Here is a 144179-nt window from a genome sequence, read left to right as displayed (position 1 = left end):
ATGATGGTTTGTATATGCTTGGCCCAGGGAGTGGCCTTGTTGGAGGAAGTATGTCACTGTGGGCGTGAGCTTTAAGACCTTCATCCTAGCTGCCTGGAAGCCAGTCTTCTAGTGGCCTTCAGATGAAGATGTAGAACTCTCAGCTCATCCTGCACCATGCCTGCCTGGATGCTGCCCTGCTCCCACCTTGATGATAATGGACTGGACCTCTGAACCTGAAAGCCAGCCCCAATTAAATGTTGTCTTTTATAAGAGTTGCCTTGGTCATGGTGTCTGATCACAACAGTAAAACCCTAAGACAGAAGGGCTTGGAAGCCTCCCAATTGACAGTTTAGGAGCTTTTGATAGTCAATGGCTTCTGGGAGGAAGTCAGATTGCTTTAAGGGTTGGCCTTTGCTGGTCTCACCCAGCATGGGCAGACACAAGTTGGACTTGGTAGTTTATAAAAGAAAAAAGAAGAGGAAGAAGAGGAAGAGGAAGAGGAAGAGGAAGAGGAAGAGGAAGAAGAAGAAGAAGAAGAAGAAGAAGAAGAAGAAGAAGAAGAAGAAGAAGAAGAAGAAGAAGAAGGAGGAGGAGGCGACGACACGGGATTGGGAGTGGCTGGGGTGGATCAAGGAGGCACTCTTGGAGGTATGTGTGATTATGATCAAAATGTATTACATGCATGTATGAAACTTTCAAATAGTTAATAAAATACCATATTTAAATTGTATGCATGTGAAAGACAATAAGAAACTGCTGTTCAATTAACACAAACTTTTATATTCAGTTCAAAATGTATTATATGCATGTATGAAAACTTAATTAATAAAAATATCATATTTAAATTGTGTGCATACGAAAGACAGCAAGAAACTGCTGTTTAATGATGCACAAACTTCTACATCCAGTCATTTTAACTGAACAAGTTCTTGCATGTTTGCTCCCTTATCAGAGTGTTTTAAAATCACAGCTAACACATTATTTTCCCAAGACACAGTAAGTCTAGTCCGGCTTAATCTAGTACCTGTACTTTTACCAAGCCTATTTCACATCACCTTCTTGGCCTTACTGTCCAGTCAGCCTCAGAGAGACAACCCAGGACGGTGGCAGATCAGCAGTTCAACTGGAATGGTATAGTTCTGCATTCTGGACTCTGCTTTTCTTTTAGTGCGGTATGGTTTCAAATAATACTACCCAGAGCCTGGAACCAGTTCAAAAGCTACAGATCACAAGACTGTAACCTTGGGTAAGGCCACTCGCTCTTCTTACATCTTTAAGAGCATCCAGTGCTAAGTATAGGTTCAGTGATAATGACTGCAGCCATATTGCATCACCTTCTAACCATAGAACCTATCTTTCAAACCCAAAACTCTGCCCAACAACTAAGCCCCCAGGACCTCATCATCCGCACCCTGGGTGGCTGCCGACTGACTTTCCATCTCTATGAATCCCACTGCCCTGGGAACTTCCAGTGAGTGGAGTCATATGCACTTGCTCTCTGCGACGGCTTATTTCACTTACATAAAACAGTAAAACAGTGCGGAGAGGTGGCTCAGAGGTTAGGAGCACATTACTGCTCTTCCAGAGGACCTGGGTTTGGCTTTCCAACAGCCATATCAATTGGCTCACAACTTGTAGCTCCAGGTGACCTCGTGGAAGCACGAACTCACAAGCACACGTGCACAGAGATACACCTGTCCATATACATCATATAAAATAAAAATTCTCATGATGTAACACACACCAACAGATTCTACTTCCTTTAATGTGAATCTAGATTCCATGGCAGGTGTGTACCATGTAGTACTGACCATCTTTCTTGGGCAATGTGTGTATTGTTGCCACCTTCTGGGTGTGAACAGTGCTACCGAAAATGTAGGCGTTTAACAATCTCTCCACATGCCTGCTTCTGGTTTCTCTCGTTTCAATTATAGAACCCGGAATAGAATAGCTGGTTCTTGAGGTAGTTCTATTTTTAATTTTTTTTGAGGAACTGTCAGACAGGTTTCCATAGCATTTGAGATTCCTAAGAGCAGTGCACAGGATTCTAGTTTTTCTACTTCCTCACCAAACACATCCTTCTTGGATTTTAAGTTGTTTGGTTTGTTAGGTCTCTATTCTCTCAGTGCATGACGTGATACAGTGGACGACAATACAGATTCTGCCCTCAAGAAGCCTGGAGTCCACGTGGAACAGGGACAGAGAGTGATCGGTTAAGGGGAGCGGGGATGATCAAAAGGGGTGGGAAGCTGAAAGCCAGAGTGGTAAGCGGCTGTGTCTCAGAGCTCTCCCTACAGTCTGTGTGTTCTGTGGCCACACAGAGGCAGCAAGGGAAACCACTGGGTGGACGTTGATGTGTAACATAGTTCACAAGTTTAAAAATACATTTAGGGGTTGGAGAAATGACTTGGTGGTTAGAAGCATTTTCTGCTCTTGCAGAGGACAGGATTTGGTTCCCAGCACCCACCTGATGACCTATAACCCTCTCTAACTACAGTCCCAGGGGATCTGGCGCCCTCCTCTGGTCTCTGCAGGAACTGAATGCACATGGCACCATACAACATTCCCAAATATATTTTTATTTTTGAGAAATGGGCTCTCTGCTGTCCTTGGCCAAACATGATGTAACATGTTGGATGGGTGAAGGCCCTCACATAGACTAACACATGAATGGCTGGGAATAGAGGACTAACTGGCAGCCGGTGGGCCAGCCCAGTGTGATGTTTTAAAAGTTTTAGTTAGTTTGATTGCTGAGCTGCAAGTAGTGCTTGCTTGAGAGCTATACAGTGCAATGCAATGGCCACCAGCCATGTACGACTAACACACAAGAAACCTGGCTGCTCTGAACTGAGTTCTCACTATGTACAGAGCCTTAATTGTCTTGGAACTCACTATGTAGACAGGGCTGTTCTCAGATTGGAGATCACTTATCTCTGCCCCCTGAGTGCTAGGATGAAAAGTGTGCACCACTATGCCCAGCTTGGACATACATTTTTATTTACTGTCATAAGTAATTTACATCCAGGCTTGTGGCCCAGGCCTATAACCCCAGCACTTGGGAGACCGAGGCAAGAGAATCTTGAATTCCAGCCCCGTCTATACTGTGTAACATGGTGAGACTGTCAGAAATGAAAATAGTGGAGTTGGTTTTTTTTTGCCTTATAATACACCTCCAGGAAGATGTAAGATGACTTACAAGGCTTACACTCTGATTCAACTGGGCAATGCCTCTCCAAGCTCCCACCAGCATACCACATCTGACACTTTCCTCACACATGCCCCATGCCATTTATAAACACGTAACTTTTGTGTTGTACAGGAATGCACTTGAAAAACAGAGCAAGCAGGCTGGGTGTGGCCGCACATACCTGTAATCCCAACATTTGGGAGTTGGAGGCAGGGAGATTGGCAACTCTAGATCATTCTCAGTTACACAGAAGGTCAGTCTGGGCTTCATAAGGTCTTGCCTCAATAATACACACACACATACATACATACATACATACATACATACCTGCAATAAGGCACAGATGAACAACTTGATAATAATTTTCAGCAACTGAGACTTACTTTCTATGTTTTAAAAATCTAAACACACACACACACACACACACACACACACACACACACACACATCTATAGGTACACACCTATCCATAAATTAAACTCACAGACAGGCACATATGCTCTGTGCAAACATTCATACTACTCATGGCCTGTGATCTATTTAGCTCTTAGGGAGTAAGTAAGAAAGAATCCTATTAGCACAGAGATACTCAAAAGCTATGCTCACCCACGGTGAGGACTCATCACGGGATGGGGAGGGGGCATTAAGTTTCAGGGCTCGATATCGCACAGAGATCCCAGATTCCTCTCCTGCTCTGGTGGAGCTGCAGGGTAAGGCTAGTTCTCATTATCTAACTTAGCTTCAGGTTTCTGCCGCATCTCAATTCCATTTGTTACTTAATCTGCAGTCAATTAAACCACACTTAAGCTAAAGACCTGGCTATATTTGTAAATATGCGCAGCTGTCAATTTTGGCCACGATTAGAGACATGGTTCTCTGCAAACAGCATCTTCCCCAGATCGACACTGTATTTAGCACAGATAAAGACACCAACAGGCATTACCACAGGGATTCTAGAGGCCTCTCTAAGACATCTGAAATACAAGAGAAAGTGTTTACCATCACTTAAGATAAAAGGCTAGTGCCCTGCAAAAAGTGGTCTGAGATGCTGTAAAACACCAGAGGATTTTAAACCCGGAATTTGAGCAGAGTTTGTTGACATTTCACTTACGGCTAGGATTTTTGTTTACTCCTCAAAGCAGTAGAGCGGAGATTCATGCCTCTGATTCAGAAATGGCTGAAAACTATTTAAAAATAGTCAGGGCTGCTTCCTAAAATAGATTTTTTTTCCATCTGACTGGAAACAGAGGGTCCCTGTAGATTTGTCCGTACTAGCAAGGGAAAATAAAAAAATGAGTCTATCTCAGAGTTAAAAATTCAAATGAGCCTTCATTTTGCTAGCATGCAGAATTTCCTATTACAGGATTAACAGACAAAAATGTTAAACTCACTCAACAATGTATTTGTGGACAAAGAGGGGGGAAGACTTAGAGTCCCATTTTAAACGCAGCAACTGGGACAGAGTCAGCCTAGGGACATCAGCCTGGGGACTTACGGACACTAAGCATGCATCCTGCCACTGAGCATCCGATCCCATCACAGATGGTGTGATGCCACCATGTAGTTGCTGGGAATCGAACTCAGGACCTCTGGAAGAGCAGCCGGTGCTTCTAATCCCTGAGCCATCTCTCCAGCCCCACACCAAGACCTTTTAATGTGTTCTTTTGTTTTGTTTTTGTTTTGTGAGACGGGCTTTCTATGTGCAATAGAGCCTTAGCTGTCCTGGACTTACTCTGTAGACCAGGCTGGCCTTGAACTCAGAGATCCACCTACTTCTGCCTCCCGAGTGCTGGGGTTAAAGGTGTGCACCACTATTGCCTGGCCTCTTTTAATGCATCTTTAGTCTTATCAATGAGAGCTACTCAGGAGTTAAGAATCTCCCAGGTGATTTAGATGCCTCAAGCTTTTCTTTATTCTATAAAATAATGCAGTGACTCTCCTCTATCTATCATCTGTCTATCTATCACCTATTTCATGCTTATGGTATGCAACTGGAGAGAACTGATGTTGCAAATTCTTTGATGCCCTGACATCAGTCAGAGGATGGCTCATAATTAAATAAAAAGGATAGAGTGCAGACAATATTGTACAACTCTCTGAAGCATCAATTAGGAATGTCAGTATCTCAAACTAATTGTCATTTTAAAACAAACAAACAAACAAACAAACAAAACAAAGACCCCTTTTGGCTCCCACGGTCATTTCTGGTAACATCCTCGCCCCACTTCCATAACCAAGACCTGAGATATTTTCTGTGCTCACTGCCATTTTCTGCCATTTTCTTCCTTGTATTTTACTGAATTGTCAAGGGAGAGCTTCCCCCGCTCTCTATTTGTTAGCATTTGGCTCTTGGCAAACAGTTTTACTTTCATTCCCACTAAACAAGGGGTGAGGGTTTTCAAGATATTAAGGTATCTACCCTGGAACTGTTCTAAAAGGCAAGGCCTAACCTGGGGTTTCCCAGACATCCCTAGCTGCATGCTATAGGCAAGCTTTTTACATAGTAATGCCACCCGAGGGCTCATATCTCAGAACCCAAAGCAGCCCAACTGCCCTCCGGTGGGTTACCAGGACAGAGCATCAACAGACTCTCCTACCTGGAATGCAGACGGAGCATGCGCTTCAAAAATTTCTTGGGTAACTCCAGGTTGCAGGATTGCTGTGAGCACCAAAAGATATCCTGGACCCTCTGACTTCGCTTGCAAGGTTGATGCAGACATAGCCTTCAAGACTACTTTTCCTGCTGGTGTTACTGTTTGAAAAATACTGGATCCCACTATTGGCTGACAATCTGCCTTCTTCGTGATCAGCTCTAGTTAAGTTCTCCAGCCCGCCCAAGGTGCCCACCGGTCCTGTCTCTTCATCCGGTGGAATCTGCCTCCTTGGTCTCTGAGTTCTCTATTCAGAGTAGCTCATCAGCAATTCAAATGTAACCTGACCAAGATTGTTGTCTAAGACTCACCTGGACTTTCCTGGGAGGCTGCTCGGCCCTGTCACCTGACTCCTACCCACTCTCTTAGATTTGCCCTTCTGGCCACAGAACCTCAATCTCACTGAAGGAATTTCTACGGAACGCTCAATAGTGCTCTTAAATAAGTCACCATTCTTCTGGAGGCCATATAAGAGCAGTTCCAGGTTTCTGATTCCTTAGCTCTGCCCTAGAACCATGGAGACACAGAGGCAGCGCAGATAGTCCCACAGTTAAGAGGTGGAAGTGACCCCTCCCTCACTTCACTTTCCGGCTCAGCTGCCATGTAGTTACTCAGTAAGAATAAGAGCATTTGATCGGGCTTTACCTTTGACAGTGTATGAATATAGCCAAGTCTGGGCTTTATGGCTTGCTCCTATTATCCCAGCTTGGGAGGCTGAGGCAGGGGGATGGCTATGAGTTTGAGGCTAGTCTGGGCTATTCCTAGCCACCCTGGACTACAGACTGTCAAAAGCAAAATTAAATAAATACAACCAATACTATGGAATATGACCTACTTACTGCACAGTATTTAAATGTTGGGTGAATAGGTTCTTTTAAAAAGTGACGGTCCCAGAGGCTCCCAGTGCCTCATGAAATTGAGATTGCTCTGACACGCTTAAAGAGAGCACAATCGGTATAAGAATCTACACACGATGACCTGCATGCCTGGATGTACCTCTTGTGTGTCACACAGATGAGAGTTCTGTAAGGAGGGTCCGGGGAAGGGGGGAGGGAGGCTCGCTGTTTGCAAACCTAGGTCAGAAGTGACTAGATGCAGCTGACGCTAAATGATAGGAGACAGATGGATCCTTATTTCCTATGGGCAACTCCACTTCGAACCCACCGTTAGAGCCAAGGTGGGTTTACTTTTATTTTATTTTTTTTGTGTGTGTGTGCCTCTATTCTTTATGTCCTTACAGGGATTTTTAAAATTATAGCAAGGCTCATAGGCTTCGTGGATTCCAGTGCCTTTGTCTCACAGGTAAGAACACAGACGCACGTCACCTGGCCAGTCTCTCCCCAAGAGCAGAGCCAGGCAGGAGCTACAAGCTCTGAGTTCAGAGGTCAGCTGCACCTCCCAGACTTTTCTGTTATTGAAAAGTTGTCCTGTTCTGAGAAGTTCCTCATCTCAACAGACATTTTCACCCTCTCTTGTTCAAATTGGCAAGGCCCTCCTCTTCGATTTTTTTTTTTTTTGCATTCTTGATTTATTTTTTATTTTTATTTTGTGTCTGCATGGATATACGTGCACTTATTCGTTTTATGTGTGCAATGCCCAGTGTGGTCTGAAGAATAGTGCAGATTTCCCGGACCTGGAGTTACAGACAGTTGTCAGCTGCCATGTGGGTGCTGGGAACTGACTCTGCATTCTCTGTAAGTCCAGTAGCAGCAAGCAAGTCCTCTAGTAGCCAGCGAACTCTCTCTCCAGCCCAGTAGCCTTTAGTACCATGTTTCATGTCACACACACACACACACACACACACACACCAACACCCCCATGAGCCAGGCTCACACCTTCTGTACTCTGCACACCTCCTACCCTGTGGATATGCAAATTCCACACAGGGTAGAGTTTAAGAAGTTGGGTAGGCCTTACGTTTGAGAAAGCCGGTTGCTCAGTTCCTTGTCCTGTTTTATACACAGTGTTCTGGGCTGATTCAATCAGCTTAGTTTCTTCAGTTCAACCTGGAACTGTCAATTCTGTGCATAATTAAATGGCTCTGGTTTCCCTTCAACACGATCTGGCTGGACTGGTTTCCTGCTTCCCCAGAGGGTGCAGCGCAGCCTCCTGCTGTATCTCCTTCACCCAATAATGCAACTGTTTCAATCCTTCACTTCAGTTCTGTATGGAGATGCTTTCCAGTTCACATCTTGTGACCTCCTACCTTGGATTTCCAAAGAGTTTCACTTCTCTTTCCCTCTGGGCTCACTTCTCTTTTGGCTCAATGTCATTCCTAAAGTTTCTCTCTTGAATCTCTCTACTGTTCCCATTGTATGGCTCACAGTGTTTGCTTCACAGGGTACTTTAGACATTTGGATAGTGGTCCATCCTGCACTTGCTTGCTTCGACACATTCTATGGAGAAAGAGAATAATCTCAGCTGGACATGGGAGTATACAACTGCAGTCTTAGCATTAAGAATTCAGAAGCAGGAAGATAACTGTCTGAGGCTATCCTGGGCTACGTGGTAAGACCATCTGAAAATGCAAAAGGCTGGCAGTGTAGGTCAGTGGTAGGTGGCTTGCATGACATGCTCAGGTCCCTGGTTTCCATCTCTAGAACAGAAGAGAATAAAAAAAAAAAAGGCTGAAAACTGGGAAATACTCTCAAACACAGAAATCTAAGACCTACACCTCTCCACAGAACAGAAATGATGTCACTGTAGGTACTGATAGCTGGGACATGGCCTCAGTTCAGGTGGGCACTGAACAAGAAGGAGCTAGACTTCAGCTTCCTGGTCTAGTTTCCTGCCAGTCCACCTCAGTGGATGACGCAGTCCCAGATGCTGTAGCTCACTTCATGGCAGATTCTCCCATCTAATGGAAATCTTTCACTCTATCTTCTCACCCTGTGGAAGTCTGAATAGGGATGGCATATTTGAGTGTTTACCCCATAGGGAGTGTCACTATTAGGAGATGTGGCCTTGTTGGAGTAGGTGTGGCCTTGTTGGAGGAAGTATGTCACTATGTTGGGATGGGCTTTGAGATCTTCTATGTTCAAGCTACACCCAGAGTGGCACGCAGTCTCCTTCTGCTGCCTGTGGATCATGCTGTAGAACTCTCAGCTCCTTCTCCAGCACCATGTCTGCCTGGACACTGCCATGCTCCCACCATGATGACAATGGACTAAACCTCTGAAACTCTGAGCCAGTCCCATTAAATGTTTTCCTTTGTAAGAGTTGCCACGGCCATGGTGTCTCTTCACAGCAGTTAAGCCCTAACTAAGACACACGCCAAGTGTTCCCTCCGACCACTTATTCAGAGACACAACTGAGATTCTGCCCGACATTTGGAACCAACATATTTCCACGGTTCCTTGAGTGGTTCTCACTCAGCATGGGGCTCATCAAGTAATTGAAAAAAGAGGATTGCACCACTCCCCTGAAAGGGCTCCTTGAATCCCATCGGTTGGCCTCAATGAGTGTCCCCCATATTTAAATATTACCGTTATTAATAAACACACAGCATAGCACATGATTGGGAAATCAAAATGGCCTAGGAATTTCATGTTCTTAGGCAAGGTGATTTCAGATCATTTGCACCAGGTATCCAGTGTGTTCGGAAACCTTCCAAAGCACCGTATTAAATACTGAGGAGAAGAGCAAAGAGGACACCTGCCAACTAAAGCAGGAGCCTCTTGTTCTGTCTCCAACTGTCAGACTTATTAACTGTGGGTATATGACTGACAGGCACATAGCATACATCAGTCCTGAGAGTTATACCTGCCGCTGGAGGCTTGTGTCATCAGCTATACCTCTGTTATACTGGCCCTCCCATGACTCCATTAAAGCTGCAGTGAGAAATGAATGTTGTGACATGCGTCACTTATATCTAAAATGTAGTTGGAGAAATATTAGTATCATTATTACCAGACTTCAAAAAATAACAAAGCAACCGTGGCAAGATTTCTATTTTCTGTGTGTGCATGTAGACATGTATGCATGTTAATGGGAGGGAGGCTGAAGGAGGGGGGAGAGAGAACACAAGTGAGCATGGTATGTATATATTTGTGGAATAACCTAGGCTGGCTGGCCACTAAGCTCCAGGAATCTTTCTGTTTCTGCCTCTCCAGCACCTGGGCTACAGCACAAGCCACCATGCCTACTTCAAGTGACTTCTGGGAATCAAATTGACAGCCTCATGCATTTTTTTTTTTTTGAACAAGATTCACAGTGAAGAACAACTCCAGTTATTAGAACCCACACAGGCATCATCTATGTGCATAAAATGATACTTTTAAATTAATTTTTTATGTTGTCATGCAAAGTAATGGGTTTCATTATGCCATTCTGTACACAGGAACATTTGTTTTTGCAAACTATCTCACTGACTCAGTGAACACTTTTTCTACTCCAGTCTACTTCATTGTTTTAACTACCCTTGACTTACAGAACTAATTTTCTGATCTTTCAGTGAGTTAACTCTGTAGTTTCTCATGAATGAAATTTGGGGCTGGAGAGGTGGCTCAGTGGTTAGGAGCACTGGTAGCTTTCCCAAGGGACCTGGGTTCTTTCTGTTCAGTACCCATATGGTGGCTCACAAACGGCTCTAACTCCAGTCCTAAGGATCTGCGCCCTCTTCTGGCCTTTACGGGCACTGCACACATGTGGTGTGCAGACATGCCTGCAGGCAAAACACTCATATACATTAGATGGATGGATGGGTGGGTGGGTGGATAGATAGACAGACAGACATAATAAAATTTTAAAAAGGATGAAATTTGAACTTTGGAGCACACAACTTTTTTAATTCGGGAAGTGGCGAGTAATTCAGAGACATTTACTAGACTTGAAGAGTATCGGCCCCTGAGCAGCTGGGGCCTCTGGCAGCCAGAAGAGGAACCACAGCATTGTGGGCTACACTTCACCCATCTTTCTAGGAACAATGGCTTCCTGATTAATGGCACTGCAAGCTACTCATTGAAACTTGGCTTTTCAAAGTCCGCCCTTGTTCTGGTTATTGCCGTCAGATTGCCTGTTTACACTGGACTCGGTGTGCTAGCTTATTGTCCCCACTGAAAAAAATACTTTGTAAAGAGAAAATAGATGAATTGAAGCACAAACCCAGACTCTCAGCATCAGTTAAAAGTACACTCCGGCAAAGACACCAGACATGGTGGCAGCAGGTGAAGAAAGACAGCCTCCTGCATTTTACAGCCGGTGGCTGAGAGTAAATCACGAGGAAATTAATTTTAAAACAATCCTTTGGTACACAAAGAACTTTATCACTTTTTAAATAGTGAAAGCGTATTTGCACACTAACGAGCTGGATTTGCTTGTACGTCTAACATAATATAATTATATCAAAGTCATATCAATCTGATATTTACAGGCTGATTGACAAAACAAAATCTCTCTCTCTATATATATATATAGATTTAAAAGTCTCTGCCTTCAGTAATGAAACCACTGTTCCTATAAGGGCAGAGATCTTTGCCCATGCAGTAGAAACAGGTGATTAATAACACACGGCAGCCTCAAATCCAAGCTGGGGTGTTTCAGGCATTGTCTCTGGGCACTGCATGTCATGATGCCACAGCCAGTGCCCCGTGTTCTGAACCAAGGCTGTGATGAAGTCACCAGAAGCAACACCAGCCAGCTCTGTTCAAAATACCAGACTCACTCTGCATTTGGTTTGGAATTAAATTTTGGCCATTGTATATTCAGATATCTTTTACTGTTGGACAATCTTTTGCAACATGCACATTCATTTCTGTGACACTGCCCCCTGTCCCCTTGTGGGGTTGTGACCCACAGGGTGAGAAGCTTGTATTAGCAGAGAAGTGAGTGGGCCTGTGGTCAGAGCATAGTTGAAGAGTGAAGTCCTTGAGGAGCTCACGTTCTCCTAGAACTACCAATCAGCATGCAGGTTATCTTTGAAGGCAGTTGTCCACAATATTGGGATAGTATGACAAACCCACGGTCTGTTTGTAGGAACATAACCAATATAGATTGTTTGGAAAAGGGGCTGACGGGGGCTGGAGAGATGGCTCAGTGGTTAACAGCACTGCCTGCTCTTCAAGAGGTCTTCATTTCAATTCCCAGCAACCACATGGTGGCTCAGAGCCATCTGTAATGGGATCCAATGCCCTCTTCTGGTGTGTCTGAAGACACTACAGTGTTACTTATATAAATAAAATGAATAAATACATCTTTTAAAAAAAAGAAAAGGGGCTGTCAAAATGGCCCGGTGGTGAAGAGTGCATGCTGCTCTTCTGGAGGACCCACGGAACCCGGAACCCACCCATGTCAGGAGATTTACAATCACCTGTAATTCCTCCTCCTGGATGCCTGATAGCCTCCGCGAGTGTCCTGAACTCCCTCCCCCCAAAATAAAGAGAAATCTTAAATAATCAGTCAGTCAAACAACAACAAGTCAAACAGGTTATTTAAAAGTGAAATGACTAAGCTGTGGGCTTTACAAGTCAGTTTTTGTAAACAATAGGTGTTTTTCAGGCGACAGTTTTAAGTTCCTTCAGATGCGCAAAGCTATGGTTAACCTAACATGCAGCTTCAGCTTTTCGAGCTAAGAGTTTATGGTGCCCTGGGGCACATCCTCGGTGCCCAGGGAATCCCATTGCCATCCTCCCGGGCACTCACGGGAGAGATACTTAATAACAAACTCTTGTGGACTAGAATGCTATTATACCACAAGATATTCCTTCTGTGTTTTCTGTCCCCAAACATAACAACTAGGCTAAAAGACCCAAGCGCTGAGTTCTGTGAGTCTTTCCGTTTCTTTTTCTAACATACATATTTAATAAATTTTCTACATCAAGCAAGAAGATAACAAACCAAATAAATGTAGTTCATGTGGGGGAGAGGGCAGAAAATGAGCCTGACGTTTTTTCCTAGCTTCTGGATGCGAATATTATATTTCTAATTATGGAGCCACAGCGGGGCCATTCTGATCTGAGGCTGAAATGTAAAATGAGCGAGGAGACGTTGTTTCCTGCTTGAAGCCGCGTTGGACCGTTTCCTGAAGGGAAGTATTGCTGGCTTTTCTTTCGTTCCCTATCAAGATACAAAACATGATGCCTTTCCTCTTAATGATTTGGGTTTCCAGGTAGTCACATTAGAAATGCAGAAACAGAATACATGGCCCGGTGCAGATAAGTCAGCATAGCCTGGCTGATTAGAGAGTCTTCCTGGGGTAATTGCCAGAGTCATCAAGATGTCACCGACACACGCGAGAGCACCTCTAAACATCTTTCTGAGTCTGACTTGTCTTCCCCACTGGTCTCATTGAGACATTATAATAAAAACTTGTGTGCGGTGATAGAGATGAACTCAGCGGACAAGTGGCATGGTCTATGTAGATTCACGTTCCTGACTGTCAAGAATGGCACCCGGAGCCAGGTGGTGGTGGCACACGCCTTTAATTCCAGCACTTGGCAGGTGGATTTCTGAGTTTGAGGCCAGACTGGTCTACAAAGTGAGTTCCAGGACAGCCAGGGCTACACAGAGAAACTCTGTCTAGGTGGGGGGGAGGCACCGGGAGATGGGCACGACTCTCACGACTCTCACTCAGGCCTTGGTCTTTGCTGGCCTAGGATTTTCACTTCACCTAAATGGCTCACTCACCCAGGGCACTGCCCACAGACTCTCATTTGCTCCTTACAACAAACCTATGAAGGAGACACTATAATCTCTATTTTTTAAAGGACCAAACAAAACCCATTACATGTGCCAGGTTTGGCTGAAGGAGCTGGGGGTGAGATTAGTCAGTGAGCAGAGGTAGAGACTTAGCATGGTCTGTTTAGGTTCTACTATTGGCCAATGTGACTCTTCTGTGCTGGCCTCTTCATTCCACAGACCAAGGGCCACACTTGTCCTGGTCAGTTTTCTTGTCAATGTCATACAAGCCGGAGTCATCTGGGATGAGGGGACCTCAGTTAAGAAAATGCCTCCAGCTTATCAGCATGTAGGCAGGTCTGTGGGGGCATTCTCTTGATTAGTGATTGATGTCAGAGGGCCCACATGTGAGTGGAGCCACTCCTGGGCAAGTGGGTGGTGTAAGAAAGTAAAACTGGGCAAGCTGAGAAGAGCAGGCCAGTAGGCGGCTCTTCTCCATGGTCTCTGCATCAGCTCCTGCCTCCAAGATCCTGCCCTGACTTCCCTCATTGATAGATTGTTATCAGGACCTGTAAGCCGAGATGAACCATTTCTTTCCCAAGTTGCTCTGGGTCATGGTGTTTCCTCACAACTACAGAAACAGAACTGACACTGAACCCTGGAGAAGAGTGGGTGGCCGGGAACGCATCTCAGTTAGTCTGCAATAACACTTGCACTGGTGACCGTGACAGAGGGGGCTGCCTCCCCTCACCGCTCTCAGAGTCGAGTCCCACTGGGGAGAGATTTCTATACTGTAAATCCCAGGGCAGCTTCACTGAGACATTTGGCAAATCTCAAGAAAATCAAAGTCACCGATGGTCACATTTGCTCCGGATGGGACAGAATAGACTGAGCTGAATAGGAACATAAAACTCTGTACCGTAAACAAACCTAAGAAGGGAAAGAAATGGCTTGTAATTATCCTGAGCACATGTGTGAGCCAGAAAGAAAAGCACCTAGAGCCCCCGGTTCAGAACGGTTCAGGGACCTAAATTACTTGGTTTGAGTTTGCCAATCAATAAGATTTATTTATTTATTTATTTATTTATTTATTTATTTATTTATTTAATGTATGTGAGTACACTGCAGCTGTCTTCAGACATACCCAGAAGAGGTGGTCGTGAGCCACCATGTGGTTGCTGGGGATTGAACTCAGGACCTCTGGAAGAGCAGTCAGTGCTCTTAACCGCTGAGCCATCTCTCCAGCCCCAGCAATCTGTTTTATAAAACAACAGTCCAGACTCTGGGTGACTGGCAGGCACAGTGGAAGAAAGAAAAACGAAGACTGAGTGACTCTAGTCTAGAACTGAGCAGTGGTGCAAATTTTCAATGCCACCCAAGGACCAGAGCGAAAGCTGCTATCACAAACACGTCTGCCTCTTCATGTGGCCGAAAGGGTTTTCACAGAACAGCATCTCAGTATGCACCCCAAGCCACTGCTGCAGGACCGTATTGGAATGTTAACCGAGTGAGCCACGGATGTCTAATGTCTTATATTCTAAACTACATCTGCTCATAATACTGAAAAAGCATGAGACAAAATAAGCAATTTAAGAGGCATAAGAAAAATATGGACAGACTGTCCCTATTCCATCAAAGTATTAATCAACTGGAAAGAAACAAAGATGACTCATTCCATTGTCAACTATGTACTGGGAAAGGCAAGTTCTTTGGGGACGCATGCATACACCAAGCCTCAAGTAGTTTAATTCATGGCCAGGACCTTATATCTGAGAGACACACAACTCTACATAGACCCAACACTCCCTCTGCTCATGAGAATTGCCGAATTGTCCTAATGATGATGTGAGCGCTCCAGCTCTGCTGATTACCTGCTGCATGGGTTCAGTTCCCACCTTTGGTTCTTGCTTTGCTTTCCTGTTAGCTAACCCATAAGCTAAAATAAACCTCCCCCACCCTGCAATCTGCTTTTGGTCGGCGTCGTTTCACGGTAACAGAATCAAAGGAAGAGAGAGGGTGTGCGTTTGAGCCAAATGGAGCTCCCTTCTCACAGAGCCTTTGCAAAAACCCAGAAACCTCACTCAAGTTCCCAGATAAGATGCACGAGCAGATCCAAGAGTTCAAAAGCTCGGCAGAACTCAGCCAACTAACACCAAGGGGAAACCAAGTCTCCAAGGATTTCCCTCTAAAAGATAAGAGTCTTAGCTACAGCAGTGTCATTGGATGAATAGAATAGTCTCCAAACTGAGTGCTGCTTGATTTTATTTCCCTTCCCTGGAACATGATACCGGCTCAGGTCTTCATTGGCAGGTGTGTGATCTAATAAAGAACAATACTCAGGCTCTCACTCGAGGTCTGATTGGATGGGAAATGGGCATGTTCATGACTTCACTTGGTTTTGATACACACTATTTCAGACAAAGTCACTTAAAAAATCCATTGCTTTATTTTTATGTAGATGTATGGGCTTATGTGTCTGTGCCCTGTGTGTGTGTGTGTGTGTGTGTGTGTGTGTGTGTGCTGGTGCCTTGGAGGCCAGAGGAGGGCATCACATACCCCTGGAGCTAGAGTTACAAGCAACTGTGAGTCACCTGGAACTCAACCCCCATCCAGACCCCTGAGCCATCTCTCTAGTCCCCAGACTCAACATTTCCTAAATGGAGGCTCCATTGTATTTGTTTGTTTGTGTCATTCAATGTCATCTAACATCAATGCTCATATGGAGCTCAGAGCCCAAATAAACATGAAATAAATGTGATCAGGTCTCACCTAGGATCCAGAAGAAAACGTGCTTCGAGAGAACTGTACCTGCAAGGTGTGTTTTAGAGTTTTAGAACTCTGAGGTGTACCTTGACTAACGATCCAGAGTCGTAGCTAACGTTGTGGGGATGTGTGTCCTCCGGAGCTACAGCAATAGAGCTGACACAAAGGTGGGTGGCAGCCAGTTTGGCCATTCATAAGCAGCTCAGTATATTCCCCAACCTTCAGCCCATGTTGGGAATAGAGCCTGAGCCTCCCTGGAATCCATGATGTCTTGGGTTCACTCTATGTTAGGAAGTTAATGGATGTGATTTAAAAACCCTTTCTTTTGTCCCCTCCCCACTGCAGAACTTAGGGGCAGATGAGGCCACTTCAAACTTCTTCTCTTCCAGAATTTGAGTAAATTTTGATCAGATTCAATGAAAGAGACCAAAGAGGAGGAGGAGGAAGAGGAGGAGAGAAGAGAAGGTGGTGGTGGTGGTGGAGGAGGAGGAGGAAGAGGAGGAGAGAAGAGAAGGTGGTGGTGGTGGTGGAGGAGGAGGAGGAGGAGGAGGAGGAGGAGGAGGAGGAGGAGGAGGCGGCGGCGGCGGCGGCAGCGGAGTTGTAGTTCTTACATTTTAGAGTTCTTTGAGCCCCTAGTCAAGATACTGGACAGGGAGGGATGCCAGCTGGTACTGGCCACCACTCTGAACTGTTTGGGCCTGAGGCGCTGTGCTGGTGTGAGGTGGGAGTGGGCTTCAGATGGGGCTCTTGGTCTGGCTGCTTCCTGATCTACAGTCTTGATCTCATAGCCCCAGCTGGAAGCTCAAAAGGCTGTGCCAGCCCCGACCATATTAAACACACATATAATATTTCTTCAACACAGCTAGTACTCATTTGTGGACTGAAGGGCATAATGCAATGAAGAATGAAGTTCTTCATTTCAGTTAAAAAGTCCAAGGAAAAGCACATTATTATAACACATTTGTGTGTCGTTGGCATCCCTGATAAATGCCCGGCTTAACAAACACTCGGGAGAAGCTAAAACATGAGGGAGGTGCTCATCCAGTTTGCAGTTGCTGGTAAGTGGTGGCAAGCATCAGTCTTGGAAAGCTTCCAAGGTTATTGATAGCTTATTTAAATCAGCTGCGGAAGACTCCAGGGCTCATAACCACTTCTGCTGATGAATCAGGCACTTAAAAGCCAACATGGGGAAGCCATGTCGGTAGATAAGTGTTTTGCGGTACCTAAACCGTAATGGCCTGGATCAGCATCCATGATGTAAGAGGGCAGTGACCCTTCTTTATGGCTTCCATCCAATTAGCAACAAAGAACCTTGCCTGGTCAATGGCTAATGACATCCTTTAAGGAAAAATCCTTTTACATTAGTTACACAATCTCAGGGGACCTTCCTTGTGATGGCCACAGGAAACATGGTAAACTTTGTTCTTGGAGAGGCATTCACGTCTTTGCTGAGAGGAAAAAAAAGAAAAGTGCAGGATATGAAAACGTTCAGAGACAAGAGGCTGACAAGTAGAATTGGTGGTCTAGGCTTCACTTTGGAGGAGGTGTGGCAGAGAGAGTCTTGTTGGCCAGGAGACAGACCGTAATGGCTGGATGCGTAATACGTAATGGATGCGTGAAGGTGAGTGAATTCATGGCTACTCAGTTGAAGGTGCTTGGCCAAGGGGTAACTAAGAAAGCAAAGCTATTTGTAGCTACAGAAGGATGAGTCTCATTCATTTAAAAATGTGTGCAGCTGTATATTATATTGATAGTGTGTACATATACACGTGTTACATTTATGTCTTTTGATTTGTTTGTGGTTTTGGCAGGAGTTTTGGAGGCAAGGTGGAGACAGACTCAAATAAAAAAAAAACAACAAAAGAATACCAATTAGTTAGAACATGGCTTTAGAGCTATGATCTGCTTTTGTGTGTTTGTTCCCGGGCACCCTATCTAGTGAGAAGCAGCAGTGTGAAGTAACTCTCACCCGTCACACACTCAGCTGGCTCAGAGGGGCGTCAGTGAGGACACGCAGCTTCTGTGTGTCTCTTCGGCAGTCGAAGTTTGCCTACCCAGTTGCTTATTAGACTCTGAATCCAGGAAAAGTCAATAGAGGAGAAGCTGGAAGCCGTCCATTTGTGAGCAGCTACCAAGACTGAAGGAGGGTGTGTGTGTGTGTGTGTGTGTGTGTGTGTGTGTGTGCGTGCACACACAATTTAAATGGCCATGCAGCTTGGGTAGCATCCATGGGCTTCAATTACCTTTGGTAGCTTTGCTCCCAAGAGAAGCAAATCCTTGAGAGCCAGCTGTAGAAATGTTAATTATAAGATGGGGGTGGAGGTGGGGGAGGCTTCTTAATGGCACAGTTTTTATGGGCAGATGGACTTGGTTTAAAGAGGCAGTGAATGGGGCTGTGTGTCTCATGACATTCATCCATCACTGATACTAGGCAGGAAAAGTCCATCAAAGCCACCAGGAACTCTGGGACCCCATGTAGTCCATACAAACAGTGGAAGACTAATGGCTGGGGTAGAGGGAGCCACCAATGCAGAGGTCTCACTCATTTTAAAATTTTTATTATTATTGTATTGTGTGTGTCTGTGAGTGTGTGTGTGTGTGTGTGTGTGTGTGTGTGTGTGTCTGGGGGCAGTTCCTGAGTAGATGTATGTGCTGCCCCCATGTTCAGGAGCCCACATAGGTTGGAAGAGGAGTGACAAAGGATTGTGAGCTACCATGTGGGTGCTGGGTAATGAACCCAGGTCCTCTGGAAGAGAAGTAAGCATATTTAACCACGGGGCCATCTTGTTAGCTCCAAGATGTGATTATTATAGCATTTTAGACACAGGAATGGCAGCCTGATGGCTTCAGTCTGCCCAAAATAATTTATGTAATTTTGCTATTGTGGAGAGATATCTGGGATATTTTTTTTTCCTGGGAAAAATCAGCTTATAAGACAGAATATTGAATGGGTCTATTTTTGTAAATACTACATAAAAACTTGGAAAAACTGTCTGGAAAGAAATAAAAATTCAAATATCAGTTATGTTTGTGGGGGGTAGGTTTACGGGTGGTTTCTACTTTCTCCTGTTTTTTTTTTTTTTTTTTACCTAAGGACTCAAATGGTTACTCACTGAGTGCACATTCCTTACATATGAGAATATTCTACAAGTGTTTTGGCACTGACAGCTGGAGGGACAGCTCTGTGGATAAAGCACTTAGTAGGCAAGAATGGAGACCAGAGTTTGGATCCTCTGAACCCACGTTAAAACTGGATGGATGTTGTAGCCAGGTATTCCAGCCCTTGGAGGGTAGAGATGAGATCCCAGAGCAAGTTGATGAGCTAAGTTAACCACATTAGCAAACTGTGAGCCCATCTGAGACATCCCGCCTAAATGAATAAATAAGGTAGAGAGTGACTGAAGAGTGTTCCTGACTCCACCTCTGGGCCTCTACGTGCATGCAAGCACACACACACATACGTGCACACACATGTGCACATACACATGCATGAACACATATATGTATGCACACACACACACACACACACACACACACACACACACACACTTGGGGCACTGTGATGACTTTGCTGGCTCCAGTATATTTGCAAGAATGTTTAAGATCTGCTAGCTACCTGGAGCTGTGGACTCTGTGGTAGGGATACACTGTTTAGTCAGTGCTTAGACAGATACTGCAAGGTGCCTATGGTCTGAAGAAGAAAACAAATCTAGAATTTAAAAGCCAGCAAGTAAAGATGACAGCTCCTAATCTCAGCACACAAGCCTTGAATGGAAACAGTCCTCTTGTTCTACTTTCAGGGGATTTAATTCTACGGCTGTATGAGCGGGGGAAGTCTCCTAGGGGGGATACAGAACATTCTGCTCCGCTCCATTTTAAAGTGCCTCGTTTCCCATCTGCCTCCCACATTCATCTGATTGTTCGTGTGAGAGGACGTAAGTTTCTGCGGAAGTTGGATTTGAAGAGATCGGTAAGGGAGTCATGTATGTGTGTGATGGTGAAGGGTGAGGCTGAGTCTTGTCCTGACTGTGGACATGGCTGGGCTGAATCTGAAAGAGGAAATGCTTATAGCATCCACAAAACCCTCACACAAGAGTGAGTCCCCCAAATCAGCAGTAGCAACGGAAGGATCCACACACTGGATACCCGATGCAAATGACCCTACAGACTTAGAACCAACCAGCCAGGAAGAGACCCATAGCCCCACATAATGGACAAGGATGCCCATATGCAGGAGCCTAGTGCTGAAGTGACAGTTCTTAGGACATGCCAGGCTCTTGCTCCAAATCTATCATTGGCTGTCTGGGTGACTTTGGGAAGAGACCTAACCTGCTCACTCTTCAGCTCCCAGCATCAGTATCTGGCTGTGCCACACAGGGTGATTAAATGACCTGAACAGAAAATATAAAGCCCTTAGGACAATGCCAACCACACAGTGTTCAACAGACATTGATTGCTTCTGGTGCACGAAGGGACAAATAGTCCAGATCTGTTTGAGTCACAGCCCTTTCTATGCCCCAAACATTCAATATCATTGCTCTCCATATCTGTGGGGAACTGGACCCTCGAGGATACCAAAATCCACAGACGCTTAAGCCTCTTAAATAAAATAGTGCAGGTTGTACAGACTTACATACCTTGTGCCATGTATAGCTAGAGATTTACAGTACCCAGTACGACGTAAACACTAGTAAATACATATCAGTAGCTGCTATATATCACTGTTCGGGTCCCAGTTTCTTAAACTACGAGTCACAAAAGAGTTGACAACAGTGAAAAGGCTCCTGAACACACAATGAGCAAACCGGAGGTAACAAATTGGAGGTTTTTCTAGCAGCGTTAGCCTGTATTGCACGACGTGATTCCACTGTGGTGTTGGTAGTGAGCACACAACACATGCCAAGGGACAAAGCCTGAAACTCGGCTCCAATTGCAGACCACATCACAACTGTCGTGCTCTTACTGTAATGCAAAGCCTCTTTGTTTGTTTTGAAATATAACAGTTTAATTATAGAAATCAGAGACTTAATATTTCCCTACCGTTATCCCCCCCACCAGCAGCTATTCCATTAGTGCGCCTTCGGACGGCGTCCTTAGAATGACTGAGTTTAAACACTGCAGCTTGTGCTGCTGACATGAATTTCATACAAGAAAGAAATCCTTAAAGAATTTTGGTTCAGGATTAGAACTAGAATTTCCAACCATTTTTGAAAATGGTTGTAAACACACGTCTACCATTTTATAATACCGTGTTATTTATAGGAGCAGTATTGTCAGTATTGATCGGTCAAAATATTGACCAACTCTGAAAAACACTGAGGCTGTGTGATGCCCTGGAGTATCTAATATTTAGTCATAATTTCTTTGTGTCAAAACAAACAAGCAGATCCATTTCATTAGTATGCACATTTGCTGTAGTCTTTAATAAACAGCAAAATTATGTGTACACCAAAGAGCTGTTTTAAAATAAATTTACTTATTAGTAGCAAATGTTTGATTTTCATACCTATTTCCTATTTTACCTACCTAATGTGGGGCTTTGAGTAAGAATGGCTCCCATTAGGCTCATTAATTTGAATGCTTAGATGCCAGGCAGTGGCACTATTAAGAGGTGTGACCTTTTTGGTGTAAGTATGACCTTGTTGGAAGAAGTGTGTGTGTGTGTGTGTGTGTGTGTGTGTGTGTATGTGCGTGCACGCACGCACGTGTGTGCCTATAGGTGGAGTGAGATTTTAAAACCCCATACTAGGCCCAGGCGTGCACTCTCTGCCTGCCTTCCTGTTTGTCTGTCTGTCTCTCCCCTCCCTTCCTTTCTCTCTCAGCCTGCACATGAGCTCTCAGATCCTGTGCTATGCATGCCACCGTGTTCCCTGCCACAATAATGGACCAAACCTCAGAAACCACAAACAAGCCCTCAGTTGCTTGGAAAGACGTGCCTGGGCCATGGCTGTCTCTTCACTGCAATAGAATTAAGACATCTGCATACCCAGGATCAAGTAAACGTTTCTTGGCTGACTAGAGGCTACAAGTGGAAAGTGCTTACATATTCCATATTCACACAGGGGAGGGGGTCATCCGCTGGATCCACAGACAACCTTCCAGGGACTACAACTCCCAGGAAAAATGACTCTGTCTCTGCAACCAACCAACTGCCAAATCTCCATGCTAGAATTCCGAGAGTCTTGATCTTCCACAGATCTTGTATAGGAAACCACAACAGCTGCGAGCAGAGGTTCGTCAGTGTCTAATCAACTTATGTGGTATGTCCTTTTCATTATGGTGGCTCACCCAAGGGGAGCTTTACTATGCAATACAGGCTTTCTGGCTTTCTCAGGATCAACACCGCATACCTGACTACTGTGGCCATTAAGGACCGAGTGCAGCGTGGCTGGGCCATCTGGCACGATGACTCAGACATAACTAATGTTTACTGGATAAGTACCTCCATTAGAGCCCAAGGTAGGCGTTTCTGCTCCTTTTATAGAACATTCTATGTATCTATGGGACTAATTCATTAGTTAACCATCAAAATACTTCCTGCCCCACCTCCACGTATTAACTACAAGTTTTAGTCTCTGTATCATGATATTCTGACATCTCAGGGTCTTGCTAACCAATTAGACCCTACCCTACCTCTTTCAATAACAAATATTGTGGACCTTTCTAGCCACAGGGGCCGGTACTGACCCATCAGGGACCTCTCCAGACTGCCTGCTGAAGTGGTTCCCACTATCTCCCAGGCCCCTATCCTGCCTCTCCTGCCCACACTACCCCTCATTTCTTCTCCCTCCTGGCCTAGCATTTGTGCATGTGGGAACTCTGGTAACTATGCCAAACTAGCCTTCTAGGAGAATGTGGGTATATAAAATAAAAACATCTTGCTTAATGACAATCATTTCTGTTTCTTACACCAGATTAAGCAAGGTATCAGAACATCCTCCACACTGTGCAATTAGTTTTCTGTCATCCCAATCTCTGCACCCAGCAAGCACGTATTAAACTTTTTTTTCTTATAATTTCCATTACTTTGCCTCATGTTAACAATACTTAACAAAAGCAAGTATGTTTAAGGTTTATCGGTGTATATAGCTAAAAATTTTCAATTAAAATTATTTCCTACTAGATAAAAGACCTAGCCTTGGTCGGCTATCATAGTGCTACAGTTGAACTGCAACACCTCTAGCCAGGCATGCTCCGTGGTAACCTTCAGCCCACGCCATTTAGTCTCCTCTCAGCGGTAGCCTGAATAGCGGTAGCGGTAGCTTAGAACCCCACAAGCGAGCTGTGTGTTCAGACCCCACTGTCACTGTGAAGGAAGCAGGTGTATCTTTGCAGGATCAGCTGTGACAAACACAGACTGGGGTTCTCTGGGGGGTGTGCATTTGTTACAGGTCCCTGGGACTGCTTCTGAGCTATGGCAGAGCTCGTGTGCTCACAGCGCTTCCTGTTGACATAACTGTCCACCTTCCTGTTGACGTGATTGTCCACCTTCCCTCGATTGGTTTATAAGTGCGTTCTGTTTGAGCAGGAAGGAGTGAGGAGGCTAAGCCATGGACAGATGAGGGTCTACATCGTTCTGCAAGGCCGGCCTTCTCTCTCTTTCCTGCCTTCTCTTTCCTTCCACTCCATGCCTTCATCCCTTTTTTTTCTACTTTCCTTCTCTCGTCTTCTTCCTCCTTTTTCTCTGCCAAGTGTCAAACTCTATACATAGCCCTTTCTGGCATTAAAACTCAAGGTGGGTGCAGGTTCTCAGTGTTGTGCATCCAGGGAAGGCCGCAGCTCTGACTCCGGTTTCAGTGGCCGAACTGGAGAAAGGAGACATTTTCCTGTTCATTACACAACATGCTGACTGCATAAGAAGAAAACACTGAGTTCCATCCAATAGCTGACTGTGAGCATCCACTTTTGTGTTTGCCAGGCACCGGCATAGCCTCACAAGAGACAGCTATATCAGGGTCCTTTCAGCAAAATCTTGCTGGCGTATGCAATGGTGTCTGCATTTGGAGGCTGATTATGGGATGGATCCCTGGGTGCGGCAGTCTCTAGATGGTCCATCCTTTTGTCTCTTTAGTCTCTAGATGGTCCATCCTTTTGTCTCAAGGAGCTGAAGGGGTCTGCAACCCTATAGGTGGAACAACAATATGAACTAACCAGTATCCCCAGAACTCGTGTCTCTAGCTGCATATGTAGCAGAAGATGGCCTAGTCGGCCATCATTGGGAAGAGAGGCCTCTTGGTCTTGCAAACTTTATTTGCCCCAGTACAGGGGAATGCCAGGGCCAAGAAGTGGGAGTGGGTGGGTAGGGGAGCAGGGGTGGGGGGGAGGGGATGGGAGACTTTTGGGATAGCATTTGAAATGTAAATGAAGAAAATACCTAATAAAAAATTGGAAAAAAAAAAGAAGAAAACACTGAGATAGAGTTCAAGGGAGCAGTGAGTTTAGGTCATATAAAAGGGCCCGGATATGAAACATAAATCCCTTCCATGAGAAATAATAAAAGCCCTGAAATTTAATCTACCATTAACTAGCTTTGTAATGCCATCAAATATTTTTAAAGAGGGCCTCTAGATCAGAGGCCAGATTCACTGCTGACGTGCGCTTGGCATTTTTATAGACGTCAAAATTTGAAGACACCTTGAAGTGTTTTCATGCCTTCTGTGGAGCGTCTTCAGACTCATTCTAGACATGATTATCATGTGTCACTGTCCCAAGTGGTTGCCCCCTTTTGCAGAACAGGACACAGATGGTCTGTGCCTTCCCAGAGCCTACAGTCCAATAAGCAGACCAGCATAAGCCATTGCTGTTTTATCCACATCTAAACAGCCAGGAAAGCAGTGTGTTTAAGACTGATGACCTATTGACATTGGTGGCAATTTGACAACAGTGGGGACACGCACAGGTCATTAGCTATAAGCCACGGATGTCCGTTTTCTTCTCGCTTTTACAGAGCCTGCATGTCATGGGAGTCCATCCTCTGGGCATAACATGCCAGGACTATCTTGAAATGAGAGACTCTGTTATTACCCACAGTAGACCAGCACAAGATTGAACCCAGGAGCATTCCCTTCCAGAGGGGTGGGGTCTACACCACGGCAGCATGAGACCCACCCCTCATAAGCAGATAGCTGCTGGGAGTGGATAGTCCTTTTCAGTGAAGGAGGCGCTTGTAAATTACACTCCTGCAAGTGACCCCAGTTGAACCCAATGGTTCATCCAAGCTGGGCTTGGACTGAATGGCTTCTTGGGTTTGCCCTTAGTGCCCTATCTGGGGGGGAGCAACCATTTGTTCACATTTCCCCAGGGAAAGTTAATGCAACAATGTACCATTTAAGTTGTTTTCACAAAGAACATGTATGACTTTCACTGCAAGATGTATCTACTTTGGCACCAAGGCAGGAGGGAGAGCAGTGGGGCATAAAGAGCAAATTACTAAAGAAAATGTTTCTCTTTGGTGGACATCTCCACAGAGCTTTGCAAAGCAAGATGCAAATGCTTCACCAGACAGAAGAAAGACACTCAGGGATGAAGCTACCTGACAGTCTGTTGCTAGGTTCATGCACACGCATTGTCTTTCCATCACTGGCCAGGGAAAGCTGAGAAGAGGGAACCTCACCTCCCTTCAGGAATAGCCTTTGCCACAATGGCCTGTGGGCATGTCTGTGGGTGCATTTTCTCCATTGCTAATTGTTACAGAAGGGTCCACCCACTGTGGGAAGTACCAATCCTGGGCTTGTGGAACTGGGTTTTGTAAGAAAGCTGGCTGAGCAGGAGGCAGAGGCAGCAAGCCAGCAAGCAATGTTCTGTGTAGTCTTTGCTTCAATTCCTGCCTCCAGATGCACGCCTAGGCTTTCCCCCAATCACAGAGCATAACCTGTGTCCTAGTTTGGTTTCTGTTGCTCAGATAACTAAACATCATAACCAAAAGCAACCCGGAGAGAATAGGGCTTGTTTACAGTCCACCATCAGGTGCTCAAGGCTGGAACCTGGCAGCAGGAACTAATGCAGAGTTGAGGAAGAATGCCTCTTATTGGCTTGCGCTCCATAGATGCTTTCCTATGACCATCCTGGGGCCTGCCTGAGGGTAGCACAGCAGACAAGGAGCTGGGTCCTCCCACATCAATCAGCATCAATCATTAGCGGAGAAAATACCCCCACAGATGTGCCCATGGGCCAATCTGATGGAGACACTTCCTCAATTGCCGTTTCCCTCTTTCCAGCTGACTCTAGCTTGGGTCTAGTTGACAAAAAACTAGCACACCCCAATAAGCCAAATAAACTGTTTCTTTCTTAAGTTACTATTAGTCAGAATGTTCTATCACAGCAATAGGAAAGCAAGCTAGGGCACTAGGGAAGGAAACTCCAAAACATAGTGAACTGGTGTGACTATACACGCAGTGTTCCAAGTGACAAGCTCTAAAACTAACTGCCCAGGTTCTCACTTTCCTTTATGACATTAAAAAAACAAAAAAACAAAAAACAAAACCCCACACGCATATCTTCTAGCTGAGACGTTTTAGAGTTAGTGAAATATGACTTAAAAAAGCAAGATGGGTTGTTGTTTCGTGATAAGTGTTAGGAACACAGTGGAAGACTTGGTGTGGATGGTTGTAATTCAGGGTATCTTTGCGCGTGATGCTTTTGTGGTATGTGTAGGAAACTGGAGAATGTCACTAATTCCACATAGTTTCCCAGATCACGGCCCTTTAAAGAAGTATAGGGACTCTTAGTCCAAACATGTGTTTGGTTCACCTTCCATTCTGGGGCACGAACACAACCACCACCCAATGTCAGGTTCTACTTTCTCTGGCATTTGGCGCTGTAGTTTAGAAGCAAGAGATGGGAAGTAACAGAGCTAGCTGTCTCAGACACGCAAACCTTACTGCTGTTGGAGAGGACGGGGTGAAACCATTGCACAGGAGGCTTTATTTGAAACTCCAAAGTATGCGCACAGACTCCGAGGCTGTAAGCACTTAGGGTAATAGCAGCCAAATGCCAGGAATAGGGGTTTATTTTCAGGTAGCAGGTCATAGCCCCAAACATATTTGTTTCCTTTTAAGCTTAGCACTGTGAAACCATCCTGAACCAAAGAGAGTTGAAAACCATACCGAGCAAACACACACACACACACACACACACCACCACCACCACCACCACCACCACCACCACCACCACCACCACCACCACCACCGGGAAAAGAAAATCCGTAGCAATGGCTGTAAATTATAACAGAATTAATTTTCTTAGGGACAGCTTCAAAACTTACTGGGTTACAATTTCAATATGACTTTTAATGCTGTCCAGTCAAACAACAAGTTCTTCAGTCAAATATCAAATGAGAAACAGGTGTGCTACCATGTCCACCACAGCAATGAGGCATTTCCCAGTGTGAAGAAGGCTTGCTTCTCATCCCTAGAACATTGAATTCACTCCTTTTGGTTAGTACTAGGGAATTTGGGGGATTCCCGGATTAATATCTCTTTCCCCCGAAATTCATGTTAGTCTTTCCTTTAAAGTAGGCCGGCCTCTGTCAGGAATTCTCTGACAGTTGGGATGGAAGGACACGTGAGTCACCGTGAACACTGCAGGGAATGTGTTGTTGCCAATCAGCAAGGTGTGCTCCTGTGCAGAGCTAAAATAGCTCAGATGACACAGAGAGTAGATTACTCCTAAAGCACCAAGTGGGGGATGCGGGAGCTTGAAAGGTTCAGGGCTTCACAGATCTAAGCATCCAAACTCAGACCTATGGGATGGAGCACCGGGGAGACTTGGGGTTGCCCCTCCATACACAGGGCATACAGTGGCCCGGAGAGAAGAAATATTCTATGAATAAGTCTGATATGTCAGGTCACAAGATGACATACATTTCAATTCCCTATTATATTACAGCAGGGCAATGCTCAAAAACCTTGGAGATGCCACAGAGCAGTGTCCCGGGAGTCAAGCGGACTCAGGTCCAAACCCTACTGTAGGCACTCACTTCCCGTGTGGTCTTTAAGAAATTATCTAAAATAAAATCAAGTCAGCTTGATATGGTGACTTGTGATTGTAATTCAAACCCTTGGGGGGGTGGGAAGAGGAGACAGGGAGACCATAGGGAGTTCAAGGGCCACTGGAACTATGTGGGAAGTCAGACAACTCAGGAAAGGCAATAATGCTACATTAGAGTGATAATAAACAAGTCTAAATCTCCCCTAGAGAGTTCCCGATGCAGAGTCAACGCTGCACACGATGGAAATTTTCTTAAATGAGTTTTTGTAAGGCATAATATGGTGTGTGTGGGTGTGTGTGTGTAGGTAAATTATAAGGACCTGAACAATATGTCCCTAGATAAGGAGACTGTAAAGTTGTTTTACAGTATGAAGGTGTGATTATAGGAAGAGTCTAAATGTGAAAATCTATGTGTGATCAGGAAAGTATTAGAATTGGATAGAATTCAACATATTTGTTAAAATCTGCCAATTGCGAGATCAAGCAGTAGCTCAATGTTACTACTGCTACTAAGATATCTTATCGTAGACCTATTTCTACATTCTTGGCTAAGCCAAGGGTTTTTTTTTTTAAATGTACTTTAAAAAAACAGATCTATTTATTTTTATTTTATGCGTATGGACGTTTTTGCCTACATACATATGTACCACGTACATGCAGTACTTGTGGAGGTCAGAAGAGGGTGTTGGATCCCCTGGAACGGGAGCTACAGATGTTTGTGAGCTCTGTGTGCTGGGAATCAAACCCAGGTCCTCGCCAAGAGCAGCTGGTGGTGCTTTTAACCACGGAGTCATCTCTCCATCTCTCTTAACCAGCATGGGGTTGAGTCTAATTGTAATAATTAGTCTACATTTCAGAAAGTCTTGTAAATAGTGCTTGCTCATCCAATCCGTCTTACTTTGATAGCTGAAACTTTTGGCTATGTTCTGCATTCTTTTCCCCTTTCTCACTCTGAGAAGTGGGTCAAAACTTCACCAATCTCCCCCATTCCCCCGCTTCACAGCATCTGCCCCAGTATTAAAGGCAAGCCAATATGAACCACAAAGCAATAAGATATTAAACTCAATACACGTAGCTGGCCCGTTGTGCGCAGTGTATCTGAGATCTTTGGTTAGAAGGTAAGGTAGGCTTAAAATGTGAAGGCTTTAAAGCACAGCTCTTGATGGACTGACTATTCTACAGTACACCACTAGTTAAACCAGGTTTATCCTGGGCACTGTGGCCAAGCAAAAGCCACCAAGTTGAAGTGTAGATGCGACTGCAGAAAGCCTCCTTCCCCTGGGAGAGTCCCACAGAGCCATTTCCTCTTGCAGCGTTCCAAGAGCGCAGGGCTGCTCCTGTGGGAAAGTGCACGGGTCCGCTGCGCTCCAGTTCAGCGCATAGTGTAGGTGTGCAGGGCAGTGTGCCACCGGTCCTTCCATGGCCTCGGGGACCAGGGATCCATCAAACTCTCCGCGCCTAACTTTGTCCCGGAACAAACCCCCTTTGAAAACACAACGGGGTTGGAGGAGCACGTAGCGTGGGGATGCCGTCAGCTGCTGCCGAGACGGTCCTCCTCCCCCACCTCTTCCCGGGAGGGAAGCGACCCGACGGCGCGGCCCCGCCCAGCCCCACCCACCGGCTCCACAAAGCCACTGCCCAGGCGCGCGGGTCTCCCGGGGCGAAGGAGGGGTGAGCAGAGCTGGTACCTTAGGAAGAGGGCGCGATGCCAGAGCCCGGGGACACCCGCAGCATCGCACCGCTGCCGCCAGCTGTTTCACCCAGGGCCGCCGAATTGCGCCCTCCCCGTTGCCCGCGCCGCACCGCGCCGCGCTGCGCTCCGCCGCTGCGCCCGCTCGGCTGCCGGGCGACCGCCACTGTCAAGTGCAGCCCCGCCCCCGGCGCCGGCCCCAGCCGCTCGCTCATTGGCTGCTGGAGTGTCTGGCTCCGCCCCTCGGGGCAGGCCCTCTCCAGGGGCGCGCTAGAGGGTGGGGACCCAAGCTGGGCGAGGCTTCCTGTGGGCACCCAGAGCTTCTGCTTTGCCAACCCAGAAATAGACAGCTCCAAAGAAAGGCAAGAGAGGAAGCGTCTTCTTCAGGGCGAGGGCCGTGGCTCGGCGGGACGGGTTCCCTAGGGTGGAATATTGAAATCAGCTAGAGGGCTGGGGGTTGGGTGGTTTGTTGGCTTGCTTAAGAAAAAAAAAAAAAAAACAAAACAAACAAACAAACTTGAAATTGCCCTTACACAGCTCACTTCATCCTATGGAGAAGCTAAACCAATTTCAACAACCTGCCTGTCCAAGGTCACCGAGCTGGTACGCAGCTGTTTGAGTTTTACACTTAGGCTCACAGAGAGATTGTTCTAATGTATTGTGTATGTACTGTCTAACAAGCACTTAATTGAAACTCCGCAGCGATCAGGTAAATCAGAGGTTGCAGGGGGTGGGTGGAGCGGCACAGGACTGGAAAGTGCTTGCTAGAGAATTGGCTTCATTGCGGGAGATATGAGCTCACTGCACTTTTTTCGGTGGCGCTGGACACCTGACTCTTGACTATGTTATAAGCCCCTGGACTGTATATTTTTAAGTAGTGAACTTTATGATAGGTGAGTTATCTCTCATAAAAACAGTTATAAAGTGTACTGAGTAGATAGCGTTCAATAAAAACCATATGGGTCCATAGACCGTGCAACAACTTGGTCCATCATGAGCAGAAATCAGGATCTGTTGGCATTCACCCAAGCATCAGTAACTCACGGCCATCTTCACCAACCTACCTCAACAGGGCAAAGATTCAAATGTGTCCCACTCTCCAGAGTGCCCAGTCCCTGGGGTGGGGGGATGTCCTTAATGAAAGGTGACAGTTACTGTAAAGAAGCTAAGTGCTAGAGAACCAAAGCCAAAGAAAGGCATTGGGCCCCGTCATGACGGGCCTGGAATACCCTCATTGTTAAGCAGTGACTGTAGCCAAGCATGAGGGCAACTGAGGGAACCCCAGCAGAACAGCCATTGGAGAGAGCAGAGATGGCCTGGTGCTCAGCTCAATACAGGTAGCATATGAAGGAGTACATTTGCCATTCCTTCTCGGTTGCCCTGGCCCTGTACAGTATGTGATGTTGGTAATAGGCCTCATTTAAATCTATTTCATCACCTATATCAGATCAAAGGAAGCACTCGCCAACCTGGGTTCCAAACCTCATGGAATATTGGCTTAGGATTCTGAATTGGAGCAGAGTGGACAGATCTCAAGGCCTTAACTTCTGCGTGCTGGGGCTGGAGGCCTGTGTCTCCTGACCACGTGTCCCTGTTCTCCAGTTTGTCATCCTATAGAGTCGTGAAGCTTCCTCAGCTGAGTAATGCACTCGAGCTGAGGAAGCGTTCAGTGTAATGACCTGGGTTCAGTTCCCAGCACCCACGTGGCTACTCACAACCATCTGTGACTCCAGGTCCAGGGGATATGGCGCCCTCTTCTGGCCCCTTCAGGCATTGCATGCATGTGGTTCACAGACATTCAGGCAGGAAATAAGGTGCGTGCCCACATCAACTCCCATTGCTTCCACTCACCCCCCCTTTAAAAGCAGGCCCTGTGCCATGTTTTGATAATCTCATTTGTCTGCCTCTGCTTGTCATTCCATCACCTCTGGGGGTTAGGGTGAGCGGCCAATTCAGTTATATCATAAGACAGGAAGTCCGTTTCTCCACACTGACAGACTACAGTGCTGACATGCATTAAGAAATTTAGAAACTAATTGGCCCATATCGCATGCCTGCTCCCGTGCTTTGGGACAACTGCAAAGACACGAGAGAATTACATCAACACTCTCCGTGCCTTAACAAGCTGTGGACTGAATACTAAGTCTAAATGCCTGAAATCTAATGGAGTCTTGGTCTAAGAAGTCACAATGTTAATGTGTTAGCCACAAGTAATCTAAATATTTGAGAGAGAAAATTTTGATATATAAATGTGTGATCTTTGATCTATGAGATTAAATTCCCACTTGATAATTTACTATCTTTAAAGACTTTTGAAATGCCTTGAAATTTGTTCTTGTTTACTTTCTTTTTCGGGCATCATAGATATTAGGCAAGCACTCTACAGTGAGCCACACCCCCAAACTACGTTTCAATACCTCTTCTTAGGCATACACACACACACACACACACACACACACACACACACGAGAATTCCTTTCACAAGAATCTTACATCTAACACAACAGCTTTACAATGGTCTGTAGCTAAGTTTCTGTGCAAAAATCTGGGATTCCAAAAGAATGGAGGTGTATTAATCTCCCCAGAGTCCAAAGCCCAGGAAAAACAAGGGGGAAGCTGCAGTAATTTCTCTTTCAGGAGCAGATGCTGTCTCACCCCAGGGAGTTATGGGATGGAAGAAATGAGACAATAAAACTATACACGCTACTTTGAACTGTATCAGAGCCAGCCCCGTCGATCTGTAAATGATACATAGTTTCATTCCTTGAACCAAGAGCACTAACTACAGTTTTCTGTCTCATGGGAGGAAAGTTAGCAAGAACACTGACCTAACTGAGCCCCACATGGTAGCCTGTGGGAACCAGAAAGTGTGCTGCTGGGTTGGCTCAGCTGGCTGTCAGCTGTCAGCTCTGCCCCACAGCCACGCTGTGCAGCCCTCTCCAGCAGCCTGGTCCCTCCCCGTCCTCCCCGCCCCCAATCCAAGGTCATAGCCCAGAGTTATGGGCACAAGCATCTGTTGCCCCTTGCTCTGCTCATGGGATTTGTGTCTGTAGATGAAAAGCCAATAACAACAGAACCTACAGAGTAACCAAACCACTTGCTTCCTGACACGCCGTTTGCCTCCTGGCACCCTCAGCCCTCTAGCCGGGCTTCCTTATCGCTCTAGGGAAACCAGTCCACCTTGCAGACAGGAAACTCACCAAGACATAGGGGTGATCTGATGGAAAAGCGTGTGTTCAGGTGTGTAAAGCTGAACCTGTGAAGTTTTAAAATTAAAAATACCAGCAACAGCACACACTCTCTGTACACAGTGAGTGGTAGACGACTCTCTCCTAGCTGAAACAGGAACACGTGGTTCTGTCAGGATCACTCGGAGAGCACCCTGATGTAGGGGCATGCAGAGCTGACAGAGAAACATGGAGGAGTACAAAAGGCTGAGAAACCGAGAAGAATGGTCCATGCTGAAAAAAGGGCACCAGAAAAGTCCCAGTGTGTAAAGATGCACACGGGCCTCAGGGAAGGGCAGAGTCGAAGAGGGATCGTGCCTGAAACACACGCTTCTGTCAACCTAAACTGCTTATCTCTGCTTTTTCAATATTTCCAGATTTGCCCCTTGGGAAACTGGATACAGACTTAAGAGAGAACAGGCAGGGGCTTGAAATACCCCAGCAGTTACCATAGAGAAAAAGGAAAATTAACAATTTTCATATTATGTGGAGGGAAAGAAGCATAGTGTATAATTACTCAGACTCTCCAATAAAGAGCCTCTTCTGTGAACAAAAAGAAGAGATATCCCAAAGGCAGCTACTGTTGTGACATTTAACTGGGAACGCAGCCAAAAACATAGGCTAGGATCACAGCCCTTGCCTTTCTTGTGGAAAACTTTGGGGTAGCTAACTCACCCAAACAGATGGCTGTAGTTCTGGCTACCTTAGATCAGTGGTTCTCAACCTGTGGGTCGCAACCCCCACGGGGCGTTGTCTATCAGGTGTTTACCTTATGATTCATAGCAGCAGCAAATGTACAGTTCTAAAATAGTAGTGAAATAGTTTTATGGTTGGGGCCACCATGTCACAAGGGACTGTATTAAAGGGTCGCAGCATTAGGAAGGTTGAGAACCACTAGACCAGAGGATGAGAAACGACACCCATAAATGTGTATTGATAAAGGTTAACGCGATGCCATCTTTCAGATGAATGGTTTGAAGGTGTTTCTTGTTGTATCTAAATATCTCTCAAAAAAGAATTTTAGCTATCGTTTGTATCCGCTCCTTCTGCTTACTTACATGACTAATGTATGTCAGTTTTTGTCAAACTGACAAATATTTGGGAAGAAAGGGTCACAACTGAGGAATCACCTCCATCAGACTGGCCTGTGGATACCTGTGTGGTGTTTTCTTGGTTGCTGATCAAATATAGGAGGGCCCAGCCCACTGTGGGTGGCGACCAACCCAACTCTGGGAAGGTGGACTGTACAAGAAAGGGAGCGGGGCAGCTAAGGGGCTGACTCAGAGGTTAAGAGCACCGTTTGATCGTTCAGAAGACCCAAGTTTAATTCTCAGACCATGCATGGGGGCTCACAATGTCTGTTAACTCCAACATCAAGGGATCTGATGCCCTCTTCTGGACTCCAGAGGTACTGCACATACGTGGCACACAGACATACTCGCAGACACAACCACTACACATCACCTAGAAATAAACAAAATCTCAAAAGTTTGTTTGGACATAAAAAAATATAAGTAAAGGTGGCCGAGAAAGCTAGGGAAAGCAATCCAGTAAGCCTCCTTCCCCCATGGTACCTGCTCCAGCTTTCCCGAAGATGGACTGTAATTGAATCTTGTAAGCCAAATCAACCCTTTCCTTCCCAAGTCGCTTTTGGTCATGGTGTCTTTGACAGCAAGAAAAAGCCATCTAGACCAACCAGCTAAAATGATTTTTTTCTATCTCTTAGTCTGAATGAATTCTATTTCACTGCGCTAGAAGTTCCTGGGAAGGAAACCTCCAGCATACTAATCTCTGAGGAGTGGATGATCTCAGGAGATGGTCAAAGGATAAGATTAAAATCCATTTGTTCCAAAGGAAACTAAGGGTTGTTACTGTAACGCTGACCCTAGTGATGATCCAGGCCAGTCGCTCTGAGTCTACACACAAGTTTTTACACACACAGGGGTCTCCAGATTCAAGCAGAGACCGCAGAGAAGCAAATGTCCCACCATTACTCGGCCTTCCCCCATGTAGGACCGGGATGGATCAGAAATACATGAGCGTAGTGCGGACGTGGTAGACATCGCTGATTGCATCCTAACAAATATCCCCATCAACTTCTTTCTATTACAGGTTTTAGCTGAATGTCAAGTGGTTGAGGTGAGAACCTGCTCCCTAGACTCCACTGTGGCTAGGTGTGTCTATTATGCCCAGGCCTAGATCTGGATGCTGGGAAATCTCAGGGTATGACTTTACTGGCTCCTTGTTTCCGGGATGCCTTGTTGCTTCTTCCTGACTTAGTAGAGGAACAAAAAAAAAAAAAAAAAAAAAAGGCAATGGGGGAGTGGGGAGGAGGATGGGAAGGAGGGGGAAGGAGAGTGGGAGGGAGGAGAAGAGGGGAGAAGGGGAGAGAGGGAGGAGAGGGAGGAGAGGGAGAGAGCGCTCGTGAACTGAGGAAGCCACCCGCTCATGCTTTGTGGAAGCGGAAGCACACTGGTGAAAATGGTCTTGCTTCCTTAGGACGGGACTGATTCGTTCTAAGGGGCCTTTAGATTCCACATCTCAATTCTGTGACACTAGGAATTCTCATTGTCAACGTTTGAATATGTAAAGCCATCTTCCCCCTCCACCCCACTCCCCTGCAGAAGGCCAGCCTTTGGGGGTATATGTCTCTGTCCCCTACCTGTCTCCTCTGGTATGGGGTGAGATGAAATGCTCTCCTCTGCCCTACACTTCTACTGCCAAGACATTCTGATCAAATACGGGGAGCAGAAAACCATGGGCTGGGTCATTTGAAAGCAGGACCCCAAATAAATCATCCCTCTAGTTAGTTGTTTCTGTGTGTGTGTGGGGGGGGGGGGTGTGCACACGCAAGACACCTGCATTCCCATTTAGCAGGCCCATCTCCTGCAGGCAGTCATACAGAGGCATGTGTTCCCCTCAACAGGTTGTTCCTTCATCTTCAGGGCTTGATGTATGGAAGTGAGAATGAGCCAGAGTGGCTCTCAGCCGTGAGTTGCAGCAGCGAGCGCACATTACTGTTACTTCCTGTGGGTTGGGCCCTGGCATCTGATGCTCAATGCTCGCCCAGACTCAGGTTTAGATTCTAGGAAAAGCACTGCTGTATTCCATCGTTGGGAAGGATGTGCTAGCTGCTCGCTCCTTTCTGTGTACTTAGCCCAGGTCTATCAACTCATGAAGGCTTGCAACGTGTCCACATTCTATTTCTGCCCTTTCACTTTCTTCTTTGAATTACATGTAAATTGGTACACTGGCTCTAACCCAGTATTTGCTTTCCTGGTCATATGGTTTATAGTTAAGGCAAAATAAATACCTATATCACCCTTTATTTACCAGTCACAAAGATAGTTATTGTCCTAATTATTCCAGGAAGCTTACACAGGGTTACCACTTTCATTAACAGCACCCTGTATCCTGAACCTAAAGGTGCTAAGAGCTCAGGGCTAGGAAGGCTCCTTCACAGTGAACATACAACACGAAAAGCTTCCATGTCATCCTAATTTCTGACTACAATTTCCAAGTCTTGGGAGTCCACAAACGACCCTCAGGATTTCCAGACAACTTGCTGGAAGGATCCACACAACTGAATGAAACCGGGTATACTGATGCTGACATCTTTTTTTGTTTGTTTGTTTTTGTTTTTCTGAGACAGGGTTTCTCTGGATAGCCCTTGCTGTCCTGGAACTCACTCTGTAGACCAGGCTGGCCTTGAACTCGGAAATCCAATCTGCTTGTCTCTGCCTCCCAAGTGCTGGGGATTAAAGGCGTGTGCCACCACTGCCCGGCTTGATGGCTACATCTTAAGGCAGTGGTGATCGAGCTAGCCCCTGCCTACTTTCCCGGAGGAGCCCTGCTCCCAGACATTGCTATTTCTGTTTCTGTGTTAAAATATACATTTTTATTAGAACACAAACATCCCATTCACTACACAAACTTCAAAGACAGGAAACGCGATTATCAAGCCCCCCAAGAACGCAGACTTGAAAATTTATATGCATGTATTTGTTTTTCCTAGCCCGAGTTTTATTCTCATTAAAATTCAAAAGGGATCAGTGGCCCAAATTTTTAGAACCACTGTCACAAACCCTGGGCTCCTCCAGAAACAGCAAGAGTCTTGTTTCCCCTTTTGATATGTAAAAAAGATGTGGGTGGGGTGGGGACCGAATGTTTTCTGTTCTTGGTAAATATGAGAACGAAGGTGACTTTGAAAAGACATGGGATTTCTTTCCCCTCCTCTCTTTTTGTTCGATTTTCACGGAAATTTGAACTTGAGAAACAACTCTGGGTATGTTTGTGATGTGACTATTGGGCCACTTACAGACATAGGAGTCTGATGGGAGCAAGGAGTGGTCGCAGAAACAGTACTTTGCCAAATGGAAATCTTGCATCAAGACAGGACAGATATGCCTGCCATTTTTCCATCTTTAGCCTCTCTAGTGGGTGCTGGGGAAAAGGCTCAGGGCTTAAGGGCATTTGTCACTTGCATTTCTCCCAGAGGACCTGAGTTAGGTCCCCAGCATCTTCAACAGGATGGTCACATCTATCTATAACTCCAGCTCCAAGGGATCTGATGCCTCTGGTCTCTGTGGGTACCTACACAAACACAAACACACAAACACAAACACACAAACACACACACACACACACACACACACACGCACACGGGGTGGGGAACATTTTTTTAAAGTCCCCAATAGCCATAAAGTTTTAGACTATCTAATATATTAACAATTTCTTTTAAAAGTTGTCATTCCAGGGATATAATAGAAGTAGATGCCCCAATACAATTAACCCGACGGGTGACAGATTGACCCAGGACAGGTGTGCAACTGGTGAAGTAGTCCTGACTGCCTCTCATCTTGTTAGCCAGCTTTGAAGGTGCAGTTTTCATTACTATCTCTCACTCTCCAGCTCACACACAGAGACTGCTGGAAGACAGACCCGTGCTTTTCCACATTCTTGAAAGCAACCATAGTATTTTTAAGTCTAGGATGTTTTTGAAGCATTGAGCACTCACGACTCTCCTCACAAAGCAGAGCTCGGCTTCACGGAGCAGCAAGACGCGTAGGAAATTAATCCCTAGGAACATTAGAAACCAGGCCGGCCAACCTCTGGAATTCTGATGATAATGAAAAATTACAGTTGTATTTATTGACCAGCATGCCTACTGACCACTGCAGAGAGACACATGTGGGCGGTGGGTAGCCTTTTCTATGCATGTCTACATAATGTGGAAAGCTCTAGTACCTTGATTATCAACATGCAATCAGGCTAGGCTAAATCCAGTCTCTTTGAAGACAGAACCATGTGCTGCTCCTTATATGCTCAGAGGGAGAATTTCCAACCTGGTTAGGTTTTAGGAGTTGGAAGTGTATAGAGTCCAGGTCTTTACAAATATCTCTGGGCAGAGTTGTTTCTGGCTTTTCTCTTGCACACAGCCCCTCTTTGCCACCCAGTGGTCTAGGAATGGTCTTTGGTTAGCTTTATGAGCCTCAAAGGTTACTCTAAGGAAGTAGTGCCTGTGAGTGAGTTGGCCTTCATCTATAGGATCTTATGTATTTCTTGAGATATCATCAATTTCCACCCTTTATGGACTCTGTAGTACTATTTCTGTGGTTCTATTTTCAAAACATCACCTTCCAAGTTCTGTAGCTGCAAGTACTGAGTATTTAATAGATACAGTGTTGTGGTTTGAATGAGAGTGGCCCATAGGCCCATATGTTTGAATGTTTGGTTCCCAGTTAGCGGAACTGTTTGGGAAGGATTAGGAGGTGTGGCCTTATTTGAGGAGGTGTGCCTCTGGGGGAGGGATTTGAGGTTTCAAAAGACTCCCACTATTTCCAGTGTCTCCTTCTGTTGTAGGCATAATGCTTTTGTGCACTGTGTAAAGGTTACCCTTGTGTTATTGGAATGCTGATTTCTCTGTCCTCACATCTTGTACTGTTGCTGGAATTTCCAACCCCAATAAGCCCACATAAAAACCACAGAATCCAGTCATTATAATTATAAGCTATGTTCCTAGATTGGGCAGATCTAACACTAAACTATAAGACCCTTTGCTACTTGCAGTTTCTCCTGGCCACATAGTTCTGGTCCATCCCGGCTTCCTTCTTCTCTTCCTCTATCCTCTCTTCTTCTCCTCTCATCCTTCTCTGCCCCCATTCTCAAACCTCCAGCCCCATCTTTCCCCTCCACTGCCCAATCACAGGCTCTAGCCTTTATTGACTAGTTAAAATGGGAAGAAGGTTCACATTAGATCATCTGAGTACTGGTGGACTGAGCAACCACTCTTGAGGAAGCAGAGTTAAGGTCAGAATACAAACAGCATTACGCCAACCCACAACACATTGTAATGCTAAGGTCAAAAATCTCCTGTATCAAGTTTGCAGGAACAATTCTTACCATTTGTTCTCTGCCTTGACAATAAAAGCTGATCCCAGTGGCTGAGCAGAAGAGAGAATAGGGCAGGACTTCTAACAGCCAGGGGAGGAGGAGATTCAGATCAGCCTTGAGGAGGAGAGGATACAAGAAGGCACCATGGGAAGATACATCCGAAGCCCAAAGAGCCATATTAATAATAATATGCAAGCATCATGGGATCATGGGTGGGAAGCAGCCAGATTAGCACAGGGTGTTAAGATAGATCATTTAACTGCCCAGATACTACAGAGCAGCTTGAAATAAACCTTGGTTCCTCTGTGTGGTTATCTCAGACTAGTGAAGGTAAAGAAATACAGTGGGTGGATTAATCTACTGATTACACTTATATTAAAATAATTAATTTTATACCCCGCCTTCTACTTGCAGATCACGATGTGAGCTCATAGCTTCTGCTTCAGTGCCATGCCCGCCTGCCTGCTGCCATGAGCCCCACCATGATGGTCATGGACTCTAACCCCTGGGGAATATAAGCCCCCATTAAATGTTTACTTTTATAAGTTCTCTTTGTCATCGTGTTTTATCATGGCAAAACTAGGCAGTACAGTTTCTGATTTGAAGTTGTGGCTTAAAAACCCTCTTAGTCTGGTCTACAAAGTGAGTTCCAGGAGAGCCAGGGCTATACAGAGAAACCCTGTCTCAAAAAACAAAAACAAAAACAAAACAAAACAACACAACAACAACAACAACAACAAAAAAACCAACCTCTTAGCCACACGATAATTGTAAATGTGAAATGCACAAGAACATGCTGAAAAAAATATACCCAAATTACCAGTTTTCAGCGTGTTACAGAATCAACTAATGAATTTTGATGAATTAGATGATGTTGCTTAATGAGTTGTTAGAATAAATAAAGGGACAAAGGGCCAGGGATATGGCTCAGTGGTGGACCACATGTCTAGCACGCATGGAGACCTAGGATCAATCTCTAGCACTACCATAAAGAAATAAATAGAGGGCTAGAGAGATGGCTCAGTGGTAAAACTGCTCTTCCAGAGGTCCTGAGTTCAAATCCCAGCAATCACGTAGCGGATTACAATCAATTGTCTGTAATGGGACCCAATGCCCTTTTCTGGTGTGTTTGAAGACAGCTACAGTGTGCTCATATAAATAAAATAAATAAATCTTAAAAAAAATAGAAAAGTCCCAGTATCTTCTCTTGGGGGAAAAAAGACAATTTAGGTTCAACCATAGTTCAGAGAAAAGGTGATCATGTATTAGATGGTGTCCTGATTGTCATGGGACACATTAGCATAGTAATGAGGTCAATTATAATCTAGCATAGTAACGAGGTCAAATATAGTCAATTTATACATCAGAGCGTGATGTTAAAATTTCAGAACAGCACTTCATTTCCAATAAGGGAGTTCTAATTCCTCTAAAAATAGGGAAGCAAAAATTGAAATATTGCACACGTCATCTAAAACAACAGTCATCCACTGAAGGGCTGTGACCCCTTCGGGGGGTTGAATACCCCTTTCACAGAGCTCACAGATCAGATATTCTGCATATCAGATACTTACATTATGATCATAGAAGTAGCAAAATTACAGCTGTGCAGTAGCAATGAAGAAATTTTATGGCTGGGGAGTCACACAACACGAGGAACTGTATTAAAGGGTCTCATGGCAGCATCAAGAAGGTTGAGAGCCACCGATATAAATGATATAAATGTGCTCCTTCAGTATTCTAAGATTCCAAAGAGGATCTGGGTGAAGTGGTACATACCTTTAATCCTAGTATTCAGGAGTCAGAGTAATCAGTTGTTTGTGAGTTCAAGGCCAGCCTGGTCTATATAGAGAGGCCCTGTCTCAAAACATTATTTTACAGGAGACTTTGAAAGTATATTTTTATTTGCTATAGTTTTTTCATTATTTATGATTTCTTCTTTATAATTTTTTTTGGTTTTGCCTTGTAAACAATTATTTTATTTAATATTTATAGCTGTATATATGTGTTTGGGTCTAGTCCATCTCATATTCTTTCTTTTCCAACTCTTCCTCTATTCCTCCACCACTGTTACCTCCAATTCCATGTGCTCTCTTTTTTTAATATTCACTGAGCCCACTTACTGCTGCCTCTATGTGCACAAGTGCAGCACTGTCTACTGGAGCATGGTCTCTCAGCCCGCATCCCTAGAGAGAACTGACTCTCCACCTCCAGGTAGTCTGCACTTGCTAATAACTCTCAGACCGTGAGGGTTATTATTATTACTGTTATATGTAAATACACTGTAGCTGACTTCACACACACCAGAAGGGGACGTCAGATCTCTTTACGGATGGTTGTGAGCCTCCATGTGGTTGCTGGGATTTGAACTCAGGACCTTCGGAAGAGCAGTCAGTGCTCTTACCTGCTGAGCCATCTCGCCAGCCTCCATTCCACAGTTTCTTATTTTCTGCACATCAGCTGGTTATGGATCTCTGTATTAATCGCCAGCTATTATAAAGAGGAAGTGTCTCTCATGCGAGTCAAGAGATGTACTAATCTCCAGGTATAAGAATGAGAGCTCACAGAGCAGTTATTGCTATACATTTATCAGGATGAGCATATTAGAGTCTCCCCAGGGCCGTTGACCTAGCCAGCCGTGGCACCGTGAGCCAGTTATCAGCACCAGACACAGTTTTTGTAATATGGAGCAGGCTTTAAATCTAGTCAGACAGCAAGTGATGACTCCCATAACACGAGTCATTCTTGTGCCAATGGGTGCATCTTACCAGGCTTATTGTTCGTTTTTAAAAGAGATTTATTTTATTTATAAGTACACTGTAGCTGTCTTCACACATACCAGAAGAGGGCATCAGATGCCATTACAGATGGTTGTGAGACACCATGTGGTTGCTGGGAATTGAACTCAGGACCTCTGGAAGACCAGCCAGTGCTTTTAACTGCTGAGCCATCTCTCCAGCACCCACCCCCCCAGGTCTATTGTTATTGTGACTCATGGGAGTCACATCTGGGAAATGTCAATGCTTACTTTTTGTTTGATAGTCTTGGGGTTAGTCTGTTGTTTCAGTTCTAAGAATTTCTGAAAGTGGATGCCCTGTGTTTGGTGTATAAATGCTTAGGACTCTAATACCTTTATGGTGAAATGTTTGTTTAATGAATATGAAGTGATGATACTCCTTATCTACCTCTTCAGACTGGTTTTGGTTTGAAGTCTATTTTGCCAAGGATTCAGATAGCCCTGCCTACTTCTTTCTTGGTTCCAGTTGTTTGGCATATCTCTTTCCTTCCTTTTACCTTTGATAGTAAACTGTGTTTCCTGGAGACAGCACCAAGATGGATCCCATGTTCCATCTAATTTGCTAGTCTGTGGCTGTCCTGGAACTCACTCTGTAGACCAGGCTGGCCTCGAACTCAGAAATCCACCTGCCTCTGCCTCCCGAGTGCTGGGTTTAAAGGCGTGTGCCACCACGCCTGGCTAGTCTGTGTCTCTTTACTAGGGGATTGAGACTGTTAACATTAAGAGTTACTGATGGGTGGTGCTCCTGTCTTTTTGTTGTTTTGGTGGTGTTCTCTCAGACCTATTTGATTAACCATTCTGGGATTATTTTATTCCTTGTGACCCCCTGAGGTATTTATCATTCAGACTGAAGTATTCGTTCTATTATCTCCCGTAGCTCTGGTTTAGTGGCTATAAATTCCTTCAGTCTATTTTTCTCCTGGAATATCTTTCTCTCTCAGTTTTGATCGTTAAGTTTCCCTGGGTAAAACAGTCTGGGTGGACATTTGTGACCATTCAGAACTTGTAACACACATCTTTCCAGGTCATTGTAGTTTAAGAGTTTCTGTCAAACAATTAGGTGTTTTCTGATGGACCTGGCTGTATAAGTGACTGGAGCTTTCTGTCTTAGGGCTTTTAATCCCTTTCTTTACTCTTGCTCTCTGTATTTTAACTATACTATGTCATGGGGAGCTTCTCTCTTGGAGTTCTGTTACTGTGCTTGTACCTGAATGAGCATCTCTTTCCCTAAGCTTGGGCGTCTTATTGAAAACACTCTCCGTGCCTTCGCTATCACATGCTCCTTCCTGTTCTGTATCCATATTCCGAAAGGTAGGTCTTTTCTCGGAATCTGAGAATCTCTCACTTTCGGCTCTTTTAAAATCTATTGCTGACCTTTACTGAGCGTTTCGATTCCTCTTCATTGTTTTGCATGTCTGATTCTTGGTTTTTAAAAACATGATCCATTCTGTCTGTAGGGATTTACACTGAAGTTTTCAGTTTGGCTTGTTGAGTTTTACATTTCTAGTATAATTTGTTTGAGTTTTTCTTGCGCGCGCCCTGACTTGCCAGCAAGAACGACACTGCAACAGGATCCTTCTGCACACGTTTATTGGGAGAGCTTGATTGCAGAGGCGAAGTGACCCCAAGCCCAGAACTGGTGCTGCTTATATAGGCCTAGGAGAGGCGTGTCTCACACCTGGGTTGGTTGTGCTTGGGTTATGCTTACCACCTCATTTGCATGCCTACATCTGATTGGTTAACTTCTCTCTCATCTGATTGGTTAACTTCTCTCTCATCTGATTGGTTAATTTTGGTTAGTTCTCAAAACCTCATCTTGGCAAAAAAACTTTACTGCCTATGTATGCGTGGTGGCCAGCAGAAGCCAGCGCCACCCTGCAGCGGCACAAGTGGCTTCCCACAAGTTTTCTTCAGCAAGTCTTCTTATTTTGAATTCTTTGTCTGTAGTCCTTCCAAGTTATTTCCATTAGGGGCCATTGTCATAGAATTGGCGATTTGTGGAAAATCACGTTGTCTTGGTCCTAGTATGGTTAAGGAGTCACTTATCTAGTGCTCAGGGCCAGAGGCTATCTCAAATCTTCCTCTGAGGGTCAGGTGCTACCCCATGTCAAATAGAGCCTCCTGCCTGCTTTAACTGTGAGTTACAGACCTCACCACAAACTTGTGGTCCTTATCCTGGGTCAGATCTGGTTCTTGCTTTGGGTCTACAGGTTTCACTGGAGCTCATGAGAGATATGGAACTTACAAAATGACCTGGACCCAATCTTGTGCCCCAGCTCCTACATTTATCCACACAATGTTGTCATTGACTTTAAGGAGTTATGTGAATGCGTGTGGGGGTGTTCCATGAAAATGAGTGCAGGTGCCCTCTGGAGCTGAAGTTGCCAGTGCCTGTGAGCCTCCCAGGGTGGGTCCTGGGGAGGGAACTTAGGTCTGATGCCAGCACAGTACACGACATTAACCACTGGGCCATCTCTCCAACCCCCAGTAACACCTTTTAGTAATGAGATTTTTTTTTTGAGGGGAGGAGGTGGTTTCCCTCAAAACTTTCTCAGAAGAATTAAATTTACACAACAAGGACTAATAAAGATGCAAGGCGTAATGGCAAGAATAAGAATGGAACTCAGAAGGAATTGTTAATCATGTGGAAATAAGCAGAGATGATCCAGCATGACAGCTTCAGGGGTGTGACTAACGGGAAGAGGAAATCCATCTTGGAAGTGCGCGTGAAGAGCGATTCTTAACGAACCTAATCAGAAATGGAAAGCTTCTCCAAAGCTGTCAGATGCTGAGCCAATCGATTGCAACTCTTTAGGATTTCAACACAGCACAGAAAACACCAGCTTGGATCTGATTATAAGGAAAATTTACCCTGAATGTGGTTTTTCCTCACTCATGGGTCCTACTCTCTTCCCCTGGTGTCTCCCCCCAACCGCCATCTCCCAGGCATACGTATTAAAGAGATAGAAGGCGAAACCTACAAATGAGAGAGGACATGTGGTGTTTGCTTTTCTGAGTCTAGAACATCGTCTCATTGTCCCTAGAAAATGAATTTACTATATTGTCATTGGATAATGATGCTCAGCTCATTTCTAAAAGCTCCTGTTTTCTTCCCAATGACATCAAGTAAAGGAAATACCATTAACTTCTGTTTTACTTCCATATCAGGCAATATTCCCAGCAGCTACCTACGAAGACACTGACCTGTAGCTATGCAGAATCCACAAGCAAGCCACTCAATTTAATATTCTTTCTTAAAGGAATTGCTTTTTATTTTTATTTTCTGTGTATGAGCGTTCACCCTCAAGACTGTGACCCCCGAATCTATCACCTGTATCCCAGGGCTTTGGGGAGGGGCCCAGGATCTTGATTTTCATGAGGTTTGCTTAGTCAGTACTGACATTGCTGACTCTTCTGATCTGAGTTTGAAGAGTAATTAATACATCCCAGGTTCAGCACCCCAACTTGGTCTCCTTTGACTTAGTGCCTTGATTGTGTCTCCTTTTTCCAACCCAGGGTGAAAAATTCATCCTCCCAAAGTGATGGGAGCTGCAAGTCTGAAGTCTTGGTGTTGGCAGTCTGTGCCCCTTCTCAAGAACTTGGAAAGAAGGCTCATTTGGTATTGTAGTAGCTGCATGCATTCACTGACTTGTAGCAGCACCACTATAGTCACTGCCGTCGTCTTTGCAGGCCAAATTCCGCCTGTAGCCATGTCTGTCCATGTTCCCTCTCCATGTGTTCATCTGCCATAGTGGCCAACCTAATGTTCTTATATCACTTTGATTACTTGTGCAAGGACATTATTTCCAATAAGCTTACAATTGCAGGTGCCAGGGGTTGAGGCTGAAGCAGGTATCTTTGTGGGAAACACCATCAAGGCATATATGTTCGTGGTTTGGAAAGATGAAAGGTACCATTAAAATGGGTGGAAGTCGGAGGCTGCAGAGAAGGCTCAGCAGTGAAGAGCACTGGCTGCTTTTGTAGAGAAGCAGGGTTTGGTTCCCAGCACCCATATGACTGCTCCCAAATGTGTGTAACCCCAGCTTCAGGGATTCCCCACACTCTTGTGGCCTCCACAAAACCAGGCATGCATGTGACACACATGTGATCAAGCCACTCACACACATAAAATAAAATAAAATTTAAAAATATTTTTTGGAGTAATAGCAGTAGGTCAAATCTACAATTATCTAGTTTCGCTCTTCTACACAAGGATTCTGGTTTCCCCAGCGCCATTTGTTGAAGAGGTTGTTTTTTAATTTTCCTCTGGTATATTTTTTGAAGGTATCCTGGTCCAAAAACAAAAATAGGAAACTGTCATGCTGTCTATTTCAGTGATAGACTGCCCGTTGGCAATCCTGGCTTGCGAAAAGGACAGATGTCAATGAGTCACCCACAAGGCACGTGTACAAGGGTTCTGCGTGTCCCATGGGTTGCAGCAACCCTTCCACAGGCTCCGGGTGCGCTTCCACAAGACGCTCCTTAACTGCTGGCAAGCTTAGACCGTATCCTAACTTAATGTTAAATGCTGTATTCACAGACACTTGCAGATGTAACTGGACAGTTGCGTTTTGGCGAATGAAGCCCAGCTTTCTGGGAAATCTTTGCTCTCTGGATGGATGTGTTTAGCAGTTCTATCCCAACTAATCCTATCCTAGATCACTGCAGGGTCTCACCAGGATGACTCTGGAGCCAACTGGGTGCTTGGAAAGCCACAGATGTAGGCTTGCTTTCTTTTTGTTTTCTGACATGATTATCATTGCACAAACTAAATTACAGCACTTTTGAAAGGAATTTAAACAAGGAAATTAAAACATCCATAAGCCCACTACTTTAATACAATACTGATGTGCTTTTTTTGGACCTTAATATGTACACACACACACACACTCACACACACATATTCATGCACACACACATATACACTCTCACATACACATACGCACACATGCACACGTGTGCATACACTCTCTCACACATACATGCATGCACACACACTCACATACACATACTTGCTCACACACACATGCATATACACACACACACATGCACACGTGTGCATACACTCTCTGTCTCACACACACACACACACACACACACACACATCATATCCTCCATTATGATCTCCATACATAGCAATCATATTATGCTACTATTTCTTCCTGCATGGATGTCTGTTTTTACAGTGTTACACAATTTCCTCATATTTCTAGACACAGAAATATACTTTTCTTCTGGAATATTGGTTTTATTTGATTTAGCCGCCACTATGAGCCATTCCATTCTTCCCCTTCAGAGAGCATGGATGGAAGTGTTCTTTCTGGCCTAAGTGTGATGGATCTAACACAAGGAAGAAATGGTCCTAGTATTCAGAAAGTTCAGGGGAAGGAAACCTTTACTCCAAGGAACCAAAGCACGGCTGTGGGAGTGCAGAGAGAGGCTCAGAGGTCAGATGGTGAGGATGAGGAGAGAAGGCAGAAGTTAGTTAGACTTATGGAGACATTTGGTTAAGCACGGACACCTTGCACCTTTTAAATTCATAAAACCCCTCTCACTCATGCTGGGTGTGGGGTGCCATGCTCCTATTCTGGACTGATCTGGGTGGTCTCATTCTGGATGTTTCAGTGTGAACGAGAGCATCTTCTCCAGTGCCTCCCTGGTAGCCCCTCTGTTAGTCATTATCTTGTCGGGGATTTGATCCAACACATGTGAGTGATCCACAGCCCACATGCCCTGCTGTGGGGAGTGTGCAGCTCTGTATGTAAACAGTTGTTTCTTTGAGTCAGGGTTTTGCTAGCAGCCCATGTTAGTTGTGAGCTTGTAATTCTCCTGCCTCAGATGCCCCAAGTCTAGAATTATAACTATGAACCACCATACCCAGCTATAAGAATGGACGGCTTTTTTGGGGGGGGGGGGAGGAAAGGGTTTACTCAGCTTACACTTTCCACCTTGCTGTTCATCACCACAGGAAGTCAGGACTGGAACTCAGGCAGGTCAGGAAGCAGGACCTGATGCAGAGGCCATGGAGGGATGTTTCCATGTTTACTGGCTTGCTTTCCCCGGCTTGCTCAGCTTGCTCTCTGATAGAATCCAAGACTACCAGGCCAGGGATGGCACCGCCCACAATGGGCCCTCCCACCTTGATCACTAATTGAGAAACTGCCTTGCACCTGGATCTCATGGAGGCATTTCCTCAAGGGAGGAAGAATGGAGCTCTAAGGTTCCAATTCTTAAGCTTTTAGAATTACACTCTCCAAACATGGAGCCCTGGAGCTGAGTATCAACTTTATGATCTGCCCTCTGTGGGTTCTGGGAACAAAACCCAGGTCCTCTGGAAGAGCAGCCGGTGCTCTTACCTGCTGATGAGCCATCTCAGACCCGATAGAGGAATTCACTTTCTTAAAAACATTATTATGCTACAATCAAACCTTTTGTCCAACTTTTTTAACTTATTGGCTGACAAAGAGCACATTTGTAGGAGTTATAGAAACAGCTCACTGTTTGAGAGAGCTTCCTGCTCTACCCGAGGGATCACGTTCAGTTCCCAGCACCCACACTGGGCCCACAGCTGGATGTCGGGATCCAACGCCTTCTTCTGGCTGCATGGGCACCTGCACCCATGTGCAATACACTCATGTAGAAACTCATACATAAGCATTAAAAAAAAATCTTTTCAAGGAGACCTAGAACGGGGAAAACAGTTGAAATGTAAATAAAGAAAATACCAAATAAAAAAAAGGAAAAGAATCTTTTCAAAATTTCTAAGAAACAAAGAGCCACTCACTTTAAGGAAGACTACAACCTGCAGAGGGATGGGAGGCAGGTGGAAAGAATTCCTGCCTCAAAGGCAACAGAATATAACATTTGTCTCTAAGGCTTGTAACGAAGAAAAAAACAAAACAAACAAACAAAAAGCTGGGTCAACCAGCACCAATCAATGTCTCAGTCTGTAAATCCTCCTTCAACTGCTCAGTGGGATCTACTAAACTCCCGATGAACATCATGCTTCCTGTCATTGCTCTCATTCGTGTGTTTTACTTATAAATTTTTAATTTTTAAAATTTTCAGACAGGACCTTGCTATGCAACCCAGGCAACCTATTTATTTATTTAGTTAGTTAGTTTTTCGAGACAGGATTTCTCTGTATATAGCCCTGGCCGTTCAGGAACTCACTTTGTAGACCAAGCTGATCTCGAACTCAGAAATCTGCCTGCCTCTGCCTCCTAAATGCTGGGATTAAAGGCGTGCGCCACCACGTCCGGCTCAGGCTAACCTTGTAACTAACCTACACTATGCAGTTCTGACTGTCATGAAGTCAACCTGTACTTCAGGCTGACCTCAAATTCGTGTCCCTCCTTCTCCGGCCTCTCCAGCGCTGGAATCACAGAGGGTACAAACACATCCAGCTAAAAAAAGGAGCTGGGTGGATCTGTTTGCTTGTTGTGGATGTGGAACCCAGAGCTTCGCACATGCGCAGCGGGTACTTTACCGCAGAGCCCACAACTTCCGTGCATACCTCTTACTTTTGCTGTATTTGAGACAGGTTCTCACTCTGAAGCCCAGCCTGGCAGGAATAGTCTGTGTAGCCCAACATGAGCATCAAATTCTCAGCAATCCCTCCTACCTTAGTTTTCAGGTCCTGAAATACAAGCATGAGCCACTACACTCGACAAGAGCTCTTACTTTAAATGGTCGTATTTGAATATTCTGATTCGGTACTGCGAACAATAAGGAAAAAACAGTAACTGTACTTATGTTGTCATCTTGAGATTAAGATAAGGGGATTGAAAAGAAACTTTGTTTTTATCCCTTGAGTCAGGATTGGATCACAGTGTTTTTATACATGTGTCTGCACACCGCCTTCTAACCTGTCCCTCTCCCCACTACCTTTCCCAGACTCTCTTGCTGGCTGCCCACTCCTGATAGTCTCCTATCTGCTTTGATGTCATATGTGCCCAATCTCCCTCTCTTTCTCTCTCCTCCTCCCTTAAGATGTCTCTTTAGAGTGTCATGGTCCCTTTTATAGTTTCATGTCCTGCACACTCAATAACACACGCAAACATTATGTATGTGTATACATGTACACGCACATATATAATCACACATATAAACAGAATAAGTATTTTCCAATAATTAAAAGATTTTTTAAAACCCTGAAATATTAGTAATAACTAGCAAGGAACATGGGGGGGGGAACGACACAGGAGAACAGAATCAAAAAGAAATGAGGAGGAAAAAGCTTTATCCAGTAATGAATAGATGAGTAAATAGAATTAGAAGAAAGTATGCAGGGGAAAAAGAAAATCATTTAAAAATCGAAACCACGATATAGTACTTTGCTGAAATTGCAGTAGACAGAGTAGAAGTGTGGTCCCAAAGAGTACAACAGAGAAGCCCAAGGCAGCTCCGTCCTGGGGCCTGGATAGTCAGAGCCTGCGCAGAGCACGGGGAGAGTCAGCTGAACGTGTGAGCTAGTCTTTCTATGGTTATTCTCTTGAGCAGTCAAGGAACTGAAGCCTGAGTTGTCACCTGGGCCACTTTTCTCCTCAGCCCGCTAGAGGCCTCTGCTGGCCACACATAACATTGCAGTCTCTGTGTTAGGTTGGTTTCCGCAGACCCTCCTGAGACTTTCAAGGCATTCCCTGGGTTGGCTCATGTTTTAGCCTTCAGACAGGCTGCACACTCCATGTGCAGTGTAAACAAGGGAAGCAACCACAATACTGGGAGGTGGAGGACCTGTCTTTGTGCTTTCAGGACCCTCTCACCAAGCAGTATCCATCACCATGTTGGAGGGAGGCAATTGCGGGTATTACAACAAGGCTGGGGCTTCAGAAGTTTTCGCATGGATGCTGAGACTGACTCATCTGACAGCCTCGGCTCAGAGATAGCAAACTCCAGGGTCATTCTTAGTTGTGAGATCTGATCACTGTCACTGATAGACAAGGGGTGGGAGGGGCGGGGGAGAAGGAGAAGGGGAAAAGGGAGAGGGGAGATGGGGGATAAAGGAGGAAGCGTTTCTTCCTTCCCCGCGTGCTTCCCAGTGGAGCCTCCTTCTCTGCAGGATCTGGCTCCTCGGCAACCTGCTCTTCTGTTCTCAGCTGACTCCAAGGGCATCCCTCACCCTGGGCCCATGACCGGCCAGGATAAGCCTCCCTCACTTGCAGTTCTTTGAGAGGGAATTTACACATCTTCATCTACATCATCATCTTCATCACTGGTCTCCAGCCTGGGACTTTCATTTTAAAATTAAGAGTTTTCTATCCTGTTAAAAATAGTTACATGGGTCTTAAACCAGGTGATTAAATATTTAACAGTGTATTACTTTTTTTTTTTTTTTTGAGACAAGCTTCCCAAGTTCTGGGGTTGTACACGTGAGCCATCGCACACAGTCATTAATGTAGCCGATTCTCTGTGGGGAGAATGGAACTGTACATGAAACACTGATGTAATCGTCAACGAGATTCATAAAGGACAATGATCCCCACCAAGAACACAAAAGATAGACAGGATCTTATAAATTTCCCAGGCTGGCCTGGAACTCACCATCCACCTGCCTCTGCTTCCCAAGTAGCTGTGACCTCAGGGCTTGTGTGGCTGTGCCACACATGCCATAATTTTTCCTGAAGAGTGTGTAATAGATCAGGAAGTTAATAATTGGAATGATTTTTGTACTTGAATCTCAATATTTGAATCTCAATACTTGGAAAGTCTGAATGTGTTTGTATAAACTTTAGTTTTATTTTATGTGTATGGGTGTTTGATTGGATATACATACATTCACCATGTGCATGCCTGGTACCCACGGAGGCCAGAAGAGTACGTCAGATCCCTTGGAACTATAATTACAGATGGTTATGAGCTACCACGTGGGTGCTGGGAACCAAACTCTGGTCCTTGTAAAAGCAGCTGGCATTTTTAACTGCTGAGCCATCTCCCCAGCCCCTTAGTGTGTGGTTCTATCTAAATACACACAATAGGTCTTAACAGGGAGAGACTGAGATATGTTTATCTAATCCAGTTTCAAGGAAACTCAGTTACCACAAAGGGAAGAGTAGGTTAATCCATAGCTGCCTTTTCTTCTGACTCTGGATTTCATTGTCACAATTGGGCTCTGCTTGCAGCAGGAGAGGGTTTTGATTCCCATTGCAGTGGTACATGAGTCACGAACCATTGAGATAGCACCTCAAGTGCAAAGAATCAATAAGCCATAAGTGTTCCTGGATGGGGCTGGAGAGATGGCTCAGTGGCTAAGGTCACATATTATTCTTCCAGAGGACTTTGAGTTTGATTCCTATCACTCTAACCAAGTGGCTCACAATCACATGTAAGTCTAACTCTGGGGGATCTGACACCTCTGAGGTCCATAGGCACCCACATACACGTAAAAAGAAGAGTGTTATTGGTTCTTTGCTTGTGAGTATTACAAGACCTTGGCATTTTGAAAAAGACTTGTAAATACTGGAAGAAGTGAGTCAGGCTTTAAGCAGGAGCAAGGTGGAGTGGACTTGATGATTGCTGGTGTAGCAGCTTTGATTATATTAATTAGCACCAACTGCTTCTGTAATTGCTTTGACACAAGAAGTTAGGACAGCTACTTTTGTTAATTACTTAGCAAAAAATGTTATTAGTGCTCTGAGTTTTCAAGAAGATTCAGATAGACATCTAGAACAACAAATTGACATTCTTATTGATACTATTCAAACTACTGGAGAGGAGGCTCAGAGTTTAAGAATAAGAGGTCATCTCAAGTGTCACGTTAAATATCAATGGAAAATTCAAAGACACTTGCAGGGTGTTTGCCATAATTCTAACACCTCTCTGGATAGCTTAACTTTGTGTAAGGAGAACATGAATTTAAGGAATACAAAGCTTGAAGTAAACTCTGCCCAGGAGTGCATGGCTTTCCTTTTATCTTGGTCATCCTGATTCATGGCTGAAGGGTCAGTATTTCCATCTTTGTCAAGTTTCAAGAATGGCTTATATAGCTTGACCATGTTAGCCTTCCTTGTCCTGGGAATACTTTTATTCCTGCCCTTGTGATGAAACTTGCCTTTAACAACATCAACATGTTGACGGCCAAAATACATGGCTCGAAACTAAAAATGGATCCCCCCCCCCCCAGCCAGGGTTATTAATCTAACAGGCTGGTGGCCAAAGACGGGTAATTTTCTGTACAGTGCCTTACCAACCTAAGACAGAATTACATTGTTTTTGAAAATGTAAATTCCAAGATGGGTAAGGAAGGCATCCTTGTCAGAATCAACTAAGACAGGCATAGCCTGGTTTATGAAGTCAAAAAGGGGGAGATGTTGAGAGCTTTTGGTGCCACTTCTAGGAATTTGGCACTTGTCACTGGGTTTGGACAAGGAAGAAGGCTCAGATAAGAATATTAGAAAGAGTGACCATGGGGCTTTGTTTATTACTTTACTTACTGCCTTGTGTGATCCTTTTGTTCGATACTTTACTTAATTAGTATCTTGTGTGACCTTCCTGTTTACTACTTCGCCTGATGACTTTGCTTTTGATCTAGAACTGACCATGTGTTTTGGATGCACCTAGAATGATATAAAAGCAGGCTGGAGAGACATAAACCTGCTTCAGCCTGGAGCTGGAGTCATGTTATAATTTTGTCTGGTTTTCTTTTTCAATCTTCACTCCCTCGCTTGACTGTTGATTGACTGAGATGGCTTGGTCACTGATGGTCTAGATGTAGTTCCTGTCATAACTGGTTGGTCTATGTAGTGTCACTGTGGGTTGGAGTGATCTGTGGAGGTTTTAGGGGACTTTAGTTCCAGGCTCTGCACTTCCACAGTGTGTCCTAATTGTCCTCAGTTTCTTCCCTTGTAACCCATCCATCCTGTCCATGATTTATGGGGAAATATACCAGAGCCACTTACAGTAATGTGTCGCGAGTAGACAAGTTTCAACCAGTTTACAGGATGTAGGAAGCATTTCTCTGGAACTTGGGGGGTTTCTCCCCAAATCACTGATAAGAATAGCCTCGGTTTGATCATGCAGGTAAGGACAGTAGACATTCTTGTATCTGTCACAGGAGGTGAGGCTCAGATGTGGAGAAAGAGGCCTTTTAAAACATCATCCCACAGAGGCCAGGCTTGGCAAGCCCAATGCAAGCCAGACATGTTGGTTTGGACTGGAGGATGAGTTAAAGAGAAAACAGCCTAGAAATAAAAAACTCAGCTACTGTGCCCACAACCCTGGTCTTCTAATCCCAGAGGCAGAAAGAGTCCAAGAGCAAACAGGGATGGAGAAGACGAAGGGCACACGGCCTTGTAAACATAGCAGGACTGGTGCACGTATGAACTCCCAGAGCCTGTGGTGGAATGCACAGAGCCTGCACAGGTATGGGCCTGATGGAGTCCCATAGCTGAGAGTTGAAGTGGACACAGGCCCACGTTGTAACACAGAGGCTGTCTCTGAGCGATATTTCCAATACAAAGGAAGCATTTATTTTCCTCAACAAAGTCTTACATGGTGTGCGAACGACTCTTTTTTTTTTTAATTTTTTATTAGGTATTTTCCTCATTTACATTTCCAATGCTATCTCAAAAGTCCCCCATAACCACCCCCCACTCCCCTACCCACCCACTCACCCTTTTTGGCCCTGGCGTTCCCCTGTACTGGGGCATATAAAGTTTGCAAGTCCAATGGGTCTCTCTTTCCAGTGATGGCCGACTAGGCCATCTTTTGATATATATGCAGCTAGAGACAAGAGCTCAGGGGTACTGGTTAGTTCATATTGTTGTTCCACCTATAGTGTTGCAGTTCCCTTTAGCTCCTTGGGTACTTTCTCTAGCTCTTCCATTGGGGGCCCTGTGATCCATCCAACAGCTGACTGTGAGCATCCACTTCTGTGTTTGCTAGGCCCTGGAATAGTCTCACAAGAGACAGCTATATCTGGGTCCTATCAGCAAAATCTTGCTAGTGTATGCAATGGTGTCAGCATTTGGAAGCTGATTATGGGATGGATCCCTGGATATGGCAATCACTAGATGGTCTATCCTTTCATCACAGCTCCAAATTTTGTCTTTGTAACTCCTTCCATGGGTGTTTTGTTCCCAATTCTAATAAGGAGCAAAGTGTCCACACTTTGGTCTTCGTTCTTCTTGAGTTTCATGCGTTTAGCAAATTGTATCTTATATCTTGGGTATCCCAAGTTTCTGGGCTAATATCCACTTATCAGTGAGTACATGTTGTGTGAGTTCCTTTGTGATTGGGTTACCTCACTCAGGATGATGCCCTCCAGGTCCATCCATTTGCCTAGGAATTTCATAAATTCATGCTTTTTAATAGCTGAGTAGTACTCCATTGTGTAAATGTACCACATTTTCTGTATCCATTCCTCTGTTGAGGGGCATCTGGGTTCTTTCCAGCTTCTGGCTATTATAAATAAGGCTGCTATGAATATAGTGGAGCATGTGTCCTTCTTACCGGTTGGGACATCTTCTGGATATATGCCCAGGAGAGGTATTGCGGGATCCTTCGGAAGTACTATGTCCAATTTTCTGAGGAACCACCAGACTGATTTCCAGAGTGATTGTACAAGCTTGCAATCCAACCAACAATGGAGGAGTGTCCCTCTTTCTCCACATCCTCGCCAGCATCTGCTGTCACCTGAATTTTTCATCTTAGCCATTCTGACTGGTGTGAGGTGGAATCTCAGGGTTGTTTTGATTTGCATTTCCCTGATGATTAAGGATGTTGAACATTTTTTCAGGTGCTTCTCTGCCATTTGGTATTCCTCAGGTAAGAATTCTTTGTTCAGCTCTGAGCCCCATTTTTTAATGGGGTTATTTGATTTTCTGGAGTCTACCTTCTTGAGTTCTTTATATATATTGGATATTAATCCCCTATCTGATTTAGGATAGGTAAAGATCCTTTCCCAATCTGTTGGTGGTCTTTTTGTCTTATTGATGGTGTCTTTTGCCTTACAGAAGCTTTGAAATTTTATGAGGTCCCATTTATCCATTCTCGATCTTACAGCACAAGCCATTGCTGTTCTATTCAGGAATTTTTCCCCTGTACCCATATCTTCGAGGCTTTTCCCTACTTTCTCCTCTATAAGTTTCAGTGTCTCTGGTTTTATGTGGAGTTCCTTAATCCACTTAGATTTGACCTTAGTACAAGGAGATAGAAATGGATCAGTTCACATTTTTCTACATGATAACCGCCAGTTGTGCCAGCACCATTTGTTGAAAATGCTGTCTTTTTTTCCACTGGATGGTTTTAGCTCCCTTTTCAAAGATCAAGTGATCATAGGTGTGTGGGTTCATCTCTGGGTCTTCAATTCTGTTCCATTGGTCTACTTGTCTGTCACTATACCAATACCATGCAGTTTTTATCACAATTGCTCTGTAGTACAGCTTTAGGTCCGGCATGGTGATTCCACCAGAGGTGCTTTTATCCTTGAGAAGAGTTTTTGCTATCCTAGGTTTTTTGTTATTCCAGATGAATCTGCTGATTGCCCTTTCTAATTCGTTGAAGAATTGAGTTGGAATTTTGATGGGGATTGCATTGAATCTGTAGATTGCTTTTGGCAAGATAGCCATTTTTACTATATTGATCCTGCCAATCCATGAGCATGGGCGATCTTTCCAACTTCTGAGATCTTTTTTAATTTCTTTCTTCAGAGACTTGAAGTTCTTATCATACAGATCTTTCACTTCCTTAGTTAGAGTCACGCCAAGGTATTTTATATTATTTGTGACTATTGAGAAGGGTGTTGTTTCCCTAATTTCTTTCTAAGCCTGTTTATCCTTTGTGTACAGAAAGGCCATTGACTTGTTTGAGTTAATTTCATATCCAGCTACTTCACTGAAGCTGTTTATTAGGAGTTCTCTGGTGGAAGTTTAGGATCACTTATATATACTATCATATCATCTGCAATAAGTGATATTTTGACTTCTTCCCTTCCAATTTGTATCCCCTTGATCTCCTTTTGTTGTCTAATTGCTCTGGCTAGGACTTCAAGTACAATGTTGAATAGGTAGGGAGAGAGTGGACAGCCTTGTCTAGTCCCTGATTTTAGTGGGATTGCTTCCAGCTTCTCACCATTTACTTTGATGTTGGCTACTGATTTGCTGTAGATTGCTTTTATCATGTTTAGGTATGGGCCTTGAATTCCTGATCTTTCCAAGACTTTTATCATGAATGGGTGTTGGATTTTGTCAAATGCTTTCTCAGCATCTAACGAGATGATCATGTGGTTTTTGTCTTTGAGTTTGTTTATATACTGGATTACGTTGATGGATTTCCATATATTGAACCATCCCTGCATCCCTGGGATGAAACCTACTTGGTCAGGATGGATGATTGTTTTGATGTGTTCTTGGATTCAGTTAGCGAGAACTTTATTGAGAATTTTTGCATCGATATTCATAAGGGAAATTGGTTTGAAGTTCTCTATCTTTGTTGGGTCTTTTTGTGGTTTAGGTATCAGAGTAATTGTGGCTTCATAAAATGAGTTGGATAGAGTACCTTCTGTTTCTATTTTGTGGAATCATTTGTGAAGAACTGGGATTAGATCTTCTTTGAAGGTTTGATAGAACTCTGCACTAAACCCATCTGGTCCTGGGCTTTTTTTGGTTGGGAGACTATTAATGACTGCTTCTTTTTCTTTAGGGGATATAGGACTATTTAGATCATTAGATCTTGATTTAATTTTGGTACCTGGTATCTGTCTAGAAACTTGTCCATTTCATCCAGGTTCTCCAGTTTTGTTGAGTATAGCCTTTTGTAGAAGGATGTGATGGTATTTTGGATTTCTTCAGGATCTGTTGCTATGTCTCCCTTTTCATTTCTGATTTTGTTAATTAGGATGCTTTCCCTGTGCCCTCTAGTGAGTCTAGCTAAGGGTTTATCTATCTTGTTGATTTTCTCAAAGAACCAGCTCCTCAATTCGTTGATTCTTTGAATAGTTTTTCTTGTTTCCACTTGGTTGATTTCACCCCTGAGTTTGATTATTTCCTGCCATCTACTCCTCTTGGGTGAATTTGCTTCCTTTTGTTCTAGATCTTTTAGGTGTGTTGTCAAGCTGCTAATGTGTGCTCTCTCTAGTTTCTTTTTGGAGGCACTCAGAGCTATGAGTTTTCCTCTTAGAAATGCTTTCATTGTGTCCCATAAGTTTGGGTATGTTGTGGCTTCATTTTCATTAAACTCCAAAAAGTCCTTAATTTCTTTCTTTATTCCTTCCTTGACCAAGGTATCATTGAGAAGAGTGTTGTTCAGTTTCCACATGAATTTTGACTTTCTATTATTTATTTTGTTATTGAAGATCAGCCTTAGTCTATGGTGATCTGATAGGATGCATGGGACAATTTCAATATTTTTGTATCTGTTGAGGCTTGTTTTGTGACCAATTATGTGGTCAATTTTGGAGAACGTACCATGAGGTGCTGAGAAGAAGGTATATCCTTTTGTTTTAGGATAAAATGTTCTGTAGATATCTGTCAGATCCATTTGTTTCATAACTTCTGCTAGTTTCACTGTGTCCCTGTTTAGTTTCTGTTTCCATGATCTGTCCATTGGTGAAAGTGGTGTGTTGAAGTCTCCCACTATTATTGTGTGAGGTGCAACGTGTGCTTTGAGATTTACTAAAGTTTCTTTAATGAATGTGGCTGCCCTTGTATTTGGAGCATAGATATTCAGAATTGATAGTTCCTCTTGGAGGATTTTTACCTTTGATGAGTATGAAGTGCCCCTCCTTGTCTTTTTTGATGACTTTGGGTTGGAAGTTGATTTTATTAGATATTAGAATGGCTACTCCAGCTTGCTACTTCAGACCATTTGCTTGGAAAATTGTTTTCCAGCCTTTCATTCTGAGGTAGTGTCTATCTTTTTCTCTGAGATGTGTTTCCTGTAAGCAGCAAAATGTTGGGTCTTGTTTGTGTAGCCAGTTTGTTAGTCTATGTCTTTTTATTGGGGAGTTGAGTCCATTGATATTAAGAGATATTAAGGAAAAGTAATTGTTGCTTCCTGTTATTTTTGTTGTTAAAGTTGGCATTCTGTTCTTGTGGCTGTCTTCTTTTAGGTTTGTTGAGGGATTACCTTCTTGCTTTTTCTCCGTCGTGGTTCCCGTCCTTGTATTGGTTTTTTTTTTTTTTTTTTTTTTTTTTTGTTATTATCCTTTGAAGGGCTGGATTCGTGAAAAGATAATGTGTGAATTTGGTTTTTTCGTGGAATACTTTGGTTTCTCCATCTATGGTAACTGAGAGTTTGGCTGGGTATAGTAGCCTGGGCTGGAATTTGTGTTCTCTTGGTGTCTGTATAACATCTGTCCAGGCTCTTCTGGCTTTCTTAGTCTCTGGTGAAAAATCAGGTGTAATTCTGATAGGTTTGCCTTTATATGTTACTTGACCTTTTTCCCTTACTGCTTTTAGTATTCTATCTTTATTTAGTGCATTTGTTGTTCTGATTATTATGTGTCGGGAGGAATTTCTTTTCTGATCCAGTCTATTTGGAGTTCTGTAGGCTTCTTGTATGTTCATGGGCATCTCTTTCTTAAATTTGGGAAGTTTTCTCCTATAATTTTTTTGAAGATATTTGCCAGTCCTTTGAGTTGAAAATCTTCATTCTCATCCACTCCTATTATACGTAGGTTTGGTCTTCTCATTTTGTCTTGGATTTCCTGGATGTTTTGAGTTAGGATCTTTTTGCATTTTGTATTTTCTTTGATTCTTGTGCCGATGCTCTCTATGGAATCTTCTGCACCTGAGATTTTTTTCTTCCATCTCTTGTATTCTGTTGCTAATGTCCCATCTATGGTTCCAGGTTTCTTTCCTAGGGTTTCTATCTCCAGCATTGTTTCACTTTGGGTTTTCTTTATTGTGTCTACTTCCCTTTTTAGGTCTTGGATGGTTTTATTCAGTTCCATCACCTGTTTGGTTGTGTTTTCCTGCAATTCTTTAAGGGATTTTTGTGCTTCCTCTTTAATGTCTTCTACCTGTTTAGCAGTGTTCTCCTGTATTTCTTTAAGTGAGTTATTAAAGTCCTTCTTGATGTCCTCTACCATCATCATGAGATATGCTTTTAAATCCGGGTCTAGCTTTTCAGGTGTGTTGGGGTGCCCTGGACTGGGTGAAGTGGGAGTGCTGGGTTCTCATGATGGTGAGTTGTCTTTGTTTCTGTTAGTAAGATTCTTACGTTTACCTTTCGCCATCTGGTAATCTCTGGAGTTAGTTGTTATAGTTGTCTCTGTTTAGAGATTGTTCCTCTGGTGATTCTGTTACCCTCTATCAGCAGACCTGGGAGACTAGATCTCTCCTCTGAGTTTCAGTGGTCAGAGCAGTCTCTGCAGGCAAGCTCTCCTCTTACAGGGAAGGTGCACAGTTATCTGGTGTTTGGACCTCCTCCTGGCCGAAGATGAAGGCCCAAAACAGGACCTTTCCCAGAAGCTGTGTTGCTTTGGCCTGTCACAGAAGCTGTTAGTTTCAGTAGTCCACACTCTCACCTGTGCAGACTACTTTCTGCGGAATCCCGGAACCAAGATGGCTCATGTGGATCCTGAGGCAAAGGCCTCCCAGGCCAGGCAGACACCTGTCCTCTGGCCAGGAAGGTGGCGGGATGTCTGGAGCCTGAAAACGGTGCTGCCTCAGAAGCTCTGTGGCTCTCGCCTGTCCCGAAGCTGTTAGCTTCTGTAGTCCACACTCTCATCTGTGTAGACTACTTTCTGCAGAGTCCCGGTACCAACGCGAACGACTCTTAAGGCCAGACCATATTCCCAGCATTAGACAGACAACACAAGAAAAACTCAATAATATTTTTGGAGTTTTTATTATTGTTGTTGTTTCTTTTGTTTTGTTTTTGTCTCATAATGGTTTGTCTGGGGATTTTTTTTTTAACCCCTACAGGTCTTTTGTTTATATGTTATGGCTTCCAATTTTTTTAATGGGATGTCTGTGTGTGCCAATATGTGTGTCTCTACATCTTTACACGTTTCTTGTGTCTCTCTCCCCCCTCCCCCCTGGCTTTTTGTTTTTCTGTTTATTTTTAATCTTATTTTATTATTATTCTTCCTTCTTTTTTAGATGCCTGTTTATTTTTTAATGAGAAAAAGCAAGAAAATCTGTGGGTTTGGGTGGGTGGGGAGGATGTGGTAGGAATTGGGGTGGGGGGGGAACCATAATCAGAATATAGCATATGAAAAACCTCTATTTTCAATAAGAAATAAAATAAAACCAGATTCAAAGTTAAAATAGATAAATTTAAAAAATAAAAGAATAGCTTTATTTTGTGGCTTAGAAATAAACATCATCAATATTAAATGTGCATATCTTGCCTTGCACCAACAGATCATTTGACAACAGACCTATCTTGCAGAAACATACGAACAGCTAAATATAAAGGGAGAGCTTCGTGGTGACCTCCTTATTCTCTAGAGTAAAAGAGTAGGAAAGTGGGAACTCCTTTAATGTTTTTTCTTTCTTCTCGCCTCCTTCATCTCTTCTTCCCCCCTTGTCATTCCTTCATTCCTCTCTCCTTTCTCTCTCTCTCTCTCTCTCTCTCTCTCTCTCTCTCTCTCTCTCTCTCTCTCCTTCCTTCCTTCCTTCCTTCCTTCCTTCCTTCCTTCCTTCCTTCCGTCCTTCCTTCAGACCAATAGCTTTCCAATAGCTCAGGCTGGTCTTCAATTTGTAATACTCCTGCCTCAATCTCCAAAGATCTGTCTTCGTTAATTTTCAATTGCCATGGAAAAACATCATGACCAAAGTAACTTACATATTAAAAAAACAAAAGTGTTACATTTGGAAGCTCCCAGTTCTGGAGGGTTAGAGCCTGTGATCATCATGACAGGCAGCAGGAAGACTTGTGGGCAGACATGGTGCCGGAGCAATAGCTAAGAGCTCCCATCTGATCCTAAGGCAGGAGAAATGAGGACTAACTAACTGGGAATGGCTTGGGCTTTTGAACTCCCAAAGCCTGCCCCCAGTGAGGCTACCCCTCTTAATCCTTCCCAAACAGTTCCGCCAACTGGAAAACAAGCAAATGAACCTCTGGGGGCCATTCTCATCCAAACCACTACAGGTCACTCCTGGTAAAATGATATGTCCATTTATCCTGTGTTAAAAGCCTTTTACACAGCATAGCTCCACATCTCACATGCATTCCTGGTTTGATCTTGAAGCTGAGATTCTAGGTTATGCATAATTATTCAAAGTCTCCCATTTCTCACTTTCTGTGGTGTGTATTCTGTAGCTCTCTGCACTACTTATTAAATGGAGGCTGATACAAGAGGGTAAAGAATCAGTAAGTATGAATTCAATCTGGCCCCAGAGTACCCTTTAGAGTACTCTCAATTTCTTTAAGAGTGTGAAGCTGTGTGGCTTACTTATGCTAAGGGTCCTTATGAAAGGAGCTGAGGTAGGGCATAAAAAGAAGTAAGAAATGTGTCAGCTACCACTGTCTGCATGCCAAGCTCAAATCTGTTTGATTTCTTTAAAACCTGAGTCCCTGTTTGCCTTGTGTTGCTGTGATAAACACCATGACCAAAAGCAACCTGGGGAGGAGAGGGTTAATTTGACTTCCAAGTTACATAGTTCTTTATGTAGGGAAACTCATGGCAGGAACGGAAGCAGAGACCACCAGAGGATAATGCATACTGCTTTGCTCATCTCCCACCTCCTAGGCTACATTTTTATATAGTCCAGACTTGCCTGCCTAGAGAGTGTACCACCCAGAGTGGGCTGGGCCCTCTTGCATCGATTAGCAATGCCACACAGATGAGCCCATAGGCCAATCGGATGGAGGAAGTGTTTCAGTTGAGAGTCTCTCCTCCCATTTTTTTTTTTTTTTTTTTGGCTTGGTGTTTCAGGCTAGGCTTGCATCAAGCGGACAAAAACCAACCAGATAGCCTGTGACCAACAAGAAGGCATTTTTAGAAATTGGGGTGGACATAAACAATCCTATTAGTAAAAATAATTTAGACTTAAGAATGAAATAAAAATCACATAAAGAACCTTAGTTTTTCTAGACTTCCGTCTTAAGGTCCTGTGGATCTTTGAGGGTGTGCTCTTCAAGAGAAGATGCCCGTCACACACATGCAGTGTAAGAACGTGGACTGTATGGCTCACCCTGATCCTCTCCCACTCAGAGCTGGCCCAGGCTACAACCTCTCTCAGATGCTGAAGTAATATCTACTGATGTTTAGATTGCAAAAATAAATAAATAAATAAATATCCTGAATTGACATCGTATTTACATAGCCACATAGAAATCTGGGTTTAGAAAACAGGTTTGCACTAACAAAAGGTCTCATTCAACTGAGCAGAAAGGGTATTCTTCTTTCTTTCTTTCTTTCTTTCTTTCTTTCTTTCTTTCTTTCTTTCTTCTTCTTCTTCTTCTTCTTCTTCTTCTTCTTCTTCTTCTTCTTCTTCTTCTTCTTCTTCCTCCTCCTCCTCCTCCTCATCTTCCTCCTCCTCCTCTTCCTCCTTCTCCTCCATTCTGACACAGGGTTTCTTTGCATAGCCTTGGCTATTTTAGAACTTCCTCTGTAGACCAGCCTGGCCTCTAATTCACACAGATCTGTCTGCCTGCCTCTCCCTCTGCCTCTCTGCCTCTCTGCCTCTCTGCCTCTCTGCCTCTCTGCCTCTTTGCCTCTCTGCCTCTCTGCCTCTCTGCCTCTCTGCCTCTCTGCCTCCTCTCTGCCTCTCTGCCTCTCTGCCTCTCTGCCTCTCTGTCTCTCTGCCTCCTCTCTGCCTCTCTGCCTCTCTGCCTCCTCTCTGCCTCTCTGCCTCTCTGCCTCTCTGCCTCTTCTCTGCCTCTCTGCCTCTCTGTCTCTCTGCCTCCTCTCTGCCTCTCTGCCTCTCTGCCTCTCTGCTTCTCTGCCTCTCTGCCTCTCTCTCTGCCTCCTCTCTGCCTCCTCTCTGCCTCTGCCTGCAGGGTGCTGGGATAAAAGATGTGTGCCACCACCATCCAGTGGGAATTCTTATCTAAAAGCAGACATACTTGTAATGGTTTTTCTATCCCTGTGACAGTGTAGGGTAAGATTGTAAATCTCAAGGCTATCAGACTTAAGTGCATGCTATAATATCAGATTGGTGACTCCTATATCGCTTTTAGTTTCCCATAAAACTGCCAACTTTCCAGAAGCTTCTATAATTTGTGCCTTGAGCCCTCCATTCAAGAACATGGATATTGGTAACTGACAGCTCTCAGGTAGATAACTGGGTAGTCTTGTTTATTTCCCTGATTCTCATATAAACCACTGACAAATACCACTGGGGGTGGGTGGGGAGGAGTTGATTTCCTTTTATACTTCGGGTCACACTCTATCAAGGATGGAAGCCAGGGTAGGAATTCACAGGGCAGAGACCATGGAGGAACGCTTCTTACCACTTGCTCTCTATGGCTTGCTCAGCAGTCTTTCTTATATAGAGCAAGCCCATTTGTCTAGAGTTGGCACTGATGTGTTTATAAAAAGATAAAGAGAGGGGGAATATGTTATATGAATATGTTATATGGAGGTGTGGTGAGGTATGGGGGAAAGGAATGTCTCAGCGGGTCCATGCCAAGGCATCCCTTCCATTGAGGGACCAGGCACAGTACGGTATAGTATAGAACAGAGTTTATTCAGGACATGGAGAGGGGAGTTAAGAGAGTAGTAGAGGCAGAGAAAAGGAAAGAGAAAGAGGGAGAGAGAGAGGGAGAGGGGGGAGAGAGAAAGAGGGAGAGAGAGAGAGAGAGAGAGAGAGAGGAAGAAGGAGGAGGAGGAGGAGGAGGAGAAGAAAAAGAACAACAAGAAGAACAAGAAGAAGAACAAGAAGAAGAGGAAGAAGAAGAAAAAGAGGAGGAGGAGAGAAGGGAAGGGAAGGGGAGGAGTAGAGGCCGGTCATGAACTTGTGGAGAGAGAGGGGGGGAAGGGAATGGGGAGGGGGAAAGGGAAGCAGAGAAAGATCAAGAGACAAACAAGAGAGGGCAAGAGAGCAAGGCAGGGCAAACAGCTCCTTTTATAGTGGGTCAGGCCTACCTGGCTGTTGCCAGGTAACTGTGGGGCAGAGCATACCTGGCTGTTGCCAGGCAACTGTGGGGCGGAGCTTAGACAGAACGCTATTGGCAGTGTACATACTGGGCTCCCACATTAATTATCAATCAAGAAAATGCCCCACCGACATGCCCAGGAGTCAATCTTTTGAAGGAACCTGCTTGATTGAATTTCCTTTGATCAGGTGTGTCAAGTTTGTGTCAAATCGACAAAACTAACCACACGTAGTCATGGGCCACAGACAAGGGTTTTAGAGTCAAAACTGCAATGTTCTAGACCAAGGACCTAGTCTGTCTGTATTAAGTTCTTTGTTTGGATTGTGGATTTGGAAAAGGCCATGCAGCGGCTGTGTCCGTCGGGTTCCCATCTCGGATGAGTACCTCAGCCGAGCATTTAAGGAAACAGTGATTTGGCAAAGGCTGCCGGAGGTGTCAGTGGAGCTTGGCCTGTGTTGCCTCAGTCTATAGGAGGAGAAAGCTCATCTCCCTCTCAGCAGTTTGGCAACAAAGGAAGGGCGGGGCCAAGATGCCAAGATTCTTTGAAGGCCACGCCCGGCCACGCGCCCCTCCGTGACTTAACTTTCATTATATAGGTCGCACTTCTTCCATAAACTCGCAACAGTGCCAGCACCCAGAGATGAAGCCCCCAGGAACCATTAGAAGACATTTAAGATCCAAATTGTAAGAGTGGCTAAGGACTTTAACAAGAAGTCAGCAGCGACTCTGCATAACCAGTGAAGAAACAGGAAAGGAAACAGCCTCAGGGAGGAAGGCAACCTGGTCACAGGTAGTAGACACCATTTCGTAGAACCCAAATGCGAATCGCTCACTGAGAGAAGAATCACACTCTTGGTTAAATGGAGGGACTTGTTTTATGACTTTATTCAGTGTTAGGATAACTGACAACTTTAAGGTTTTTGTTCATTTGTTTTGTTTTCTGGATGCTACCGGATAGAGGGATAGCATCCATTTACTCTGTAGGAAAAGGTGACATGATGTGCTTAGATAGATGCTTGCATTTGTCTCTTCAAGGAACCCAGAAAGAAGGGAAAGGTAGTGACGAAATTCACGTACTGTTTCATGCTTTGGCAACAGAACAGAAATGTCAGCCGTGTCTGATGAGACATGGTGTGTACCCTAGCCATGGCTGGAGATGCGCTCAGCCGTTAGCAAACCTACCCACATTGTTTGTCAAGCTTAAAGTAACACAAACAGATGCAAAATATAAATTTATTCATAGTATTTTCCCCCCACAATTTTAAACCTTCAGGATAAAAGTGTCCAAGTCTTCATAAACATTTTTCACTTTAAAAAAAAAAAGAAGAAGAAGAAGCCAAAGTTTCTGGTGTTTTTGTGTGGGGATGGGGAGATCTGTGCAACTAAACAAATGGCCCCAGATCAGACCCGCTGTCCTGAGTTATATTTTAACTCTCCCTTTAACTCTTTGTGCTAAATGAGAGAGAGAGAGAAAAAACTGACCAGAAATAGAAATATTGTTCTAAAGCATTTGAGAATTATAATCTTTGGGGAAAGTTTGGGTTTCCAATTTCCTTTCCTCTGTGGGTGATGTTAGAAAAAAATCATCTAAGATCTCAGCTTTTCTGAGCTTAGAGGTCAAGAGGCGACTGACTCTAGTCTCCCACAGCATGTCTCCTGCTTGTCTGGTCATGCTAGTCACGATAAAGTGGTGCGAAGAACTGCGGTCAAAGTTGCTATTCCAGCAGCCTGCAGAAGCTCTCAAAAGTATCAATAAGATGTTGACGGTTTCATTCGCTACTGAAAGAGCAATGACAAAGATGTTCATTTTGTGCCTTGGTGGTCACACTGGAATAAGATGTCATAGATGCCCATACTTAACAGACAGTGCAACTCGGTGTAAGAGAAGCCATGGCAGTGTCTACATGTGGGCATCCAGGGCTAGGCAGGCAGTACTGACTGCCTGGAGATCCACCCTGTATCAGTCTACATGGATTCACTTGTATATGCCAGGTCTGAGCCGGCAAGGATGCGATGCTATTCTCAGCTTGGTCCACAGGTCCTAGAGCTGCCACCGGAATGCAGGGGCCAACAGCCATTCCATTGTGTCCCTGGTGCTGAGTGGGTGGCTGCTGGCCAAGATGGAAACCTTCTCAGATGCCATCTTCCCCAAATTGTACCTTGTTTTAGGTAGTACCCTCAAAGTCCAGCAATCCAAAGCCTCTACGGGGAGACCGGCTTCATTATACTGTCCCCAAGGGCTATTTTGCTCAACACTCCAAGTTTAAGTGAAGACTCGTCTGTCCACACAATGGAAGCGGATAAACTTTTCTTCTTAACTTTGAAGATGGGTTTCCTCCGATGTTTGTGCAGCAACTGTTTCAACTTGTCCTTAAAAAAGGAGGTCGTCAGAGTGTAGAGGATGGGGTTTAAGGCGCTGTTCACCGGAAGGAAAAAAACCACGATCCAGGAAGTGATTGTGCCTGGCGAAATAAGTTTGAAAGGAAATAGAAAGTGGATTTTCTCTCTCTCTCTCTCTCTCTCTCTCTCTCTCTCTCTCTCTCTCTCTCTCTCTCTCTCTCTCTCTCTCTCTCTCTCTCTCTCCTCTCTCTCTCTCCTCCCCCAGGTCCAGTCCTCCCCCACCGACACCCGTCCCCAGCCCATCCCTACTGCTGTAGCAGAACACCAACTGCAACCTCCCCCACAACAATCTCCCGTGGATCCCACACACTGTCCTCACCTAACTTCCCTGTTCCCACTCGTGCAATTACAGCAGGCAGCAACTGCTAAAGCACAGGTCAGGCTTGTTGACATTCCTTCTACGCTCCGCCCAATAGTTACCTAGCAACAGCCTAGTAGGCCAGGCTTGCTATATAAAAGGGACTGTTCCCCTCCCCCCCTCCCTTTCCTCTCTGACCCCTTTCTCCCCTAAGCCCAAATCTCTACGTTTCTCTCTCTCCCTCTCCCTCCCTCTCCCTCTCTCCCCAACCCCCATGGAGGGGTGCCTCAGCATGGGCTCCCTGAGGTACCCCTTCCCACGGCACCATACCATGCTATATAAAACATATCCTTGGCCTTATAACACATATCAGTGCCTACCAGAAAACCAGGCAGGCTGTCTGCAGACCTCCCCTTCCTCTTCTTTCTGTTCCCCAAGACCCAACTCCCCAATCTCACTCTCAGCTCTGCAGCAGAAATACTTCCCTGCCCCCTTCTCCCATCTTCTGTGGATCCCACAGATCTTCCCTTCCTAATCTTCCTTCCCCCAATTCGTTTCTTTGTCCCAGACCCCAAGTCCAGCATGCACCTCCCTGCTAATCCAAGGCGCAACAAATAGGCTGAAGGCAGACCCACACCTCTCCTCCTGCTCCTGGGTTCAGACGCCCTCGGTCCAGTCCCATCCCAGCTCTGTAGCAGGAAACCTGCTGAGGTCTCCCTTTCCTCTCTGATCTCATTCTCAGTGGATCACAAAGACCTTCTCTTCCAACCTTCTTTCCCCCACCCCATCTCTCTTAGCCTTCAACACCAGTAGGCATTCCCCATGGACACAAGAGCTGAACAGGACAAAAACCAGGCAACACACATCATCACATGCTCCAAAAATCCAGAGAGGAAACAGAAACCAAGGAACAAAACACCCACCCCACAAAGACAAATCCAGCAATCAGTGCCTAGATATTTAATCATCCCAAAACCAGACGCTGAAACTCCAGTATAAAAACACAACAACAGCCAGGGTACTAACTCTCCATGAGAGCACAGCTATCCTACCATAGCAGGTCAGGAATATTCTAACCTCGCTGAAGCATAAGACAATGACCTTAAATCAGCCTTTATTGATAGCATTTCCTTAAAGAGGAAATGGATAAATCCCTTAAAGAAATCCAGAAAAGCATTTAATCCCATCACTTGGGAGGCAGAGGCAGGCGGATTTCTGAGTTTGAGGCCAGCCTGGTCTACAAAGTGAGTTCCAGGACAGCCAGGGCTATACAGAGAAACCCTGTCTCAGAAAAATAAATAAATAAATAAATAAATAAATAAATAAATAAAACAAAAGAAGAAGAAAAGAAAAACAAAAACAAAAACAAAAAAAAGAAATTCAGGGAAACACAACAAACTAGTATAAGGAAATAATATGTGCAAGACCTGAGGTTGGGAATAGAATCAATAAAATGCAAACTAAGGGACTTCTGGAACTGAAAAAATTCAGGAAGTCTAAGGGGAAGTACAAATGCAAGCATCACCAACAGAATACAAGAGATTGAAGAGAGAATCTCAGGTATAGAAGATATGATAAAAGAAATTGATACATTGGCCAAAGAAATCTAAAAAAAAAAAAACAAAACTCCTGACTCAAAATATCTAGGAAGCCTGGGATACCATGAAAAGACTAAGCCTAAGAATAATTGGAATGCAGGAAGGAGAGAAAATCAAGCTCAGGGGCCCAGAAAATGCTTTTAATAAAATCATAGAAGAAACTTTACCTAACCTGAAGAAGGAGATGCCAATAAAGGTACAAGAAGCATACAGAGCACCAAATAGATAGGACCACGAAAAAGAGCCCTCTTGGCACATCATAGTCAAAACACTAAACATACAGAACAAAGGAAGAATATTAAAAGCCGTAAGGGAGATATATCAAGTAATATATAAAGGCAGACCTGTTAGAATTATATCCAACTTCTCAATGGAGACTGTAAAAGCCAGAGAGAGGCCTGAGCAGTAGTCCTACAGACCCTTAAGAGATCATAGACACCAACCCAAATGACTACACCCAGCAAAACTTTCAATCACTATAGACGAAGAAAGTAAGATATTTCACGATAAAGTCAAATTTAAACAATCTCTCTCTACAAATCTAGTCCCACAGAAGGTGCTAGAAGGAAAACTTCGACCTAAAGAGGTTAACTACACCTACTGAAACACGGGAAATAATCTCACACCAGCAAAATCAAAAGAAGGGAAGCACACACACACTACCACCACCACCACCACTACCACCAGCACTAGCACCAGCACCAATGACAATACCAAAGTAACAGGAATCAACAATCATTGGCCAGTGATAGCTCTTAATGGTCTCAATTCCTCCATAAAAAGACACAGTCTAACAGATAGATATCACCTCAGGGTAACAGGTTAAGAGAAAGATATTCAAAGCAAATGGACCTAAGAAGCAAGCTGGGTAGCCATTTTACTACCTAACAAAATAGACTTCAAACCAAAACTACTCAGAAGAGATAGAGAAGGACACTTCATACTCATCAAAAGAAAATCCACTAAGATGATATTATACAAGTTTGTGAAAGAAACACGACTACAGCTTAAATCACATACTAACCCTCACACATTGATAGTGGGAGACTTCAATACCCCACTCTCACCAATGGACAGGTGATCCAGACAGAGACCACACAGAGAAATGCTGGCGCTGACAAACCGTATAAACCAAATGGATCCCAGGTGTTTACAAACCTTTTCAGTCAAACACAAGAGAGCACACCTTCTTCTCAGCACTTCGTGAAACTTTCTCCAAAATTGACCACATACTTGGACACAAAGCAAGTCTCAACAGATATAAGGAAATTAAAATAACTCCCTGCATCCTCTCAGACTGCTACAGACTAAAGCTGAACAAGACAAAACAAACAAACAGCTTACAAGCTCATGGAACTGAACAACTCTCTACTGAGTGAAAAATGGGTTAGTTCAGAAATAAAGAAATTAAAGACGTTTTAGGTGGAGAGAGAATATCCAACTTAACAAAGTCAGAACTAAGGGAGGGGACAGATAACAAAAGGCAGCAAGGAATTCCAGAGAATCATAAGGATTTACCATAAAAACATGTACTCCATCAATTTGGAAAATCTAAAAGAAACGGATATTTTTTTTTGGATAGGAACCACTTATCAAAGTTAAATTAAGATGAGATAAATGACTTAAATAGATCTTTAAACCCCCAGTGAAATAGAAGCAGCCATTAAAAGTCTTCCCCCAAAATCAACCAAACAAACAAACAAACCACCAATCCAAAAAACCAAACCAAACCAAACTAACTAACCAACCAACCAACCAACCAACCAACCAACCAACCAACAACTAGGTCCAGATGGTTTTAGCACAGAATTCTACCTGACTTTCAAAGAAGAGTTAATACCAATACTCCTTCAATTATTCCACAAAACTGAAACAGAAGAAACATTGCTTGATTCATTTTATGAGGCTACGCTCATCCTGACCCTCAAACTACACGCACTCAACAGGCAAAGAGGATTACAAACCATTTTCTCTTATAAGCGTAGAGGTAAAAATACTCAACAAAATACCTGCAGACAGAATACAATAACACATCAAAAAGATCACCCACCATAGTCAAGTAAGCTTCATCCCAGAGAAGGAACATACAAAAATCAGTAAGTGTAACCCAGCATTTAAACAGACTGAATGACAAAAACCACACGATCTTCTTATTATGTGCAGAGAAAGGCCATGGACAAACTCCCATGCCCCATCAGGATGAAAGTGCTGGAAAGACTAGGGACCCAAGGGAGAGACCTAAATATAACAAAGACAATGTACAGCAAGCTTAAAGCCGACATCACATTAAATGATGAGAAACTCAAAGCAATCCTACTAAAATCAGGAACAAGAGAAGACATCCACTCTCTCTATATTTATTAAATTATTACCTGAAGTTCTAGCTATAGCTATAAAATAACTGAAGGAGAACAAGGGGATATCAATTGGAAAGGAAGAAGTTAAAGTTTTTATTTTCAGATGATACAAAAGTGACCCTAAAAATTCCACCAGGGAACTCCTACAGCTGATAAACACTTTTGGCAAAGTGGCCTGATACAACATTAACTTTAAAAATTATAATAAAAATTAAAAAAAAATCAGCCGTCCTCCTATATATCAATGACAAATGGGCTGAGAAAGAAATGAGGGGGAAACACCTTTCACAATAGCCTCAAATAATATGAACCATCTTGGGCTAATTCTAACTAAACAAGTTGAGGACTGCTATAATAAAAAAATTCAAGTCCTTAAAAAGGATATCAGAAGAGGGAAGATCTCTCATACTCCTGGATCTGTGGGGTTAAAGTAGTAAAAACGACCATCCTACTGAATAAAATCTACAGATTCAGTGAGATACCCACCAAAATTCCAACACAATTCTTTATAGATCATGAAAGGACAATTCTCAACTCCATATGGGAAAGCAAAAACAAACAAACAAACAAACAAAAAACAACAACAACAACAAAAAACCTGGGATAGCTGAAACAATCCTGAACAGTGAAAGAACCGCTGGAGGTCCCACCATTTCCAATTTCAAGTTGTACATCAGAGCTATAATAATGAACCACATGGTATTGGCACAAAATTAGACACGTTGATCAATGGAATTAAAGTCCAGACTTAAATCCACACATCTATGGATATCTGATTTTTGATAAAGCCAGAAACACACAGTATGGGGTAAGGGTGCAGGAAAACCCAGCATCTTCAACAAATGATGCTGGTCAAATTGGATGTCTGCATGTAGAAGAGTGCAAATAGATCTATTTTAATCACCTTGTACAAAACTCAAGTCCAAGTGGATCAAAGATTACAACATAAAACCAGAGCCACCAAATCTAACAGAAGCAAAAGTGGGGGATATCCTTGAATGCATCGGTACAGGAGATGACTTTGAACAGAACAGCTATAGCGTAGGCACTAGATCAATAATAAGATAGACTTCAAGAAACTGAAAAGCTTATGTGTGTCAAAGGTCACTGTCAAAACAGCAGCCTACAGAAAGGGAAAAGATTTTTACCAACGTCGTACCTGATAGAAGACTAATATACAAAATATAGAAAGAACTCAAGGAACTAGATATCAAAGAAACAAATAATCCAATTTGAAAAGCGGGGGAACAGATATAAACAGAGAATTCTCAGAAGAGGAATCTCCAATAGGTGAGAAAAATCTAAAGAAATGTGCAGTATCTTTAACCACCAGGGAGATACAAATCAAAACTACTCTGAGATTTCATCTTACATGTGTCAGAATGGCTAAGATCAATAAAACAAGCGACAGATAATGATGGTGAGGATGTGAAGCAAGGGAAACACTCCTCTATTGCAAACCTGAACAGACAGTATAGAAATCAATATGGCAGTTCTCCAGAAAGTTGGGGATTATTCTACCTCAAGATCCAGCTATACCACTCTTGGACACATACCCAAAGGACACTCCATCCTGCCACCAGGACATTACTCAAACATGTTTATTTTGTCTTTATTCAAAATAGCCAGAAGCTGGAAACAACGTAGATGCCCCTCAACAGAAGAATGGGTAAAGAAAACATGGTGTAGCTGGGGGGGTGGGGTGGTGGTGGTGGTGGTGGTGGTGGTGGTGGTGGTGGTGGTGGTAGTGGTGGCTGTGGCACACGCCTTTAATCCCAGCACTTGGGAGGCAGAGGCAGGCGGATTTTTGAGTTCAAGGACAGCCTGGTCTACAGAGTGAGATCCAGTACAGCCAGGGCTACACAGAGAAACCCTGTCTTGAAAAACCAAAAAAAAAAAAAAAAAAAAAAAGAAAGAAAGAAAGAAAAAAAGAAACGTGGTGCATTTACACATTGGAGTACACAATTACAACAATGGAGTACTCCTCAGCTGTTAAAAAAAAAAATGAAATCACGAAATTTGCAGGCAAATGTATGGAACTAGAGGAAAAAAGTTATCCTGACCCAGAAAGACAAGTGGGGTATGTACTCACTCAGAAGTGGATATTAGCCATGAAGCAACTGATAACCAAGCTACAATCTGTAGGCCCAGAGAGGTTAAGGAAAAAGGAGGGGTCTAAGTGGGGGTACACATGGACCTCCCTCAGAGGGGGAAATAGAATAGATTTTTTCAGCAGACTGGGGACCAGTAGGTATGGGAGGAGGAAGTGGGGGTTAGGTAGGGGTGAGGTGGGATAAGGTGGAAAGGGAGAGTGCAGGGAGAGATGACTAGAATTGGGAGGCTTATGAGGGCTGGGGTGGAATCCTGATACAATGGACACTTCCTGGAATCTATGAAATGATCTTAGTAATGGGGGATACAAAGTCTCACTTCTTGTAGCCTGGCAAGCTTCCCAGTGGCCGAACAGGATTGCACTCGATAGAGTTGTTGGTCAAGGGGTCCTATGGATCTCCAAACAACCCACACTCTTGCTAAGACAAAGGGATTCTCTCATCCAACTGAGATCAGGCCACCATTGCTGGAGACAACACCCACACAATTCACTGAACATGGAGATGCTGAGCTGGTGCCTACATGGAGCCTTCACACCTATGTGCTAGTCTCTTGGGTGCAAGAAGATACTCTGCAGGTTACGGATAGAGAAACGTGGACATCAACCCATCCAGAAGAACTTAAACCTACAGTCTATCCTACCTGCAAAGTATTCTATGGCAATGGTGGCACAGAACTTGTAGGAGTAACCAACCAATGTCTGATTTGACTTAAGGCTCATTCCACAAGAATGAACACCTACTACTTGAATAACCAAGAGCCAGAGGCTAGACATCTTAAAGACATGAGGTAAAAACAAACACTACTGGTCTAAAAAAAAAAAAAAAACCTAGGAAGAAAGGAGGGAAGGAAGGAAGAAAGGAGGGAGGGAGGGAAGGAAGGAGGGAGGGAGGAAGAAAGAGAGGAAGGGAGGGAGGAAAGAAGGGAGCAAGGAAGAGAGTAGAAAGTGAAATTGGCTGTTTGTTTTTACAGTGTTGGGGACAGAGCCCAGGCTTCATGCATGCCAGGCAAGTACTGATCCCTGGGATATACCCACAGACTGAGGATACTGACTTAAATAGACACACAATACACATAACACAGTGCAGCTGATGTTGTATATATGGATGCTGCCTAGTATACTTAAGGAGTTATAGATTCTTACTGCCTTTTTTTTTTTGAGTTTCATTGACTAAATTTTGGTTGTTGTTAAGGTAAAACAGGAGCAAATGCTCTGAGAGCATTTTGCAAACCATTTCTGTATAAAGGTACTCTTTTGTTCTTTTTGCCTTCATTTTTAAAATAAACTTTATTATTAACAAAAAGGTCACCAAAAAACACAGATGGAAATGAATTAGACGCTAACCCTGTATACTTGAGCTTCTAAAGTTAGAATAACCTTTCTGGATCCATGGAATTTTGCCTTGGATTTTTCACTTTCAGTACTGAATACATTATATATATATATATATATATCACAATGCCAATGTCCCTGAATATGACTAGGTTTGAAGAGAAAGCATTTCAAGAAGTAAGTAAATTCAGAAGAGGTTATTAGGAGTGTGGTCCTGTTCTCAGTTAACTGATGTCTGTGAAGAGGAATTGGGCATGTGAGGAGACCCTGGATGAGAACACAGGGAAACATACAGGTGGAGACATAGCAAAGTGGAGGCTGTGTTTAAAGTGGCCATCTTTAAGACAAATAAGAAAGGCCTTGGGAAAATCAAATCTGAAATCACCTGATCTTGGCTAGCCAGTCCCTCAATTGATTAAAAAAAAAATGAATGTATAGAATATTTTGGTATTGTGGCCTTAGGAAAGAATTTGGCCGCCATAGAGTTAAGAGACTTGTAGAACAGGGGAGCCACTTGAGAGCCATCTAAGAGGCACTCCAGTGAAGCATTGTTACCTCGACAGATCCAGTAGGTAGATCAGGATAGGAGCAGGAAACATTCAACTCACTCATTTGGGGCTTTCTTTTCCTTCCCCCACAACTGGGAGAAACATCTGAGGCAAAATGACAGGTATGGGGGGGCAAAGATGACAAACCCCCATCTCTACTGCAACTCCTGGACAGCCCCAGCTTCCCCGAGTCACTGAGCAAGGCTCCTCATAGAACTCAAACACTGGTTAGCAGCCTGGTGTGTTCCTGACCCCTCACCCTCCTGGGGACAGCTCCTAGCATGGCAGCTGAGGCTTTGTTGTTAAAGACCATGTTGTAAAGAACTCAGTGGAAAATGTGAAGATGAATAAACCATGCTCCCAAACTTTCTGGAATTTATAATTTTAAGAGAGCAATGGACACATGGATTCAAGATGCAGACTGGTATGATGCTGCTCAAGTGGGGCTAACAAGCATGGTGGAAACAAGACCTTATGGATGTTGAGCGACTGGGTTGGGTGAGGCCGTGAATGGTGCCATTAGGGAGAGAGAACTTGCATTGAGCATTGAGGGAGAGATGTGTTCATCGGACTACACTCTAGTCTCCTGAGAGCATGCATGATCACCAGGTGGAAGAAAACCTGGCCAATGTTAATGTCATATCAGAGAAACACAAAAGAGAAAGTTCACAGTTACTCTGGGCTTACATCACAGAATTCATAAGGGTGAGGTGGGAGGGAAGAAAGAGTCCCACATTTGGAATTCATTATGTGAGCAGAGCAAGCCAATGGATGATTTGGTCCTATTGAATTTGAAATAGTCTGATGAAAGGCTTAAGCTGTCCAGGTAGGGGGTCACAGTTTGAAGATTGCTCAAGGAAACATCTTTACTACACACAGTTGGATCTCCTCCAGTGAGCTAACAGCAAACAGTTATGTCATCTGTTTTCACTGCCCCAACCAGAAGAGTCTTCCAAGCACTCAGCTCTGACTGTCCATGGTGTTCAATTCCACATTTCCCATGGCTTGATGGACATCTATGCTTGATGTGAAATTCAAGCAAGAGGGCTACTGGGCCTGGTGTATCACTTTACACTGGGGCATCTGATCAGGCCTCACATAACTGTATAAGCTGAGGGAAAAGAGCTCTTCATCGCTTTCCATGTGCCAGACTCAGGGCTGTCGCAATGATTTAGACACAGCTCCCACCACGATCAGCTCTTCAGGTGAACCTGCTTATGGGCTGTGAGCGGAAGATGACCCCAAGCTCAGTTTAAGAGCTAGGATAAATCCCCCAGTGGCTCCTGGCAGTTAGCTGTGATCTCAGAAAAGGCATCAGGCAAGATACAAACCAATGATTTTTCTCTGTGAAGTCAGGGTGTTTCCATGAGTTGCGTAGCCCTTCAAAGCCTGATATGTTGCTTCATGGTGAGGACTTTGGAATAGGGTTGATGATTCTATCTGGATCTGAGTATCTGAATCATGGGGGGAATTGAGCAGATACCTCTGTGCATGCCTTGGCCCCCAGGTACCAATCTAGAATTCCTGGTGGAACCAGAGATTCTATGTATGTATGTATGTATGTATGTATGCATGCATGCATGCATCTATCTATCTATCTATCTATCTATCTATCTATCTATCTATCTAACTATCATCTATCTATCTGTCTATCTATCTATCTATCTATCTACCTACCTACTTATCTCTCTGTCTATGTATGTACATACACGTGGTGGTTTGAATATATTTGGCATGGGAAATGGCACTATTATCAGGTGTGGCCTTGTTGGAGGAAATATATCACTGTGGGGGTGGGCTTTGAGGTCCTATGCTCAAGCTCTGCCTAGTGTGGAGGAGAGTCTCCTCCTGGCTGCCTGCCCAAGACAGTCAGTCCCATTTTGTTGCCTGTGGAACAAGATGTAGAACTCTCAGTTCCTCCAGCACCATGTCTGCCTGGATGCTGCCATGATACTTGCCATGATGGTAATGGACTGAACCTTTGAAACTCTAAGCCAGTCCTGAGTAAATGTCCTTGATAAGAGTTGCCTTGGTCAAGATGACTTTCACAGCAATAAATCCCAAACTAAGACAGTATGTATGTATGTATGTATGTATGTATGTATGTATGTATGTATATATGTATGTATGTATCTATCTTTCATTTATATTCTTGGCTAAGAACCACTAGCTAGCTCAGGTAGAAGCAAGATACTTAGAATACTAAATATAAAACACTGGGGTGGGAGTGTTAATTGTTTGTACCGATGCCATAGGTATTTATGAAGAATTAACTATGTGCAAGGCACTGTTCTAGACTCTGGCCTTGTCAATCGAAGGGCCTGAGAAGGCACTGTACCTGGGGATGAGGAAGAGGACTGACCTGGTATCTCCACTTGAAGGAGAGACAGGATCTTAACGACAAACACAGGGATCCAGCAGATGGCATCAGAGAACACGATAAAAAAGAACCGGTTTGCAACAGCCACCTCCTTCCCGATGTGGCTCCTCACTTCTGCAGTCTGAAGGGCTGTTTTATGAATGGAGCAGAACATGGTGACATAGGAAATCACGATGACGAGGAAAGCCAGCAAGTTCACACCTGTTGGGAAAAGTACGCTCGTTTCACACTCTCTGAGTGGCCGGCAGAGAAGCATCAGACTGTTGATACAGCACCTGGCACTGGCCTTTCCCAGAAGCCCCTTCTCCTATGTCCTCAGAGCTCTGTCGCTAAACTTCCCAAGAATTTGGGTTTCTATTAGCCTTAAAAGAGGATTTCAAAGGCATATGTCCTTTATGAAGAATTAGGGTTGGAAGCTGAGATCTAGAATACTATGAAGTCAGACTGCCCTTCTCTTTCTCTCTCTCTCTCTCTCTCTCTCTCTCTCTCTCTCTCTCTCTCTCTCTTCCCCTCTCCTCCCCCCCCCCTCTCTTTCACACACACACACACACACACACACACACACACACACACACACACACACACACACCACATGCACACTTGGTTTTGATTTTAGTTCCTGGAAAGTCACCCCTTAAGGTGATTCTGAGATTGTAATGCACATCTCAGAAATAGATAACAATCTCAGTTCCTTGTCTTACACATATGAATAAAATAATCCTAGAATTTATCACGAATATAATTGCCTTGGAAGCACTATTCTTTAAGCTTTGGCCATTTCAATAAATATAACACATAAAAACCAAAATGCTCTTTTTGTTTACTTTTGCCCACAGTAATTTAAACTACTGTGGTTCAGAACCCTTTAAACAAACTCCATTTAGGAAAGAGATAAAAATGTTAAAGATCCAACTAAATGAATCACTCTTTGGGGGCCAAATGGTTTCACAGATACCCCCCATAACACCGATTTCTTGTTTCTCTCACTTGCTTTATTCTTGCTGTTATAAAACATCCAAAATAGTGATTATCAAATTTCTTTTAATGAGCATAAAATTTGCATATATTTCCAGAGCTTCTAAAAACATTCCTAAACTGAATTTAGACTGTGTGGAAAACTGGTAATGGCTGGGGAAACAGTTTAAATTCAAGGTTATTTTTATCCACAGCATTTCCTAGTCCACAGGCTCACTCTATTGTCATACAATAGGATTTTATAACACTGGTTTGTCTGAGGCTTCTTGTCAGAGAGTTTAGCTTAGCATAAAATAAAATGATTCTATTATAGGTGCTTAATCTACAGAGTCTCGCACCTTAATCAGAGTCTCGCGCCTTAGCTATAAAAGCCAGCCACATCCAACTTCCTTAGCACTTCAACTGGGCCTGGCTGGCCCTTGGAGCTGGGGTCCACTTTGAACCCACCGATTTTTCCTGGAACACAGCTCCCACCCAGAATCCTGTCTTCACTTGGCTGTGCCTCCCCATTGATGGGGCTTCATTCCTCCTTCGAAGCCTTCCCTCGTCCTCAGATGTGGATAGCCTATACTCTTTACCCATGGTGCTTTTCGGCCTGTGCTATGAGGATGCGCAAAGGGTCTGCATCCCGCTGTCCATTCTGCAGTGTCTGCGAGGGCTCTGGGTGTTGTCTCTCTAGTTCTTAATATTGTGCAAGGTCATAGAAGATGCACAGTAAATTCTTGTACGTAGTGGTGGTTTGAATGTATTTACACAGACACATATATGTCGGAGGTCTCTATGAAGATCATCTGCACTAGGTACTACGAAGAAATGAGTCTGGAGGAAGCCTAAAGAGCCTATAGGATCCTGGAGGAACACACTTATGAACTGTCAAACAAGACTGACGTCTGAAGAGAATCAACGAAATGATGTAAACACAGAGTTTTGTTTTCCAGAGAAGGAGATACGGGAACAGAGGCTAGGGCCTCCCCAGGATGGTTTTAAGCGAACCATTTAAACTTGACTTTGAGAGTAGTTTGGGGGCATTGGTGGGTTTCTGATTAGAGGGAAAGGGCTGTGTTCATAGCCAGGGCTGTGGAACAGATCACGTGAGGAGGGGGACTGTGGTGCCAGTCACAGCGGGAGCGGGTAAGAATATGGTGCAGAGGCGAGGTCTCAGATGATGGCAACAGCAGTGGCAGAAGGCAGAGGAAAAGTATTTTTGATAAAGCATCAAGGGGTCGTCGATGAGGAGGATGAGAGGAGACGAAGCAGATGAAATGATGTGTGTTAGGTAAAGAAAGGCTGTGGGAAGAGCCATCATTCCAAGCAGAACTAAGACAGGCTACACAATTTAAAACATTAATATTAAGGTCTAAGACTGCCATTTATTTATAATGGAAAATACAAGACCGTCATTTCTAAGGAAAAAAAAATCAGGGAATTAAGAAAGCTGAGAAGAATTTGCATTGAGGGGCCTCAAGAGCCATGTTTACAAAAGGCAATAAATCTGTGGGTGTTTAGATAATCTGCTCGTCAGTTTCCAGAATTTTATTAATATTTATTTAAATTATAACTACATTGTTAAAATGATTTAAAAGGAGTTTGAGTAATTTGGTAGGGTTTCAGGACTGGGCACTAACTTAGAATTTTCCCAGGTCATATTCACTATGAATGAATAGCAAAAAGAACAAGGAGCAATTAAAAAAAAAAATCACCCAAAGATCCTGAGAGTGTGTCTTTGTGTTCCACACTAAATCTCAGCAATAAAAAGTTTAATTAAAAAAAAAAAAACCTACAAAATGCATGCCAGGAACTTTGTTTGCTTTCAGAGCGAACAGATGTACATCTGATGCTTTGTGCCATTTCTAGAAAGATGGTGGTGTCTCTGTGAAATCAAAGATGAAATTTACCTAGGAAAATCCCAAGGGAGTACCCTCTACTTCCAAAATCTTCTGCTTGGTCATAATGAAGTGGGAAGCAGACTCCATTTTTCCCATAAAAGTTGCCGAAATAATCCTCTCTGGTGAACGGAACGGCCGCTATGAGAAATCCCACCACCCAGATGCTGGCGAGGGCCACAGCAGTCTGGCGCTTGCCCAGGCGCAGGTTGCTGAAAGGGAATACTATGACAAGGAACTTCTCCAGCGTCAGGAATGTCAGCAGCAGCACCGAGACCTCTGTGGACAGCGTGGCCAGGAAGCCCAGCAGGCGGCAGGGCACACTCTCCATCCACAGCAGCGCATACTTCTGATACTGCCCTCGGTACTTGATGTCAAAGACGCCCACGGAGAACAGGTACACCCCCATCAGGCAATCGGCACCTGCAGGAGCCAAGCAGCCCGAGACAGTTGCGCTCAGCATCTCTCCTTTTAATTTCCTAGATCCTTCTTCCTGTATTAAGTGAACCAGTGTAACAACCTGCTAGACCACTAACTAGCCAGTGGATCTGATTCATTTTCAAGTTAAAAGGCTGGAAAGGGGTAACAACTTCTGAGGGGTAGTATATAAATGAAAATATGTACTACTGGTTTAGTTAACAAAATATTCTTGACTAACACCAATATCTGCCCATCTTTTTCTTGACAGTGGCAGGAGTGGAGAATCAGAGCTTGTCTCAAGCATTTGGGCGTTTGTAATTGAAATTAATAATAAATTACATTTAGTTTACAAATCTCAAAACTTATTCCATCTTCCATCTCCCACTCATTGACTGGTGTTTTCATTTCTAAGACGTGATTCCCAGGGCTGTGTTTCATACTAAGAGCTTGTAGCCTAAAATCATAAAGAACAATTCATTTACATCTAGAAAATATTTGCCCACTGAAGCTAATTTGTATTGAAGAATATTTGTTGAATATACAACCCTGTACACACATCTCTCTCTCTCTCTCTCTCACACACACACACACACACACATCACATACATATCACCGCATAGAAGACATTCCATTTATACAAGAAGCATACTTACAACAAAGGATTTTGATGGACATAGCGTGAGTTGTATTCTCAGCCTTAATGAGAGATCTCACGGCTATGACAAGGAAATTCCCAACGCAGGTAATGAAAGCTATAACCCAGACAGACACTCTGAGGATACCGTTAGCCAAGAGGTCCTCAGACGAAGAAATACCATCAGTCGACGGCATACAGATTCGGACATGGGGGACATAGGAGCAGTATCGAAAGGTTTTCAAATAACTGAAGCCAAAGGAGAAAAAGAGAGAGTTATTTGGCAGTAGTGATTCCAGAACCCCTACCAGGGCTACAGGTGGGAGTAGGGGCTGGCACTTGGCTAGTTGGTTTGTTATTGTGAAGTGTTATCATTCTTCAGTAATTTGCTGGTCTAAGTGGGGCTGTTGGAAAGACTAGCGCTGTATGGGACACAGACTTCAGAAGTGTGTGTCTATGTCTGGAGGGAGTCAAGGGTCAGGGGATTCTAAAGATCTGAAAGTTCTGGGGGCTCTACTACCATCCCTGACCAAATTGGATCTGAGTATTCTAAAAAGTAGATCACTATAAAAAAATAATCTCTAGTCAACACCCCAGGCTTTTACTGTAGGGAAACTACGACTCACAAAAAAAATATTCTCAATTAACACTGAGCATCTAGCCTTCTTCTTGTGCTGGCTGAAGGATAGAGTCTGAGACTAAGAATATTGAGTCTTGCTGGGGCTGGGAGGAGAAGCAGTTACCTTAAACACAGGATTTATATCAGAGTTTCTTTGAAAGGACTAGATTTTCATTTCTAGAGGGAAATGGAGGTTTGTTTGTGGCCAATGCTTTTGTAATCTGGGCACGGGAACTCTTGATGGTTGGTGAGAGCCAGCTCTTTAGGTTTAGGGCCACACCCTAAACATGTATGTGTAGATTTTCTCCCACAGCGCGAGTTCTGACATCTTCCACTGTGTCTTGCGGTTCATTCGCTTACTCTTCCCTCCATCCCCCAGCTGAATATACTTTTACCATCTCCGAATTCAGTTTCCGCACCAGCAGATTCCATGGTACTATGTGGAGCCCTCTCAAGACTGTGTGCCTGGCCATCCTTAGCTGCCCGGCCTCCTTCCACGCAAGCGCAGTGGCCTTCTAATCTTGCACAAGTCTGACCCAGGCCCCTCGGAGAGCCTTTACTCTCCTTTTTCTTCGGATGTATTCGGTTGTCCCAAATGCCACGTGACTGACTATCCAAACCCTTCATCTATCTCTACTTTATTTCACGTATCATCATGGGATCAATAGGCATTTACTTATTGGCTCATTTAGTTTGACTTCAAAGCTAAGTGAAAGTACTCTGGCACATTCTTCTTCTCTCTCATCACTGAGTCCTCAACCTTACTCCGTGCCCGCAGGATGCTAAGGACTAAACGAACGTCTCCTAAGGATGATGGGTTGTTGAGTGCTGGGTGTCTCAGAGACATACAAAGCAAACTGTACCCCAAGCAGCTTAGAGTTGTTGGCACCCAGCTAAAGGACCGTGACATCTGACGTCATCGGTTTCTTTTCCTACCCGGGACACCTGGCACAAACTTGATTCTTTTAGGACTCCATTATACTCAGTGTCTTCAGAGAGAGAAAGCCAGGTTGGCTCTCCCACGTGACCAGGGGCAGGCAGGATGGGGAGTGGGGGTGGGGTGGGGTGGGGGATGGGGTGAGGAGGTAGGGATGTTTCAACAAGTGAAGGCCAAGGAAGGAGAATACAGCAGGTTGTTCATCAGGGATGTAGCTAAGCTAGCTCTTTTTGTTGTTGTTTTCCTGTTTGTTGTGGGTCCCTCCATGACGTTGGCATTCAGACATCAGCTTCACCAAATTCACAAACGTCTGGATCTCTCTAGCCTAGGACAAACTCACTGTCTGCCTGCAGCGTGTAAAGAGCGGCCTCATGAATTATTTATCTAATGGTGCCACAGGAAGGGGGATGAGCAAAAGCACGCGCATTCGCATTGAACACCTGTCTCTTAGGCACCACGCCCCCTGCACAGACACAGCCAAAGTGTTGTCCCCAAAGAGCACCTGAATTCACCTCAACACTCTCATCGACTGGCTGCACCCAACTTGGGATCTTACATCGATTTCTCCCTATTTTTGTGGATGACAATGGTTAAATTTGAAATCAGGAACATATAGATCATATACAGTTGATAAAGAAATGGTCACGTTAAAAATAAACACATATATGAACACAACTTACACAGTGCACTTTAGCCATATATATTCAAGTGACTTAACAAAACCGATAAAGATTAATTACCTCCATTTGCAGTGCACTTTTAATAAGAGAAACAACACCTGGAATCTACATAGCCCACATCTGAGAGCAGCCGACTGCTCACTCATGTGAAGTGAATTAATGTTTCCAGGTCTCCTGAGTACCCTTTAGCCAGTGACTTCATTTGATGTAATGTGTGGCATTCTGGTACCCTGATCACTTATTGGGCCTCAATTGGATAAACATCGTGTTTCCAGAGAGAAGGGTCATTCATGTCGGCACATCATTATATTGAACTCTATTTGAACAGGGACCAAAGGTGACAAAATTAAAAAGTTCTCAATAGGAAAGAAGACGTTTGTTGCATACAAACACAGTTCAGTGATAATTAGACAGTTGAGCATGAGAATATTTGAATTAATTCATCATGCCTTCTTTTCCCTCCATCCCTTCAAACATACATACATGTGAGAAAGGTTCTTCATTGGCTGGAACATTCCTGTGCTTATGTTTGGAATCTCTATCCTTTCCAGGTCTCTGGAAGATATATACAATAGGTTTCACGTTTTTAGGATTAAACTTTGAAACCATTTCTTTTTTTTTTTTTTTTTTTTGGTCATATCTAAAACCTAATACTTTGAAATTTTATGTTACCAATTCAAATATGGCTAAAAATTCCACAGTAGGCATTTAGAGAAAAAAATTATTAATATTAACATCTGCTGAATGTGGGAGCTCTTGTGTCACTTAGATGCAGAATTAGGTTTTAATATAAAACTGGTTTTGATATGGCAAGGGGCTGAGAGAGTGGTTACATACTTGCCGGACAAACACAAGATTCTAGCTTCCACCTCCAGAAATAATAAATAAATAATCGATCGATCAAGTGGCAGCGGTGTCTGATGTGAGCTTAACGTTATTTTTAGACTTTGATTTAATCAGCGCTGACATAGAAGTTTAAAGGTTTCATAGCTAGAATTTCCAATCTGAAAACATCATTAAAGTGAGTCTGATGGGAATCTGGGCTTGAATATTCATTTCTCCCTGGCCTGTGTGTCTTTGGAGCGGAACCCGGGAGGCAGTGGGAAGATGGTACTCAGAAGCATTATTTACTAAGACCCCAGAGGGACCAGCAGGCATCCGGGCATTCTGAGTTAGCTGGAGAGATGGCTCGGTGGTTAGAGCCCTGGACATTCTGAGTTTATCCAGGCACTTCGGAAGGTCCGGGTCTCAGAGATCCCTTCAGGATAGTGTACAGGAATAGACACAGAACTCTCCGGAAGCAAACGGGGGAAGGGGTGTGAAAGGCAGTGAGAACCTCCTGCTTGCAGCACGTGCTTGAAAGACACCTTTAAAAAGCAGGGTTTATCCTGATACTTTTAGCGGACCCAAATAAAGTGTTTTTTTTTTTTTTCAATGTTTTTAAATTTTCCTTGGCTCAGTGGCTCCTTCGCAGAAGAGTTCCTTTACTCTCTAGAACAGAATTAAAACGTGAAGAGATGCTGATGCTACAGAATCATCATGTGGCCCCTTTGGGAGAACTCTTCAGCTTTCTTATTCGCTTATCACCACTGACATTTTATGTGGATTATGTGGTTGCTGTAGCACAGGGCTCGCTACAGCTTGTATGTAAGGATGTCCAATATCTGAACTGATGTCCAGTTAGTGTTGGTGAGGTATGTATTCGAGTGAGTCTTAGAAACAAACAATTAGACGATAAATAAGTGAGAGAATGAAGAGAGGAATGCGTACCTTACAGTTACTACTTTGAGAAAGGGATCAGACAGCAGCGGGAGAATTTTCTGTTTAGAAATATGGTGCAGTGAACCTAGCACCTCATGCGGATCAAGTGGTCTGCATTCTACATTCCCCAGCGATTTAAATACATTCTTACACAGGACTGCTTTGTGCAAGGAATTCAGAGCAGAGTGAATATCTTGTGTAGTGTACGAATGCATCACCTGTCAATCAAAAAACTTACGGCCTATAAGAAAAGGTAGAACAGAAGGTGGGACTTCCGGTAGGCAGAAAGAATTCTGGGATAGAGCCAGGCGTGGGAAGAGTCGCTGGGGAAGATGTGAGGTAGAAGGATGTGTGGTAGTCGAGCAGAGGTAACCAGCTACGTGGCAGAATGTAGAGTAGTGTAAGTTGGTTATTTTAAATTATTAGCTAGTCATGGAACGTGCCTAGCTCTATGATCTAGATCTTTGTAAATATATTTTGAGTGGGTCGTTATTCTGGGGAGCGTGGGGCCGGGAGGAAAACAGTCCCATGTAGTTGGGTCTTTATAATGAACTATGATGACATTGTCCATCTAGGGAAGAATCATGTTGAAGGCCGGAAGTCGGCTGTTTTAACTTAGCAGCAGGTTAGGGCTGGAGAGCTATCTCAGTGGTTAAGAGCACTGGCTGCTTTTCCAGAGGACTCAGATTCACTTCCTAGCACCCACAAGGTGGCTCACAACTGTAACTCCAGTTCCAGAGATCCAGTGTCCACCCCTGGCTTCCAAAGCTGCTGGTGTGCATATTCACATACCTGCCTTTGTAAGACCCCGACTTAGAGCGTTTCTACCTAGAAGGTAAAGCCCCTGGACGTTCCCCAAGCTTGTTTTCCCTGATCTCTAAAAATACAGCCAGAAAGAAGCTCTTTGTTCTCTATAGCCAGCAAAAAGCCCTTTTGTTTCTATACTTTACAACCAGAGATGCCTGCCTTCCTGTGCTGAGGACACGGAGATAAAAATTCAGAAAGAACTCACTTCCCACTCCTGCCCTGTAAATTTCACCAAGGACACCCGGAAGAGAAGAACTCTCCTCCCAACTCTCCTCCCAACTCCTCCCAATTCCTCAGCTATCTGTTAAAAGGCCCCTACTGTCACCGCTCAGGGTCGAACTCCCCTGCCCTGCACGGCAGAGGGACTTCGTCCTCAGCTAGCTGATAATAAAATCTCTTGTAGTTTTCATCAGGTGCGGTTTTCTCTCGGGTCATTGGGGTGCTAGCCAGCTCATCCCCGGACTTGAGCTGAGGCCCAGCTTCAGGGGTCTTACACCTTTACCACTAATAAATAATAAGTCTTTAGAACAATCACAACACGATATTTATAGGCTTTGGCTAATTACACTCAAGCTTCCTAAAAACAAAGACCATGCTGCCCATCAGTGGGTGCCCACTGACACTGACTAAAGGACTGCTAAGTCATGTGTTTTTAAATAGATGTCTACTAGACTAGAAATAGAAATCTATTTAACAAAAAGGAGTGTGATATTTAGTGTTGTCTCTGGTGTAGTGGAACAAACCAGTGACTTCAGCACTTGGGAGGTGGAGGCAGGAGGGTCAGAAGTTCAAGGTCACCCTCAACTGCATACTAAGCTGGAGACTGGCCCATGCTGTGGGAGACCTTGTCTCAGAATATTAAACAGTCAAAAGCCCTACTTTTTAAACAAGCAAAACAAAACAAAAACATCAGTCTTTGGAGTCAAAGAAAAAACTGTGTCAGGCTGAAATAGGTAATATAATACGGTTTTGGGTCAAGACAAGTACATTTTAGCCAACAGATGGTTACCCAGGGGGAAGGAATCACAACATTTATAAAGAGGAATTGGCAGGAGTTTTGGTAACACTGGAACTAAATTGGCTGAAGTTGTAAAATACCCGAACAACACTAAATTGTTTGAATGTTTGTCTTTGTGGGAATGTTCTTGTTAATTAAAAAGTAAAGATCTATCTTTATCCTATAATTTCTTAAAGGAGATGGGACAGAGGAAAAGAAAGAAAGTCTTAGAGAATTTATGTCTGTGAATCTTTTCCAAAACAAAGTTATCGCATACTTAATTCTTCACGAAGACCATGATTAGATTTTCCCTCTGAGCACAGTTCTCTGGATGGATGTATATGCAGTTTCAAACAGCAGCTTTGCTATGACTTAGTTCACAATTGACAGAGGACAGTGGTGGTCAGGATTCCTTGGACACACCTCCTGGGATGCCTGCCCCATCATGAGAAACACCCACTTAGAATCAAATCTGTCTCTAAGCAAGATAGCCTCCCTACCATGGTAACTGGCACAATTAGCATGCTTTACTTACAGAGACTGAAGTTGTTTGAGACTTCCAAACTGGTTCTTGTGGACATACAGAAGAGGGTTGGATGACAGGTTCCTTATTTACCATTAGAGGAAGGGAGGGGATAATAAGTATGGCTGTTATTATTATTTTGGAAGGCTGAGATGTTGCCACTTAAATCTGATGACAAGACAGGGGAACTTACAGCTTCTGGAGAAGATGAAGGTCGCTGAAAAGGTGGACTGGGAGTTTTGTTATCATATTGCTAGACAGGTCCCTGTTGATGACAGTGAAAACCAAACACAATTACACTGGGGATAAATGTCAGGGATGTCTCTCCCCACCGTTACCGTCTTCCCACTCGACGCAAGAGAAAACACGAGTCCAGTCCAACCAGGCTTCGAACTCATGACATGGCAAGACCCCATGAGTCAGCGAGGGGATTGATTTCCATCGCTGGCAGACCATGTGGCATCCTGCTCATCCAGTTCCTGTCTGGAATTTCCTCTCACCCTGTTGCCAGCACATTCTGGCTCTGAGATCTCTAACTCGTTTCCTCTTTGGAGTACACTGTGTGATTCCCACTCATTCCACATGTTTATCCAGCTGATCTTTTTGAGGTCAAGTCTTGGATCTTCTATTTATACTGCATTCCATCTAAATGGGTGTCAGCCACTCACTAGCTGCTCAGACAATCCTGACTAGATAAACTTATATATTTTAAATATACCCCACCCCTATTACTGGGGATTGAACCTTAGACCTCGTGCATGCTGGTCAAGTGCCTTTCCACTGAGCTACATTTGATGGTAGTTTAAATGCATTCTTATATAGTTCTGTTCTAATGAGATATACCATTGTCCAATCTAGAAAGAGTCATAGGGTAATGACTCTAGAGACTGCAGCAAAGAGATCTGTTGCAATTGGAGACACAAATCTGTGGAGGGTCTGGAACATCTCTGAGTAGAGATAGTGTTAAGGAAGGATTAAACCTGTGTACAATCGCCTAATTAAGGATGAAGGAAAATAACTTTTAAAAACCGTTTTTTGGGTGTTTTGCCTGGATGCATGCATACCACATGCATGCAGTTCTCATGACGACCAGGAGAGGGCATCAGGTCCTCCAGAACTGGAGCTACCGATGGTTGAAAGTTTCCATGTGGGTGCTAAGACCCAACACGGGTCCTCTAGAAGAGCTGCCAGTGCTCTTACCTGCTAAGCCATCTCTGCAGATCCCAAAGTATAAAATTTTAACTATTGTTGATATCTTGCAGTAGATATGGGCTGGCTGGCTAGAAATAACTATAGAGATTTTTCCCTTTAAAAAAAGTTTACTTAAAGTAACAGCCAGGGTTAAGGTTTGGGCATGGCCTGCTCCCCAGGTGTTATGTATGGAAGGCTTGATCTATAGCGTTGCCATGGTGGAGCCTTCAAGAGGAAGCGCCCAGTGAGGAGTGTGTAGGCCACTGATAGATACTCTCAGAAAATATTGTGGGATCCTGAATAGGTCCTGCAAGAGAAGAGCCCCAGCAGGTCTGACCTCTGACTATCTCTTTGGCATCCCATCTCACCGTGAAGCCTCTGTGTACATCCTTGTCATGATGTTTACAGCAGAGGCTGAACTGGTGAATCTGACTGGTGTTGGACTTTAAAACCGTGGGCTTAACAAACCTTTTTTCTTGATAAAGGTACCCAGCCTCAGCTATGTTGTGACAGGGGCAGAAAACGAACAAGTAATCTATATCGTAAGGGAAGGGAAAAACAACAACGACAACAACAACAACAAAATAAAACGTGAATGACAAGGGGTGGAGCCATCAGTCCAGGTTTATGGAAATTAGGAAGTGCTAGAAGACAGACGAAGTGTTTGGTTTTATAGGGTTAGTAAAGGAAGTACAACTTTTCAGGTGAGAGTAAAGCATGACTAGAAAAAGCACGGCCCTGGCTACCATCCTCAGGGACACCCACAAGTGACTCAGCATGAGTGGAAGACAAAACTATATTGCGAGATGGAGAGGAAATGCGTGAGTCCCTGGGTGGAAGATATGAGGGCCATGCACAAGCTTCGAGGTCTCATCTTTCCAGAGCGCAGGCAGTCAAAGCATTGAGATCATGGGGGTGGGGGTTGGGGGATGTTTCTAGAAATGTCACATTGCAGGCACCCACCCCCAGGGGGCCGGCAACCTGCACTGAACAAGTCTCCTCTTTGATGCTGACGGTTGAGAACCGAGCAGGTGAGCGGATGCAGTGCTTGAGATGAAAGGGTGACAGTTACTGAAAGAGGAGGGAGGTGTCCACTTGAACCATGTGAGGGCTGGCGGGGGCTCCTCAGAAACACTAACAGGGATCAGGGTCTGAGAACACTTAGCCTTAGGAGGGAGCAGAGGAAGCCGACCTTAGGACTGGCTGTTGGGGTGGCCACTATTATTAAGATGGAAAATTCTAGCTAGAATAAGCACATTTGCAGCAAACTGCTGCTTAGCATTCTATGTGGTGGACTGCAGCCAAATAGGGTGGGCTTCCCATGGCACTAGAGTGCTTGCTGGGACCAATTGAATTCCCAGGAAGGACAAAGAGTAAGCACACATGAATTCACGCACACCCAGAGTCTGCTTCTATCCGTGCTCTCTGCTATCCGAACCTGTGCCCAGGGCAACTGATCTAATGCTAGGTAGCTCCCTGAATCCATGTCTGCATCCATTCTGCTGCGTGGTTCTCAACCTTCCTACCGCTGACACCTCTTAATACAGTTCCTCTTGTTGTGGTGACCCCATCCATAGAATTATTTCATTGCTACTTTACAACTGTAATTTTGCTGCTATTATGAATTGTATTGTAAATATCCGACATGCAGAGTATCTGATATGCTTCACCTGCTAACCACTCGGGATAACCATCCCTCTGGTCAGATACAGTCAGCTAACAACACATCAATCAAGTCGCTCTTCATCTGGCATCCATTGGGAGTTAGCCATAGCAGCCATTAGATAAATACCATCCACGTGTTTGAGGCTGCAGAAAGCTCACCTCGTCCCCAACACACATATACATGACAGTGACCCAAGGAAAATAGGCAGAGAAGGTAGGGTGGCCTGGCTCCCCTGTCAATCCCAGCACATGACTGTAATGTGCTCTTGACGTCAGGATCATGTGTGCTTCCTTCATTGGTTTTCAGTATCTAGTAGTCTACAGAAGTTTGGTTGTTCCAAGTAGAAAGAAAGTCTCCCTCGTCATTTAGATTAATAATCTTGGAAGAGAGCAATCATATTCTTCCTAGTGGACCATGCTACTTACAGTTCTCCTAAATTTTTTAATGAAGAAAATGTCTTCTCTGGAACAAAACCAATTTGATTTCTAGGCAGAAACCTGTAAAACATGGTGAGAGTCAGCACTGGTTTTTTGTTTGTTTGTTTGTTTTTGTTTTTTGTTTTTTGTTTGTTTTTTTTTTGTTTGTTTTTTTTGTCTGCTGTCCCAATCTCCTGCTGGGAGATGCCACCGCTCACTAGGATGCCATTGAATAAGCCTCCTTTGAGGGCTCAACGGGATAGTTTTCTGGTTTGTAACGGAGCCAAGGAAAACTTTGCTCCTGAGGATCCCCCAGTCCCTCAGTCCCTCAGGAAGCACTGCTGGAGCAGCTCTGAGCACGAGGGTGGTCTGAGAAGTTACACCTTGTCTGGTTTCTGATCATTCTTAAAACTGTCTTTTAAAAAAAATTTTCTTTTCCCTTATTTTTCTCTGGTCACCTGTGGAATCAACAAGCATTGCTGAGTGCCTGCTATCCCCAGAAAACTCCAACTGCCAGAAACACAAACTAGTTGTGTTTCTTATAGCAGGAATGACAAGGTGCCGATTGGCCAGTTCACCTGCCCTTCCCCGCCCCCCAGGACAGGCACAAACAGCCATCAGAATTGTCAGTCAGAGTCTATGACCAATCGGAATGCAGTAAATTGCTCTCACTTTCTTCAGGAACACAGACCCAATTGATGAGTCTAGCCACTGTGCAGTAAAGCGATTTCATTTCACGGTAAATAAACACATCATTCTTTGCCCTTTTCCACTACTGAACATTCACATCAAGGCTGGACACAAAGCAGTACTTTGAAATCCAGGGTCATCCTTTTCCTCAACTCTCCCAATCTACGGGCCTCTCGTACCGAAGTGCACGTGTACTTACAGAACCGTGAGCGAGTCGCACGTTAGGAAGGTGGAGTTCGTTATGTACTTTATTCCATTGTTTGCCAGATCCCTGAAAGCCACAGAAGGAGACACTTCAGACACCTTTGTATAAATCATCTGCTAATGGATGCTTCTCATTGATAGAACAGTTCTGAACTTTTCTTCCCTTAATTCAGGTCTTTTTCTTTTTGGCATCTTTCCTAATGTTTGTGGGCTTTCTATAATTTATATGGTTTCTGTTTTCTTTCCAACTGATGATAAAACAACAGCAATAAACCTAAGGGAAGAACCATTAGATATTTGGGGTGGGAGTATCTCTCTTGGCTGGGCACCATGCTGTTAGCTCCCCTTGGTGGTTTGGATGAGTCTCAGTCATTTGAATACTTGGTACCAGTAGGTGGCTCTTAGGGGGAGGACTAGGAGGTGTGATCTTGCTGGAGGAAGTATTTCACTGGGGGTTGGGTAGTGAGGTTTCAAAAGACTCTTGCCACTTTGCTTCCTGTTTGGGGTTCTAGATGTTAGCTTTCAGCTGCTGTTCTGGCCACCTGCTGCCTGCCACCTTCACACTGCACCATAGACTCTGACCCTCTGGAAATGTAAGGACAAAATAAACGCTCTCCTATAAGTAGCCTTGGTGACAGTAAAGACTAAGACACTATGCTATATGCTGGATTTCATTAGTCCCCCTCCCTTGGGCTGGTAGAACTCCAGTGTCTATGAAGCATTCCTGCAGGGTGTGGCATCATTAAGCCCCATTCAACACACGAACGTCAGGCCTCTGGGAGGCTGGGGTTATCATTTCCAGCTCGCCGTACACTTGGTAAGTGTCAGAATAGTCTTTCCCCATCAGATCTTTCTGACTCCAAAGGCCAGACACTCACGTGTCATGTGGCAATCTGGACCACTGCCCCACATTCTGACCCCATGCCAATCAGTATCTTGGTGAAGCTTGAACCAACATTGTCCTGCACAGACCGTTCACCAGACTTAGAACATGAATCTTGGTCTGTGTGATATGAAAACGTTTGTAGGTCTCTTCTACATGGCCCTCCACGGAGAGGATGATGCCCAATATAGTACTACTCTGTGTGTGCCAGGGGCGCAGCTTCAGAGCCAGGGAACTTTCTAGACTCGTAGACTCCCAGGCTCCCCGGCAGACCTGCTGGGTCAGAGGCTTCTCTTGGTATGGCCTCCTTGAGCTGCTCAGAAACGTCCTCAGAACTCCAGAGAGCCCTCATGGGGACACTGCTTCCTGCCAGCTGGACCCTTGGCACAGCTGCCATCCTACACACTCTGGGAATGGCCTCGAGAACCTCTGTAATTCTCATTTTTAGCCGTGTAGTGAGGCAGGGAGTGAGAAGAGAAAGCAAACTTTTAAACGAGTTTTTCTAATAGTCTCTGTCTCTGTCTTTCTCTTTCTGTCTCTTGCTCTTTGTCTGTCTCTGTCTCATTTAACTATATAGGCCTAGCTGGCCTAGAACTCTTATGTAGATCAGACTGGCCTCAAACTCACAGAGATCCACCTTCCTTTGCCTTCTGAGTGTTAAGATTAAAGGTGTGCACCACCATTTCTTGTCTTTTTCTCTCTTTTTGAGGCAGAGCCTTGTTAAACAACCTGGTTAGGCCTCATCCGTGAGATCTACCCGCCCCTTCTCTTTTCTGTTTCCCAGTACATAAATGAATATGTTAAATTCCTAAGTATTTTTGAGACTAGGAGACTATGTAGCTAAGAGTGGCCTTGAACTTCTGACCCCTCTGTTTCCACCTGACACGTATGAGTGAGTCACACGAGGCATGGAATAGTGGGTGGTGGTGAAGCCATGAGACTCTCAAGTAGGTATTAGTTACAAGGCAAGAAAGAGTGGGAGTGGCTTAGCACAAGTATCTAACAAAGGTTTACTGGTCACCTATCACATGGTAGGCATGGTCTCAGTCCTGATTGGGCGTGGTATATCCCTGTGCCTGGAAACACATAGGCATTCACTGAAGCAGACCAATGTGTGGAGACAGCGTTCCGAGGGTGATATTCTGGGCGTTGAAAGGGAATGTTAGAGTTTAGCTAAAGGAATGACGGAGGAAGACTTTCCCAGCTTCAAGAAGCACATGAGCCTAGAAATGGCTGAGAACTGTGGTTTGCTGCGTCTCGACAGAAGGGGTGTATGAAGGACGGTGGGAAAAAGTGGACAGGCAAGGGATGGTGGCGCTGGGAGAAACAGTTAAGGGATAATAAAATTACTTGGTAAAAGCAAGCCTTTGTAAAGTAAACACACAGAGACTGTGAATGTCCCTTCTTAGACAATATCACATCAGCACTGATGTGTTGTTAGTCAGTTTGGCTAGAACAAGCAAGAGAAGAGAAGCTGAGTTACAGTGGACTCGTGGAACTAGGTGCTGACAGAAAGAGCAGAAAATTCTGCTGTCCGTGGGCTGACTGTGTGGTAAGTTCGGGTTGGCTGCAGAAGGCTGAGCAAAGCCTTACATGTTTGGGTATACTCCAAGGACTTTTTTATTTTAGTTCTTAAAGATTTGTTTCTTTTTATGTAACATGTAGGAGGGTCTTGCCTGCATTCAAGTCTGTGTAGCATATGCCCGGTGCCTGCAGAATACAGAAGAGGGCATCAGACTTCCTGGAACTGGAGTTACAGGTGGTTGTGAGCTGCTGTGTGGCTGCTGGGACTTGAACCCACGACCTCCCAAAGAGCAGCCAGCACTCTTAACTACTGGACCATCTATTTAGACCTCTTTTGTTTTCCTTTTGAGGCAGAGAAATCACTCTGTAATCTAGGCCTGGTTTAAACTCTCAATCCACCTGCCTCAACCTCCCAAGTGACGTGTTCCAGCTATTCTCAAAAGATACTTAATCATTTTATTCCACAAGCTTATCTTGTGGAATAAGATAAACTTATCTCAGCAAGTGTATACCACTTCCCTGCTGCCCCCTCACTCCTTGAAAAAGCTTTAAAAAACGGGAAGTAACCGTTAGACTTTGGATTGGGAGAGACATCCTAGAATCCACGTCTTGCCTCCTTCCTAGCACAGAACAGGTTCAATCCCTAAAGAATACTCACACCCAGTTGAGTTGAGGCATCTGAGCACACAATGTTTCAGGAAGGGCCTCGAGCCGGTTACCCACCATGGACCTTCACACAGAGAAAACAGCGGTTAGACACAAAATTACTAAGCTACATTAACAAGAGGAGTTCTGCTCTCCCACAGTTTTGAAAATTGTCCACTGTAATTTATATACCAGGATCAAGTCTTTGTATATAACTATGCCTTTACACAGTGCTTACGTGTGTGTGTGTGTGTGTGTGTGTGTGTGTGTGTGTGTGTGTGTGAAGCACACCTTAGTGCTGCCAGCCTCTGGTTGTGTGCGTTTGGTGTGCATCCTAAGACAAGGGTTCCTCAACTTAATTTTAAGATGTAAAACTAAAGCAAGTAGCAGGCAATAACTGTGAAGTTCATGACGGCTCCCCTTGTGTGCTGCAAGAGGAGTATGTGATTTACAGAGCCATTAGTTCTTGAGATGTTTCCTCAGAGTTTATTAATCAATTACTATGTGAAAGAGCCACACTGGAAACAGCACTAAACGGAAGATGTGACAGCAAGGGGGACTGTCGAAAGCAAACAGACGGTGAACATGCTAAGATACACGACTAACTTGTGATGCTGTAGTCCCTGTGATGAATGGAGCAGTCACAGTGGATGCTGCATCATCCACTGTAAAGGAACATGGCAAGCCTCCACCTGCCTGGCAGTTATCCTAGGATATTAACAATGGAAGCACAAGTGGGAAACAGGCTCCGTCCGTAGGTAAAACTTGGAATTGTCATTGGCTGTCACTTTCCTCTAGTGAAAACGGAGTTGGAGGCTGGAGAGATGGCTCAGTGGCTGAGAGCACTGGCTGCTTTTGCAGAGGACCCTGCTTCAGTTGGCTGCTCACAACCGACTGTAACTCTAGTCCCAGGGGATTGTCTGCCCTCTTCTGGCCCCTGTGGGCACTGCATGCATGTTGTACACAGACAAGCAGGCAGGCAAGACACTTGTGCCCAAGAAATAAAAATAACAAATCTTTTAAAAAACGGAGTTGGAACTGTGCTTCTATGCTCCTGTGTGATCCTGTTATGCTTCATTCAGTTTAACTAGGGTTTCAGGAAATAAAAACAAACTTTTGTTCAACCGCTGCAGATGAAAACATGGCTTATTCCTTTAGGAGACGAGAGGAGATGAACAGCAGCGAGCAGCAAGCTTAAGATATGCATCGTAAGCGGTCCAGCCACTGCCTTTGATTTAGCAACAATAACTATAGTCTGAAGGGAGGAAGGGAGGAAGGGAGGAAGGATACTTACAAGAAAAACAAGGAGTTTAACCCCATAAAGGACTTCTGTGAGATTCTGGTGATCGGGTTGTCATCTAAAATTCTGACAAAACACATCAAAATGTTTCCAATGTTAGGGATATTTCTGAAAGAAACCCAGGGAAAATATAAAAGACCCACGAGAAAGCAGACTCTCAACACTTGACCAGTTCCTTCCTTCCCCATGGGACACAGGTGTTCCTTCCCCATGGGACACAATTGTCTGTTCCTTGATTCTAGGATGGGACAGTCTCCTCTAGATTCCTGTAGCTCTTCTCCCAGCACATATCAAGTTGGGCATGATCTCTCTCTCTGCATCTGCCTGACAAGCATTTCCTGGCTGAACGGAGGAGGGATGAACACCCCACCCCACCCCACCCCCACACCTCACATAACATAACGGCTATGAGCTGTTCATGTCTGAAGGGAATTCTATATCTTCATCACAGAGAAGAAATAACATATGGTTGAAGAGACAGAAGTATTGAACCAGATTTATGCATCACACAGTGTTTGCGTATCTTGGAACTGCACACGGTGCCTGCTAATATGAACAATTTTCATGCTTTTATCTATCAGAAAAATTTAAAATGTGTTTCCTTAATGACTGGTTAGATAGGTCATCTTTTTCACATGCTAATTTTTCTATTTCCAAAAAAGAAAAACAATGATTTTTTTTTACTTGCAATGGGCGTGCCCATCTTCCTCCTCCCATTCCTCCTGGTCCCTCCTCCCCATTCCCTACTTACACAAACTTTGTATCCTTTTTATTTTTAAATCCTTCGAATCCAGAATGTGCTGCCCATATACTCTCTGGTGTGGGAAATGTCCAATGGAGCATGGTTCTACCAATAGCCACACCCTTAGAGAAAACTGTTTCTCACTCTTCTAACAGCTATTGATTGCCAATAGCTCCTCAGTGAGGGTGGGACTTCATGCCCCTCCCCTGCCATGCCCCTCCCATTTCTCATTTTCTCCCCTTGCTCCCTCTTTCCCTTAGCATGGGAATATGTATTTTGAGGAATTCGTGTGGCATCGTGGATAAAGCACCAACAGGCAAGTGCAAACCTTTAACAGACCCTGTCTTGTGCCCCTCAAAGAGTAAATGATAGTATAATTCTTAGAAAAAAAATCACATTTTAAAATTTTATTTTTGTTTTATGGTTATGGGTGTTTTTGCCTGGACATACAATTTTGCATTATGTGTGTGTCTGTTACCCACAGAGACAGGACATGTGACAGAGTGCCCATAACATTCCTTGAAAAGAAGGAGTCATTGAGACAAGGGATAAGGAAGTTGGTTGGAACATTAGCCCGTCGACCAGGCTCGCACAGGTCTAGATGAAGCTGAAGCCCTGGACTTTCCATCAGTCGGGCCAATTTGCCCCCACTGAACAAGGCAACAGAGCCTTCCACAGCCCAGTCACTTAGTGTGCCAAGGAAAACATGAGCAGCTGCTGGGAGCTGCCTGCAGATGGCGCTGTTGGCTCAGGGGGGAAGATGCCTGGTGTTAGAACCTCAAGCTTTTCTCTGGCTGCCTTGGGGACCAGAGCAAGCCCCAGACCAGAGAGGAGTTCTTCCCTCTCAGGGGCACATGACAATGTTGGAGATACTTTTCTGTTGTCACAACTCTTAAGAGAAATTGCATCGCTGGCACGGAGTGAGCAGAGGCCTCCTGCAACGCACAGGGCACCCTGTCTTCTCTGGAGAAAAGAATTAAATACGTCAAGATGTCAATAGTGCTGGGGTCAAGGACTTTCTGTTCTTGGTGACCTTGGATGGCTGCCTGGCTTGGCCATGTTGTCATTGGGTGCTGAGGCTCCCCTGTAATGACACGGCCAGGTTCCTGTTTTGCCCAACCATCACCTGACCTAATCATGTCTGAATTGCTCCGGCAAAATGCTCCAGATGATTGTTGTAAATCACTAAGACTGTGACCATTTGTAGGAGAGAGAAAAGCCAAGATACTTACAGCCAAGCAAGCTGATGCAAGTCTTTGAATATCCCAGGCCTGAGAGAGGTAATGCAGTTATGGCTGAGATACCTACAAACAATACGGGCGGGTTCAGTAGGCAAACTCCACACTCCAGTCAGCCACATACAATTAGACTGATGGGATTTTAGAGTCTGGGTGTCTGCTTCTTCAAGCATGTTCTGAATGAGAAGCAGCCGAGGCAGGAGGTGGGGGAGGGATGGCAGGGGATGGGGTGAGGGGGCAACTGTGAAGCACCCAGAACTACAAGCCCAGACAGGGTCACAGTATGACCAGGGCGAGCAATGCAGCCAAGAACAATATTGGGGAATGGTACATTAGGTTGGAGTATAAAGAAAGACAACAGAATATATAGAGCAGTTCTTACTTGTGTCCTTTTTTGGTTATATTCTTGGTACGTTACTATATATGTATATATATTCATTGAGCAATGGCGGGGGTGGAGGGGTGGATAAAATACTGAGATGCTGTGGAAGTAGTCTAACAACAATAAGAAAATGTTAACCTTGGATGATAATACATACAATGAGGAGAATATAAGTTTTTTTTTTTTGTTTTTTAATTTTGTTGGCACAGGAGATCAAACCTGAGTCCTCGAATCTCACATTAGGCAAGTGCTCTGAGCTATACCCCAAACCCTAACATGATTACCCTGTATTCTTCTAAGATTTCTTCTGTTTCTCGGCACCCCTCGGTTCAGCATGGACCCCACCTCTGCCTGAGGCTACCTTTGCAGTCTTTTCTTCAAATGATACCCATGGGATAGTGATGGAGGAGTTACTCACAGTATTTGTAGATTATGTAATCCAAGGAATGCTCTCCTGGAGATGTGTGTGATGCAGTTGTGCTGAAGGTATCTGTAGGAGCAAGACAGGAAAGTCAGGTGATTACAGTGCGTGGGTTTTAAGCTTAAATTGTTATGTAGTGAGCAGTTTTGCTTTTTCCACCTAAAGGCAGTGGGTGAAATTGGATGAAGCAAGATAAGGCATGCGATGAAGACTGGCCATCTATGATCTGTACCACTGAAGTCTTGTGTGTGGATGTATGCGTGCGTGTGGTGTGTGTGTGTGTACGCATGTGTGTGTGTGTATATGTGTGCATGTGTGTATATGTGTGTGGTGTATGTGTGCATGTGTGTGTGCATGTGTGCATGTGTATGTGTATGTATGTATGTGTGCACATGCATGCATGTTTGTGTGTGTGTGTTGCAGCTAGTCTTCTTTTATTCAGTCAGGAGCTCCAGCAGCCATCCTTTCTAGCTTGTAGTAGCTGCTGGCCATCAGAGACCGAGTGGCCTTTCTGTGGACTATGTTAGCACCACACTGCACCTTTAGTTCCTCATTCATCTTCATTGTGTTCTCAGGGACAAAAGAGGAGCCCTTTGTGTCTTTTCTAGTTGTAGAGCAAGAAACAAGTGAACCAGCCCTGTGTTCAGGGTTCCAGCTGCTGCTCAACCAGGGCTGCTATGCTCTGTCAACGTCCAGGACCCTGAGTCACAGCAACTTGAAAATACAGAATTGGTGCAGGAATAGCAGGATTGGGGCATCTGTGGGAAGAACACACACTTCGTGCCTTTATTATACCATAGGAAGTCAGCCCTGAATTTGTATTTTCTAAACCCAGCCTGGGCAGGAAACAGCCATGCTGTCAGTAGTGATGACTACATTAGTGGGTTTTTTATTTGTATAGTGTGTGTGTGTGTCTGTCTGTCTTGTATGTGTTCTTGTGTGTATGTATGTCTCTGTTTCTGTGTTTGCGTGTCTGTGTGTGTCTATCTCTGTGTGTATGTATGTTTTTGTGTCTCTGTGTATGTAGTCTCTGTGTATATATCTCTTTGTGTGTGTGTGTTACGCTGAGGACTGAACCCTCAGGCAGGCTAGGCAACCATTTTACTACTGAGCTACACTGCCAACTCCTACATAATGTACTTTGCTTTGATGTCCCTCATTTCTGTTTGCAGCAATGCTTACAGCATTGCACAAGGCTGTGCTAATGACTACTACAAAACCATGGGCAGAACATGCATGTATCTGCTGTCTAACTAGATTTTGAACTTCATTCTACTGCAGTTATTCCCTTGGGACCACGAGTATGTTGCAAAAATAACAGGAGTTGAACATTCTTACATCCCAAGGCATAGGAGGAAGAAACCAAGACCACCATCCTCAGTGCAAAAGCAGTCATACTTCATGCATATGCACATGTGGGAACTGATGTAGGGCATCTGCACTACACCTGTGCCCACATACAAAGCACCAATTCCAATCCTGCAAAGGAAACTTGAGAGGAAATATGAGCTCCTGCATCCGAACTCCTCCCTCTGACCCCATATGCCTGCTTCTTGCCCCATGCCTGTGGGGAGATGCTTCCCAGTGTGGCAGAAACTCCTACTCTGCATAGGACAGACAGACAAATAGACAGACAGAGATTGGTATCTGTCAGAAGAGCAGAGGCATGAAAGAGAATGTGGTGATTTGGATAGCGCAAAGAACACCAAAACAACAGAAAGGAATATGCTATGTTAGTAAAGAGGCCCACTGAGATTTCTCCTAAATATAAAATTCCCTCTCCAGCTAGGCTGGTTTCATTTTATTTGAGATGATTTTTTTTAACCAGAGGGTGCGACACCATGCTTTTTCTACTTGGAGAAGAGATGGGTGCGATTGCAAACCGGGAGTTCAACCTTGTGCTTTCATATCAGAAGCCAAAGGAAAGATATGTTCAAATCCAGGACCTGCCTGATTCCTTGGCCACCCACAAACTGGTCTCCTCTCACCAACATGACTTAAGATTGCAGCCCCTTAAATAGAAGAGAGCCGCTAGTCTGAGCTTTAGCTGTTGGCTGTCGCTGTGGAGAGACTGAGTCTCAGGTCTCAAGTCTCCGGCGTGGACTGAAGCTCTCCCCCTGGTGTCTACTTCCTTCTTCCAGAAGAGCCATTTAAAGTGTGAGAATGGAAACACGATGATTTGGCAAGCAGTGTCTCATTCTATTTCAAACTGAGACATGAGTAGTCCGTTAAGTGCGTGTCACACTGAGCCGCTCACCGAGGAACAGCTTCCTGGATCACGAATCCCCGGCCTTCACTTTTCAAGCGGAACACTGGGAACTTGTGTACCAAACCTAAGCAAATACATACTTTAACGACACACGTGTTCATGAGCTATTTTTAAGTGTGACACGATGTACTTCAGAGCTAGGCAGGCACCTTTAATTACATTTCATTGCCAATGATTGATTGCATTTAACAAGAACTGAGGTTAAGAAGAAATACCTAATTTTTATAAGGCTACATTACAGCGAGGAGAACGGCTTTTGGTTTCCATGGAGGTCATGACAAAGGAAACAGCTGACCCCATAAATTGTATTTCATTTCTCTGAAAGGTCGTCTCAAACTACTTCTTCAACTTTAGAAAATCCCCGCACTTTAAGAGATTATTAAGATAACAAAATTGATCCACAGTGAGAGGAAATTTATATTCATTGAGCAATGCTTATTCATCTGGCAATTAAAACTAAATTTTGATGTAGGGTAATTTTTTTCTCTCTCTCTCAAGGTCAGAATGACCGAAACTGCACCATGGGGATTTACAGGGGTCTAGACTGGAGATTCAGTGGACAGGAAGTTCTGTGCTGTCTCAGGGTGATACACTGTCAGCAAGGAGGGCTAGCTTTTACCTTTTGGGCACCAATCACACAACTGTTTGCACATGCCTTCTTCCTGTAGATAACAGCTACCCAAAGTAGGGATGCAGACGAGGAAGAAGGGCGTGGTTAGAGGTGCCCAGTGTTGGGTCTCCTGTTTGAATGTGCTAATGGTCCTCCTCTTCTGCCTCAGGCACTCATCTTTTTTCCCAGACAGAAAGCACAGGATGGAATTATGCTCAGGGCAGGACAGCACATGTCAGTAGAAACCCTGGGATGCAGTGACCAGTTTCTCTCCGTCCCTGGGTTTTCATTGTGATAGCTTAAGTACTGTTGGGTTCATTAGAAGCCCTGGCCTCTGCTTGTGATTTTTCTACTACCAAATTATAGGTCCTAATTGAGTCCCTTAACTTTCGTACACCGGCTGACTCATGTCTAAGGTGGTCTAATTAGGAATTCTTACAACTTCTACGACGCCTGATGAAACAGTTTGTTAGAGTTGGCTCCTTCATGTCCCCCAAAGGCTCACATGTTAAAGGCTCAGATCTCATCTGAGTGCTGTTGTGAAGGGCACAAACTTCAAGAGATGGGGCCAGAGAGAGGTTTCCACCCCAGCTTCTCTCTCCTCCTTATTCTCATTTGTTTCCTGGTAAGGAGGTTTGACTGCATCTGGGGTTGCATAGATGACAACCAGAGCAGGTGAGATAGTAATGTACACCCACACACAGCTCTGCTAGTTGGGATTCCTCCAGGGACTTATTTTCTTGTTTAAGCTTACCTGTCTTTAACTTCATGAACGTGGAATGAATGGTAATATTTCTGGAGTCTTTTCCTTTTATGCTAGGCATTGAAGGATAAAAGAAGAAACTATTTCTGTCAGGGATTCAGCATGTGAAACATCCCTTTGTTGGTATTAGAACCTAGACTACTGGTCAACCTTGACAGATTATATATAGCATCTTCAGAGACCCAGAGGAACTAGGCTTGGAAAGACTGATAGACAAGCACCCAAGCTACAAACCTGAGTTTTATACCCACAAATATCAATAGGAGGCATCATGCTGACCTATCAAATATGACTATTTAAACACTCCAATATGAAGATTATGAAGTAGATTGATGAGGGGCTGGAAAGATGGCTCAGTGGTTAAGAGCACTGGCTGCTCTTCCAGAGGATTCCTGTTCAATTCCCAGAACCCAAACCACACGTAACTCCAGTTCCAGGAACTCTGATGCCCTCTTCTGGTACCTGTGGGAACTGCATGCATGTGGTGCATGTGCTATGGCAGGCAAGAGTCACCCACAAAACGAAAATTAAATCACATCCTTTATAAAAGCAAAGTGGAGATCATGGATTGCTTTGTGAAGAAGGAATGAAGCAAAGGCCTTTGGGTCATATCAAGTGACAAGTTCATGAAACTTGGGGTGGACACTGAAGGCTCATCACTGCTCTCCCACAGAGACTACCCAGCAGTGCCAGGTCCTAGTTGTTGTTTCTCTTGAACTCTAATAGCATGTGGTCTCTTTCTATCACTACCACTGTCATCATTGTCGTCACCACCACCACCACCACCACCACCACCACCACCACCACGCCTTTGCCCCTATTATTCTGGGAAAGACTTGAGACTGTTTATCTGAAGTCCAAGTCAACCTTCTGAAGATGGTTAAGTGAAACTGTGCTCTAAACTATGGAATGAAAATGAAGCCCCCTTTCCAGTGCTTTACTTCTAAGCTTAAGTTTAGAACCAGAGTTAGCGATACATGTAAAAACTACTCAACCTCAAGTCAGTTCTCAGATCAAAAGCATCTTAAAACACCACAGGAGCTTAAAACACTGTCAGTGTACCCTTCTCAGTTACGCACATCTTTCTGAGTTCTGTGTATCTGCTGAAGACCTTGACTGGAAGTCTGTGGATTTTGTTTTTCTTAAGAGATCTGAAATAAAAATCACAACATTTTTTTGTTACTTTAAGGGAAGTCCCCCATTTAGCCCTGGCTAGCCCAGGCTTTTCTTGATCTGCATCCTCTCACCATAGCCTGATAGCGCTATAGAATAGATATGGGTGTGATGAGTTCATGCCTTCTCTCTTATCTCTGAATAGGTCAAGAAGACATAAGAAGAAGTAGAGGCCAAGCCAGCAGAAGATTCCAACCATATCAGACATGCCCAGTGAGGACACGACTACAGATCCCTGAGGGTCTTAAGTATCTGCAAAGTTCAGGAAGCTGTGCATGATCTACAACAGTTAGCTTCATAGATCTTTCTGTCTCTGCAGTCTTGATGGATTATCAGGTTTACAAGTGAGATGACATAGCCTGCTCCCCTTCCTCATCAGCAGGAGCACAGGAGTAGCAGCATGGAAGTCGGAGCACACTGGATAATTACCCCAGGCCATAGACATCACAAGGTAAACATTAGCTAGGCTCCTCTAGCAGATCATATTTTCCTGAGGAGGAAGCCTATCAACTTTACTGGTGCCTGGTTTTAGAAGAAGCTCCAGGGGTTGGAGAGATGGCTCAGTGCTGAAGAGCACTGGCTGCTCTTGCAGAAGACCCGGGTTTGATTCCCAGCATCTACATGGTGGCTCACAACCATCCGTAACTCCAGTTTCATGATCTCTGACGCCATCTTCTGGCCTCTGTGGGTACTGCACACATGTGGTGCACATACATCCATGTAGGCGACACTCATATACATCTTTTTTAAAGTACTTCCAATTATTTGTTCATTTTATTATCTATAATTTATAGCACTATAGGGTTTTCTGTGGCCTTATGAGACTTTAGGCACAAATATCTTGTTTTTACTCACAGTAATGTTACGTTGCTGGAAACCTTTGGCACAGCTTTTAAGTCAGCCTTTACACATTCCAGTTCATTTTCTCTGCAGTAACAGTGCTGTGGATACTGGCTGAGAACTAGGGAGAAAAGACAAAAAGGTGTACTTATTTATGACAGCAACTAACATTTTTCTCTTTTCATCAACTACATAGCAGTTTATATCTATTAGTGGATCCACTGAGCCCTTCCTAAAATCAAATAAGAATCCTCTCCAAGTCAGAAATAGACCAGTGATGTGTTCATCTCATCTCTAGCTCCTGAAGTCATCTCAGACACATAGAACACTCGTCTCCTGCTCCTGAAGTCATCTCAGACACATAGAACAGGTGAGCAGGAAAAAAAAAAACCCACAGGCATAGACAAATGATATCAGACAAATCACATCAGACCATGTACTAAAACAGGATTAAGTTCTGTTCAATGAAAAGCATCATAAGTTTGAGTGAGTCTCCATGGTGATGACTGATCAACTTAGCTCAGCAGGAAGAAGGAGCTGCTAAATAAATGCTTACTGATTCGCCTGCAGTTCCTATGTCTTGAGTCATACATCATAGAGGAGCAGAGAAAGACAGAGGATTTCTATGGAATCTTTAATTTCTCTGCTGATCCTATGGATATTTGATTTGGTGCAGCTAAGGAAGTGGAAGTTAATTTCTCTTTCTATCACTATTGTAATTAGTTAACAAACTGTTTAGACATAGGGCCTTGCTATATAGAACATACCTTCCATCTTGACCCCCTGAGTAATGGTATTGAGTGAATACATGTGCTGTGGTGTGGGCCCAGCCTACTATCATCCACTGAACTGTGAGTATAAATTCCCTCTAATTGCTTATCCTTTTTTCTATCACACTTAAAGCGAATTTAGCTGCACGTTGGCAGCAAATCCACCACAGCTATTACTGAATTCCCACATACTGCAAGAGATGCCTTCAGTCTATAACATCTTGGATGATATTATGCGATCTACGTGATAATTAGCTCATCCCAATAAAGATAAGGTTAATATGCTTTGTTTAATGTTTATCGACATCAAGAATATTATAGATGTATTATTAAATTGAAGCTTGGTCAGAAAGTACTTGCCAACAAAAGACTTTCATGTGGTGAAGCTGGGTGTGCTGCTTAAAGCAGAAACATAACGAGACTGAGTGGTTCAAGTAGAGATGCTCAGTGGTTAGAGCACTGGCTCTTCCTGCAGAGGACCTGGGTTCAGTTCCCAGCACCCAAATGGTGGCTCTCAACCATCTGTAACTCTGTTTCCAAGGGATCTAATGCCCTCTTCTGGCTTCCTCAGGTACTAAGTATGTCTGTGGTGCATATACATGCATGCAGGCAAAACATACGCATAAAAATGAAACTAAGCAGATCTTTAAGAAGGCAGAAATGTGGGCATTTCTTCACCCTCCATATCCTACAACGCAGTCAGGCCACCACCCTATTCTGTGGGTGGTCCTGAAAGGCCGGTCCCACCTCCTGCCACCTTACTTACCCCAAGATATTTCTTGGACTTAGCTTTGTAGCCAATGTCTGTACTGATGTCATATTAATCAGCACCAACTTCATTCTTTCCACTCAATTGGCCCAGGTCCTGTTGGTTGTGGATCTGTCTTGTGCCTGATAAAAGATTCTGTAGTGTCTCTACCTGGCCTTCAAGACCTAGTTGTTGGTAGCTACCCACCCCACCCACCCAGAAATTCTGAGTCACAGCAGACATGGTGCTCCAAGCTTGAGTTCTCTTCTCATCCATGGTCTGCCTCTGAGGGGCCATTTTAGAACATCTGGTCCTGATTCTGCCTGTTCCCTCTTTACTGTTAAAAACTAAAAAACAAAACCAGAGACCCAATCCAACCAAAGATACAGATTTGCCATTGTGTGTGAAGTGAGCTCCAGATACAATGTGCTAGGAAGAGGCTGTTAGAATTTTTACTTTTCATTTCTTACTAATCTTGTCACTTTTTAAATTATATTTTTGTTTTCTGTTTTATTTTTTCAAGTAGTGAAAAGTTTTTTTTTTTTTTGAAGTCTCAATAAGGCAGAGTTTTACTTTTAATAAGAGCAAGCCTACCAGGAAGGACGTGAACTTGGTCTTTATTCTCACACAGGTGACAGTGTCTTTTCCCTGTGGGTGGGGTCCTGACCTCATGGTCTTTCATGATTGGCTAGTTTTTTAAAGAATTCGACATAAAGAAAATAAGGGAGGCAGCCACTTAAACTGAAGAATGTAGCAGGGCCTCAAGGATTCATCGGGTGTGTGGTGGGGCAGATAAAGAGATTTGAATTCCCTGTCATAAACAGTCTTTACAGTACTTAGTAGAAAAAGACTCGTTTACTATTCCTTACAAATTTCTCCTCTTCTTTTAAACATTTTTTTCCTTCAAACTCTGAGACGTTGCTCATTCCTTCCTGGAGTAAGAAGCTGTCGTGGTGGGGTGTCTGTTAAATAGTAGCTGATAAGAAAGAAGCCCGATCAGGCCTCTGGGACAAAAATGAATTATTGCATCTATTGCTCAGTTTAAATTGAGCCCTCTTCCCATGGATGGCCCCTTGGCCAGGAGATCGACCTGGCTCATTGGAAGGTCAGGCCTGCACCAGGCCAGAGATTCTATCCTCTTGGTCAGAAGGAGTTTTCTCCTAAGAGGCCTTCATGGCTACTTTAACATTACTTCTCCCAAAAGACCTCAGAATTATCTAGGAACCAGGTCAGTGATTAGAACTCCTCGAACACATTTGGTATCTGGGGCCTCTGGCAAGGGTGAAGGGGCCTTGAGTCCAAAGGGCAATTCTGGCTTTCAGTCAAGAAAGAAACTGGTCATTTTTCTTTGGGGTCTTTACCTTAAACTGCCTAGCCAATTCTACCTCCAGCTATAAAATATTTGTTTTATTATTTTATTCTCTCTCTCTCTCTCTCTCTCTCTCTCTCTCTCTCTCTCTCTCTCTCTGTGTGTGTGTGTGTGTGTGTGTGTGTGTGTGTGTGTGTGTGTGCATGTGTGCTCCACATGCATGTAGTACTGTAGAGGCCAGAAGGGGACATCAGATCCACTTAAAGGAGGTTGTGAGCCATCATATGGGTGCTGGAGCAAGAGCAGGCAGTGCTCTTGACCTTGAACCATCTCCACATAGCCCAGGCTGCCTTTGAAGTCAGCATCCTCCTTCATCAGACTCCAGATTACTGGTGTTACTAGTGCATGCCACCCTATCTGGCATAATTTATTTTTTATACATTATATATCCATGTATAAATATATAAATAAGTTATAAACTAGTACAATAAAGTGTATCCTGCAGTTTTTCCCAGGTATGGGATGGGGGTTGTTTTCAGGGGCCTTGTGGATTCCTAGATTCACAGATGCTCCAGCCCCCTTTAAAAGTCAGGCAGTATTTGCATGGACCCTTTAGCAGATCTCTAGAGGCTTCGTGACACTGATCACAGAGTAGATGCTGATGACATAGTTCTTCCACTGTTTACATATTTTACGTTGTTATATGATTGTAGCAGTATATAGTATACATTAAGGATTAGTGAGTGGGAGACTCTCTGTACAAGTTCAGCACAGATGTAGTTTTGACTGGGTTGTTTCTGATTTGGAGTTGGTTGGCTGCACAGTTGTGTAACCCTAGGGAAGTGCACTGACTATGCGCTGTTAGTATAGGGTTTTGTTGATGCTGCCTATTTTTGAGTCAGTGTCTCACTCTGTGGGCCGGGTTGGAACTCATACAGATTGCCTTCTTCTACCTCCCAGGGCGCTGGGATTAAAGATGGGCACTACCATGTCCAGTGCTAGTATAGCATTTAATGTGTGCACATCACATATGTAAATGAAATGTATGAATTCTGACATGTACCAGACTATATATGTACACACACACACACACTCCAACTCCATAACAGTACAAAGGCCAACCTCTACAGTGTGTGCCCCAGATGCTCTTAATTAGAGCATGCTTGCAGCCTTCTGAGTTCAGCCCTGCCCTCCTCCTAGCTCAGGTTTGTAGAATCTCAGCGCATTCCTGTAAAGGCTTTTACACGGCCACCTCAGTGCATTGCTTGGGAGAGTATTCCTGTCCCTGGCAGAGCCCTCCTTTCTTACAGTGGTCTTCCATGCCTCCCTGTGCAGCCTGGAATCACCGCGGCTCAGTGAGAATGACTTTCTAGCTACACATGATATTTGTGAGTCGGGAAGACACCTTAATCAGGACTGTCCTTTCTGAGTCTGAAACATAGTGTGAGCTGTTTATTGGGGAAAAAAAAATCAAAGGAAATTGAACCTTGACATTTGTCACAATTATTACCTGTGCATTCTTGTGACCCAAAAAGTAACACAAGGAGTGAGCATGCATAGACGTGGATCTATCCTGCCTCCCTCCACCCGCCCCCAGACCCACAGCAGACAGTAGAGTGGTAACCAGTGAAATACAAAGACAGGACATCGACCTTCTGAAGGCAGCTGAGCCACTACAGCAGTCCCCACTTACCCACAGGGGACATGTTCCAAGATGCCCAGTGGATGCTTGAAACCAGAGATAATGCCAAGTCCTTGACTGACTGATTGACCTCTGCCTACAGGCCTCTGGGACATTCATAAGTCAGGCCAGCGAGATTAAGAGCAACTGATAACTCCATAGAAAAATGATAGCAGTATACCACGACACATGCTATGTGAAGGTGGTCTGTCTGTCTCAAGGCACTGCTGCCGTCGTCGTCTACTGTTTTAGGACTGCAGTTGACCACAGACTGTTGCAGCGATCAATCAACAGCAAAACCTTAGATAAGAGGGGGCTGCTGTTCCCAGAGAGATCCACGTGCCACAGTCAAGTTTTTGCAAAGCAGAAACCATCTTTGAGCCACCACCACTTACAGCACTCCTGTGTCAATGTCACTTTATTGACATTCCCATGGACTGTGCCAAATATGGTTGTCCATCCACTAGTGTCACCTGTGGGATGGTGAGTGATACGCGTCAGTTAGTCTGGAAATCAGATACCACACCACAAAACAAAAGTACAAAAGTTTCACGAAATAAAACCAAAAGAACAAGACAAACAAAACGAAACAAAATCTGCTCAAGCAACAGGATGACTAACCGGTTGTTTTCACAAGGATTTCAAACGTGCGCTCCCCAGCCCGACAGCGCCAGTAGTATTTTACGTGGTTTATAAGTATCTTGATAAATAGTCTTCATTTCGAATACTGACATTTTGGATCTCTGATCTGAATTTGGGGGATTTCCCAAGACCACTGGCTCTGTATTTCATTCGGGTACTCTGCCGCGTGCAGATGGAAGGGATTCGTGAGATAGGTCTACTGAGCACTGATAAAATTGGACCTTCCTTGTTTCATTTCAGTGTTGGGGATTGAACCCAGGGCCTCGCATGCTCTCAACACGGCCACTCCTTGCCAGAATTTATTTTTAAATAAAGCAAAAATCCAGAATACCTTTTAGTAAAGAGTGTGAGGTACCGTTGAGAGAAATAATAGTTGACTCTCTTTATCCCGCCTCAATGTCAATTTGTCATTTGCTACTGTGAAATTCTTATTTGCTATGTTCTTTAGATGATAAAAATTACATAGGAATGATATATATTTACAAAAAATGGGCCCATTTTCGAGCATCCTTAATTGAATATATACTGTAAAAATGGTAAGATTTGCATTGTAATTGATGGTACTGAATCAAAGAGTAAATTCTTGCAGGCTTCTTTGATCCCTGATATTTATAATTTCTCTTTATTCCTTTTTCATTTTTTAAAAAGATTTATCTATTTACTACATGTAAGTACACTGTAGCTGTCCTCAGACACACCAGAAGAGGGAGTCAGATCTCGTTACAGATGGTTGTGAGCCACCATGTGGTTGCTGGGATTTGAACTCTGGACCTTCGGAAGAGCAGTCAGGTGCTCTTCCCCACTGAGCCATCTCACCAGCCCCCTATTCCTTTTTCATATCCTGAATTGTGCTGCTGTGGTGCCTTTAACTGTATTATCAGCTATTCCACGTGCTTTGTTCAGTCTGTGTTCAGAACGTCCTGGTGGTGGGTAGATAAACAGATGTGGCCTTTGACTCCCTCGTAGCAAAGAAGAAATCTTGTTGGCTTGTTCACTGATAATCAGAGAAGTACATCTGATCTGAGCACAGGTTAAGTGCTTACTGTGTACCCTACTGAGCACAGATTGAGTGCCTCCTGTGTACCCTACTATCCTACATTCTGGTGGTAACAAAGCAAAGAAGATTCTTTTCTTAGGTGCTTGCATCTGCCAAGAGGTGACAACGTAACACACATGACTCTACGTGGCTGGAGATTTACCCATGGGCATGCCCAGAAGGAGAGGGTCATTGAACTGAGTGTTTTTGTCTGTCTTAGATATTAGGGATTGATCTTAGTGCCTGCTGCATGCTTAGGCAAAATTCTTCCCCTGAACCATGTCCCCCACCTCTGAACTGAGTGTGAAGGAGGAACAGGGGTGGGCTGAGGTTGGCAGAGTAGTTTTCCATCCAAGGGAAGGGTGCTTCCGAGTACCCAGGGGTGAGACAACAAGTTACACACAGCCGCTCGGCACTCCAGGGTGCGGCCGCCCCGCTCAGATGCTAGTTGGCCAGCACTGAGGAGAGCTGGCCTCATGTGCAGATTGGGAAGGGCTGGGTCTCAGCATTGACTGTGATGGACTTCAGCTGTCAACCTTGACCAGCCATCAGTTCTCCTCATGGGCAAATAGGCAGATTAGATCAGCCGAGATGTATGGTCTCAGCACATAGCCCTCAGCTTGGCCTGGGGGTCTTGGGTAATGAACTGGGTGACCTTCTCACACTTCTTAGGCTTAAGTCACGTGGCTTTTCCAGTTTATTCCAGTCAGCCTTGGAGCCTGTTATTTCCTATGCCTGGAATTCTATGCCTCTAGAATATCTCCCTTCCTTCTTGGCCTTTGTCCCTCTGTCCTTCTTTCCTTCCTCTGTCCCTTCTTTCTCCCTCCCTCCCTCCTCCCCCCTTTTATCTTGTTCTCATTCAAGTCAATTTACTTTAATTAAAGTTTTCCTTGATTCTGTCCTTAAAATGGTTTTCCCAGATCTGTTTATCTTTGAAATCCCTGGTCCTTTTCTCTCTGGGTTTACTCTGCTTAGCCATGTACAGCATTGTTGTTTTCTTAGTTCATGTTGTCCTGTGAGCTCCAAGGTCCTCATTTCTCCCTCATTTGTTTTGCTCCCACTGTATCCTGGTGCTGTGGTGAGGTCCTGGCTCTTAACCAACAGGCAAGGTCAGTCTGTACAATCATTTAATCCTCCAGGTGAGCCCAGTGACAGTTTATGGACATTCTCTCAGCTGAGCAAAGTTATTGGCCACAAGGAAGCCTCCTAAAATTGAATTATGAGAGCCAAAGTAGAATTTAGAATGTCATTTTGATTTTTTATGGGACCATCTTTCTGATCTTAGCAAGCTCTAGGTCTTTTTAAAAGTCGGGTCACTAGCCTGAATGCAATGGGCAGTGGTCATTAGGTCACTAGCCAGAATGCAATGGGCAGTGGTCATTAGTCCCTCCTCCCAGTTCCCTTCACTTACTGGCTGACCTGCAGTTTGGGGGAGCACATGCAGTGTGGTAGGGGGAGAACTCACCACAGTTGTCCTCGTCGGCACCATTCCCGCAATCATCCACACCATCGCAGTGAAAGGCTCGGGGCAAGCATTTGGTGAGATTCCCACAGGGAAAATACCCTTTGGGGCACAGAGGAGCCACCATACTGCTGTCAGCCAGTGCAAAATCTATGTGAAAGATGAGAGAAGGCAGATTCAAAAATCCTCCGTTAAGAAACCAAATGTGATTGTGGCTAGACCTCGCCGCAAGAACTCCATGAGCTGATTCGTCCGGGGTCATTCTTGGAACACAGATATGGAATAACATCCCAAGTGACCACAATCGAACCTAACACTAGCTATACTGTGGGTGAGGTGAAGACCCATTTTGAATTTTCATCTAAGGGAGGTAATTGCAAAGAAAGCCAAAAGGGTTGCTTGACTCTTAGATAGAGTCAGGGAGGTATTTAGTGCTTGAGACAGAAGGCTACTGCCAATGTTTAAATGGGAACAAATAAATTGATTTAAGCATTTATTAAGATTTTCATAAGAAAAATTTAAGGTGACTTAATACATACGCAAAAGGACCATTTAAGTGGCAGCTTGAGAGAGCGTCTAGCCTTCATTAAGACAAGGGTGACAACCCTAACAGTAACTCTCGTGTTAAGGAGGTACCGAGCACCAGCACTCTGCTGGGTAGTTATCTCAGTTACCCCTCTCCAGCCAGAGAGAGGAGATGGATGAGATGATCTCTTTCTGTGTGTTTCAGCAGATGGTAAGCTTAGTATCTTGCCTGGGGTGTCCCCTAGGTGACTTGGGTAAAGTTTGATTCTACCTTCTCATGTCAGAGGCTACTACTAACCACTATCCTTGGAATCAAACCATTCTGAAATATGCCTTTGCAAGAGCGGAAGCCATTTATGAAGACAAATTAAAAATAATCTTCCCGGAAAGAGGGCATAACACATGAACAAGTGAGGAACCCAAGTTGGACAGAAGGGTGCAAACAGGAAGAAGTCCAGTGACCTTTTACAAGGCCACATATCAGGAAACAGGGTTTCACAAAGCAACCCCAGACATTTAAATCTAATAAAATGCGTGCATTCAAGTTTAAGAGCGTGCTTTCCAGAAAAGATAGACATGCTATTTGTAAACTGACAGCCCCTCCCCCCACCTCCTCCAGCTCCCCACTCCCTTCCCAGCTTTCTTCATCCTTTTCATTTAAGCCCCGCCGAGTCCAGTTTGTGCTGCTGGTGTACCCTTTGGCGAGTTCAAGGGAGAAAATATAGAATGAATGATATAAAGGGTGAAGGGGGGGGTAATTGGGAAGGCTTACGTGGGGCATGGGGTAGGACCACAGGGGAGAGGAGGGAGGTCATACAGGTAGGGATAATTAACACTTGAGGGCATTTCACAAAGTCATATAGAAACCTTTTACCCCAGTACACACAGACACACACATAAAGAAGTCGAATGCTCCCATAACACCTATGACAGAGCCACAGTGTCCCACCAGACACTACAAGCTAACACATAAAACTCCACACACTTAGAGAGCAAGGGGACTCTGAAATGGTCAGTTAATTATGACCTGTTGAAGGGATGGGAGAGGTGATGGCTAGATGTTCCTGATGATGGTGTCACCATCATGACCAGGAAGCTATTTGGGTGTAGGGAACAATGGCTTTTTAATAGGCTTTAGCAGGCCTCACCTTCACACAGTATCACCTGTGTGCTGGGTATTTTCCAGTTATGGAATGACGAAGGTAATGGAGCCTACTGATGTTCTGATCATCTGGTTAGACCCTTAGATCCAGGACAAGGGACCGAGGTACATATTTTACATATCAAAGCAGACCTGATCTCTAGGTTCTCCCAGCATCTCTCAGTCCCTACCTGGCATACCCCACCCCAACTCTGAACTTTCCATCCCAGGGGCTGGGCTACCAGTCTCCCTATATGATCCAGATGTTTTGGTCTCTCCTCCTCTTCTTCCTCCTCCTGTTCTTCTCCCCCCTCTGTGCACACACCTTTTCTCTCCTTTTCTCCCCCCCCCCTCCCCCACCATGGTGACTTTCCTGGCCCCAATCCTTGGGACCAGTGAACTCACCTGAGAGAAGCTTCCCAATAAACCTGCCTTTAATATAATCTAATCTGGCTTGAACTGGTTCATTTCACTGGTAGAGAAATAACCTATCAATGATCATTATGAAGATGCTTTTATTTGGGTTTGGGGAAACAGCCATCAGGTCCTTCCTTCCAGTAGATGATGCCTTTAAGAGAGATTGCATCCCACAAACATCTTTGGGAACCTCCCTGGTGGTCTTCCTGCTCACAAAGGATGCAGGTGTTAACAGGCAGGTGTGTGAACCTGGGCACTCAGGCTGTCTGAATTACAAGTGCACGCTGAGCTCCCAAGGACGTCATCGAAGAGAACAGTTGGATTATGTGAGCTTAGCTCCTTAGTCGAGATGACCCTGGAGATGGAGCAAGTGCACAAAAGCAGGGCAGCTGATCTCCCCCAGGGACAGTGATGTCATTGAGAACTCTCCCCCAGGGACAGTGATGTCATCGAGAGTTCCCCCAAGGCTCTCACAGGTGCATTTTCGGGAACTTTCCTGATGGAGGAGGCCGATCTAGAGTGTGACCCAAGAATGTCGGGGGTGGGGGTCGGGTGAGGGTGTCAAATCGGGGAGGCACAAGAGAAGCAGAGGAGTGGGGCTGACCACAAGCGTCTCCAACTGCTGACTGTATCTGTCGAGAGTCTCCATTTCCTACTCCATGGTGGCATCTTCTTGGGACATTTCTAGCGTCAACGGGATAAGAGAGGAAAATAATGACTGAACTCAGCTCCTTTCTCTTTGCCCTCTGTCTTCTTCATGTCTGCCACCACTTGGTGCTCAATTAACTTTAAAAAACAAATCAACTCCCATAGGAGCTGAAAAAGGAAAGAACCTCTTTCAGAATCTGACCTTGCTAACGCTGTGGGCTCCCGTTTCAACTCTGAGTAGATAAAATCCCGGGTCCTGTGTACTGTACTTCTCATTCTCCCTCATAATCATTAAATTTAGATAATAATTAAGAGTCCCGGCTGTGTTTGGCACATACTGAGGGAGGCCCACTGGGCATCTGTGGGAGGCATATTCTGCAGTCTGGGGCTCCTGCCATCTCTGGCTGCAGTAGAGAGAGGCAGTCTTATTGAAACTCAGGGATTATAAAAGTGGAGGTGGCCAACATCAAAGCAGAGCTGGTGGCTTCCAGAGGTTTCCATGGGACCCCTTTGGCCAAACTACAGCAGTGAGAAGATCTGGGCCCGTGCAAGGAAACCACTGTCCAGCCCCCCCACCCCCATCCAGTCAGTACTCCAGCTGTGCACTGGCATGATGTCATAGCCCTGCAGCTGCCTTTCAGAGCCGCCAGCTGGGCTGCTGCCCAAGGATGCTTTGAGTTGCCAGTTAACACTTCTCCTGGGCTCCTGGGAAGGGATGTGTGAGAAGGATCTTTTAGGTTTGCAATGTAAAAAATCACTAAAGATGGTCAGGTCCCTGTTTGATTTTCTGACAACAGTACTGTTGACTGGAACGGAGGAGAGTCGGGTGTTCTGAAGAACCAGCCTGCCCCCCACCCCCAACCCCATCCCCGTCTTAGGCTTGAAAACCAACTTTTAGTAAAGACAAATCAGGTTCACTCCTGTTTATGATTAAACCTGTTTCTCAAGGATTGGGCTATGCCCCACCTGTGTCCTTAAACTATAAATGGCTCTGTTCTGCCTGTTCCAGGCATGACAATCATGTCTTTGTTTCAAAGGGTTGATGATAATCACCTTGCAACCCTACCTTTGTTTCAAAGGTTATAGGATCACCTACAACTACCTTGTTATGATACCTGTTGCTATGTCTACTTTGTTATACCTACTTTGCAATTATGTCTTTGTTATGTTTATGCTCTGCTCCTGGAACCCCACCTATTTTGCACCCCTAAATCCTCCATTTAGAAACCCCCTACTCCCAAGCATGAATAAAAAAAGCTTGCTTTAATGAGTTTGGCCATGATGATTTGGGTCAGTGATCTTCTCCCATCTTTGGGATTAATGGTCCCTCCACACGAGTGCCTTCCAGAAAGGGCATTCCACAGAGGTGACTGACTGAGACCGTTTCCTAGGCGACCTGAATGGTGCTGTTCACCTCGGTGAGGATGACACTGTCACTGAAAGAGGAAACCATAGAGCAGAAGGTCACAGACAGAGCCCCAGCCACACACTTAAGAGTTAACTACTGCAACATCCAGGAAATGTTAACCGGGTCATGTCGGCTGCCAGTCAACAAGACAGGCAACATCATCTCCCCTGGGTGTTCTGAGTGGGATGAAGCAGCTCTCTGTGCAGTTTGCACTTGATCAGTCCACTTTCTGGAAGCTGCTCTACTTCTGGCAAGTCAGAGCATCTCTAAACATGTTGTTTAGAGTCCAGGCTGACCACTAATGTACAATTCTCCTGCCGTAGCATGGAGCGATGAGATCACAGCCTGCCATCATGCCTGCCTGGCTGTGTTCTGGTGTTTAAAATAACCATCTTGTTCAGTGTGATTAGAGAGTCTGCCTTCTTTCTGAAAGCTGCCCAAGACCGAGACACTCAGAGAATGCCCATTGAGTGGGTGAAGGATGGAGGGGCAGGACAGAGTGTGACAGTGACAGACTAGATGGATCCCTGAAGTGTGCAACACTGAGAGGAGAGAGGATTGGACCTCTGTCTCATCTCTTGCTTCTCAAATTCTGAGTCATGGATTCCCCTGTCTCAGAGAACCTTCATTCACAGCTCTTCTAAGTGAGGATTCTTCCAAATCCCACCAATTTACAGCTCCCCTTCCCCCGCACCCAGGGGTCCTGACATCACCTGATCAGGATGCTCCTTGTACAGATACAAGGTACCCCTCACATAGACGGCCTACACTGAGACATGTGGGGACTGCATGGCCTGGCCGTGGACCAGGGTCAGGGGTGATGCCTGAAGGGGGATGCCTCCCTACTTGCTCACAGGAATGTCTCTCAAGTCTACCCTTTGCCCAGCATCTCAGGTGCTCTCTACAGTAAGTACAGACCTGCTTTTCTGTATTCCCATTATCTTTTCCTTGTCATACCATCCCTTCCACATTGGTCTCATTCAGTCAGTTCTCAGAGGCCGGACATGGCTTAGAGATAGCATGCTTGTCTAGTGAGGTCCAGGTTTAATCACCACATCACAACATGTATGTGGGTGCGTGTGTGCATACACACACACAGGCACAAATGCACACACGTGCAGACACACACATACACAGGTGCACAGACACACACACACACATGTAGGCACATACACATACAAACATGCACCCTTGCACGTACATACACAGGCATACACACATGCACACACAGACCCATGAACATACACACACACACACACGTAGGCATACACACATATATAAACACGGGCATACATACATGCATCACACACACACACATGAATGCACACACAGGCACATACACAGGCATATATACACCCATCACACACACACACACACAAACACACACACAGGCACACACACCTAAACAAACCAGAACACAGTCAGGTCTCATATTCAAGTTAACAAACCAAACACTATTATAGCCAGTTGCCTTTGGGGCAGAGACACAGTGTCTCCCCTTTTAAAGGACACTTCTCAGAAGAATGGCAAGCCATTGTCTTCACCGCCTCCCGCCTTTCTCACACCAACCCACTGCATCCAGCACTGGCCTGTTACTCCATCTGAGTTGTCTGTCTGCTGCCCATCTTTGGTTCTCCTTTTTAAGATAAAGTCTCACTGTGTAGCTCGCCTAGCCTAGAACTTACTCTGTCTACCAGGATGACTTTGAACTAACTCACAGCGATCCTCCTGCTTCTGCGACCCAAGTGCTGAGTTTAAAGATGGCTGCCTAATCCTCTCTGCTTCCTCACTGGTCCCCTGAAGGTCTGACAAATCCTACCACCTTCATCAGGCAGGATGCTTCCTTCCCTGGCTTTGTGGTTCCTCTCCGCCCTTCTATACTTCCGCTTCTTCTTCCGGAGTTTCCCCTCTGCTCTGCTATTACAGGTGATTCTGCTGGCCTGCCCCAGGGACCTAGTGAGGCCAACATCATGACCTGCCACCAGGTGCCATAGTGTGTGTTGCAGGTGCATGCTGCAGGTGTGTGCTGCTTATAAAAGGACCAACTCAGCAGCACGCTCTCGCTCTCTCGAATTCCCTTTTTTCTCCCTTCCCCTCTCTCCCTCCCACTCTTCAGCATCCCCCCTATCTATTCCCTACCCCCCTTTTCTCTGGCCCCATGGCTATGCCCCATTTTCCCTCCCCTCCCGTCTGTCTGTCTACATGCCTCTGCTCTGTCCCAGGTCCTTACCCCTCTTCCCTCCTCCAGTAAATCCCTTTCACACCAGGTCTGTTGCACGGTGTAATTTCTCAGGGCACCCCCTTGCCACATTGTATTTCCTAACATCTAATCATCTCCTTGACTTGTTTACTTTTTTTTTTTTTTTTTTTTTTTGGTTTTTCGAGACAGGGTTTTTCTTTATAGCCCTGGCTGCCCTGGAACTCACTTTGTAGACCAGGCTGGCCTCAAACTCAGAAATCTGCCTGCCTCTGCCTCCCGAGTGCTGGGATTAAAGGCGTGCACCACCACGCCCGGTGCTTTTTTTTTTTTTTTTAAATAAAAGAATAATAATTGTGAGGTAGGGCAGTGTCCTGAAGGTCAGAGCTTTCTAGGTTTTTGCATTTCTTTGAACAACAAATGGAAAGATTTACAGGAACTTGCAGGCATCATTAATATTTTAGCTTTTGACAAGGTGCTCTAAAATCTCTGTCACCTTACATTTCATATTGATTCATTAGAAAAATAGTATTCTATTATCCAAACATTAGAAAGGCTCCCCCCAGGGAAGAAAAGTCAGTCCTTCCAAAGGATTGTGTCTGCTTCCTGAGACTCTAGCTAGCAGCCATGATCAGGAGGGGCTGGTGGGAAGCTCCTCTTCCCTGACAGCAGGCCTTCGGAACACAGTGTTTGCAGTGTTGTGTGAGAAAACAGTCTGAAAATGTGACTGGAATTCTCAGCGGAGGTCAGGCCTCTCGTTTTAACTCAGGCAGATAGTCCCCTCGTTTGTCACTTGCCTACAACTTCCCTGACAAGAGGGCCTCCAGGGGTGGAACTCCTGGACCCTGGCTTCCAAATAACTATACGAACAGAAAGTAAAGACAATCGACTCGCTTTAAATCTGTAAAATTGTGGCTTGCTTCGTGATAGGTTTCCGAAGGCAACGATGCTTGCTAGTGCCTGTTCAATATTGTAGCGGACCACTAACCTAACAGAGGTAATCAAGAGGCCGAGACAGTGTAATGAATACCAGAAGAGGGGTTACAAGTGTTGCCGTCTATGGATGGTGACTGTAAACCGGAAAGTGCTGGAACAATAATGAGAGAAGCAAGATTTTCTCCACAGCCAGATGTAGCGAATCAGCAAACAATTAGAAAGTAAGATGACCAAACATGCTGCTGCTTCTCTTCTTCTTCTTCTTCTTCTTCTTCTTCTTCTTCTTCTTCTTCTTCTTCTTCTTCTTCTTCTTCTTCTTCTTCTTCTTCTTCTTCTTCTTCTTCTTTCTCCTTCTCCTTTCTCCTTTCTCCTTTCTCCTTTTCTCCTCTTTCTCCTTTCTTTCTCCTTTCTTTCTCCTTTCTTTCTCCTTTCTCCTTTCTTCTCCTTTCTCCTTTCTCCTTCTCCTTCTCTTCTCCTCCTCCTCCTTCTCTTCTCCTTTCTCCTCCTCCTCCTCCTCCTCCTCCTCCTCCTCCTCCTCCTCCTCCTTCTAACATCATCAACAGCTACGTACCTAGGGATAGACCTAAAGCACGTCCTACAAGATGTTTATGTGTATGCTATCCTTGAGAAAAACCAATGATGTAACTAAATAGTGGAAACAAGGAAAAAGCTTGAGGAACTAGAAGGTAAGGGCTGGAAGACAGGGAGGAGGGCTTAAAACACTCTGCAGGGCACGACTCAGACTTTGTAAACACAATTGTCCAGCAGCTGTGGTTGCCTGCACTGGGCATGCGCAAGACTGAACCTGTCAACAATCAATCATAGATTGGGGAGGAACCCCTGGGGGCCCCACCTCTCCCAGATAAACTGCTGGTTTCGGGTAGATTCTGGGACAGGTTATGGGTAGATTGTTTACAGTTATGTACCCAACGGGACCCACCAGGCTTCAGCAGATAGTTCCTGCCGTTCCAGGGCGGACCTGGGTTAAAACACTCCGCGAGATGAAAGACAATAGGCGTGGAAGTGAGATAGGGGGCCTTAGAGAGGAAGGAGGGCACTGGGTCCCTGGAACTGGAGTTACAGGTGCCTGTGAACCACCGTGTAGGTATTGGTAACTAAACCAAGATCCTCTGGAAGAGTAGCAAGCTCTTTAACCCGGGAACCTTCTCTCCAGCCCTCCTTAGGATTTTAAAAGCAGTGACACACAATTTGGGCTGGACATGAAGTCACGCAAGCCCTAATACACTCCTGGGAATGTTCAAGAGAACACCGGCTTTGGAAAACAGCAGCTCGCCATCTGCTGAGCTTGGAGCTTTGCAAAGTGTATGCATCATCAGGCTCTCTCTGAGTCTGCAGAAATGTGTGCAAAGTGCGCCCGAAGACACCCCCACACCCCCGCACCCCCCGCTCTCCACCCCCATCCCTGCTGCCAGAACATTCTCAAAAGCACCACTCACCACAGTCCCAAACTGGGAACGACCTAAATGTCTGTGAAAGGGAAGAAGTGCAAAAGATAGCGTGGGGATCCCTCAGCGGCATACTACACAGTCTGGAAAAGTGCCAAAGTGATTTCTGATGTGTTTATAAAAGAGAAAGAGAAAAGGACATGTTCTATGGAGGTGTGGCAAAGTGTGGGGGAAGGGGTGTCTCAGCGGGCCCATGCTGAGGCATCCCTTCCCCCTGAGGGACCAGTTACACGACAGTATAGTATAGAATAGAGTTTATTCAGGGTATGGAGATGTGAGTTAAGAGGGTAGTAGAGGCAGAGAAAGGCAGAGAGAGAGACAGAGAGAGAGAGAGAGAGAGAGAGAGAGAGAGAGAGAGAGAGAGAGAGAGAGAGAGAGTATAGAGAAGTAGAGGCTGACCATGAGCACATGGAGAGAGGGGGAAAGGAATGGGGAGGTGGGGTAAGGGGACAGGGAGCAAGATGGGAAGAGCCCAAAAGAACAAGAGAGTGAGGAGGGGGAAAGTAGCCCCTTTTATAGCTGGCCAGGCCTACCTGGCTATTGCCAGGTAACTGTGGGGCAGAGCAAACCTGGCTGTTGCCAGGTAACTGTGGGGTGGCCCAGCTTCCTTTACTTTCTCTGTCTATCTTGTCTCTTTTCAGGAAAACATTCCCAGAAGGAAAGGTACCGAGATTTTTTTTTTAATATTTATTTTATTTATATGAATACAGTGTAACTGTCTTCAGATACACCAGAAGAGGGCTTCAGATCCCATTACAGATGGTTGTGAGCCACCATGTGGATGCTGGGAATTGAACTCAAGACCTCTGGAAGAGCAATCAGTGGTCTTAACCACTGAGCCATCTCTCCAGCCCCATACTGGGATTTTTTTTTATGCACTGTTCTTTGCATTGGAAATACATGTTGTTTCCCTTTTCCACTCCCTTTTTATTTCACATTCATTTCTGAAGCCATTTCTGGGGAAATCTCCCCGAGCCTTCCCGAGACCGGCACTCCAGATTATGAGCCCCCCTCACAAACCACCACCTCCAAAGTCCTTTCTTGGCAATCCTTGCAGTGTTCGATTCTAGTTGATTTTGGTTTTTGTCACACAGTGTGACAAGTCTTGCCTGACGGAAAGAAATTATTCATTTCGACTGTTCCTGTGGCAAGGAAAGTTCTCGATTTCTAGCACGTGACATGTATCTCAGAAGTCGTCATCGACGCATGAAATATTCAGGAATAGGCAGGGCTGTTTCTGTGAGCGAGCAACCCATACACACAGTTTACACAATCAAGGAGGCAGACCGACCCCGGCGTCAGTGAACCCGGTGGAAGGGTGCCTAATCCTTCCCGGTGGATGGCTTTAGCTTTCCCTGAGCTCCCCAAGACACGCCCCCCTCTGATCTTCCCATCTTCACAGTTTTAAGTCAAGTCTGTGCCATCTTACCTCAGGCAAAAATCGCTCATTTACATCCCTGGAAGAGAACCAAGCTTCCACGTTTTAAAGTATCTCCCTCACTTACATAAAAGGGAGTTGGGTATAGAAATACGTACAGGGTTAGGTACGTCCTACGTCCGTTGAAACGGACTGACTCAGAGGAACTGTGAATGGGAGGTCGGGACTGCAGTTCAGCGGTATAGTGGACAGAGCCCTGGGTGCAGACCAAGGCAGTGCTTTCCCCCTTAAATGAGAGTTGGAGATACAAGCAGTGGCTAAGCAGACGGTCTCTACCTAAGACACAAAGACGTTAGCCGGGCGTGGTGGCGCACACCTTTAATCCCAGCACTCGGGAGGCAGAGTCAAGAGGGTTTCTGAGTTCAAGGCCAGCCTGGTCTACAAAGTGAGCTCCATGACAGCCAGGGCTATACAGAGAAACCCTGTCTCGAGAAAAACAAACAAACAAACAAAACCAAACCAAAACAAAACAAAACAAAAAAAGACACAAAGATGTAGATGAGGAATGAGAGAGACAAGGAGACTCAGATAACAAAGCTACCTTTTGCTAGACATCTGTTTTGACATGATTAATTTCTCCTATAGGATTGGAATGACAATTACCATTAAGGCTGTCAGGCAGGTAAACTTGCATATTCAAAGTTTTGAATTACTACCCATTAAGAGGCTGTATATTGTTAGTGTGGGGTTAGTAATTCCTTTGCCAAATATTTGTCTCCATCACCTCCAAAATTAAAATAATAAAATGATTTACAAATAGAATTAACATGATAAATGATCCAGGTCAGTTCAATCCAGATATACACAGATTGTATAACAAAAATTACCATAGTCTTTTTTTTTTTTTTAATGACTTGGGGATGAAGCGCCAGTTCAGTAGTTAAGGGAATTGGCTGCTTTTCCAGAGGACCTGGGTTCAGTTGCCAGCACTCTCTTATTGGGACACAACCACCTGTAACCCCAAGATCTGGATCTAGCGCCATCTTCTGGCCTCTGTAGGAACTGCATGCATGTGGTATCTTCTGACTTTTGGAAAGGACCCCACTCTACTGTGGGCAAATCTCACATATGCTTCTATATGAAACACTTTTCCTAGAAGCAAAGCCTGCTGTGGTGTTTTCACTTGTACTTTCAGAGTCAGGTTCAATAGTAGCTTGAGGCAGCTGAGTGCAGCTGCTCTGAGCGAGCCAGGAAAGACCCTCTCTGGCTGGTCACCCAAAGGGGTGATCTCAATAAAACCCTTTGCTCATAGCCAGCAGGAAAGCAATGGAGACTCTGTAAGCAGAACAGGGGGGTGGAGCTGGATCATCCACAAGACAAAACGTCTGAACTATTAGAATGAGCTGGGGGTCAGTCTGCCTATGTGGATACACCCATGAGTCCACTTGTAGTGGGTCAAAAACGGGATGACATTTTCTCCAACCTCACAAACAAGTTTAGGGCCAAGCACAGGGAGAATTTATATTTGGAGAAGTAGGGAATAAGACAGCTTTAAGAAGTAGTTTAAAATCCAAATCCTTCAAAACCTCCATGAATAGAGGCTTGGGAGGTGGGTCCGTGGTAAAGAGCACTGACTCCTCTTCCAGATGATGAGAGTTCGATTCCCAGCACCTGCATGAGACTGTAACTCCGGTTTCCAGGGGTTCTCATTCCCTTTTCTGACCTCCACCACGGCACTATGCCACATTCAGGTAAAACATGTAGTACCCAAAGATGCCAGAAGAGGGCATCAGATTCCCTCTAGAACTGGAGTTACAGATGGTTGTGAGCCACCGTGTGGGTGTTGGGAACTGAACCCAGGTCCTCTGCAAGAGCAGCCAGTGCTCTCAACCAGAACCATCTCTCCAGCTCCAATGTACATACGTACATATTTATGTCCATATTTTTACTAATTTTGGAAAGTTCACAATTGCATACCCTTTCCTGCTGAATAAAGAAAAAAAAATCCCAGTAGGTGAATTAGTGTTCTATAAAACAAAGTAATGCATTAAAAAAAAAAATACATGTTTAAAGAAGGAGTCTGAATTGTCCCTGATTTAGACTAAACTTGTAGACAAATTTGTTCAAACTTCGTTTCCAGAGGTTCCTATATTTCAGAATTGGGACAAATCACTACACACCTTAAGAAGAAAGCATGCTGGCGCTGACATATTAAGATTGAAGATATAATGATTATTTGGTTCGGTTTCAGTTTTGTGCCCTCCCCCCTTCTCCCAAATCTTAGCTCACATAATCTCACTGATGACCGTTGACTAGGCCTGGAGTTGAGAGGACAGCCACCCCTCCAGAAAGGAAATTGAGTTAATAGGAAATAGAAAGCTACAGGAAGCCTTTAGAGGTTGGGAGTTGGTGGGTAGGGGTGGGGGGGAAGGAAGCAAAGCCCAGCAAAGACACCAGGTGGTGAGAGGACTATTTAAAGAAGGGTCTTGCTGAAAGATAAATGGATCCCCAAGTGGGAATGCAGCCGCAGATGTGGACAACGTTGATGGAGCAGCCCGGCGACTTAGGGCGACTCAGGGCTCTGTGGCAGGATCGACAGAGAGCCGAGACTGTGACGTAACAAGAGGGCTGGAAAGCACAGACGTGGAAACCCGGGAAGATTTCAGAGCAAGGAGACCAGGAAGACAACAGAGAACTCGGCTAGAATGTAGACGTGGTGGGACAAGGGAGATGCGCAAAGAGGATCTCACCGGAAGTGAACCTATGCAGCAGTGACGTCATCGAATGCCTACCAGGCCACGCCAACTGTGGTCAGGCCACTGTGCTGTAAGACAGCAGAATGTGCCCCTTCTGTTCTGGCGATTTCTATCAATCTCCTCCCTTCCCGGATTCTCGTCAGCCTCTAGCAACAATTATTCCACCTTCAAGTAAATTCTCACAACTTCTACATTAGAGCATGTGTATTATGTTTGTCTTTGCGCCTGGAAGATAGGCGCGAACACACACACCAAGCGTGAGGAGACGTGAAGGGCAGGGAAATTCAAATGATCCTTGCTTTGACTGGTACTCCACGGACTCCTCACACCGACCCCTATTGATGGGAACAATCAACACATGTCAGACGTAAAACTAAGGCTGACAAAAAGGGTATTAAAGGACTTGCTTGTGAAGAAAAGAAAAATGTACCAAAGTATTTGTTGATTCTGATGATTTGAACATCGCATCGTGGGCACATACAGATACATCACATGGTCCCCATACAATTTTTACAAGCCAATTAGAAAGGTGAAATCAAAATGAAAGCAAAAAACAAACAAACAAAAAACCACAACAAAACCAGACAAGCCTCCTACTTAGGAGTCGGAGAGAAGGGAGCAGGAGGTGTCACCAGGAACAGAGGCAAGGGGCCAAATTGTGACTGGTGGGCAGGAGGACAGGGAAGAAAGGAAGGCTGGGATTCTGTCCCTTGTCACTGAACACATTGGAACGGCCCTTTGCTTCACAACCTGGCTAGTGCAATTTCTTTCTAGTGTTAACCTTTCAAAAGGCTCTTTATCATGTGAATGCTAAATTAATTGTTTTTGGAGGGCATTTTGTATATTCAGAACACTTCTAGGTCTCTTTCTCCTCTGGAAGTATAGCCACAAGAAATTAACGTACTGTAAATTAAGCACACGGGGGAAAAAAAAGAATTGTTTCCACGCAATTTCCCCGCCCCCCTCATACCTTCATTAGTGTTTCCCTTGTAAAACAAACACATTGATTCTGCTTAATTAGCAAGTTACACATTTACTGAATAAGTAAAAGATGGAGTTTGGGGACGCTGACTCGTTCTAAAAGCTCCGTGAGTTTATGATTGCATAACTACCTTACCCCAGATAATTTGTTACTAGCTGAATTTTATTTGAGACTGCAATTTTTTTTTTTTTAAGATTTAAAAAGCACGCAGCTTTTCATTATTAGCGTCCCAGTTTTGTGTCTTGGGTTCAAGTGGAAGGTATTCTGAAAGTCTTTCCTGCAGTTGCCTGTGCCTCTTCACATGCACCTGCAGCAGAATGTGCAGAGCTACGCCTCTGGAGGTTACACACCTGAGGATGCAGTGACTTTGGGGTCCCAGCTCGCTCACCCCAAGCAGGCTCTGTTTTTGCCTCAAGCGAGCAAACTTATTTTTTCCATTACTGGCGAGAAAGATTTTCAAGAGGATTGGGTTGAAGTACAGTTGATTTTCACAGCTGGGCACAGCATGGATGCAATTGTGTGAAATTAAAATGTAGTTGGAGAAGCGTTTCTGTAGTCCTAGCGATGCAGTTAAATGACCCATGGTTTGGAAAGCACCCCCTTAAGGCCTAGGCGCAATTTGGCCACTAGGGGGACCTCAAACACTGCTGACTGCAGAATGGAGCCAGGGCTCTGCTTCGAAGAAGGATCACATTTATTAAGGAGCAGCAAATGACTTGAGGCTATAACCGGTGGAAGTTATCAAGCAGGATTCTCCATACTTGAGACTTTAATTTTCTGCCTAAGCACACTGTTTGAGTTTAACTGTTTTGAGTTAACACTGCCCCTATCCATTCATTAAAAGTCTTTTTAGGGTGGTTTGGGGCCGGTTAGCAAAACTCATGAAGTGGCGTTAGTTAGGTTGTGAAGGTTGGAGCTGTTGGCTAATGCATTAAGACAGTAAATGTCACTTACTTCTTAAGCACTTGAGTGACCGTGGCCCAAAGAGAAAACAGTCAATCATGTGGCTTACTTATACTGCCCTAAAAAAAATGACCAACCACTCAGACTTAACTTCTGAAAGCAAGTTTTACTCTGAGGGGAAAAAAAAAATTAATAATGGCCTTTGTTTGGTCGTGACAGAGAGCCTTACTATTTTAACTGTCAAGAATTGTATGAGGAAACGCAAAATCTCTGGCAATCACTAAACAAATAATTACAATTTCATAAGATGTCAGGACGACACGTTGCACTTCTATAGTGAGTTACTGTAAATAGAAAGGTTTAAAATGAGGGAAAGTAACACAAACTTCAAAAAATAAAACGGAGCAGAGGACTGAACTATTTTTAGGTCCAAGATATAAATCTGAAGTCAGGCATTTAGAAAGATCCAAAATGATCTTTTTCTTCTCCCTTTCTCTCCCACTTTTCAGAGCCCAGTGCACTACAGCAAAACCATACGCAGTCGCTTCGAAGTGATTGGGGGGTCAGAAAGGCCAGCGCAAGCCTACTCAAGTGCACAGAATGGGTAATTTGGTGAGCGGTGGTTAGAGTTTGGAGCACCGGTTAAAGATTCCAAGGACTCTTTCAATCACTCATTCTTAGCCATCCTCCAAAATTGAATATTATGACTAAAGACAGAACACAGGCTTCTGCTTTTAGATCTTAAATCAAATCAGACCCCTGTTTCTAAAGCTGTGGTTTCCTGAGAGAAGAATTTATTGTTTCTTTTTAGAGAATAGATTTGCATGCAGGAGAGGTTAGAATGCAAAATTGAAACTGCTCTGGGTACATGGGGGGTGGATAAGGCCTTTGATGAACGATGTGGAACAAAGTTTTAGTGTTGTTACAAGTTCAAAATAAAATTTTAAACATTTAAAAATCTTTTGGTAGTTGTCCTTAAATACTGTATTTTATGCTCGGAAGTTACATTTGATTGTCCTAAGCGGCGCGTTTTGCTTAAAGATGAAAACTGCTCACTTGTATCTTATTTAATTAAATTGATTTTTTAAAAGAGGCTAATGATAGTTTCAAATTCCAATATTTATTCTGAAAAGTTTGAAAGAAAAGCTATGAACTCATTTTGAACCAAAGTAATAATGAGCTCCTGTGCCCTGGACAGCAATAGGAAGTGTATAAACTTGTGGCAAAATTAGGTTTTTACTTTAGTTGTTTGTAGCCCTAAACACATGAAAGTCACTGGGTGGGAAGTGAGAACTTCACACCAACTTTCTAAATCTCAGAGTAGGTAAGAAAGTTATATCGAGTATATGTTTTTATATTTTAATAACTTTTATATAGGTGAACTCAGACATTTTTGGATTTGCTTGTGGTTTGCAGTCCCCAGTTTAGATTAACAAAAACAAACAAATATACCAAAAAAACCCAAACTCCAAACCCCATAACCACTAACAATCAATTACACTCATTTTATGAGCATATTCAAACAGGTTGAGTTTATACAAACGCATCTTTTAGTTTATGAATATCCTCCCTTGCTCTCAGAAGCACTTGCCCCTGCTCGAATTGATATGTCAACACTGATTTAGAAAATACAACCCATCTTTAGTTCTAACACATAAAAAGTCACGTTTCTGGGAGATACATACTGCATTTGAAAACTGCTGGGCTCCTCGGTGTGCCAGACAAATTAACGACCATTTCTGCGGATGCACAGCGGGATGTCTATCTTCCAAACACCGCACAGAGTCTCTTGTAAACATCACAGAACTACATAACGATTTTCTAATCTCTGGGAACCCTATGTCACTTGTAGCGAGAGAGCGGCAGCCTTACCTTTGACCTCTGTCAGAAGGATGACATGAAGTAGGAGCCACATTGCGGCCGGTGTGCGCTCGAGAGGTGTCCGGTGTCAGAGGAAAGAGCTGTAGATTTGCAGCATTGAGTTCGTAGACGTGTCCTTGCTTCTCAGAAGGAGTTTTGATAGTCTGGTGCCTCCCATGTGTCTGAGCATGCTCAGCTGAAACCTCCTTGGCACGAAGGGACACCGACGCTTGTCACTGGGGAGTCCGCTTCTCTTTCCGTCCTTTCCTTCTCTAGCTTTGCTTTCTTTTAAAAGTAGACTGGTGTTTCTGAACATTACATTCATCACGGTGTAAGAAGGGTAAGGTGTAAGAAAAGAGAGAGGTAAATAGCTCTCTAGCCTTATTAATAAGCAACATTTAATAGCTTAATATTTTTTTTCTCAAAGCACCTGGAGTGACTTGCACCCATTCTTAAAATCTAAACATAATACAAATTCCAGAGTGTGAAGGACCGTACATCTACCGTGGACCAACTGGGAAACTCTTTAGAAGCAGTTTTCATACAAGAAGCAACTGAGAGATGCGTCCTCATTGACACACACGGAGGACTGTGTGGAGGACCATACTGAGATGTTTTCAAGTGACATTCAGCAGAGGTGAGCGTTACAAGTGTGGCCTTGTGTTCGCCGGGGGAAGCATCCACCTAATACTTTGAATTTTACTTACTTTTCCCCATAATCACAGTCTCGCTTTAAAGCACAGAACTCCCCCACAATGCATGAAATCCGGAGTCCCACATCTACTCAAAGTCACTGTGACTTTCTTCCCCCCTCACACCCCAAAGATAGCTTTTTAACCAGTCCGCTTTGTGTAGGGACTCCCGTTGATCCCAGTGCGATCCTAAAGAACATCCCAAAAAGACAAGTAGGATTTTCTTGTCCGAGTACAGACTTCTTTTTTCACTACCTGGGAAGTGTCGGTGGAGAAAGGGTCCTAGTGTGGATTAGAGCGGAGGGTTTGGGAGCGGATGCAAAGGCTGTCTGAGGCTTGCTTGCAGTGACTGGCTGCTGGCAGCTGGGGCCAGCCTCGCTCTGTCTTTCCTTCCAGTTTTTGATAGGATACGGATTCAAACAGAATTAGAGATATACAATATTTTATTTATCACGTAATGAAGTTGGTTCTTCTGCCATTTTAAGAAGTGACTTAAATTTCTTTCAATGCTCTCCCTTGATACAGGACCAAAGGAAAAGGAATCAGGAAAAGAAATGCTCGAAGATCTTCTCTTAGGTTTAAAGAAACTTTTGTTGTTATTGTTGTTCACTGAACTTGAGGTCTTTTAAGATAGCCTCCACAACTCCCTCCCCAACCTCCCCAAACAAAGAAACTCCAACAAAACAAAAAACAACCCCCCCACTGTCACTTAAAAAACCCCCACCCTGTTGATTAAATGACCCTATATTTGTGTTCTGCCAAGATGACGGACGCTGAGATCTGGTGTTAAAGTCTAAAGCATAAACTCTAAAATGCAACTAAATACCATTAATTGGCCACCACAAGGCAATATTTGAAGTTTAAATATATCTCCCACAAGGATATATCTTCAGAGAAAGAAAACGGTGTCTAGACTTCAAAGAATTTAGTTTAGAATTCTGCATTAATATCAAAGGCCAAGCTTAATATCTTCTGAAATTGCAAAAGCCAGCTCATCGGTTCCCACCAGGGCCGCTCAGAGTTAATCTTTGAAATGTTAGCCCAGGAAGAGTCCGAATTCAACAACTATAAATAATAATTAAGACCTCCTCCAGCTCATTACTGACATTTGAAGGCAGAAAGCCTGAGCGTTTGGATGTGTTTGTGGTTAATGCATTTTAAATCTGCCCGGCATCCTGGGGGGTGCACGCTGACCTTTGACCTGCAACGGGAGAGGTTGAAATTCACACAGGCTGAAGATGTAACTAAGTTAAGCAGGGCGAATGGATTCAGACCCGAGAGGCAAACTCAGCAGGGAGATTTCAGGGCCGGCTTCATGCAGAGCTAGAATGGAAGGCCTGGCAAATTGGTTCAGAGAAGTACACATGTACTTTATTGATCTTGTCTTGAATCAACTCACTCTTATTGTTGTTACAATCACCCGTCGGCAGTGCCTGTACTTTTTGATACGAATACTGCAAGATTTCATGTAAATACGTGTCTTATTATCCACTACAATGCACTGGGGTTCTTACAAATGGAGGGGAGTTTATGTATTGAAAGTTTAGGTACCTGATTCTGTCTGAATAGGGGGTCTGTGTTCCCTATAAAATGCTGTTGAATTGAAAAGTCAATCCTCTCTCTTTGAGAAACTTACTGATCAAACAAGCTGTTAGGCGATGTCTTTTGATCAGCCCCCCCACCCCATTCATTTCCTTCTTCTCACCTTTTAGTGGCGCTTTGAGAATTCTGTACAGTGTATTTTGATCACGTTCATCCCCTTACACCAACTTTTTGTAGACATACATTCCCAACCTTGTGTCCTCTTTTTTATTTTAAACCCAAGTCCAGGTCGTGTGGTGCGGTGTGTGGCCATCCTCGGGGCTGTGCTTGACCTAACCGGGGCCGCACCACTAAAGAAAACTGATTTCTTTCTGCCAGTACCTGTCGATTGTCCGTAGTTCCTTAGTGGACGTGGGGACTCCACTCTTCATGCCTGGACTTTGTCTGGCTTCTTTATGGCTTTAGAGTGCCCCACTGTCTTGGTTCACCGCATTTTCTTCATCCATTTACACGTCGCTGGGCCTTTAGGCTGAGTCCCTACAGGTATCTCTGTAGTAATCTGACCTCAGCTCTCTCCAGTCTGTCTTCAGAGAGGGAGGGGGTGGCCTGTGTGCTGCTTGGTTTCATCAACTCACAGAACCACTTGGAAGCAGCCAGATTAAAAGGGTGTGCAGAAGGAAGATGGCTGTCATCTGCTTGCTTGGTCTGTCCTTCCCCTCTCCCGAGACTGCTGATTTATGGTTACTCCTGACACCAAGCTTTGCCGTGCTTCCATCACTGACTAGGGATCAGTGGCTCTCTGAGTGGTCTTTCTCTGTCTCTGTCTGTCTATCTCTGTGCGTCTCTCTGTTCTCTGTGACTCTGTCTCTTTCTTTCTCTGTCTCCTTCCCTCCTTCTTTTCTCTCTTTCTTTCTCTTTACCTGTCTGTCTGTCTGTCTGCCTCCCCCCTCCCTCAGGATCTCACTATGCAGTCATGGCTGGCTTCTTGCTCTTGGAGAGCCTGCCTCTGCCTCCTGAGTGCTAGGATTAAAGGTATATACATCACCACCACTGGTCTGGTGTTTGTTTTTGTGGGTTTGTGTGTGTGTGTTGTTTGCTTTTTTTTTTTTTAACAATATGGGTAATTCAGGATCTCAGTGAGGTTTTGATTTGCATTTTCCTAGTGGCTAACAGATATCCAGCACTTTCTCAGATATGTAATGGCTGTTAAATACACTATCTGTTGCTTTGGTTTCAAACCATCCAAATTTAAATTTATTTTGGTGAAAGATGCAACCAGGCAGGCCTTTTCTCTTGTGTTTGTTGAGAAGTCATTCTACGCAGTCCAAATGTTCATTATAGAGAGACTGTACAATATTCTGTCACTGAAGACGATAACATTTCAGCCTGGAAAGATGGCATAGCTGTTAAGAGCCCTGGCTGCTTTTCAGAGGACCTGGGCTTGAATCTCAGTACCACATGGCAGCTCCCAACCATTTGTAACCATGGCATCTGATACTGTCTCTAACCTCTGTAGGCACCAGGCATACACATGGTACACATACATACATTCAGGGAAAATACTCACATGTATAAAATAAATATAAAACCAAACAAAAACAAAATAATAATTTTTAAAAAAGACATCTTTTCTGGTGGCTAGTGGAAGATAAATACCCCCCCCCCGTTTTTTTTTTTTTTTTTTGAGACAGGGTTTCTCTGTATAGCCCTGGATGTCCTGGAACTCACTTTGTAGACCAGATTGGCCTTGAACTCAGAAATCTGCCTGCCTCTGCCTCCCGAGTGCTGGGATTAAAGACGTGTGCCACCATGCCCGGCAAATACTCCCATTTAAATTAAATTTAAAAAAAGATAAAATTACAAATATAACTTACCTATGCTCAGAAAAGTTTGAATTTAATATCACTTCAGAATTATGTATGACTTTACTACTAGTTAGCTATAATATTTACCATCTTGCCAAACTTTTTCTGTCCTTTTCTTTTCTTCTTTTTCTTTTCTTTCTTTCTTTTTCTTTTTCTGAGACAGGGTTTTTCTCTGTAGCCCTGGTTGTCCTGGAAGGTGCTCTCTAGACCAGAGATCTGCCTGTATCAGCCTCCTGAGTGTTGGCATTAAAGGCACGAGCCACCAGCACCTAGCATGCCAAGCTGGGCTTTCCATCAAGGCTTTTGCTAAATTTCCTCTTATAGTCAGTGTTCTATGGCTTGTAAACCATGACCAAGGCAATTTTTATAAAAGAAAGTATCTAATTGGGGGCTGGCTTACGGTTTCAGGAGTTTAGTTGATTATCATCATGGTAGGGGGCACAACAGCAGAGAGAGAGAGAGAGAGACAGACAGACAGACAGACAGAGAGACAGAGAGAGACAGACAGAGAGACAAGATCTGCCATGGGCTATTGAAACCACAAATCCCACCCCCAATGATGCACTTTCTCCAACAAGGCCACACCTCCTAATCCTTCCAATCCTTTCAAACAGCTCCATTTCCTGGAGACCCAGCATTACAATATATAAGCCTGTGGGGAACTTTCTTATTCAAACCATCACCCCCCCCACCCCCATCCCCCGTGCCTAAGGGTGGTACAGGCATGGAAACACCACTACAGAGTCTGCTCCCTTTTATCACAAATTTGGCCCATTAGCAATTTAATATCATTTTCTGTTTGTAAAGGGCTAGCTGATATCCCACGCATAATTACATAACTAGGTAAGACTTTTCCTCACAAAACTGGATTTATACAATAACTACAGCTAGAAATCCAAAGCTTACAGCAGCGAGCTGATGATGGCAGTAGTCACCTGGGTAATTTACTCACCGTAAGTTATGGGGGTAAAAAAAAAAATCCATGTAACTCTGTTCTGCAGCTATGGTATCTGTGATTATAATTACATGTTAGCTTCTCAGTGTGGAGGCCATGAATGAATTCATTAGTCACTAAAATTGATACTTTATATAACCCTCTCATAAATGGCCACAGACTTACTGGCAGAAGAAATGTAAGCTAACACAATCCCATCAGCCTTTGTGTCTGTTAGTTGAGCAAACCCGTCACCCAGTCTTGTATAGTCAAGAGGATCCACGCATACTCACTGTGCTGTTCCAAATCTAAAATAATTTAAGTCACGTTCAGCTCCAGTTATCTGGAATTGTCACTCTTGGCGAGAGCTGCTATTAGGCACACACAGCCAGAGCAAAACCTGTTATCCAGGCATCCACTGCTGGTGGAGTGGTGGAATAAGTATTCTAAAAGCCTCTGCACTTCGAGATACCAGCAGCTACATTAAGGAAATTGGATTACCTTTCTGGAGACAAGGAAATGAAGTCCAAAGGGAAAGAAAGACAAAAATGTGCTGGAATGTTTACAGAGAGCAGTAAGCTAATACAAAAGGCTAGGCCATCTGATAAATAGACGTGGATACTAGAATTGCATCCCCTAGTCTTCAAGTCACTGGCCGGTTCTGAGAGCTCACCCACAGTCCCTCTAAGGACTCTGAAAGGTGGAGACACAAGAAGTACAAACTCCCCAGGAAAATACCCTCAAGTTAGTTTCCCACACTTTAATGTCACACATTTTAATGTCAGCCAAATATTAGCTCATTATCAAAGGTCAATGAAACACACACAGGTAAGAAACAACAATGATAGATTTGAACCCTAAACACTTTGGCTGTTGAGGTGATTGGGTTTGGAATATTAAATGTCTTAACGGGGCCATAGGTGGAATCATAGAAGAAGAAAGAAAGAATTAACCATGCAAAAGAACCACAGAGAGTTCAGCGAGCTGGCTCAGCAGTTTAGGGCACTGGTTGCTCTTCTAGAGGATTCAGGTTCGATTTGCAGCACCCACAGGGTGTCTCATAACTGTAGTTGCACTTCTATGGGATTCCTACGCCATCTTCTGGCTGTTGTGGATACTGTACACACATGGTACACAGACATACATGTAGGCAAACACTCATACACACACACACACACACACACACACACACACACACACACACACACACACACAAATAAAATCAAGTAAAACCTTTTAAGAAGAACCACAGAGATGTTAAGAAGTGAATAATATATTTCTGAGACTTAAGAACTCAAACAACAGACCATGCAGTTCAGAGGAAAGAATGAAAAATTTCAATAGATAATGAATCAAAATGCCTACAGAGCGAGCTCAGTAGAAATGAAGAAGAGATAATATTCCAGAGGCTCGGGACCAAGAGAGAACTAGTAAAACACAAGGCTCTGTGAATATGCAAACAGCTAGTGAGCATAAGTCTACCTGTAGACATTTGGTCTTTGAAATTATGGCTTTATAAAAAGATAGATGTTTAGAAAAGCCCAAATTCTAATGTGTGCAGGCTTGTCAACAACAGCATCAGACGTCAGAATAAGCGTGGCCATACTCAAAGTTCTGAGAGAAAGTGAACTAAAAATGGTACATAGAACTGCTTTTATTACATTTTTTTAAAATTGTGTGCACATGTGTGTATGTACATGTGGGTGCAAGTAACTGGGGAGCCCAGAATAAGGTAGGGGATCCTTTGGAGCTGTAGTTACAGGGGGTTGTGAGCCACCTAACATGGGCACTTGCATGAGTCCCCTGATAGAGCAGTGCACACTTTTAACCACAGGGCCTCTCTCCAGCTCCCTGGAACTATCTCCTAAAGAAAACTAAGAACAAGATAGAATAAACTAAACTGAAGGGCGCAGACAGGGGTTTCAACGGAATTGCTAGGGAAGGGAAGGAGCCATGTGTTTGAGTTATGAGGGTCTGTAGGTGAGTCCTGAGTTCTGTCCATCTCCACTGAGGACTGAGGTTAAGAAATAATGTCAGCCATCCTCAAGACACATACCAACCCCAGACAGGCGACAGGTAACCTGTAGAGTCACGAGCAACGGCAGGTATGTTTGTTTCCCGAAAGCTACGAAGAATTTAATGTCACTGTGGTTGTGACTTCCATAGAAAATCTGGTAGAGGCTCATATCTGTCAGCCATTAGTCCAATGCATCCTTAGTATTCCAGGGAAAACAACGGCCATCACCTTGCTTCTAAGAATGCACCACAAGATGGCTTATTTCCATAGTTAACTTGATTGAAGCTAGGAGACAAATCTCTGGTGTGTTCAGGAGGATATTTCTAGATGGGTTTAACTGTGAAGATAAAACCCAAATGGACATGGAGACACCAGGGCAACAAGATGTCCCCCAAGGAAATCTGCGAGCACAGAGGCGAGCCACTGCAGGAGACAGCCTGCATGGAGGGAGACCTGGAGAGGCAGGGCTGCCTGGGGCAGTGGGAGTCCATGTGATGTTGCCATAGACTGCTGGTGCTGACCCGGTGTAGTAGAGTTTGGTGGTTTTCCCGGTGGTTTTTGATATTGCTTTGAGCATGTCTTTCCTTGGTATCCCCATGTTCATTCCTCTTGGGATAGAATATTTATTGTGACCCATTGTCACAATATAGGATGTAACTTGTTTGGTTGAATAAAGGGGCTCACAGCTATGAGCCCTTTGTTTTGAATATAAAATGTATTTAAAAAAAAAAAAAACAGTGCAGGGATTGTTAAAGACAATCGTTAAAGAGTGTTGGTGGTGAACCAAACACATTTTGTATAATGAGATAGCTGTGAACCTTTGAGGTACAGAGTAGATTGCTGTGATTTAAAGTGAGGTGTTTGGTTGTCAAGTGAACAAGGAAAGGGCGGGGCTTGTGTTGACCAATCTTCCTTGCTAATTTGATTGGATTTAGAATTGTCTAGGAGGCAAAGCCATGGGTATATCCGTGAAGGCTCTTCTACAAATACTCAACTGAGATGGGAAAACCCATTCTGAATGTGGGGGTCCCACCAATAAAAAGGAGAGAATGGTCTGCTATCAGCATCCATCTTTCTTTGCTATCTTATTGTGGACATTATGAGACCAGCTGCCTCATACCCTGGAGGCCATGGGTTTTTTTGTTTTGTTTTGTTTTGTTTTTGTTTTTTGTTTTTTTCTGCTGTGAGCCAAAATGTGTGTGTGTGTGTGTATAAATATAAATATATGTATATATATGTAAATATATATATATATATATATATATATATATATATATGTATATGTATATATTGTAGCTGCTGTCTTCAGACACACCAGAACAGGGCATCGGATCCCATTACAGATGGTTGTGAGCCACCATGTGGTTTCTTGGATTTGAACTCAGGACCTCTGGAAGAATAGTTAGTGCTCTTAACCACTGAGCCAGCTCTCCAATCCTGAACCTCCCTTTCTTAAGTTGCTTTTGTTGGGTATTTTGTCACTGCAACAAGAAAAGCAACTAATGTGTGCAATCTACATGGAGTCACCTAATATATAAATTTAATTTCATTATAGGCATTTTCTTCTCTTTTTTTGATAAGTGGGATTTTACTAAACAGCTAAGTTTGCTAAACTTCTGAACAGCACGTGAGTCCATTAGCATACATCTTTATGAAAAATATTTGCCTGCTATACATCTGATAGACGAATAACTTCCAGAATATATAAAGAAATAAGAAAGTAAAGCCAAAATCAAATAGCCTAATCGATGAATGTGAAATTTTGAGAGTATGACTATTGAATAAACATATGAATAATATTCAGTATCAAATTAAAACTTCATTAAGCTTCCCTCAGTCAACTTCTTAGGAAAGGAAGAGGCAATAAATGCTGGCCAGGATGAGTGGAAAGAGGAACACGCATTCTTTGCTGATGTGAGTGGAAAGTGGGCAAACACCAGAAGTCACTGTGAAGAGTCCTCAGAAAATAGAACTAGTATATGATTCAAAATGTTCTCCCAATAGCCATTATAGAATTTGTTACCCCCAAATTTCTTGGAATAAATTATTCAGCGATTAATTCCAGGGCTAACATTCCTTCTGTTACTTACAAAAGTGTTCCTGAAATATTAACTCAATTCTTCCTCTTTTGGAACAACGCAAACTGCACCTGAATTTAAATGTGCGCTTAGTTAAGAGCCATGGCCTTCTGGTGCATACGTTTTTACAGTTTCTGGGTGACTCACCTTAAGGCTTCGGGTGTCAAAATAAATTAGAACTTTACTAGGTGGCTGTATAAAACGCCAAGCCAGTGCTGAGTTTACACGGAACAAATGTGCCTTTATAGACTTCCAACAGGAGTATCACTAGGTAATGATCTTTGATTTAAAGTGAACAGTCACGAAGCATTTTTTATCTACATTCCTTTTAAATTCATTATGCTAGCCCTTCCTTTTTTATAAGATCATAAAAACCAGAAGCTTGCTTGGGCCCCCAGAGGCTGTCAGCCCAGTCTGAATGCTCCCCGTCCCATCCATATAGTGCTTTTGCTCGAGTCGAAACACAAATCTGTATGCCTCCTTTTTTGTTCACGGGTCTCCCTGGAACTCAGGGGATGCCTAAAACAAAAATCTGGAGACGTCCCTTTATGCACAGGAGAGGGAGACTGGGCTGAAGTGATGGAGAATTCCAGACTTCCCCAGATCTCTGCTCCAGCCACCATCCCACTGTCCCTGATAACACACTGCATTCTTCTTTTAACATTTCACATATTTGCTATTCAATTGTTAGTTATACAAACCTAAAATTACCAGTGTTCAAATGTGTAACATCACATTGCAGAAGCTACCTAAGACTACCTTGAACACGCTAGAATTTTAATGATACTTAATGAATAACACCTCTGATGCTTCCTGCCAAGAACAACAATGGACAACGGAGTAACAGAGTTTGTCATTGTTCTTTGAATTGGCCTTGTTTGGTTGGTTGTTGTTTTTTGAGACGGTGTCTTAGTTAGGGTCTCCATTGCTGTAAAGAGACACCATGATCAAGGCAATTCTTATAAGGACAGCATTTAATTGGGGCTGGCTTACAGGTTCAGAAGTTCAGTCCATTATCATCAAGGCAGGAGCATGGCAGGCATAGTGCAGGAACTGAGAGTTGCACCTCTTTTCCCAAAAGCAGCTAGGAGAAGACTGGTTCCCATATGGTTAGGAGGAGGGTCTCATTGCCCAGCCCCACAGTGACACACTTCCTCCCATAAGGCCACACCTCCTAATAGAGCCACTTTCTGGGCCAAGCATATACAAACCACTACACAGGGTTTCTCTGTGTAGCTCTGGGTGTCCTGGAACTCACTCTGTAGACCAGGCTGGCCTCAAATTCAAAATATTGACCTGCTTCTGCCTCCTGAGTGCTAATGTTGGGATTAAAGGTGTCCATCACCACTATCTGGCTGGCCTGGTCTTTTTTAAAGGTACTTAAGGACCTGAGCGGGGTCCTCTGCAAAAGCAATATCTGCTCTTAACCAGTATTGCAGAATTTGAATTCAACAGATATTGACTTCAGGTCCCCTGCAGTGCCATCTCTGGAGCCCTGCAAGTTTTAATCAGTTCTTTTAATATATTGAATATAGCAAAAGTATTCCTACACACTAATGGAGTGTATATATACATTAAAACAACTGTATTGGATTATAGATTATCCAATCTATAATTCCAACTAAATTTGTATTTGCATAATGATTAACTTTTCATTTTTTTGTTGTTGTTGACAAAATGAATCAAGGCTAATTTCCTGAATCTGGCAATCCAGTCACTCTGGCAACTGTTAAAAAGGCTGTTATTGTCTGATTGTGATACCCTGAAAGACTACAAAATCAACACACACAAACACACACATAGACACACACATATACGCAGACACACACACACATATACACAGACACACAGACACACACACACATAGACACACACAGACACACACACACAGACACACACACACATAGACAGACACACACATATACGAAGACACACACAAACATATACACAGACACACACACAGACACACACACACATATACACAGCCACACAGACACACACACAGACACACACACACATAGACAGACACACACATACACGCAGACACACACACATATACACAGACACACACACAGAGACACACACAGACACATACACACATAGACAGACACACACATATACACAGACACACACACACACATACACAGACACACACACACACACACACACAGGTATATAAGCCTATCTCCTGACTTTGTTTCTGCTCTATTGATTTATCACCTATGGTTTTGCCAATATCACATTGTGTTTATAAGTGTGGCTTCATGGTACGTCTTTAAGTCATGTGCTCAGCACCTTGAGGCTGCGTCTTTGTTGAAGTTGCTTTGATTGTCCGGGCTGTTTGCATCTCCCCAAGATTAGCTCAGTTTCTACATCTGCTGTTGTTCTTACCACAGTGTGGCATCTGTGGGAAAACAATGGGAGGATTTATGATGAAGTGAGGTCTTCTGACTGACTGACATGGTATTAGCATCCACTCAGTTCTTCTTTTAAAATTTCCTCTCACAGTGTGATGTGTCTTGCCCTGAGCAGAACTTGTGCAAATTTGTTTAAAATTATTCTCAAGTATGCCATTCTTTTAGATGTTGAAAGTTTTGTATGCTTTTTAAAATTTAAATTAAAATGTGTTTACTACTGTTGTGTGTGACTTTGTGTGTTTTTTGTGTGTGTTTGTGTGAGCACAGGCATGCTGCATGTATGGATGTCAGAGGACGACCTTTGGGAGTCAGCTCCCTCCTTCCATCCTGTGGGATTTGGGGGTCAACTCGGCTTGTCAGGCTTGGGAGTAAACAACTATGCTGTTGTGGCGTCTCTCTGGCCCACCTGTAGGTAGAAGAAATGTTTCTCCTCAACTAATTATAAGGAATAAAAACCAATTTTCTATCAAGGACTTGAAATATTAGAGAAAAGAATCAATCAAGGATCAAATACAGCAATTATTTTTGCATTCCCGTGTCATATATAGACACTTTGCTAAAACAAACAAACAAACAAACTTGGCAATTGGGGTAGCTTTTTGTTTTATATATATATGTACTGGGTGGGAGAGACAAGTGTGGAAGGCATGTCTCTTCTTACCCACAGGGGAAACATTCACGCTGCTGTACCACAAATGCTGCTGTGAGATTTTTGTCAGTGTCCTTTGTTGAATAAAGTTTCCTTATACAATTAGTTTGCTAAAAGCTTTAACAAATACCTCAATAAATGTATGACTTAAAACACACACACACACACACACACACACACACACACACACACACACACATGTGCGTGCTTTTTATATCAAGTTAAAAGGATCATGTTCTTTGTTCCTGCTACCTAATTTTTTTATAATGTTTTTCTTTCAAAGCTGACAGGGTTAAAAATATTCTTTATTACATTACTACATATACAAACTCTCATGCACACACATACAATCCAAATACACGCTCACAGTTGCACACTCACGCACACACACAACTCACACACATTCACATACTCACACAGTCACACACAGTCACTCACAGTCACACTCAAACACACACACACACACACACACTCATTTACTTTCAAAACTGGGCTGTGACAATGCGATATGGTCATGTGACACAATGAAGTCGGAACCATGGGGTGTGCCCACTATAACCAGAACACATTGTCCTCAAATAATGAACGAGTATTCAGGAAAATGAGTGTCGGGGTAATCTCTTGTGCACTGTACAAAAGCATCATCTGTCAATAAGAAGCTGAATGACCAATAGCAAAGCAGGAGGGAATAGGCAAGACTTCCGGGAAGAGATAGGAACTCTGGGAAAGGATCAGGCGTAGGAGATTGGCCACTGAGATGGGAGGAAGTCTGCCTGTGAAACTTAGGAGGTAACCAGGAGTATGGCAGAACTTAGACTAATATAAACGGGTCGTTATAAATTAAGAGCGAATTGGGGAACAAGCTTAGCTTAAGGTCATAAGCACTGTAAATAAACATGCCTCCGTCCGTGTCATTATTCAAGAACTGGGGCGGGCATAGAAAAGCCCAAACTTTTGCAAATGAACGACACTTTCTCTCTTCACCTGAACACTGTGACCGCTAAAGTGCATTTTTATCCGAGGTGCCTTCCTAGGGATCACTCCTCACGGGGTCTCTGGTCCATGTGGAGCTCCTGACGAAGGGTCACAGCTGCTTTTATCGGTTGTGATTCTGCCTGGCTGAGGAGCCTGCCCTGCAGTTCTGAAGCAGGGTGTAGGATGCTTCCTTTGCTGGGCACGTGGTATAAAGACCCACAGCTGTGGCATGCACTGCCCCAGACCCTGCCTTCCTCTTGATTCCACAGCCCTGCCTCCACCTCCTCAGCCAGCCACTTATCCCCATCCCCCTTATCTAATTAGCTCCCAGGGTCAGTTTGACTTGGCCTCTCTTGATGAGTGACCAGTAATGGTGTAAAAGAAAAATTTATTCTTCTCACATAAAATAATGCAAAGAGGTGATTGTCTAGGGCAGGATTGGTAGCTGCGTCACTAAGGATTCACTCAGGAGGAGGAGGAGGAGGAGGAGGAGGAGGAGGAGGAGGAGGAGGAAGGAGGCAGAACCTTCCTTTCTGGTTGCAGGACTGCAAATCAGGGGTCAGTCACTAGGAGGGAGGGGGAAGGGCAGTTGCAGGGTCTCCCTGCAATAGATGAACCTCACTTTGATTGCACTCAGCCCTGTGGAAAGTCTTTCTGGAACTCGCTGTATTAGAACTTTTGTGTATTGTGCTGTGTTCTGCTCGCTGTATTCGGACCGCATACAGACAGACAGACACTGGATTACAAGAATTGGACTTTCCTTCCACCATTTTCGCCCATGCTGTATTGTATTATTGGAAGTTACAGTCCCCAAAGTTAACTAGAAAGTGAACTCCTGAGTGAGCGGGGGGGGGGGGGGGGGGGGGGGGGGGGGGAGTCTGGCTGCTTTTGGAAAGCCTCCTAATGTCTCTCAGGCTGGCCTCAAACTCAAGGTCTTGCTTCAGCCTCTGAAATCCTGTACCCACCATTCTGTTATCAGGCCTGGTACTGGTCTCCTTACAGAGGTCTCAGGCTATAGAATGCCAGTAGTAGTCGCCTCGTCTCAAAACCTTGCCAGCCCAAATTTGCAACATGTAACAATATTGAATAGTCACCAGCTCAGCATCTGTAACATAATCTTCTTGCCAAGCCAACTGATTTGCATTATGAAGCAAGATTGTCTTTTTCCAGAATCCATTTGGCCCCAAGACACCATGAAAACCACATTTCAGGATACAATGAAGCCTTTAAATATTTTACATAGACAGC

The 144179-nt window shown here is 44.2% G+C and overlaps 2 protein-coding genes and 2 long non-coding RNA genes across 13 annotated transcripts in view; 2 read left to right on the top strand and 2 right to left on the bottom strand.

Moving 5' to 3' along the window:
• The window catches only part of Fry (FRY microtubule binding protein), a 379136-nt gene extending 349069 nt beyond the window's left edge, over positions 1-30067 (bottom strand). The window contains exons 1-2 of one of the 3 annotated variants that reach the window (XM_030254574.1): positions 29874-30049; positions 7738-8216 (exon numbers count right to left, since the gene is read on the bottom strand). The gene's annotated coding sequence lies outside the window, so the exon portion shown is untranslated. Of the gene's footprint in view, positions 1-7737; positions 8217-29873 lie in introns of all 3 variants that reach the window. The other 2 variants (XM_006504932.3, XM_006504933.3) reach the window with 2 other exon arrangements.
• Positions 17513-39954, top strand: Gm52797. 2 transcript variants are annotated; one of them, XR_003955837.1, is made up of 4 exons: positions 17513-20132; positions 22260-22457; positions 35215-35325; positions 39910-39954. It is a non-coding gene; the product is annotated as a predicted gene, 52797 (long non-coding RNA). The 2 variants fall into 2 exon arrangements; XR_003955836.1 differs by having other exon boundaries at positions 17513-22457.
• Positions 39955-66134: 26180 nt separating this feature from the next.
• Rxfp2 (relaxin/insulin-like family peptide receptor 2) lies at positions 66135-130010 on the bottom strand. 7 transcript variants are annotated; one of them, XM_011241021.3, is made up of 18 exons: positions 129588-129748; positions 113149-113295; positions 110401-110478; positions 105513-105618; positions 104564-104635; positions 99840-99911; positions 99034-99105; positions 97054-97125; positions 95773-95844; positions 92703-92774; positions 91823-91894; positions 88734-88805; positions 88553-88624; positions 84936-85007; positions 82236-82465; positions 81175-81585; positions 78287-78505; positions 66135-67740 (listed from the first exon to the last, which is right to left on the bottom strand). In XM_011241021.3, the coding sequence occupies exons 1-18, from the start codon at positions 129637-129639 to the stop codon at positions 67481-67483; spliced, it is 2223 nt and encodes a 740-aa protein (XP_011239323.1). In that variant the 5' UTR covers positions 129640-129748; the 3' UTR covers positions 66135-67480. The 7 variants fall into 7 exon arrangements, with proteins under 7 accessions (XP_011239323.1, XP_011239324.1, XP_006504974.1 ...); NM_080468.2 differs by lacking the exon at positions 129588-129748 and adding an exon at positions 129775-130010 and having other exon boundaries at positions 66499-67740; XM_011241022.2 differs by lacking the exon at positions 110401-110478 and having other exon boundaries at positions 129588-129749.
• On the top strand, positions 86485-87197 carry Gm38755. The gene is made up of 3 exons (XR_868745.3): positions 86485-86613; positions 86946-87048; positions 87170-87197. It is a non-coding gene; the product is annotated as a predicted gene, 38755 (long non-coding RNA).
• Positions 130011-144179: the final 14169 nt, after the last annotated feature.

The sequence above is a fragment of the Mus musculus genome, chromosome 5 (assembly GCF_000001635.26).
Source record: "Mus musculus strain C57BL/6J chromosome 5, GRCm38.p6 C57BL/6J".
In the NCBI taxonomy this organism is placed as follows: domain Eukaryota; kingdom Metazoa; phylum Chordata; class Mammalia; order Rodentia; family Muridae; genus Mus; species Mus musculus.
This window is presented reverse-complemented; position numbering and strand designations above follow the sequence as displayed.

Excerpts from the sequence above, each read along its gene's own strand:
- Rxfp2 (XM_011241021.3), bottom strand. The coding sequence starts at position 129,639 with ATGGTCGTTAATTTGTCTGGCACACCGAGGAGCCCAGCAGTTTTCAAA. Across the intron at positions 110,479-113,148 it reads TGCCGACGAGGACAACTGTG|GTGACACTAGTGGATGGACA; the intron begins GTGAGTTCTCCC and ends ACCATCCCACAG. Across the intron at positions 92,775-95,772 it reads ATGCCTCAACTCAACTGGGT|GGATCTGGCAAACAATGGAA; the intron begins GTGAGTATTCTT and ends TGTGGCTTTCAG.